The sequence below is a fragment of the Alligator mississippiensis genome, chromosome 5, assembly GCF_030867095.1.
Source record: "Alligator mississippiensis isolate rAllMis1 chromosome 5, rAllMis1, whole genome shotgun sequence".
Taxonomy (NCBI): Eukaryota; Metazoa; Chordata; order Crocodylia; family Alligatoridae; genus Alligator; species Alligator mississippiensis.
This window is the reverse complement of record NC_081828.1, coordinates 134,284,943-134,429,121: the sequence shown is the minus strand read 5'-3', so window position 1 is coordinate 134,429,121 and position 144,179 is coordinate 134,284,943. Positions and strand designations below refer to the sequence as shown.

General features: G+C 45.1%; 1 protein-coding gene and 1 long non-coding RNA gene across 2 annotated transcripts; one reads left to right on the top strand and one right to left on the bottom strand.

Moving 5' to 3' along the window:
* The first annotated feature begins 46,430 nt into the window (after window positions 1–46,430).
* LOC109282243 (uncharacterized) lies at window positions 46,431–107,798 on the top strand. The gene is made up of 3 exons (XR_002089178.2): window positions 46,431–46,574; window positions 47,402–47,771; window positions 107,363–107,798. It is a non-coding gene; the product is annotated as an uncharacterized LOC109282243 (long non-coding RNA).
* Window positions 46,857–135,480, bottom strand: TMC2 (transmembrane channel like 2). Its single transcript, XM_059728755.1, has 20 exons — window positions 135,283–135,480; window positions 119,580–119,627; window positions 116,260–116,590; window positions 114,416–114,571; window positions 111,915–112,005; window positions 108,041–108,122; window positions 107,794–107,900; window positions 100,953–101,051; window positions 97,034–97,176; window positions 92,955–93,102; window positions 89,564–89,752; window positions 85,914–86,093; window positions 84,291–84,443; window positions 83,320–83,448; window positions 79,124–79,191; window positions 77,378–77,617; window positions 73,939–74,064; window positions 50,977–51,055; window positions 49,616–49,736; window positions 46,857–48,959 (listed from the first exon to the last, which is right to left on the bottom strand). Exons 2-20 carry the CDS (start codon window positions 119,620–119,622, stop codon window positions 48,724–48,726), a joined length of 2,721 nt encoding a protein of 906 aa, XP_059584738.1. The 5' UTR covers window positions 119,623–119,627; window positions 135,283–135,480; the 3' UTR covers window positions 46,857–48,723.
* Window positions 135,481–144,179: the final 8,699 nt, after the last annotated feature.

The following is a 144,179-nucleotide window of genomic DNA, read 5'->3' as shown; positions in this document are numbered from 1 at the left end:
TTCTGAATAATTTTGTCACCTCCTTAAAGAGTGCTTCATCCACCTCTTCTTCCTGATGCGGTGGCCTATAATAAACCCCCACCATTATATTGATGCTGTAACTTTTGCCTTTTTTGTTCACCCAAATCCATCCTTGTCTGCTATCCTCTTCTTCCTCAACCAGGGAACAAGGTGACTTTAGCACCTTTAGCAAGGTGACTTTGGCATATAAGATGACTTCAGCACCTTTTCCCCCAACTCTGTCCTTCTGAAACAGAATGGAGCCTTCAGTCATAATAGCTGTCCCACCAAGTCTCTGTGGTAGTGCTTTTCACAGTCTGTGACTTACAACTCATCTTGCTTATTCTCTATACTTATTGTATTTGTATGCATACTTTGGATGTATTTTACATTTTGAGTAGTTTGATTTCAAGTCAGATGCTATTGCAGCATTCTAATATAAGAAAGGACTTAGTCTGTCTGTCTGTGTGCCTGTCTGTCTGTAACACTTTTGGACAACTGCATGTGCTGTTAAGAGGGTTGGTGGTGTTTGACTATGGGGGCTCTGCCTCATCAGACAGGGAGGTAGGAGCCCTGCTGCTCTGTGGGTGGAGGCGGGGGCATAAGCGGAGGTGGGCAGGTGGGCAGGAGGGAAGAGCCACCACCTCCTCAGGTTGGGGGAAGCCCCACTGCTCCATGAGAGGAGGCTAAGGCAGAGGCAGGCGGGTGGGCGGTAGGGAGGGAGCCACCACTGCTGCCACCACTGCTTCCTCAGACAGAAAGAAGGCCCACTGCTCTGTGGGAGGATGCAGAGGTGGATGGGCAGGTGGGAGAGAGGAGCCACCACTGCTGCCACCTCCTCAGGTGGAGGGACACTCCACTCCTCCTGTAACAGGGGGCTTTCCCAGTGCTGCCCACCAGTTCTGGGCCAATCACCCACCTCCTCTCCTGCTACGCCTTGTTGTTTCTTAATTGTTTTTAATAAGGTGGGAGGCTGCCCATTGTTGCCCCAATGCTAGGGGGGCACTACCTGCAGCTCCATTCCTCCCCTACACTGCAGCCCAAGCCTCACAGATGGCAACCAGGTGACCCAATGCTCTCGGCCTACAGCCGGACCAAGCTTAACTCTCACTGTCAGGCCTTAGACACGCACACATTCATACTGCCCTCCTCTCACTAGGGCCTCTTACACTCCACCCCCTCTCACAGGGTCTCTTTCATGCCTCAACAACTTATACCACCTTGCTCCCTCCCAGAGTGGGCCCCTTTGGCCATAGGCTTTATCTAGCTCATACCTTGGGTGACAGACGTACTGTCTTTTGGGCCTCTTCCATGACCCTCACCAGTAGTGGCCAGCCAATTATCCAACTGGGTCCAAGCTTGCCCTGGCCCCTCCCAGGGCAACTCAATACACACACACACACACACACACACACACATCTACTGGGCTCCCAGCCCTTTGGTTTCCCCCTCACTGGGGCTCCTCATCTCCGCTCCCTCACTGGGGCCATGGGGCTTCCCTCCCCAGTGCGGGCTCAGGTGGCCATAGCTGTGCCTGGCCCCCTTGTGCCCACAATATTGTGGATTAAGGCACCCTGACCCACCTTCACTGGGGTGGTAACTGGCCTGGCATTCCCTGGGGGCTCTTGCACCACTGGGAGCCCCACCAGGCCACCCACTCCAGGCAGGGTGCAGTTTTAGGTCATGCCCAGGACCAGGAGCTCCAAACCATCCCCTTAAGCTCCTGCCCTTACCTTCAAGATGTTGCATACAGCCTTGCAGCCAGGCGGTGTTTCTGCCTCGCCTGCCAGCAGTGAACTGCTCTGTTTATATAGGTGGCCAGACTTCTAAAATGGCCACTATAATCAAGGACCAGCTGGCTGTTTAGCTCTGTCCTTAAAGTGGCAGGCACCACCAGTGCCCTGCCACACCTCTGTGGGAGGAGGAAGAGGTGGGTGAGCAGGTGAGGGGAAGGGAGCTGCTGCCACCACCACCACCTCCTCAGGTGGAGGCAAGCCCCACTGCTCTCTGGGAGGAGGAGGAAGTGGAGGTGGGCAGGTGCATGGGTGGGAGGAGGGAAGAGCCGCCACTGCCTCCTCAGATGGAGGGAAGCCCTGCTGCTCCATGGGAGGAGGTGGAGGCAGGTGGGTGGACAGTGGGGGAGAGAGTTGCTGCAACACCCTCAGGAAGAAGGAAGCCCTGCTGTTCTGTGGGAGGAGGTGAAGGCGAGTGGGCAGGAGGAGGGAGGAGCTACCACCAGGAGGAGGGAGGAGCTGCTCCGCAGGAGGAGGTGGAGGAGGGCGGGTGGGCAGGGGGTTGGGGGTGGTGAGATCTGCTGCAACCATCTCAGATGAAGAGACGCCCCACTGCTCCCAGGGAGGAGGCAGAGGTGAAGGCAGCCATGCTGCGAGGAGGGAGCTGCCACTGTCTTAGGCAGAAGGAAGCTCCACTGCTCTGCAAAAAGAGGCAGAGGGGAGGGAGCCACCACTGCCGGCGCTTCCTCAGGTGGAGGGAAGCCCCACTGCTCTATGGGAGGAGGTGGACACAGGTTGGGGGGAGGGAGCTGCCACACCAGAGGCTGGAGGAGGAGGCGGCAGTGGCAGAGGAACTGTTTACATGGCTGGCTCTGAAGGGTGAGTGAAGGGGGCAGGTGAATGTAAATGCTCCCTGAAACACTCTGTCATTCATGATGGGCAATTGGCTAGTAAAACAGATTCATCATGCTCTCTCACAAATACATTATATTTGTTCTTTCTTGATTTCATTCACTTTAAATTAGACTGAAAGTATAAGTAGACTTATAGCAATTCTGCACAGGAAGCAAGAACTCCAGTATTCAATCTTACCCATACACTGTTGAGTTCTGAATACACTGGATGCATCTACACAGGACACTAACTGCACAGTAGCCTAATAACACTGTCCAGTAGTGTGCCAGGAAAAACCTGTGCTAGTATGCTACTGCACAGTAGAATTAGGCTACATCATCAGTGAAAAGCCATGTGCCAGTGCTGCTGTGCAGTAGCGCCAGTTACTGCACATTGATTGAGTACTTGGTTATGTACTATGGCACATTAATGAATGTGTAGATGTACCCACTGAGCAGGAAGTTCATCTCTCTAATGCACCTTCTTGGAAGATGTAAAAACCACAAATTGTACTTTTGAAGTTTCATATTAATTATTTTTTTAAAGAATTGAATACTTGAGTGCTGTGGTGATTTTGTGCAGTGTTTTGGACAATTCTTGATACAATTTCCTGGAGCACATAAAACTGTCTGTTCTCTCTCCTGAGGGACTTCCAGTTTATTTCATCACAAATGAAGATTTCAACCTTCTTTCTGTAATTTTTTGATGAACATGTGCAACTGCTATCTCTCCGAAGTCTTTGCTCATAAGTCTGATTCAAGAAGCAGCATATAACACAGCTGTCGCACATAATTTTAAAAGATAACATAACAGAAGATAGTTATACACCCAAACCCCATAAATAAGTCATAAGAGCAAGTGCTCTGAAAGCTTTGCAATGTCAAAGTGTAGTCAAGGGTGTTTTCTGAGGCTGCTGATATTGTTATTTATCTTACTCATTTTTACTGTGATCATCCACAGGCTGATACACCTGTACCACTGGTTTCTCTTGAGTAACACCCAAACTATAATTCAACAAAATCAAACGTAGCAAACTGAAACCAAGCAAAACAGCTTCAGTGCAGAATGAAGAGCTCATTATAGCCTGTTCCACTAACTGCTTTACATGAAATAATAACTAGCACAGTAACAAGAGCTGCAGAACAAGCAGAGGATAATTATGCCACCGAGTGCCATTATGGATCCTGAGCTTGACAGTTTAATTCCATCCAAAACCTCCTCCAACCACCAGTCCAAAGGGTAGATACCTAAATTATTTTCAGTCTAAGCAAAGGAGAGCGAGGAAGCAGGCTAAAATACTGGCTATGAAGGAAGATTAAGAGATTGCTAATTCTGGATGTATAAATAGCAGGTTCTTCTTCTTAACATGATTGCTACTGAATACCTGGCAAAAACAAAACCCACTGTCTGCATGCTAGTGGGGTACGTAGGTTCCTGGTGACCCCTCTCAGGAGCACATTATATGACCATTACTTTAAGTTCAACATGGGATCTAAGGCTTGTGTGTGAAAAACTCCACAGTTCAGTTTAGAAACACCATTTTGTTCTTTCTGCCTCTACTTCTGATGATGTATCTGTTCAGATGTTTGTTTTCCACCCTCTTCATCTTTTGGCAAGGCTCCCAAATGTGAATGGACAATGGCTGGATCCTAGTCCAGCAGTTGCTTTCATTTTATTAATTCATATTCTAGATACCCAAAACAGCTTGTTTGGCCCATTTGCAGGATGGCAACCCTGCCAAAACCTTGTGCTTTTTTGGCAGGGAGGAGGGGGTAGAGATAAACAAACAGACCAAGTATAAGAAAGAAGATGCCTTTGGCAGAGATATTTTGATTTTAGCCATCTACTAGCTCTAGATCTGTATACAAAACAGGCAGATCTTTTAGGTTATAATCACTTCAAGAAAAATAATAATAATGAAAAGAAGATAAATGATCCCAGAAAGAAGGAAACAGAAGCATTTTTTAAACCAATGTCTGTTAGGTATGAATGAAATAATGGATAACTATGATCTTAGATTGTCTTGTTAGCAATCGCTAATTTTTTTCCAAAACAGCTTTAGATTTTATCACAGTTTCTCAAGTGATTCTTTGTGGTTTGTGTATTTAAAACAAACCCTGCATGCCACCAACAATGACATGGAGGTAAAAATGGAGACAGGCATCCTATCAATAGCTAACATTGCTCCAAATTTGCTGGTAGCAAACACATTATCTCTCTCTTATTTTTTACATAAAAACAAATGTGTGTGACCTGGGAGGATTTCAGAATATTGTGGGGATGTCTGTGAAGTAAAATTCTGTAGATGTAAGTTGGCACGTTGGACTCTGGAACTCTCATTAATAACCCCATCCAAAGTCAATTTAGGGAATGCCAGGATGTAATGTAAGTTACAATTGCCAAGATTTGTCTTCCACACAAATTATCAAGGAAGTCATTCAGTTCTGAGCATAACAAAAATCTGACATAAATTTTGCAGAACACATCTAGCTATAAATGCTCCGCTTATTCTTCACTACCTAAAGAGTGGCCCTACTGAATACACTTACATTTAGCATTTAGATTGTAACAAACTTGAATCTTCTAATGCCAGCTTTTCTCTTCCTATGCTAATGATGGAGTTACATAACAAATGAAGAAATGTCACAAGCCATTCTTACAATGTTCAGCTACTTGCAAACCAATATGAGAAAACGCAGACCCTTTTAGCTTTTCAATCCAAGCCAGGTTATGGCTATTTTTGGAGCCAGGGATTCAATTCTGAAGCCTTAAATGTTTGAAAAGATTTGGGTTGAATCTTCAAGATTTGATCTTTCTCTAGCTAAAATTGAGTTGGAAAGTTAAGATGAAAACTTGAGCTGGGCAGATTTTTTTTTCAGTGAATCATTTATTTGGCAAAAGTTGCCACATTTTGGTCAACACACATGTTTGAGTCAAGTTCACCAAATTGTTTTCTGTGAAAGCTTGTGGGGTGGGGAGACTGACACACTAGATCCATTAAATAGAGTAGCAGAAAAGGAGAAGGAGGAACTACCTTTTTGCTAGCAGCCCAATGGTTAGAGAATTCAAGTATGATTTAGGAGACTCAAAACCTATTTCCTCTCATATCAGAACGGATTTGAACCCCCATCACCCATTACCCAAGGCCCTATCAGGCTACATTTTGGTATGGAGACACATTAAGTTGAAGCTGTTCCACCTTGTATAACATAATTTAACATTGTCTGGGAACAGAACTTCAGATGCCCCATTTCCCTGGAAAGTTGCCTAACCAGCCTATAGAATAGTACTCACTCACGCTGTATAAAAGACATGTTTTATTAAAAGTGGAACAGCACCAATTAGAGAGATTAAGGGATCCCCATTCCAGAACACCATATAATCTGGTGGGAGACTATTAGAATTAAGGGTGAAGAAGGCATGACAATCTCTACCACTACAACTGCCACCTCTTCCTCTGATACAGGAATTCGATTAAGTCTAGCCCTTCCCTTTCACTGATTTCCTTTTGTCACATATGCTTGAAATGGAATAGAAATGGGTTTTTTTTTTCGTCAAATGAAATGTTTCATTGAACAAAAAATGAAGGGAAAAACCCCAACCCTTTGCCTTCAAGCCAAACTAAATGTTTCTTTGAACGGTTTGGGGAACTGAATGGAAACATAAATTATTCAAACAACCTTAATAAAATCTGAGTTTAGACAGAACGATTAACTTGGATTAAGTAAAACAGAAGTGAAATGATATACTTACCACAGAAAGAAGATTTGATAACTAGACCTATAATAGTTGGTACTAGGGAGCTGAGTCCAACTCCTTGTAGAGGTGTAGTAGGCCAATGCAGTGGCTGGAGGTTTGCTGCTGAGCAGGGAGAAGCCACCTCCTTTTTTTGCCACCAACATGCATGTCAAATGGCTAAAAACACACAGGTTTTCAGAGGCAAAAAATGAGGTGAGACATCCTCTATCAGCACTGAACCATTGGTCTAGCACTGCTTGTTGTTGCTCTTTCAGAGCCACAGTCACTTCAGGGAAGGTGCAGTTTGCAAGGGAGGGAAGAGGGAACTGGAAAATGGGTGAGAGAGTGAGGTGCTGTCCAGTTCCCACCACCCGAAAACCGATGTCCAGGACGTTTGCCCCACTCACCCACCTGCTGTTACACTCTTGACTCATGGCTCTACCAGGAGAGTAAAATATTCAAACCAGCAACTCTTTTTAATACAACAGGCCCCTGAGATCATCTTGAGTCTCTAAGGTAGAGATTCCTGAAGTGTGGCCCATGAACCCACTGGCACATTTTTTTGGAACAATTACCTGGGATTCCCAAAGTATGGCTTGAGGACCAAGTGGAACTCATGAGTCCCTCTGATGTGGCCCACCATCTTGATCTACCCCTTTGAAATGGCCTTCAGGAGAGAAAGTTTGGGAACCCGTGCTCTGAAAGGCAGACATTATCCCACTTATTAGATTTTAATGGCACTGAGCCATTTAAATGTGATCCTGTTTAACTCTGTTGGAGACCCCAAGAAACTTAATGTGTCTCCTTTTGTAATGCACTTTATTCTTAGTCCTAGAACTACATCACAAAAAGCGGTAAGGAAAAGAATGGAGGGCCCACTTACAATTAACAGGTTGCAGGAAACTTGAGCAGGGTGGACTACGGCTGCACTCAGGTTAGGTTGATCTAAATACCTGGGTGCATAGGAGTTCACAGGGCTTAAGCTGCCCAAGAAATGGGCAGCTTTAGAATGATAAAGGTTAACTTGATTTACAAAGACTTAACCCAACTTAGCAAATCCACAGCCCAGCCACTCCCTCCAGCCCCAGAGCTGTGCTGTTCTTATACTCTGACCCTGACCAGGCCCCCAGATATGCCCACCCCAGACCAAGCAACCCCAACCATGGACCCACCAACCCCATCCCGCACCCTGAGTTAGTTACCTAAGGCTGCCCATGTCACTTCCAGCAGCAGCAAACATCTGTGTGCGCCTCCCTGGTTTAGGTTTAGGTGGCTTAAAGCAAGCCACCTAAATCTAAACCAGGTACAGTGAATGCTTGTTCACACCCATGGATGGATACAACCTGGTACTGATCTGCCCCAGGTGCATACAAGTAACTGTAGTAATTTTAAAACATTTTTTAAAGTGAATTGTGTTGCATCTGTGGAAATTACTTTTGGACTTCTGGGTTTGCTAAAGATCCCAGAATGAATAACTTTGTGACTTCATTGATATTGTCAGTACTATAAGCATACGTTCTTGGGTTCCCTTTAGTAAAGAGGGAAGTACTGACTGAGTTAGAAATTGAGCACACTTTTGCCTCTGCTTCAATCCATTTGCATTCAAGTTTTGCAGTTCATCGTTACAGAAAACGATATGCTTCGTGACAAAAACTGCAGGGAAGTAATTTTCCTGGTGGTATTACCTGTATTATGTTAATGTCAGCTGTGAAATTCTATTTCTATATCCAATATAGTTCTTCTGCTTGCTCATAAGTTTAATACAGAAATTAATAGTAATATGACAAGGTATAAAGCAGGTTAGAAGAAAATACCAGCATTCAGTACCAGCATCTGATACTTGTAGTAAATTACATGTATATATATTAGGAGAAACTGGAATCTGAGCCCGTGAATACTGATCAGGCAATTTGTTTCCAATATGACAGTTTTCTGGCTGCCAAATAAGATTAATAGACACTTAATGCTTAACACAGGAAATACATCAATTGTCAGTACATCACAACATTCCTTAGACAGTCTGTTCCTGCTAATTCATTTGTTAGTATAAACACTGCTATTCAAATCATTTCTGGATGAACATCTAATTACCTGTCTCAGTCTGCTAATTAGTATACCCATTTGGAGGGGGCTAATTATTATTCACTCTAAAAAAAATGAAAACCTAACTCATGGTAAAAACCTAAATACATGAAGAAGTAGGATTTTTTAAAAATACAACTGGTCTATTCTAGGCATTTAAAGAGAACTGATCTCAATAAGATATCAGGGTGCTGATGTGAGATGAGTTTCCAAAGGAGAAGCAGATAGATATAATATAAAAAGATTCATGTATACCATTTACCTAGTGCCTTGTGTCTTGAGAGAATCACAAAGCATTTACGAACTGTGAATGAAATGCAGCATATGAAAACACATTTGTTCATTAATCACTAGTACAGAACCAGTTAGTACAGAACCAGTTAACCCAGATATTTGATGCTCTTGCTACTGAACTGGAAAAATGCACAAGATTTTAAGACAATGTTAATAAATACTATAGATGCACACATTTTGCAACATAATCACATACCTATATCAGGCTTATAGTTTATACATCAGACCCTTTGCTACTCAAGTGCAGCCTATGTTCCCTGAGGGTTCACTCCAGCATATTTTTTTAAATGCAAGAAGCATTGTGTGCAAAAGGCAACACAATGCTAACTACAAATGCCATTCTAAAAAGTAATCTCAGATTCTAACTTTACTGTCTGCAATAGGGCCAGTGTCATTCTTTCTTCTAGACAAAGTTCAGAGCCTTTCACCCTGAATAGGTACTGCATGGAGGAGTGGGCACAAATGGTACAGGTCTGTACAACTGAGTAGATCTAGCTTGGCTTCAAGTATTATTTTAAACCAGTTTGGTGCAAAAGACCTTGTGGATCCTATCATTTAAGTGTAAACCAGACCTACTTCAGTTTTTCTTAATGTTGTAGACATATGAATAATCCACTGTGATGTAAAAGGAAGAAGGGCTTTACCATGCAAATATTGCTCCATGATAGCTGTCCATGTACTCATTATCTTACAGTAAATGGAGGCAACTGTGCCACTGTCCCCTCTTTCATTGCGAGTTAAGCGTCCCTAGTTTAGCTTCCACCTACTACAGGGCAGGCACATACACACCATCAGTTACTGTGCAGCACCTGATATGTAATGAAGTTGCATTCCTTTTTACTGTGCAATTGACTGTTCATATGTTCAAACCTAAAGTGAATATGAACTTGTCTCACTAAACTGAAATAAGCCACTTCAAAATTAAACAAGTGTGTCCACATTGGCTTAATTAACCACTGCAAAATGCAATCTAAATTAGTGTGTAGAAGAGCTCCAAGATCTGTGATCTGAGAACTGAAAGTATACACGAAACAGGAGTGATTTATTTTTAACTTATAACTGGTGTGATTTTAAGCTTCTTTAATTTAAATTCATGCAGCTGTGCATGGCCACTTTTAAATCCACTTAAAACCAACTTATATCCATTTAGCTTGCCAGTTTTAAGCTGACAGAAGCATGTCCAAATAGAGGCGTGCAAATATTTGACTAATCTGGTTTAAAAAGCTGATACCAGTTTGTATCCACAAAGCCTCAGTCAGAATCCTGAACTCATCTCACATGATAGATGAAAGTTAAACTGTATTAGCTTAGCCACACAAGAAGGTAGACTTTTCAGAAAATCACTAAAACAGTAGTCTTTAGTCTATAGTTGTCTTTCAAAAATTACACTTCTCCCTAAAGTCTGTTTATAGTGTTGTTACAGGAAACTGCAGACTCGGGATTGTGAATGTTCTGAGGATAAAGAAACTCTTCCTTTTGCAGTTATCTGACACTATATTACAATGCTACACACAATTAAAGCTGCTTCATCGAGATGTCAGAGAAATGCATCTTTCAGCGTCTTTGCCTGGAATTATATTTCATCTGATACTATAAAAAAGTATGGGAACTGACAAATGGAGGAAAAAACCTAAAGAAAATAGAAAAAGTGAAGACACTGAAGGAAAGGGAAAGACAGGATGAGAAAAAAGCTATAACTTAAACCTTTGGCTTACATTTGGAGAAAACCATTCTGAATTTGTAACTCTGGGGGTGAGGGAAATCCAGAGATGCGTTGTCATGCTTTAAGCCTTTAAAGGCATCCAGAAACTCTCCTCTACTGTCCTGGGAAGGGACATGGGGACACCATTGGACAAGGCAGGAGCGTGAATCAGAGCACACCTCTTAGATGGCTATTTTGAAGGCTCCAATTAATTCTAATGCGTTGGTCTCTTGCCCAAGCAGTTTACAGCACCCAGTGATCCTGTAGTCTCTGGATGTATCCTCAATAAACCATTTCTCCTCTCTACCTAATACGTTGGTTGCACCCATTTTAGAACATCAAACCTATCTAACAACTACATTTGGTAGACCTGGGAATATAACAAAGATCTCTACTTCTACTCCAGTATCCTGTCCTCTGGAGCATATTTTCTTCAACCAGGGGTGGATTTACAGGTCATGCATAATGCAGTCAAACCCTCATTTGAAAGCAAGCTGCAGAAGCAGCAGCAGCAGCTAGGTAAAGAATTTCCCTCATTTTCCTTCCATGTTCAGCACCACAACCTGATCCTTTCCATTCTCCCTTCTCTCACCTATCACTGCTACTATTCCTGGCTAACCAGGTGGGTGGGGGGATGCCAGAGCCAGTCCTGACAACTCCAGATGAGCTGCATGAGGAGCTGGGCTCAGCTGGGAATAGCATCAGCGGGTGGGTTCGGCCTCTCTGCCTGGTCCCCACAAAGTGTTCCCTACTAGCCTGGGAGCAGGTGCTGAGACAGACAAGCCACTCACCACCACTGCCAGGAAGAGGGAACCTGCCCACTGCTGCTACCACTGTCCCCAGCTGGAGCAGGGCAGAAGTGACTCTGGAGCTCCCCCTACCCATGGGGCAATGGCAGTGACAGAGAGGGGATGGGAGGGAAAGAGAGAAGCCACTGAGCATGGAGCAGGATGGCTTGCCCACACGAGTGCAGGGTGGAGGATTGTTAGAAGTGGAGGTGCAGTCACTCCTGTAGAAGTGGTTGCTGCTTCCACAGTCCTCCCCGCTCTTTTCAAAATCTTGATCTGCCTATGCCTCCAATGATAACTATACCCTGAACTGAGCAGCACAAGACGGAGTCTATGAATACTGCTTATGGTGAGGGGTAGAGAAGGAATTGAAGATTTTTTCCACAAGGAGTTTAATTCAGAGGGTTTTTGTCTTCAAGTCTACTAAGTAGAGAAACCTGCTCCAGAAATATTTTCTGAGTAAAGAACTGTTTATTTTCAGGGCCTCTGCTGCCACCAGAAGTCTTGGGATCAGTTCCATAACACCTCACTCTCCAGATGTTGGTATTCAAAGTACAGAGATAGGAAAATAAATAATCTCAAGAAAGACAGATCTCACAGTCAGATCATGACTGCTTTGTTAGCTAGATGTGGTGCACTTTGCCCAATGTGGTGCCCTTTGCTGATTCCTCAGTGAAAGGTTTATGAATCTAGAGTTCATCTTAGCTAGCTTCCAGGCTTAACAAGTAAATGAGGTCCTGAACATGTATGCAAAGATTTTTTATTACAAAGCACTGAGTGACATTCATTTTCACTCATGAAAGCAGAGATGCCTTCAACCATGAGAAAATAACAATAATCATTTTCAATACCAAAAATACAATGCAAAAATTTACAGGTCAATGCTTTGCTTTTATTTTTAACAATTAAAATATTCATTTCTTTTCTTTGCATGAATAATTTTAATGAATTTATATATTCAAATACTGTGCATCTGAGAAATAGGCCAAGAGAGCAAAGCCATCTGGCATCTGAAAAATGTTGTGACAAATCTGACATTCATTCTGGAATATTTATGAATTGATTTCTGTAATTCAAACAAACAGACCACTGCAGATGAAAAGTAAAACCCTCTTCTTTTCTTTCTTGTGAATTATGTAGTCCTGATAAGTATGGATTTTTAATGTAATCTTTTTTGCCTTTTTTGCTTGATTTTACATTGTAAATTGAGGTCTGCTCCACCTTGTATTTCTTGGGAAACTTAGAGGATGATCACAGATCTAGCAAGCTTAGATCGTAAGACGATCTACATGAATAAAACCTCACTGAGTTGAGAACTGACTAGTATTAAGGCTGTTTAACATAATCTGTATTTTATTTATTCCTTCTTAATCTCTTCAACACTTATAAGAATTCTTTGTTAACAATTTACCCCATTCCTTTCATTAGGACAAAAAAATTCTCAATATATATATATATCCCTGAAACATCCAGAAGTTGCTAATAAGAGAAAAAAGACAGCCTTGGCCTAATTAAGGTAAAGAAAAGTAGGAATAAACCTTTTACAAGATATTCTCTCTGAATCACAAATAAGGGCACAACCCCTTCTTTATTGTCCACCTTGAAGACCTTTTTTCCTTGAAAGCTACTTATTCCACCAATATCAGCAAGAGGATTAGCTCACTCTAGCACTGGTAGATTGGCAGCTTTGTCAGATACGTTGAGGATTTGGCAATATCTGTTCAGCAGTTAGAGTTAGTGTCTTTCAGATGGGTTACATGGAATACCAATCCTACATTTAGTATATCTACATGGCACAACGCAGTGCTATGCAGAGAAACACTGAGCTAGCTGTAAATGAGCTAACTCAGCTACCAGAATCAGTATAGCAGCATGGCAACATTACTGCAGTGCTTAGCCTGAGAAGCTACACAAAAGTATACAAACAAAAGTCTGTCTCTAGACACACCATATATTAGCACATGGAGCATCTTTGTGGCTGGTTTGCTATGGTTTCACACCATGAATTGGCTGCCTGTGTGGCATGTTACAGTGTATCACAAGATTGACATACTTGTGCAATAAATGTAACATCCGCCAGCGCTCTTATTCAGAGCTACCTTAGCATCCCCGAAAAGCACTGCTGTATGGTACCTAGCTTTTGAGATTATGGGCTACATATTGTTAAAGATAACAGTTCAGCAAGATACAAAACAACATGACAATATCCACATTTATATTAACAAGGGAAAAACACATACATTTTAAGGGGAATAAACCAAATATTAGCAGATCGGGTTGGAAAGAAACATCTCCTCGCTCCTCAGAAATATGTGGTGTTGGATACTTTTGGAGATAGGATATTACATGGAATCCTAGCCTGACCTTGTTGACCTGCAATGCTCAGTAGCATAAATAGGGGAATGATGGGTGACTGGGGCAGTGGCCCTAGGTGTCATCTTTGTGGAAGTATATAAAAACAGCCACTGCTACAACTGGCATGGACAGAGCCAGCGCTGCCCTGTAAGCTGTACAGGCACTCCAGGTGTGAAGCTATGCTGCTATGCCTCTGGCAATGCTTGTTTACTACTTTTTTTTTTTTTTTAAATCATCCTGTGTCTGCCATCTTCTGCATAAACTGAAATACAACAGTGACAATTTCAGGTTAGGAGTGATGAAAACAGAATACTCATTTCATCGAAGTTTAATTTACGTATACTGTTATAGGAATGGATAGATGAGAGAAGCATAGGTTCAGCTGGCATGCACGTGCAAACAGTAAGATTACCTTCGTTTTTAAAATGAGGTATCATTAGTATGTGATCACAGTCTAAGCTTACCACTTGTTAGTTCCAGTAATTAACTCAACAGCTGCATGTTGAATTAACAGATTAAAGGATTTCCATAAACAAAACCTTTAGATTCATGGAGTTATGTCCTGGCCCCACTGAAATTAAGGGAAAACTCTCACTGAAGTCAGTATAGTCAGGATTTTATCCATGATGAATAAATACAATTAACTCTGCAACAGGCAACACATCTGTGGATCTGCCCACCTGAACACAGAAACATTCTCCCTCAAAAATCCCTGTAATTAATTACTCAAAAATCCCTGTACCACGTTACAATCTTTTCTTGTTACAGGATCATTAGGCTATAGAACTGTTTTAATTTCCTTTCCTACAGCAGAACTAAAAAAGCTATTAATAATGCTTGTTGCAAAAAGCCCAATTAAATTTTATTCTATTATGTGAAGTCTTTCTTATCTTGACTAGTCAGAGAGCAACTAAAGAAAGAAGCTTTCGTGCTTTTAATTAAATGTTTACTGCCTTTGACATGCTAGTTTGTTAGACTGTTTTTCTTTTTTAAAAATGCAAGATTTACATTTAAAAATACAATTTGTATTTTTCCAATGTGGCTGGAGAAATTGGAGGTCATACTTTCTTAATTACTATGTATATAATTGCCTACCTACTCAGCCAGCTGTTTGGAAATGACAACATTTGATTTTAAAAATGTTTCTCTTTCTCTCAGCAGGAAGTACTCAAAAGCAAAGCAATTCAGAAGAACTTTTTTAAAGGAAGTAGGCAGTAGTTGTAATTCATGAAGTTTCACCATGGGTTTCTATCTGGACCTTCAGCCGCTGCTGTATAAAATAGTCTCACCAAAACCAGTGTGCTTTCAACTCTATGTAGCTTTTCTCCCCTCCAGACATGAGGAAAATGTATTGCCCACCTGATTCATGAGGTCCTGAGAAAAGATGCTTAATATAGACCAATAGAAAGGCTTATAATAAAAATTCCTTTATGCAGAGGCATAACTAGCAATTTCTGCAACCTGGAAAGAGATGCTGTCAAGTGCCAGAGAATACATGAGGGGGAATAAATCAGAGAGAGAAAATACTGCCCATGGTTGGTGCTCTACTTACTCCACCCTATTTAGACTTGCCTTCCTATATATAAAAAATTAAGGCATCTTTATACAATACCACCTATACTTGAGTCAAAATAGACCCAAAGAGTTATACCAAATATGTTTTCTATCCAAGGCACTTATTTGCTACAATACATTTATCTCAGACACCTCTGGATTCTGACTGCTTAATATTCTGGCTAAACATTTTTACTATGTCATAAAAATGACATATTACTGATATAGATTTAATTTTGAGAATTGCCACCTGGACAAGTACAACTGATAATTTAAACAGACAAAATAGAGGACATTGGATTTTCTACTGTATTGGCAATGGGTTACATTTCTCCCCCAAAAAGGAGCACCACAATTACAAATATTATAACAGAAAGGAAAATCAACTAATAGCCCTCACTACTTTGCTCATATGTTTTAAACATGATCAAAAGGTAAATAAAAAAATTAAAAGTTGGCATCTCTGTTGTCTCACAAATACTTACATTGGAGTCTACTCCATACAGAATTGCCTACAACCTGAGAAGACATGAAGAATGAAAGAAATCTGTTAGGAACCATGTCATATCAGTCTATTGTGCGCAATGCTCAGACTTCACTGATAGCCAGCAATGTAAAAACCTAAAGTAGGTTATGGAATGAAATGGGTTCATCTCTTGATACCTTTGCTTGCCCTTTCAACTGCTATCTATTTCACCGGTTCTCAAACTTTCTTGGGTTGTATAGCATAGAATTATAGAGTCATTGAAAATTAGGGTTGGAAGAGACCTCAGGAGGTTATCTAGTCCAACTCCTTGCTCAAAGCAGGCCATCCCCAACTAGATCATCCCAGCCAAAGCTTTATCTAGTTGCTTCCCCCAGCCTGTACTGGTGAATGGGACTGTTCCATCCCAAGCGCAGGACTTTGCACTTGTCCTTGCTGAACCTCATAAGATTTCTTTTGGCCCAATCCTCCAATTTGTCTAGGTCACTCTGAATCCTAGCTTTACTCTGCAGAATATCTGCTACTCCCCCCAGCTTAGTGTCATCTGCAAACTTGCTCACGGTGCACTGTATGCCATCTTCCAGGTCGTTGATGAAGACATTGAACAAAACTGGCTCCAGGACCGACCCCTGGGCACTCCATTTGATACCGGCTGTCAACTAGACACTGAGCCATTGATTATTACCCTCTGAGCCCAATGCTCCAGCCAGTTTTCTATGCACCTTATAGTCCATTCATCCAGCCTGTACTGCCTTAGGTCACCTGTGAGAATGTTGTGGAGACCACATCAAAACCCTTCTTAAAATCATGGTATACCATATTCAATGCTCTTCCCATGTCCACAGTCAGCTCATCATAGAAGGCATGACTTGTCCTTCATGAATCCATTCTGACTGTTCCTAATCACCTTCTTTTGCTCCCACTTCAAGAGTTCTATATTACTGTGTACCCCTGTAGTGCTTTACCATGGATAATAAAAAAGTAGTATCTTATTTCACTACAATCACTCTGTATCTTCCTCAAGAACCCTGAGCATATTATTCTTATTTCTAATATTTTCTCCATGTATATTTTCTCTTTGCCTTCTTGTTTTCAGTTCCTTTCTTCTGCATACCTTCTAGAATTTTACCATGAACCCTAAAATTTCTGCATAGCACAGTTTAAAAAACCTTGATTTATTTGATTATGAAAGCATGATCAATCAGGGAAGGGACTGCGTTTTACAATGTGCTAAGTGATACATAAATGTAATGGGCCCCCAGTCTTGAGTTGAACTTCTAAGCACAGCCATAATACTAAACAATAACAATATGTAAGAAACTAGTCTTGACTGGCCCTTTGCACTGATTCTAGATGTGAGATATTCACTAAGGTAAATATGATGTGGGCTGAGTGAAGCTTTGATGCTTTCAAGCATATATTAATATATATGGTATTTGCCTTCGAAGACTCCCATAATATGCTAAGTAGGGGTGTGTGAAACAGGCCATATTCGATTCAGATTTGGATTCAGCCCAAATAGGGGATAGTGTGGTGGGAGAAACCTCCCTAAGGTCCGTTGTCTAGCTGTAATTTGATTGACAGACAACACGGGTAAAGAAAGACAGCTGTTTATTTGCTCGAGCAAAGACCATAAAGCCAGCAAAAGGCAAAATGGCCCCCCCTCAAGGGTGAGGCGATCTTTTATACTTCTTATAACAAAGCAAGACTATATGGTTAACAAAAAGCAATACTTGGGGCGGTGCTCTACAAATCTTTGTAACAGCATATTTCTATTAAGCTGAACTAGCACTTTTTTAAAAGCTAAAAGTTAAGTAACAGTAACATTATGTTAGCAAAACCTTACACAGTAGAAGATACTTCTCAAGGACACAACCAGTAAGCTCAAACAATGGTTTCTCTGTCTTATCTTACTTTTAGCTGTAGCTGATTTTTTTAGCACACAGACACAGATTCACTTTTTAACTCAGAAAATGCTTGTTGCAGTTAAAATGATTACTTGACACAAGCAAAGGCCTAGCTATCATTCTGCCTTGTGGTCAGCTACATTACTAGGCCACAGGTCATGCCTTGTATTCAGCTGTAAAGCTAATACTTCTTAAAAATCCAAATTATTGTAAACCTAACAGTATGCTTTCAGAAAACTATTCTATTTCAGGGCAATGACAAACCTGTGGACTACAACTCCCCACTTTGTTTCAATATTTCAGAGGAAATTTTGGAACACACTTTTAGGTATTCAACTTCTTGTGGGGTTAGGTTTTGATGATTGAGGCTGGATATTTGTATAAACTGACCATACATTTTTACTTGTCTTTGCATAAACTGTTGTCCTAGAGAGCATAGACACTGAAAACAGCACAACAGGCAGATTATAGTTATAACAATTCCAATTAAGCTTAATATAAAAGGTCTAAGCCATTCTGTAAGGGAAGGCAACCAATTTGTGAGCTAACTAAGAGATGTATCTTTGGGGATTTTTGCTATATCTTCGGCTTTTTGGATATGGACAGCTGCATCATTGAGGTGGGTTTGTACTATTGTAAAAGAACTGTTAACCCAAACGCAACATTCTGGTCCGATAACTGCGCAAGCTCCCCCTTGAGCAGCGAGGAGAAAATCAAGGGCTATACGGTTTTGAATTATCATTTGTCTGAGTTTTTCTTGGGTGTCAGCCAAGGCAGCAACGGCCTTCGAGAGTTCTTTGTGACCTTTACTGAATTCATGAGCCATGATTTTTATCACAGCTTGTAGGCGTAGTGTAAATCTTCCAAGACAAGCAGTGCCTACTCCTGGGAGTATACTTGCTAAAGAACACCCGACTAACACTCCTTTGGTAAGCGGAGTTTTTTGATATTTATCTACTATATCACGGCTTTCTTGCAAATCCCTCTTGTTTCGCCACCTGCCCCGCGGAAGGTGTGTGGCAAAGGACGTAGAGGGTTTTAGCATCGCCGGATAGCAGATACCTTTTTCTTTGGCAGGGATTTTATGGTAGGCGTGGGAGCCACAGACCCAGTATTATCCTTTTAAAGCAGCGAGGTTTGAATACTTAGGAGGTATTCGGCCCCCGTTTTTTAATCCTAGCACCCCGCGTTCACCCTTTGATTTAAAGGAAGGATTTGCAGTTCCATTGAAGAAGCATTGTCCCCGGGAGGTATCAGTGTATAAACATTACCACAAGGTATTATTTAGAGAGGAGATGGGGGTGCAGATAGGATTAGTGCCCTTGGTTAAATTTTTGCTGCTGTAGAAATCATTGTAAGAGCTGCAATAGGTAGGAGTTGCTGTGTTATTATTACGCCAGTCTCCTCTACTAGAACTAGTAAAATAGTGGTGACATATGCTTGTGCCTAAATTAATGCAGTCTGATACTGAGCAGTTTATATAGAAACACCAATCTCCAACAACAGGCTTTATTAAAAGGAACTCCTGCTGACTTTGGTGCCAAGCTTGGTTATTAGAGGGGTTTAAAAGTGACTCGATGGGGCCCAAGGGGATGGGAGTCATAGGAATGCCTCCTTGAGTATGGAGAGGAAAATGACTGCACACCCAACAATCACTTTGGTTTTCTGCTTTAGCGGCTCTCTCAACGTATTGGAGGTATATATTATTATCAGAGATGTGGGCAACATTAGGTTTAAGAGTAGTCTTAGCCTGAGGAGACTCTGCAAATTGTCTGAAAACTGGGTGGCTAGGCTTCACACAATATTCTGTTCCATAAGTAAATACCCGAACTTCTGCTGAACTACAGCAATGTGAGGGAGGATACCAACAGGCAATGTTGACCTTCCCGTCTATATCAGAGAGTTCGATTGAATCGCTTATCCAGACAGGAAAACCTCGGGCACCAGGATTAGCACATCTGTAGCAAATGGCAGCTATAGCCGACCCCTGTGAGAGACTTATTTCTCCAGCAAAGAGAAAGATTAGAAATAACATAGTTATAAAAACCATATTATAACCAAAATCAGCACAAACAGTATGCACAACCCTGCAGCTCCAATAACTGATCTTTTGGGACATGTTACAGTCTCAAAGTGCTCGGTTTCAGCTGATCCAAAAGTGTCTAGAGGATGCAGTACTTGGAGTTTGGTGCTTTCTGGCTGGGCAGGACCCCAAAAGGGTGACAGTTTACTAGTGGACCTTGGTTAGTTTGAGTTTTATATTATCTAACGGGCTGTAGGTCCAGGAGGTGTTTGTTTTTATTTTTTCGTCTGCTTCTGGCTCACCCTTGTCGCGGTCAGGTGGGCTTGCGGTGCTCCCACAAAGTCCGCAGTCGTCTTCTTCTGGCTTCCCCTTTTCCAGGTCAGGGAAGCTCGCGTTGGAGCCGATCCTGAGCTCGGGTGAAACTTCTGTCTTCTTTGTACGAGTATAATGAATCCAGTTGTCCTTCTCTGCTATTTTTATGGCGGTGTGGGAGGTGAGGAGGACTTGATATGGTCCTTGCCACCTAGGTTCAAGGGGAGACCGTTTTTAAGTTTTTATATATACCCAGTCTCCAGGCTGGATGCGATGTGCTGGGACATCGGCAGGGAGGGGTTGGCTTAAAGCAGCATACCTATGGAGAGATTTTAACTGAGACTGTAGAGATAAAATATAGGAGGTGAGTCCTTCATCGCCTAAAAGAGAAGAAGTGTGAGCTGGTAATAAGGGGAAATGTTGGGGAACAGGGTGTCCAAACAGCAGCTCGTAAGGGCTGAGCTTTAGTTTTCTCCTGGGGGTAGTTCTGATGGACATAAGGGCCAGTGGGAGAATCTTAGTCCATTTTAACCTGCTCTCAGCACATAGCTTTCCAATTTTTTGTTTCAGGGTCTGATTCATTCTCTCTACTTGTCCTGAGCTTTCTGGGTGCCAAGGGGTATGGAATTTCCATTCTATTCCTAGGCAGCTGGCCAGTGTTTTGTTTATGTCAGCAGTAAAATGCGATCCTTGATCGCTTTCAATGATACGTGGAGGACCAAACCTGGGTATAATTTCATTAAGGAGTATTTTTATTACTTGTTGTGCTGTAGCTCTTCTGGTGGGGAAAGCTTTTACCCACCCCGTGAGTTGGTCAACAATTATTAGGAGGTTTTTGTATCCATTGTCTTTAGGCATATCAGCAAAATCTATTTGTAGTCTTTTAAAGGGAGTATAAGCCCAGGGGCGGGCCCCAGGGGGTCCTGATTTTTCTCCCTTGATATTAAACCTTTTGCATATACTGCAGTGTTCTAAAAGCCTTTTTGCTTCCTGGTAGACTCCGGGTGAGTAGAACAGTCTGTTAGTGATAGTGGCAAGTTTTTCACAACCTAAATGCTCGCTTTGATGGAGTTGTTGCAGATAGGGTCTAAGAGCTGCTTTAGATAACACTATCCTTTCACCTGGCAATCACCATATTCCATCTTTTTCACAGGTGGCTCCTGCCGCTTTTTATCTCTGTTGTTCTAAAGGTGGTGCAGACTCGTATATTTTTGGCTCTAGCAATATTCCCAAATATGCCTTTGACTGGGGAATTTGAGCTTGGAAGGCTAGGGCGGATAGTGGTTGTAAGGCTGCTGTTTGAGCTGCAGCATTGGCCAGGGCATTGCCTTTTGAGACTTGATCTCCCTTTTTGTTATGAGCTGGGCAATGCATTACCGCTAATGTTTTTGGCAACATTATAGCTTGTAGGAGATCATTGACTTGTTTAGCATTTGATATTTTAGTTCCAGAAGCTGTCATAAATCCACTCTGTTTTCACAATTGTCCAGTGGCATGACAGATTCCAAAGGCATACTTAGAATCAGTCCAAATATTTACAGAGTAGCCCGATGCTAATTGACAAGCTCGTGTAAGGGCAGTAAGTTCAGCTGCCTGCGAGCTCAACTGCCCAGGCAGTGGTTCAGCTTTAAGTACTTCAAATGGAGTTACTACTGCATAACCCGTTTTTTTAACTCCATTTACTAATTTTGAAGAGCCATCTACAAAAAAAATCAAGTCAGGGTTGTCTAAGGGTAGGTCACTAAGATCTACCCTGGGTTTGTCTGAAAATGCTGCAACTTGAAGGCAATCGTGGGAGTCTGGTTCCCCGTCGCTGGGTAGAGGTAATAGAGTAGCCGGATTCAGGGTATTACATCTCTCTATGACCAGGTTTGTAGCCATTAAAAGTGTGGTTTCATACTTGTTCATTCTCTGATGAGAAAAATGTTGAGTATTTTTCTGGAGTAGAAGTAGGGCAACTGCATGTGGAGCCTTGAGGATAAGGGGATATCCGAGGACTAATTCCTGGGCTTTCTCGACTATAATTGCAGCTGCTGCCACTGCACGAAGGCAGCCTACTCCCCCCTTTGCCACTGGATCTAATTGTGCAGAGAAGTAAGCTACCGGGCGTTGGGTGTTGCCTAAGGGTTGAGTAAGTATCCCAGAGGCTACTCCTAGTCGCTCATGGACAAAGAGGGTGAAAGGTTTTCGATAATCTGGTAGCCCTAGGGCAGGGGCAGAAGTTAAAGCAGATTTTATATTATTGAAACTACGGGCAGCTTTATGATCCCAAAAGACTGGCTCTTCTGCCTCTTTTGTAGTAAGCTGTACAAGTGGTTTGGTTAACTCTCCGAAGGCTGGAATCCAGGAGCGACAGAACCCCACCATTCTCAGCAGACCCCGAACTTGACGCTTTGTTATAGGCTTGGGAATATTTAGGATAGCTTGAATTCTGTCATCACTCAGGCGTCTTTGGCCAGGCTCCAAAATGTGGCCCAAGTATTTAACAGTGGATTTATAAAACTGAAGCTTATTTGGTGATACCTTGTGGCCTTTGGCGGCTAGTGTAGTGAGTAAAATGATGGTGTCTTGAATACATGCTTCTGATGAGGCAGCGCATAAGAGTAAATCATCCACGTATATTAGAAGGGATGAGGAGTTAGGAAAAGTAACATCTTGCAAATCTTTGTGAGGAATTTGAGAAAAAATGCTGGGAGATTTTATATATCCTTGGGGTAACCTTGTCCAGGTCAGTTGAGAAGAACCCCAGGTGAAGGCAAAAAGATATTGGGATTCAGGGTGGATGGGGATGCTGAAGAAAGCAGAACAGAGGTCTATTACGGTATAAAAAGCAGTGTCAGGGGGTATTGCAGTTAAAATATTATTGGGGTTAGGAACAACCGGGTGTCGAGGAATGACATACTTATTAATTTGTCTGAGATCTTGAACCAGACGATACACAGGTTTCCCTTCTGGACCAGGCTTGGGTTTCTTTACTGGACGTATAGGTGTGTTACAGGGGGACTGACAGGGAATTGAAATTCCTTGTTTAGAAAAATCTTTAATTAAAGGCTTGAGTCCCTCAATAGCTTCTGCTTTTAAAGGATACTGGGGTACTTTAGGTGGCTCAAGATTGGTATGAATTAGAATTCTGACAGGATCTGCAGATTTTAGGAGTCCCACCGAGCTGGAGGTGAGGCCCCAAAGCTCTGGGGGTACCCTTTCTTTTAGAACAAGGGGAAGAGACTGTAAGCTCGAGTCTTTTGTAACTGCAAGCACTGTGGCTATCATTGGGACCAGGGAGGACGGAAATGTTAGAATAATTCCGTCAGGTGAGCACTGTATGGTGGCTTGTAGTTTGTAAAGAAGATCCCGTCCAAGAAGGTTAACAGGGCCAGTTGTTAGAAGAAAAGAGTGTTCTGCTGAGAGGGGGCCAATTTTTACATTCGTGGGTTGTGAAAATGAGCAACGGAAGGGTTTTCCCTCAATTCCCATAACAGTGACTTGTTTTTCACTTAGTGAAAGATGTCCTTTGGAAATACTGGAAAATGTTGCCCCTGTGTCTAGCAGGCACTCGTAGACGTGTTCTCCTATCTTTAAGGGTATTAGGGGATCTTGAGCACTGCAGTTTAGGGTGACTTCTTTAGGTTGGACAGAGGATAGTTGCAGAAAGTGGCATGTAGAATCTCCCTCATCACGTCAGTCATCACATTGGTTTTGAGCAAGATCTGGGGTAACAGTAGTGAACTGAGGGTTCTTGAATTTTTGATTTTCAGGGTTATCACTTGGGGATCTTTTTGGTCTTAACTTGCACTCTCTTTTTCAGTGTCTTTCCTGTTTATAGTAATGACACACGTTGGGCCCATACGGTTGGTAGGTACGGCCCGGTTGCCTAGGCACAAAGGGCCTCGGGCCACGGGGCAGATTGGTTCTATAGGCATTTGTGGGCTGTATTACTGCTGCCAACATGCGAATGTTGGACTGATCTTCTTTTTGTTTTTCTTTCTTCTTTTTTTCTTCCCTTCCATTAAAAGTTTTAGTAGCAATGGCTAAGATTTCTGCCATGGATTTGCCCTCAACACCCTCAGTGTTATGTTGAAGCTTTTTTCTAATGTCTTTGCTAGCCTGACTTATGAACACAAGTCTTAACACAGGCAAAGTGGCAGGTGTCTCGGGGTCCATGTTTCCATACTGACGTATAGCTTTACAGAGTCTTTTAAAATAGTCTGAAGGGTGTTCTTCGGGACCCTGAACAGTAGCTGTCACTTTGGACCAGTTTGTAGTTTTATCTCCTGCTTTTTTTAATCCTTTTAAAATGCCGTCTTTCAGCATTCGTATTGAATTTTGTCTCCTTTCCTGATTGTAATTCCAATTCGGATTTTGCCTGGGCACGCCATTAGGCATGGGGTGGTTTTCATGGGGCTGATCGGCTAGAAATTGGTCAGCATGGCGTAGTACTTGAGTCTTCTCGTCCATAGTTAAGAGGGTTTCGAGAAGCTGCATGACATCTGACCAGGAGGGGTTATGAGTCATGAAAATGGTTTTGAAGCGTCTTAGAACTACTTTGGGATCATCTCTGAGCCTGGGGGTGTTTTCTTGCCAGTTTAAGAGGTCTGTGGTGGAGAACGGAGCATGTGTCCAGTGACTGATAACTTCTCCACCCTCGCCAGGCACAGGGTATTCTCTTAGAGGTAACTGAAGTTCAGGCTTAGACAATTTTTGACGAGTGCGATTTGAAATCGGAGTGGAACTGGAATCTGGAGAGGGATCTCTGGACCCATCTCCAGATCCGGGACTCGGGGATTCCGAGAGAGACAATCGAGGTGATGCCTCCCGAAGACTTCCCAGTCCCTCGGCCGGCCCAGGGGCAATATTTTGGGGTTTAAACATTTCGGGTGGTATCAATGGTAGGTTAGGGGGCCTAGGCATGGGTCTGTAATCATCTTCTGAATATGACGGTGGTGCAGCAGGTTTTGGATATAGAAGGGGAGCTAACAGATTTGGAAAAGGTGCAGGGGTCTGGGAAGCTAAAGGTTTTAATTGCTTGCTAGCAACGTTGTCCCATAAATACCAATAACTAATTTGGTCAGGGCGGAGGTCCTCCAAGATCTTTCGTAAGGCAGCCAGACGATTTAGGTCAAATGATTCATTTTCTGGCCATTGTCTTCCCAAATCTAACTGGGACGTATAAGACGTCCAATTAGTTAAACAGAGTTCTGCCATACGAGACTTGGACAGTTTCCCCCATCCCTCCAAATGTTTCCAATTCTTAATCATAAAATCAAGGGGTGAATCAGGAATAACTTTCCCTAGACCGGAACCCATGATTATATCCAAGCACAAGCAGTCTTATTTCCCTAAGTTTTACCTGCCTAGAAGCTGTTTCGTCCACGTACAACAACCGGTGTTCTTGGACCCCACTGGCTTTCTCCGTGATGAGGGGCGTATTGAGTCCGAGACCCTAGTCATTGGCCGTTATAACAGCATTTCTACCTTATATCTGTGTCTTTTGCCTTTCGGCGAGGCTGCTGGCTCTATCAGCGTTTAGATCAGCAGACAGATACCCTCAAAGACTGCTTCCAGAGACCTCTAGAGGTAAAACCAGAAAACCAGAAACCAGATAGAAACCAAAAACATACCTGACCTGAGGTACTCGCCGGTACCGTTCCTTTACCCGACTTGAGGATCCCGCCTTATTGGTCCTGAGGGGACCGTCCACCTCCCAAGACTAACCCAATAGGTGAACTCACCTGGTGCGCGCTGGGGTGTTGGGGGATGAAGGTCTCCAAAGGCGTCAAGCTAGACGGGTCCCATCTGGGGTGCCAAATTGTGGTGGGAGAAATCTCCCTAAGGTCCGTTGTCTAGCTGTAATTTGATTGACAGACAACACGGGTAAAGAAAGACAGCTGTTTATTTGCTCGAGCAAAGACCATAAAGCCAGCAAAAGGCAAAATGGCCCCCCCTCAAGGGTGAGGCGATCTTTTATACTTCTTACAACAAAGCAAGACTATATGGTTAACAAAAAGCAATACTTGGGGCAGTGCTCTACAAATCTTTGTAACAGCATATTTCTATTATGCTGAACTAGCACTTTTTTAAAAGCTAAAAGTTAAGTAACAGTAACATTATGTTAGCAAAACCTTACACAGTAGAAGATACTTCTCAAGGACACAACCAGTAAGCTCAAACAATGGTTTCTCTGTCTTATCTTACTTTTAGCTGTAGCTGATTTTTTTTAGCACACAGACAGAGATTCACTTTTTAACTCAGAAAATGCTTGTTGCAGTTAAAATGATTACTTGACACAAGCAAAGGCCTAGCTATCATTCTGCCTTGTGGTCAGCTACATTACTAGGCCACAGGTCATGCCTTGTATTCAGCTGTAAAGCTAATACTTCTTAAAAATCCAAATTATTATAAACCTAACAGTATGCTTTCAGAAAACTATTCTATTTCAGGGCAATGACAAACCTGCGGACTACAATAGTGATTTGATTCGTTGATTTGGATCACTGTCCCTGATTCAATTCAATTGAATCCGAATCTGAAGATTTAATGCTGGTTCGGAGAATCAGCGATTTGGTCATAAGACACAGATTTAAGTATTTTTTCTACATACCTCAAGGTAGCAGGCATGGCTCGTGAATGCTGCAATGCTGGGGTGGATGGAGTGTCCCACAGGAGTGCAGGGGAGAACCCGCATGCTCGGCAATGAACCCAGAAGTGGATGGAATTACTTCCGAGTCTGTCAGGGAGTGCATGGGGGGGCCCCCCCATGCTCCCCGACTCAGTGATCGGCCGTGGGGGGACCCCGGGTGCCCCTCCCAGATCCAGGAGGCACCAGTTACCAAGCTGGGGGGCCCCCAGCGGACTCCCCGGTGGACCTGGAAGTGGACCAGAAGTGCTTCTTGTCTATTTCTGGATCTGCTGTCAAGCACACTGGGGAGCCCCCCCCATGCTCCTGTGGGACGCTCCATCTGCCCCACCATCACAGCAGTCCAAATCCAAATTTTTGAATCTTTCCAAATCTCTCCAAATCGATTCAGAGAGTTCTGATTCAATTCAGAGAGATTAAGGGGTCTCCTGATTCGATTTGGGTTTGGAGATTCAGCCACTGAATTGGGCCAAATCTCCACTGAATTAAATCAGGGACCAAAGCTTTGCACAGCCCTAATGCTAAGCACTATTCCTACATATAGAAACATGCAGTCCTTTTCCTGAACTTATAATATAAGCAGCTGGCTATCACTATAGGCTGGAAGAGCATTTTTTAACTTTCAGTGGAATTTATGAATGTCTATATCCTTCAGCGATGCTGGGAAAACAGATGTACCTCAAAAATAGCAATAACTTCTGCCATTCCTTTGAAAAAGCAAATGATTCGGTCCAAGACTGTTTTGCCCTTAATACTCAACTAAAAGCTACTAAAGGAGTCACGTGAAAAAAAAGATAATTTCACTACAGTATGTCAAGGACTTCTGGTTGCAAAGAAAATGAGTAATAGACCATTTAGTTTGAACTATCTATAGAGATGTCATTCAGCAATAGATAATGTAGTTTATTACTCTGACATTTGCCAGTGACTCGAGAGAGATCTGATAACAAGGTCTACACTGCCAGACTCCAATTATATTAGAAGTTTGCCCACTTAGTAGGTCTACTTAGAAGAAGAAAAATTTGGCTTATATATTGGCTCACATTCTTAGCTGAGAAATCTTGTAAAACGTATCACGAATATATTGGTATTATCTGTTTTCTTTTCAAAACCATAGCTGCAGATAGTCAACCTTCTTAAATAGAAGTTTGCCTTTATATTTGTTTCCATTCTGCTTAATTTGCTTGCATGCCATTCCATTTGTTTCCATTCATATTATTCCATTGGCATTCACATTTTGTATTTCCAAAAAAAATGTTTTTCTGTCACTGTATATATCAATATATTTAAAGTATCTAGAAATGCATAAAGAACTGCCCTGCAAATAGAATCTAGCATAGCAAATAGAAACCATAGTTTCTGACTATTAACCCTCACAATTTGGAATGTAGAATTAAATAATCCTCTGCTTAGAAAATAAAATAAATCATAAACCTCTACCACCCTACTCAAAATATAATTTCTTATAGGAATATCCACTTTTGTGGGAGAGGCAATAGAACTTAACTACACTCAAGCATGTCTGCCATTCATCCAGTAGAAGGGGCAGCAATTAATGTGGAGCAAGAAAAAAACTGAAAAAGACAGAAACTCAGAGGCAAAATGGAATCCACCTTGCAAAAATAAATAATTCTTATTGTTTATTTTTAAAAAATAATTCACTATTAAGGAAAATCCACAAAACCTTTCCAGGATTACTTACACATTCATTTTGTTATTCATTTATTTGACTTTTAGCTCTTCCGAATTAAGAAGGGAACATTTTGCATGAAAAAGCAAAATTTTCCTTTGGTTGAAAATCAAGTTGCATTAAAATATGAAAAGCCTCCAATACTGTATGCTTCTCTCTCTACAAGGAAGGGTGGTCTACCAAAGTAAACTGATTTAAATTGTCCGATAAAATATGGAAGTTTGGTTTTTTTTAATGGATTTCTACTGTAAGTTTTCCAAAGACTGGACAAGAAAGAGGAGTCCTTACTCACATTGAAGAAAACTTACAAATGAAAAGCTGATATAAGTGAGTCTATTTTTTGAGCAAGTGGTCACCAATGTAATGATATTATTAAGGCAAAAAGAAGACTATATTTAAGAGCTAAACTAAAAAGCTACTAAAGGAAGTCACATGAAAAAAAAAATAAGTTGGATGGCTAAAAAATTGCATAGTTGGATGGGAAAAAAATTGGCTGATGGGGCACACCCAGAGAGTAGTGGTGGACGGGTTGTACTCAACCTGGCGAGATGCGAGCAGTGGGATACCCCAGGGCTCGGTCCTCAGGCCAGCACTGTTTAACATCTTCATCAATGACTTGGACGAGGGGGTGGAAAGCACGCTGTCCAAGTTTGCTGATGACGCTAAGATGTGGGGTGAGGTGGACACACTTGAAGGGAGAGAGAGGCTGCAACTAGATTTAGACAGACTACAAAAGTGGGCAGATGAGAGTAGGATGGGGTTCAACGTAGACAAATGCAGGGTGCTGCACCTTGGGAGAAGGAATCCACAGCATACATACAGGCTGGGGGGGTTCCCCTTGAAAGCATAGAGGCGGAAAGGGATCTTGGAGTCATTACTGACTCCAAGATGAACATGAGCCACCAATGCCAGACCGCAGCCAGCAAGGCCAGCCATACCTTGTCATGCATCCAAAGGTGCATCTCAAGCCAGTCCAGAGAGGTCATACTCCCCCTCTATGCGACTTTGGTTAGGCCACAGTTGGAGTACTGCGTCCAGTACTGGGCACCGCACTTCAAAAGGGATGTGGCCAGCCTGGAGAGGGGTCAGAGGAAGGCCACCCACTTGGTGAGAGGGCAGCAGGACAGGCGCTACGAGGAGAGACTGAAGGACCTCAACCTGTTCAGCCTCAGCAAGAGGGGACCTGGTGGCTGCCTACAAGCTCATCAGGAGAGATCAACAGCAAATAGGTAGAGCCCTTTTCTCCCCAGCACCAGCTTTAGTGACAAGTAACAATGGTAATAAGCTGATGGAGAATAGGTTTAGGTTAGAGATCAGAAGGCAATATTTTACAGTTAGGGTGGCCAAAATCTGGAACCAACTTCCCAGGGAAGTGGTCCTCACCACTACCTTGGGCAAATTCAAGAGGAGGTTGGATGATCACCTGTCTGGGGTCTTGTGAACCCAGCATTCATTCCTGCCTGTGGCAGGGGGTCAGGCTAGATGATCTGTTTGGGTCCCTCCTGACCCTAGCTACTATGAAATTATGAAACTATAAGAATTACGTTTGTCCTTTATTTGAACTTTATATATTGACCTTTGCTCGCTACGACTTACACTTCTCCCTAACCTGTGTCTCTAGTCCAGCAGCCTCCTTTTCAAGATGAAGGATGACCTCTGCTCTCTGCTGACACACACATATCCTTATGCAACAGCAGCAGCCACATCCCACAAACAGGGTACATGAGAGCTCCACAGCTGGGACAGCTGAGTAATACTCAAAGGAACAAAGCTACGGAAGTCAATAGGACTATTTATGCAAATCAATAAAGGCTGCAGAAGGGGGCCATTATCCAAAAAAAATCCCAAAGTGTTGTGTGCAGTGTTGTCAGTATGATTTGGCATCCTGCTTCTGGAATTACGACACAATTTCCCCACAAGAGACAATCCTTGTGGGTAGACAGCTCATGCTGACATGATGAAAATGGCTTGAATTCCTCAGCCAATTTGTCTGCAGGCCAGCCCTTCCACACCCAGTTGAAGACACGGGCAAGGATAGGGTCTTTTGCAGTCATCCTTGCTATCTGATCAACTTGAAGAGGGCTTCTGGCATGGATTCCAGCATGAGGACTTCTGCTGGCGGAGGAGTGGAATAATCAGGTATTTGTAGTGGTAGGCAGCTCAGTGCATCAGCATTTGCAATCATTTTCCCAGGTTTGTACACGAGTGTATAGTCGTATGCATTTAGCATGATGCTCCAGCATTGTATGCAGAGACAAGATTTCATAGATTTCATAGATTTTCATAGACATTAGGGCTGGAAGGGACCTCGGAAGATCATCGAGTCCAGCCCCCTGCCCAAAGGGCAGGAAGTCAGCTGGGGTCATAGGATCCCAGCAAGACAAGCATCCAGTTTCATCTTGAAGGTGTTCAATGAAGGCGCTTGAACCACCTCCGGTGGGCAGGCTGTTCCAGACCTTGGGGGCTCGGACAGTAAAGAAATTCTTCCTTATGTCCAGCCTGAAACGATCTTGAAGTAGTTTGTGACCATTCGACCTCGTCATCCCTTGGGGCGCTCTGGTGAACAAACGTTCCCCCAGATACTGGTGGTCACCCCTGATAAACTTGTAGGTGGCCATCAGATCACCCCTGAGCCTGCGCTTTTTCAGGCTAAAGAGCCCCAGGGCTCTCAGCCTGTCATCGTAGGGTCTGCTTCCCTGACCTCTGATCATGCGCGTGGCTCTTCTCTGGACTCTCTCAAGCTTCTCCACATCCTTTTTGAATTGTGGAGCCCAAAACTGGACACAGTACTCCAGCTGCGGCCTCACTAAGGCCGAGTACAGGGGGAGAATGACGTCCCGGGATTTGCTTGAGAAGCATCTATGGATGCAAGCCAGCGTTTTGGTTGCTTTACTAGACGCCGCATCGCATTGCAGGCTCATGTTCATCTTGTGGTCACTGATGACCCCCAAGTCTCTTTCTTGCATAGTGCTAGCCAACATAGCACTGCCGAGCCTATAAGGATGCTGCGGGGTTTTTTTCCCCAAGGTGGAGAACATTGCATTTATCGGCATTGAACACCATCAGATTCTCATCCGCCCACTTGCTGAGCCTGTCCAGGTCAGCCTGGATCACCCGCCTGTCTTCTGGTGCGGATGCTTTGCCCCAAAGTTTGGTGTCATCGGCGAACTTGGCCAGTCCGCTTCTGACTCTAGTGTCCACATCATTAATGAAGATGTTGAACAGTATGGGTCCAAGGACAGAGCCTTGGGGGACCCCACTGGTCACAGGACACCACGATGAGTGACTTCCATCAATTACTACCCTCTGGGTCCGACCCTGGAGCCAATTTTCCATCCAGTGGATCGTGGAGGACCCAAGGCGACAATTGGCCAGTTTCTCCAAGAGGCGATCATGGGACACCAGATTGAAGGCTTTTTTGAAGTCAAGATATATGACATCAATCTCTTCTCCCTTGTCCAGGTGATAGGTCACCTGGTCGTAGAAGGAAATGAGATTGGTCAAGCAAGACCTACCCGCAACAAACCCGTGCTGGCTATCCTTTAAGATGTTGATGTCGGCCAGTCCATTTAGGATGGCCTCTTTAATAAACTTTTCTAAGATCTTCCCTGGGATAGAAGTCAGGCTGATGGGCCTATAGTTAGCCGGATCCACTTTCCTCCCTTTCTTGAAGATGGGCACCACATTGGCCTTCTTCCAGTCTTCGGGCACTACACCAGAGCGCCAAGAGTTTTCAAAGATCCGCGCTAGAGGCTGGGCTATGATGCTCGCCAGCTCCTTGAGTACCCTGGGGTGAAGATTGTCAGGGCCGGCTGACTTGAAGGTATCCAGCTTCTCAAGATGTTCCTTCACGAAGTCAGCATTAATGGAGGGCAGGGGATCACCCTCACCCGGACTTCCCGGCCCTGTAGCGGGCATGGGCATCCCATGGGGCTGATGAAAGACTGACGCAAAGTACCTATTTAATAGGTTGGCTTTTTCCTGGGCGTCAGTTGTCAGTTGCCCCATCTGGTTCAGCAGGGGTCCAATGTTGCCCCTGCTTTTCCTCCGGCTTCCCACATATCTGAAAAAGGACTTTTTATTGTCCTTGATGCTCAAAGCTAGCTGGAGTTCAGTTGCAACCTTGGCTTTCCTGGTCTGCTCCCTACAGGACCGGACCAGTGCAGAATAATCCTCCTTGGAGGTGACTCCCATCCTCCATCCTTTGTAGGCCTTTCTTTTTAGCCTCAGGAGGTCTGCTAGGTCCCTGGAGAGCCAGGGGGGCTGCTGTGCCCTCTTGCTGCCTTTCCTCCGAGATGAAATAGACTTAGTTTGTGCATTGAGGATCACTTCCTTGAGGAGCAACCACTCTTCTTGAACTCCCCTCTCCCTGTGGTCACGGTCCCTTAGGGCCTCACTGACAAGCCTCCTGAGCTTGTCAAAGTCAGCTTTCCTGAAGTCAAGGACTTGTGTGTTGCTGACCAACTTGCCAGATTTTCGGCGGATGGTGAAGGTGATCAGCTCGTGGTCGCTGTCACCCAGCTTCCCATCAATCACTAGATCGCCGACTAGGTCATCCCCAGTAGCCAGTACAAAGATAGGAAGAGTTGGTTTGTCCAAAATTCCAAAAAGGGGTTTGTGGTCCGTTTGAATTTTGAATTTGTGGCCATAAACGTAATTGTGAATTTTTTAAACTCCTGCAATGATTGCCAATGCTTCTTTATCAATCTGTGTGTAGTTCCTCTTGATCAAAGTCATTGTTCTTGAGTAAAAAGCAACAGGTGCCTCCATGCCATCAGGTAGAGTGTGACTGAGAACAGCGCCACCACCACATGGTGAAGCATCACAAGTAATGGACAGTGGCTTCTGATCATCATAGTGAACAATGATACGGTCTGATGTCAGCAATTTCTTGACACTCCCAGTTGACATTTCTCTCTTTTGACTCTGATACCTGTTTTATCGAATCTCTGTAAAACTTCTCTGAGTCTTTCAGATGGCCCCATGATCAACACATCATCAAAGTATGGAACAATCCTGGGAGTTCCTGCTAGCATTTTCTTCATGAACTGCTGGAAAATTCCTGGTGCCACAGAAATTCCAAACTAGAGGCGCTTGACCCAGAACGCTCCCCGGTGTGTAATTATTGTTTGGGCCTCAGCAGCCTTGTCATCCACCATCAATTGCTGATAGGCTTGAGCAAGGTCAAGTTTGGCAAAAACCTTCCCTCCTGCAAGAACGACAGTAACTGGTTAATGGTAGGCACTGGGTGCGGGTCCTGCTTAAATGTTTTATTAATAATGCACTTGTAATCCCCCAGATGCAAACACTGCCATTAGGTTTTAAAACAGGAACAGTTGGTGTGGCCCAGCTTGTATGTACGATTGGCTTGAGGAACCCTTGTGTGATAAGCTGATCTAATTCTGCATCAATTTTCGGCCGCAGTGCAAAAGGTACATTCCGAGCCTTCATAAAGATAAGGGCTATCACAGCATCCATTTGGAATGTCACAAGTGGATCAGAGTAAGTTCCTAATTCCTCGGAGAATACCTGGGGAAACTCCCTTGCTAGCCTTTCCAGACTTTCTGTGCAGAGACTGCATGCCTTGAATACTGATTTCCAATGGTGAGAACCAATTTCTCCCCAGAAGACTTTTGCAGGAACCATGTCACAATGAGAGGTAGACACTGTCTAACAGATCCAGTGGCAATGTGTAGGGGATACATGGGGGGTGCACAAGCACCCCCTGAGAGCGCCAGTGCACTCCCTGACTGGCCACACTCCCCACGTAGGTGATGGATGGGGGGATAGGCAGGAACTCTGGTGCCTCCCGTGAGCGCCGGCCAGGGAGTGGGATTACCAGATGTAGGGATGTAGGCTGCAGCCACTTCTGGAAGTGCCATGGCTACTTCCAGGAGTGCTGTGGCTACTTTTGGGAGCAGTGTGGCTGCTCAGCGGTTAGTAAACTTTGCCACGGGGGACCCCCCCCGGTCAGCGAGATTGGCCGTGGCGGGGACTCCCCCCCAGTCACTGACTGGTCACTAGGGGGCACATGCCCCCCCCCAACTAAGGTGGCACCAGTCACCTGTGAACAGGTCCATACTGGACATCTACACTGCAGCTACCCAAAGTTTCCACAATCTGTCCACTATAGTCATGCAAACGACACTCAGGTTTCAATAACTTGGGGAGAGGGTGCTGAAACAACTGGAAGAATGTGTTTTCACTTATGAGGGATACTCCTGAACCCAAGTGCACTTCCATTTTGCACTGCTTTCCATTTATTACTACAGTTGCAGTCATCTCAGAACCTTGAGTTTCAACAACACCAACATTTTGAATCAAATATAGTCTTTGTACCTCACGTTCTGGGAAGGACTCTAATCTGTGAGTGGTTTGGGAGCAAATACATTTGCCACAGTCTTTTGGTCTCCAGGAACTGGCCTTTGAGTGGCAAACCCTTTCTATGTGGCCCTTCTTCTTGCAGGCATGACAGTCTGCGTTCCTAAACCTGCACTCCCTTCATCAATGTTGACCACCACAACTCAAACATGTCTGTTGATTAGTTGGTTTACGTGGTGCTGTTGGTGAGGGTATAATCCACTGAATTTGTGGGTGATGATCTGATTCTTGATCTTTTTGGAGTAAGCAGACATTGCTGGAGAATGCCTGGTGAATTTCTCTCACGTTATGGGATGCTGCTTCAGCTACCAAGGCTTTTTCTTGTGCAGCAGCCAAGGTAAAATTTGGTTCAGAGAGCAGATGACATTGGATTGCTTCTTCTTGAACCCAACAGATAAGACGGTCGCAAAGCGGGCCATCCAGTAGATCACCGAATTTACGAAATTCTGCAAGGTGACAAAGCTCAGCCAGGTAATCTGCTATGCCTTTTGGACTTTTGGTCTCATTTAAAAAAATGAAATCTCTGCAGGGTAACAGACGGCCTCGGGGAAAAATCTGCCTTTAGCAGGGCAATTAGATTGGCATAAGACTTAGTGTTTGGTAAGGCAGGTGCTGTGAGGGAACAGACAATGGCAAATGTTTTGGCACCCCAGACTGTCAGGAGGACCGTGTGCTTCTGTGCTGGGTTTTCCACTTTGTTGGCTTCCAGGTAGTAGGATCGTCTCTCAGCATAAGAGTCCCAAGAAGCCAGCTGGCTCACATCAAATTCCTCTATATGCCCCAGTGTAGCCATCTTAACTAACATCGGCCATATAGAGAGAAAAGAAGAAGAAAAAAGCCAACTTCCCTCTGATCATAAACGCAGCCTGGTCTCAGAATGGCATCCCACAATCTAGAGGTGTCTTTTCAAGCAAAGGATCCCATCCTTGCCACCAGATGATAAGTTGTGAGCTCAGCAACTACCCTCTGGACACTGCTGTGTTGAATCATTCATTACTACAACTCTCTGGAATCCCATCCAGGTGGATCTTAACAGTCGCATCAGTACATGTATACAGATCTTATACCTGCTCCACCTCTAACGACCCCGTCCAGTCCTGTGGAGGCAAGAAAGCCTCTGGCTGCTCATGGCAGAGAGCCTGGCATCCCCGGTGCTGCAAAACTGCCACAAAGCAACTGAGCCCTGCAGTGCTGAACATGAGGGCTTTGGCCTTAAAGGAACAGTACACGGAAAACACAATAAGACACAACACAAACCCATGAGTTAACTGAATTGATTGAACAAAACAGAAACCTACTCTTTTTTACCTCCCAATCCCCATTTCCTTCCTTTTTAAGCCCCTCCCCCCCCATTTTCTCCTCAGGCATACTGAAGAAGTTCTGCTCTTTCAACAGTTCCGTACAATCATCTATATGGAGTTCAAGCCAGTGTAGCCTAAACAAAATGAAAACATTCACCCTTCATCTAACTCCTTTGACAAATTCATCAACCAGCAATGATAATATCAGTGTAAAGTAATGTACAGCATCTAAATTCCAAATTGTTAAGCATTTTGCAAAGAAATAATTCTCCTATGGGGTGTCAAGGACTCTGATCAAGCAGCCCTGGCTGGGCCAAGCACATGAGTTATCACACCTGCCCAAAATTCACTTAACAATCACTAGCATCAGGGATGGAACCGCAATAGGAGCAATACCCATTACCCTCTAACCAATCTCCATTCAATATGTGGCCTTGTCATAATAATACAATAATTGCTAACAATGATTGCAGAGTTAAAGAGAACTAAATACATTGTTACTCAGTTTTATACCCAAAATCTATGATTCACTTAGATTATTTTAGTACTCTTTTCATACAACCAAAATGTTTACATTAATGGGCATCAGAGTTCTTGGCCACAATGACCAACCCAGTTTGTTCTTTCATCCCATCTATACAGGGCTTGATACTACCGCTCATAATCAAAAAGTAGTACTTGAGTACTACAGCCTGAGTACAGGTGTTAAGAATCAGGCCTCAAATATGCATGTAAATCCAGGTAAAGAGGATAACCAGAGGAAACTGAACTGTATACATACTATAAATATATTATATTATACTATGGAAGTCATCTTGTAGAATCATTGGAAAAGTATCAGGCCCTGTGTGTTTATATAAATTGTCTTAAAAGTCACCAAAATGGAGCTCTTGACTTAAACCCAGGGTGGACAAAATACGGCCTGTGTGCCAAATCTGGCCCACCAATTGATTGTATCTGGCCTGTGGCTGCCCCTACAGCACTCCACATGGGGCTGAGCCCTGCCCACTCCTGCCTGGGGCAGCCCACGCTACACTCCCACCTATGCTTGTTGACAGAACTGTCCCGGCCTGGCCCCAGATGGCATGCACAACTTCCCAGAAGGGCTGCTTCTGCAGCACATTCAGTGGCTGCTCACTGTGCCAGGCAGGCAGAGCAAGTGGAAGGCGGCCAAGAGCTGGAATCCCCAATACTGGGGGAGGAGCCACCTGGCTGCAGCTTCCTCACTGCCTGGCTGGGCACGTGGTGCCTGGCACATATCCCCACAGCTGCTACAGCTTCCCCACACTACCTGCTTCTCAGAGTGGCACAGCAGGGGCAGGAAGAAGAGGAGAGGCCGCTGGAGGCAGGGGGAGTGAGCAGTACCTGGGCAGCTACAGAAGCAGTGGAAGTAGCCCCATCAGGAAGCTGTGTGCGCTGGCTGGGGCCAGGGCTGTGCCATGAGTGGATGCAGGGGGGAGTGCAGTACAGGCTGCCTCAGGTAGGCAGCCATGGGTCAGATTGGCAGGGTGGACCACACTTGCACCTACACCTGCATCACATTGCCTGGGCAATGTCTGCTGTACATGGCCCCTGCCCCCTTCTCCCTCTCCCCATCCACACCCACCCCCTCATACAAACCCCACACTAATCCCCCACACACATACCCCACACACATATCCACAACCCACACCCAACATACATGTTGCCCTGCACACCCCACAGTCCCACCCCACACATCCTCCCCTATACACACTCCCTGCAACCCCTCCACACACAATATACAAGAGTAAGACTTTATTCTGAGCTATTATGCAATTGCCTTTATATACACTACTCAAAACATAAATCAGGAAAAAATATTTTTTGAAATAAAATTAAAGTACATTACAATAGATGCTTGATTTTCACTATAAGATTTTTTATCTGTATTTCTTAAAATGATATCTTCTGAAAGATTTTGTGTGTGCAGCTGTCAATGGCTCACCAAAACTTATTAAGTGGCCTGCCAGATAAAATAATTGCCCACCCCTGGTGTAGATGGTAGGCATTTTATGGGCTGTAGGGTAAGGCAACCTTAATGTTGATCCTGAGTATTACTGTTAGATATAACTTCAGTTACTGTGCCAAACTATGTTTGGATCCTATCTGTCTGTCTGGTTGGAAGGTGGGGACAAGTCCACCCATTCTCATACCATTGGATACCTGTTCTGAAAATTATTGTAAGATTTTGGCAAGTCTGTTAGACCCCAGTACTTTTGATATGTCTGACCTTTTTTTGGCTGTTTGACTAAGGGCGAGTTGCCAGTCTAGTCAAAATGAGATATATAATTCCCTTCTGTGTTAGTTTGTGGAGTTGAATGGCACTACATTCCCAGAAACATTATATATGTGCCTACCCCATATAAAATGGGAAAATATGCCAGAAGACTCTGGGTGTTCTTACACGCGTTCCAGGTGTAGGATAGTGGGGGCTCTTTAATTAGAGCATCTCCAAGAGCTGCTCTAATTAAAGTGCCTGAAGTGTCTCATGTGCTTCAAAATGGCAGCAGGGGTGCTTCAACTAAAGCACATTCCATGATGCCAATTAGCATGCTCCAGCCAACTCGATTAATTGAGTCTGCTCCGACACACGGTAATTACAGTGCATCAGAGCAGCCTCCCCACACATCTACAGGCACCCTCCAAGTACAAATGCAAAAATACTTGGAAATTAAGTTTTTTCAGTTTCACCTGAAATCAGGGAAGTAAGATGCAGAACACAAGGAAAGACTAAATAGAGAGCAAATATTTTAATTCAGCAATCTTTCCAGTCTGTTTGTATTCAGCTGCGTTTAATTTAATGCAAAGTGTATCTGTCCTTTTTTATTCTTTTTTTACCTATTTAGAAATAGAGATATAGATGCATGTGTACATAAAATTAACATGCTTCAGTCTAAAAAGGGATTGGGGGAGATTTAACTGATTAGAAAGATCAGAGTGATTTTTTCCCCTACTGCTTCCATACTTGGATGCTGTCATTATTCAGCTGATATAAAAAATTCTAAAAAGAATCAGGTTTCATCCATGTATGAAAGCAATCATTTTTGTTTTCATTGTTGTTTTGAACATTTGTATTGTGCTTCTTACACTGCTTCACTTGTGAGAGTGGATACAACCTATTTGTTAAAATACTGCCATGAAGAATATCAACATGCAGTAGCTTAGCTGAGTATAATGCGTTGTGTGACATCACTTTTCATAGTGTGCAAGTCTTCGAGAAAAGAATCAGCCTTGATCCCTTGACTGCAGTCATAAAGGAGGGGGTGAGGGGTAAGAACTAGCTGAAATACTTGGAAATGCAGCACTTCAGTTATAAGGCATAAAGCTATGTGGACATGCATAATTTTACATTCAACTGCGATTTAACCAAATATTTGGACAACATTTTGGGAGGAAACACTAGAAGTCCTTTTAATCACATAGCTGCCTTTTTATTAAGAAACAAGACATACCTTAGAATGCAGACAAATATGGTCAATAGATAAATCCTGGTCAATAGATGAAGCCAGTGTAACACCTATCAAAGGACAAGCTATTACAGCATATAGGAGACAAAGGATGAAAACTTGGGCAAGTTACCAAGAGAATTCCCTAAAGTTTTCAGCCCAGACAGCAGACAGCATTAAGGGATGCTCTGCAAGAGGGATGCAGCTTGAATCAAAGCAAGGGATGTTATCACTTCTCTAAGCCATCACATTGTATACTCTATCTCATGCCAGTCACTGGAGGGAACATGGTTGCTCTGACAGGGTGCAGTCTAGGGATTCTGTGTAGGCAAACTTGAAAAGGCTGAGTCTGACCTTCATCAATGGCAGCAAAGCACAGAGCTCCACCTGATTTTGTGTGATTCATCAGACAAACAACATGCCCATAACACTGGAGTCTCCCTGGTTCATGGCAACCTGTATTCTGCCTGTATTTCAAATGCATTTAATTCCTAGCCTCTTGATAATCCTCTTGCACTGGAGGGAGCATACGCCAATTTGACAGGGCAATTTTTGACAGAAGCAGAAATTACTGTGTTTTAACTGTCTTATATTCCTGTTCCATAGAAAAGCAGTATGTTGCTTTCTAAAATGAGAGCTCACATATGCTAGAAGGCAGCCAGCTAAAAGTCTGTTTGGTCTAGAACAGTGCCTTGTTATCCTGCTGCTGAGAAAGCAGTCAAGTAATCTTTTTTTTTTTTTTTTGGGTGGGGGGGAGGTGTTGATATCTTTGATTGGACCCATGTGTAGCTGAGAGATGTTTGTGCTCAAAAGCCTGTCAAAGTCCCTTTCTCAGGTCTGGGGAAAGAAGTGACATGGGCATCAGGAACTAGGCTCCAATCCAAAGCCAACTGGAGTTAGAGGAAAGACTGAATCAAATCCAAAGTGAAGAACAGAAAATGGTTAATTGGATTCACACAGAATAGGCCATATGTGCTGCATTGCTTCTGGAAACAGTCTTGGAAGATTTTTCTTAGTCTCATTGATGTCTTCCCAAGTGTATATGTGATTCTTCCTGATATAATAGACAATGGTTTGGGCCTTGCTTAATAAAGGTGCACTGATACATCGGTCCGATATTGGATCAGTACCAATATGAAGAAAATTTTCTAGATGGGATATCAGCCCTAGGGGGCTGATAATTTGGCTGATAAATGCCCATGCTGTCCGCAGCCGCAGTACAGCACGGACCAGAGCTAGCAACCTGGAGAGCTGCCTCCAGCTGGTAAGTCAGAAGGGGAAGGGGGTGGGAAGGAATGGGGGTGCAGATCAATGAGAGAGGGGGCAGGGGCAGGGTCTGGCACTGCCCAGCCAGGGGGCGGGGGTGTGGGACGGAGCCATGGCTCGTGGGGTGGGGGTGGCTCCTGCTGCTGCTTGCACCCTTTCCCTCCGCCCTCCCCTTTCACCACACCAAACTTACCACCTGGAAGCAGCTGTATCAGATATCGGATCAGTATTGGCTAATATGCCTCCTTAAATATCAGCTATTGGTATCAGCCCCCCCAAATCTCCATCAGTGCACCCCTATTGCTTACACCTGTATATCCTGATGTTTCTTTACTTGTTAACTAGAGAGAGACAGTTGGAGAATGGTGCCCTGGATGAAAGGGCACATGTGTTGTGGTGGTAGAGAAAATCCTTTCAAGTACCAGGCTAATAAGCATGGTTTGTCTGCTTAGCATCTTAGTGATCATTATTTCTGGGGGTCAAGAGCTTTTTTTCCTAGGTCAGATAGGTGGAGATCTGTGCAGTTTTACCCCTTTCTGTGTATGGGGTATAGTTCCGCTGCTGTGATAATTTGACTGTGTCTCATCTAGCCATTCCCTTGATATTACAGGGTCCTCAGCCACTGAGAACCAATCTCTCTCTCCTGTGGTGCACAATCTAGTTCTCTGAAGATTGAACTATTTAGTCTAAATAAAGTCTTTGGTCTTAATATTGAGTAGCTGGGTGAAATGTTATGACCTTCAGGAGGTGAGATGAGATCACCTGACAAAGCCAAAAGGGACCAATTTCTGTGAAACCTCTTGAATTGAGAAATTTATGAATTGACTATTTTCCTCCCATGTGCCAGAAAAAGGAATACTTAAACCTGTTCATGCAGCAGGTTGTAGTTACTAGGCTCTACCTATTCTGCTTTGTGGCATGTCTCAGAAGGGAAGCTGTCCATCTCTGTGCAGGACGCATGGGCAACTGATGCAGCCTTAATCAGGGGGTATGTGCCTCCCCCGCCAGCAACCAGTCAGTGACTAGGAAGGGGTCCCCTCGTGGCTGATCCCACTGACTTGACAGGGGGGCGGTTCCCACAGCCAATTGTGGGGTGGCCAATCACTGCGGCCACTTCTGGAAGTGGCTGCAGCCACTTCTGGGAGAACCACAGCACTCCCACTCCCTGGCCAGCACTTACAGTGGGGGCACTGGCACTCCTGTCTGCCCCCACTGCCCATTGCCTTAAGCGGTAAGTGCGGCCGGTCAGGGGGTACACTGGCACTCTCAGGTGGTGTGCGTGCACCCTCTATGTGTCGCCACTGGCAGGATGCTAATATTGGATGCTAACAGTTATTGGAAATTTCATGCAGAATGTTTGTAGAGGAATGACTTGAGTCCTTCCAGGTTCTTGACAAAGGAAACCGAAGCTATTAGCATCCTCCTTAAGAATAGTGTTAAACTATAGCTTTCTTCACCCAATGTGCTTTACAAATTGCATGCAGGAAATATTTTCTGCTACTAAAATTAAGATATTGCTTGTGTTTAACACAAAAGATATTCTGCTTTCACAGAACGTAAGTTTAGGTCAGATAGTGCATAAGCATGAAGATAATAAGTAATAAGCAGGTAGGAAGACTGAGAGGGGAAACATGAAGGAAGGAATAAAGAAGTGGGGATAGGGTAAGGAAAGTGGCAATGGGAAAGTGTAATTGCAAAAATAATAGGACAAAATGGAAGAAAAAACAGAAAAGAAAATAAGAGAACTGCATCCCTGCTCTCCTCCAACATGTTATCCCATGTTATCAAATCAAAAGGATGTAGGTCAGGGGCAGGGGAAGGAATGTTCTTTGTTGTTTTGCTCCCAGCCTGGGCTCCTCTGATCTGACCTGGGGGAAGGGGAATATTTTTCCCCATTTACTGTCAGCACAATAATTTGAAAGATCCTGCATGAATCCTGTGATCACTGACACACCCTGACTAAAACATGTTTGAAAAAAATGGAGGTTTTAGAAGTTGACACCCTAAAATGGCCCTTCATGGCTTTCACCTGTAATCACTGCCTTGGGTAAAGTCCAGCTTGTTAATACTGGAATTCCTATCTCATGGTTATTTCATGGGCTGTATGGCAATACTGCCACCATTATCACTACTACAAGGAATGCTAATTTTCTCTCTCCTGTGTCTAGCTGGTTTAACTAAAGCTCTTCCCATAGCCAGTGAAGTTACTCTTTCACTAATAACGTTGAAGAGCAATCTTCTGAGGATGATGTTCCTGAGTTAGTGTTTTCTTAATGGTGTCTGTATATATAATTCATTGTTATATAACAGGATATAACTTGCAGTTGATCCTTCAACCTGACATGCCATTGCAGCTGCCAGCAGGGGTCCAGCACAGGACACTTGCTCAGGATGTCCTCTCAACAAGCCGTTTATTTCCATAAGTGAACCTCTTTGTTTTGCACTTTGCTGCAAAGCTGTTAAAGAGCTTTTGCATTAAATCACCAACCACAAATTGAATATAGTCTGGTTATGGTTGTGTATATATATTAGTCTTTCCAGCTTCTCTGCATTCTAAGCAAAAACTATATATTTGGTGCTCAGTGTTCCATATTCATGGTTAAAACAGAATGCACTCAGTTCAGCATTCAGTAAAGGATATTGTAAGCATTTGAATTAGTATAGTATCTGCATGGTTTTTATATTTTAGTAAAATATATGGGCTGGTGTCCTTTTCCAATCTGCTTTATCCCTATTACTTTCACACGTTTTTCCTTCTTCTTTAATATGAAGTAATAACCATCATTAAACAATACACCCCCTTGTCTATAAGGTAACTGCTACCCAAAAGACAGATTTGTTAGTTTTCACCAATTACAGTCGACTAATTAAATGGACTCTGAAGGCAGGGACAAAGAGGACAAAGGCATTATCATCATTTGTACTTTTTAGGTCTTTTTAAAAATGCAGCCTGCTAAACTGCTGGTAAAAGCCAATGTATGACATTTTTAAGGTTTCACAATGCAGAGAGAAATTCATTGGGAAGTGTGTGGTCACACGCCATTGAGCTTTCTTTCCACAGTTCATGTGAGCCTCTGAGGAGTCTTGAGATTGATTTAATCTTTCAACAAATGCCATGGGAGGAAGGAAAAAGAAAATCAATTCCAAACTCTCAGGCAAGCACTTATTGCCATCCTTAAGAATATAAAAAGTAAAGCCTAATCCCGACTCCGCCAAACAGTCTAATTAGTTTTTGAAGTTCACCTTTAAGTTGATCAGAGGAAATGGCAGGCAGACTTTAAACTTCAGTTAGAACACAAAATGATTACATTTATTCAATAATATAACTCAAGCTTCTTTTTTAAAAGTCCTTTGGCTATTATGTGTTTAGAGATGCCCAATTTAGTCCTTGGTGAAAGAAGAAGGGACACTGTTTGCGCTGGCAGAAGTCATTGCACAGCTAATATACTAGTTTATCTGAAAGACTCTGGGCAAATAAGGGTGTTGATCAATGGCTAAACCTAATGCATTGTAATTAGTGATGAACAAACCTTTGAAGATTAATTTATTATCGCTAGTCAGGTGCTTTGAAAATGATGAAGTGCTTGGCTACCGCTCAGCATTATTAAACAGGTCAGAGCATGATTCAGGCACTACTCAGATGTTAGACTGCTTAGTTAAATTTTATCTGACTCTCTCTAAATCTCTCAGGGCTACCAGGGCTGAACTAAAAATCTCATGCACTCCTCTTCTTTCCCAATATATTCATCCTCCAGTCATTGGATGGGAGTGTAAGGGAAGAGGATAATGTAACTGTAAGAATCCTGATCCTTCAGAAAAGGTGAGTTGTAGTTCTTGACTTTCTCTAAGCTACTGTTCATAGTAAATAGGCTGGGGCATGCTGGTACCTTAGGAACCTGAGAGATCTCTGATACCACCATATCTGGTGTGTTTTAAGCTTAGAAACCAACTAACAGATTTGGAGCCAGGCAGGAGGTTTTGCCCCAGGTCAGGCTGCCAAGGACCACTGAGTTTTTTCCTCTTTCTCTGTCCCATGGGATTGTGTGTTCTCATTTGGGCATACTAGAACCTAATTTAATTTTCTGGCACTGCCCTACCAAGGAACTGGCTAGTACCCTTGTTTCCTCTGCTCTTTACCAGTGACCTAATAAGCTCCTGTTCCCCACCCTCCTATTCTGCTGATTGTATCAGCACTATGTGAAAGACACAAGAGTAGGCATTCTTGGGGATCCTACTGGACAAGTGGTTATTTGCAAGGAGAGGGGAGAGGACACGATGACTTGGAAAGCGGTCAGTTTTGTAAAACCCGGCCCTGGAACATCTTAGAACAACTAGCTTTCTAAATCCACAAAAGAGCCATTGAAATACACAATGCAACAGGATATAGTGTATGTGACCACTGTGGTTTATCTATAGTTCCTCATGCCTTTTGTTCTAGCTACTTTTAAGAAATTTTAAAATATTGTAGTCTTGAATGCATATCCTAAACTTATGTTCTTTGAATGTGAAATTTCTTCTGTTAAACCCAAGACATATCTTCATTTTAGTAGCAGAAAATATTTCCTGCATGCTGTTTGTAAAGCACATTGGGTTGAAGTAAGCTGTAGATATGTTAACTATTACTGTTTCTCTCCTTAACTATAACTAGGAACCTACCTAATTCATGGAGGCTGCCTCTGTATTTTGTGGTCCCAGGACAGCATCAGATGCCATTTTCACAGTGGACCGTGGACCATGGCAAGCCCCCCACAACTGGTCGAGGGGCCCAGGAAGTCCTGTTCATCCCTGGAGATTGGAAGATGGCCCCCAGTCAACCTCCAGTGAGAGGCAGAACTTCTGGGGCCCCTTGGCCAATCAGTGGTACGGGGAGGCCCTCTTGCCCCTCCCTGGAGATTGACAGGCAACCATCTATCAATCAGTTCTACCATCAGTTGGGTTTCCAGGGCCCCTTGGGCAATCAGAGGCATGGAGTGGTCCGCCACATAAAAAGGCAGCTCTAATGGAGCCAGCTGTGCTCTACTGTGAAAATCCCACCCCCTGCCCTCCCCCACTCCTGTGCTTCAGGATTGCCAGCGCTTCCTGCCTCTGTTTGCAGCTTCCTTTTCCTCCGCACCCCCCACTTTCCTGCTTTTTGTGGTCCCCACACTTTATCATGAGGACTCAGTTTTTTTTCAAAGAGGAATTACCATATTTGCAGTTCCTGTGAAAACTGCAAAATTGAGAATTTGGCAGGTCCGTAACTACAACCTTCTGGTGACTCTTCCCTGCCCTACCCCCTTGGTGGCAACTCAAGCTTTAGTGGAATTTGCAGTAACTGGAAATGCCTTCTTGAAACCCATGGCATTATTTTTGGGGGCTAGATTTCAAGATGGCAATCCATACCCGTGCGTTTTTTACAATGCTTAGTGGTGCTCCAGTTTCTGAGAGGTACAACTGTGATGAAAACAACCTCCTTGTTGTTTCTAAGGAAAAGAACATGATACTTTCCCATCCCATCTCATACTCCCAAAAAACACACCCTTCCCACAGCTTTCACTTTTTCTAATAAGCATGACTCCTGGCAGGTTATTTTTAACCCAAAGCACAGGGTTTACTCCAAATGGACTAAATATTAGGTTAACATGTATGCAAAGTCCTAGTTTGAATTATCACTGATAACTGGACTGAAAACTTCTTTGTGCAACACACCTTGAAATTTGTAACAAACACTGCCTGTCCATTTTTCAGAAACTTAATTTTTATTTGTTGTATGCTAGGGTGTTTGTTTCAGGTATATTTTGATATTTGTAATTGAGTCACTTCTTTTCTGTGTGCCTGTTAGAGCTGCCATTTTACTCTTTGGGCAATTGAAAAGGTTTTTCTTGGCTGCATCTACTCCACTTAGATACCTGGGTTTCTGCATGTACTTCTTGGACTAGAAGAAGCATAAGATCTCTTCAGAAGTTGGAGCTAATGTGGCAATGGGGCAAGTAAGTTGCTTCCACAACAGTACATTTTAAAGAGGCTTATTTAAAAGGAACGCTGTGCAAATTGGCAAGATGACTTTCTCCAAGCAGGCCCCTAATCTTGGGGAAAGATGGTGTGCTCTTTAGAGACTATGATCTGTTAACCATTATGATATTCACTCCCCTTACCAAAGACCGAGTGTCAAAGTAATTATCTGAGTATCAAAATAATGGCTTCAGTGTTCAATGTTTGAAAAGGAATGGATGAACCAAGGTTTTGGAAGAAATAATCCAAATTCATTCTCCTTTGATTGTATCATTTTGATTTATTTGAAGCACCTCTAGCATTCTAGCTACTTCTATGTTCTTTGTAAAGCACACACATACAATAAATAGAGCCAAATCAATAAAACAATTAATCCTTCTCCTAACCTACTTTACATCCAGTGCTCTTATACTCTAAAACAGAAGGCAGGGTAGTATTCTCATAGAGTAACTCACTGAGAGAGGCATGAGCTTCTGTAGGCTGCAGCCTACTTCATCAGATGGTATGAATGGACTTGCAGCGACCAGAGTTACTAAGTGGAAAGGAATAAAGTAATTCAAACACTTAGCGTCGATAAAGGAGGAAGTAAGAAGGCACCTTGCTGAGAGGTATAAGTGGGTTGAAGAGATCAAAAGAGATAAAGAAAACAATTAATAATTGATGGTTATATATAGGGATAATAAAAGCTATTCCAGGTAGTGGGATAAGACCGTTCTGAGACCATACTTAACAAAAACCACTTTGCCCTGCCTTCTGCCTAACTTTAGACTAACATATCTAACTGCTTCTCTCTACTCTTCTTAAGTCATTCCAGAGAAAGAACCTGGGAAAATGGAGAAGGCTTTCATGTACTGAAGGTCAAAAAGTCTGGAATCTATCAAATAAATTAAGTGCATGCCTACAGTAAAAGCATCCTGCCACCAGCTCTATCCCTTTCAAACGATGGTGGGTTGAAGTAGGATGGAGAGCTGAAGGGAAAGCATGCCCCATCTAAGTCAAGCAAAACATCTGGAAGTGGCTACCTCGAAGTCTGGTTTCAGTCTAAAACATCAGTTTATTTCATAGAAAAGTTAAGCAAACAACACTACACAGAGAAGAACATCTTCCCAGTGCTCTCTTTGTTTGACTCGCAGGCTCAGTGGGGATTCTGTAAGCATACTGGCAACTTATGGCAGGTATGTAAATGTATTATTCTCTAGAAAAGTCCTTTATCACATCAGCCACCATATTTATGCAAGTCCTAGCCATGGTAGATCAGGGTATACCTGACTGTAAAGTACCCGCTAGTATTTCTGATGAGGCAAAATAATTAATCAGACTCTTTGAAACTAGACCAAGATACTTTCCGTCTCTGTCTCCTTAAACGAGTCTAAACATACTTTCTTCCAAGGAAGGAATGATCACCATGCTTATTGCTTACTGCTGAATGGCTGCAACTAACTGCTGAAAAGAGCCTTTATAAAGAGCAGCAACAGAACTACAAATGGGAGGGAATGGGATGTTGGCGTAGTGAAGAGTTGGGAGAGGGAAAACCAAAAGGAGTAAAAGGTGCAGCTGAAGTGAAGAGAGGTTGGGGATAAAGAGAGAAATAATGATGAATAAGCAGTGCTAGATAGGACTTTCATTTGAGTCAACCTAGCTTTGGCAAGATTCTTCTGTCCCAAGCACAGGCTTTCCTATAGTGAGAAAGACATAAGGATTTCATTTGGAAAACTGGCTTGCTCTGCCAGGGGAAATAATATAGTGTTAAAGGCTAGAGGAAAGGGTTGAGTTCAAACTCATCCTAGTTTTTACAAACTCTTCAAACTCCAGGAGATAAACAGCAGCCATTATTGGTCTCCTACATTGTACATGAATCTTATCAATAGCTGTAATGATGGTCATTTGACAAGTAGTGATTGGTCTGCATTCAGCCCAACTCTGTATCCTCTACCTCAGTTGGCAAATGAACAACTGAGCTAATGTAACCATTGTATGTTCACAAGTCCAATGTGCTCTTGATCTTTAAATAAGGCTGTTATTTTAAGCTTAATGATAAATGTACAATAATTTATAAATCTATAATTGCTCACCCAATGTGTTTTTTAATGAAAAATGATAAAATTATCCCCTAACCTATTTTAGATGTTAATTGCATGGCTGCCCCTTCCTTGTTCCAGGGCGCAGTCCCTGCGGAGAAGTCCCAGACCTTGCCTGGCCAGGGGAAGATGCTTTTATACTTTGTCTAGGTGGTTGTGTTATTGTCACATGAGGGGGTGGTACCATGGTTGCTCCTCTTCCAGGGCAAGCTGCATTGCTGTTTTTTGCCATACTTCCTTCTTTAGCTCCTGGGCTGTTTTTATTAGTAGAGTCTGATTTGGTATCTTGCATCAGCAAAGAAAAAAATAAAAGATTGAAGACAGGTGTAAAGATTATTTTTGTTATTATGGTTAGAGTAAATGCTTTTTCTTCATGTATTTCCAGTAGCAGCTGCCATTTTAATACACAATAAGTCAATGCTTATAAATCTCAGCTCAAGGTGCCCACCCCTCCCCGCGAACCCTAGCATGTGTCTCTGAGGATTGGTTGGAGATAGTGGGTCCAGGACATGACACTGCCCCAAGCCTGATTCTACTGATTGCGTACGGCATAGCTGTAATGGACCCTGGGGCTGCTCAAGCTAGATCTCTATGCTCATCTGAGTGTCAGGATCTGTTATGGGTCATTCCCAGCATGCTGTTTGTTCAACTTAAGGTGTGATACAAATGAGTCACAAAGACATGTCATGTTATATTATCATGCCACAAAAATGGCTTTAACATGTGACTGGGTTCCTATTTATGGTGCAATTAATACCGTAATATCATCTTAAATTTAACTTGTGTCAGGACCCATCGTCTCATAAATGTACCCTGAGGTATGGTCATAAAATACCCTTGTTGTGGTGTCTCTGAGGTTAGTATATGGCCCAGTTTCTTTATTCCTGTAATCATCTCTCGGTTAGTCTCCCTCCTGCCCCAAAGCGTACAATAGTTTTTACCTGCTGTTGGTTGGGACTGACCTCCACTTTTTGCGCTCGGCGTGAGAAAGTCCTCTAAATCTTGCGTTGCCAAGTTAGTGGTAGCTTTGTTGTTCCTCTTATTTTTCTCCTCTTCACGTTGCTGCACCAATTAAAATTGTTAGATTTATGTTGCAATTGAATGTATTTTGCCATATAACTATTTGCTATCATAGGATTCCTGAAAGGTATTTTTGTGAAATTCATAGATTCATAGATTGTAAGGCTGGAAGGGACCTCGGAAGATCATCGGGTCTAGCCCCTTGCACCAAGCAGGAAAGATAACTGGGGGTCAGGTGACCCCAGCAAGGTGACCATCTAGTCTCCTCTTGAAGATTTCCAGGTAGGTGATTGCACCACCTCTGGTGGGTGCTTATTCCACCAGAGGTGGTACAATCACCTACCCTGGAAATTGATTGGACAGCCTTTGATCCATTAAATTTTTTTTGGTTTCATTTAAGAAAAAATGTTGGGCCTGGCAAGTTAAAGGCCTAAAAACAAAAAGGGACAAAGTTTATAACAACTGCTTTTAAGTCTGTCACAGATATGTCCTTCTGCACCCACCCTTATATTTCTTATTACAGATTTCTTTGGCTGAAGGTGGTGTGCGCGTACATGTATTTAATAGTGTACCCAGGAACTATGTTCTTTAGTAAGACTTGGATTCCAAGTCATAGCATTATTTCAGTGAATGGCAGAGTCAGTTCAGAAGAAAGGCATTTCCCACGGGTTCTTCTGTGCATTCTCAGACTGTCAGTCCCAAGAAATCCCCCTGGTTCCCATCATCTGGAATGGTATTGCACCTTCTGAACCACTAGGTCCTTCTCTCCCTAATGAGTGAAGATAATGATACTAACCATTTTCATTAGGGTAGTTTGGGAACTATAGGTAAGCAATGCTGTTACGGTTGAACTACTGTATTCCTTCTGTTCTTAACAGGGCCTTTTCATAATGTTATAAAACATAAGTTAATTTAGGAGCACTTGTTCATCTCTGCAAATCTCATTTTCCTTTTGGTATTCATTGTACCAGCATTAGTGGTAATTAATATATCTGGAGATAGACTTTTGTTTTAAGGTGTGATGTAGTGTTCTTGGGAAATTTCAGTGTCATTTTAATATCTATTGATATTATTATTGAGTGTTACCCATGTGGCACTTGGTAACTGAACACCAAAGAGGATGATTTTCCACATTGTGTGATCTATACAGAAAATGCATTACTCTTATCATAGTTCCATTCTGTGGTTTAAAGGGAAAAGCAATTAGATTAACAACTTGTATATCAAAATAAGTATGTGCAAAATATCAGAAATGCTTTGGCTGGGTAAATTAGAGGCTTACCACTTGCATTTTCTTCTTCAGTTCTGCATTGGCATGTTGATATGCTTCAGCCACTGCATTCAGGTAGTAGATGGCTAGACTATAAAAATAAAAACTATTGTTGTGATGACAAGAGAAATAAAAGGCCTATCCCAGAAAGAAGATATGCATATAACCCCTGCAGTTAGTGTATGCATCTCCATCAGGTAGACTTTCAGATGAAAACACTGAGAATTCTTTCAAAAGCATTGAATTGCTTGAACACCAAACAGTATATAAGTTTTCTTTTATTTGATATGCTGCTTGCCAGTTTTGGGAAACAAAAAAGTAGTATGTTGGAAAAGAACTCAGTACTGGAGGCCACTGGTCCAAAGCAGAAGTAGCAGGCCAACTATGACTTGATGATCTTACAGGTCCCTTCCAGTCCTTCTATTCTATGTTTCTATGATACCTGGCAATATCTGAACTGGTAGACTTCTCAGGACTAAGTTACTTCTCTCTGGGTGTATCTACATGTGCTACTAAGGTGATGTGATAACTTCCAGTGTAGTTCATGCTTCAGTCAGCTGCTCCTGGACACAGCATCTGCATGTTCACCTGGGACAGCAGGACTTTAAGCCAGGATGGAGGAGCACTAAGCTGGCAGGGAGCTTGTGGCATCAGCCCCAGGCTCTGGGTTGCGATGTTGGGCAGTGGAGAGGCTGGCTGGGTACAAGGGTGCTAGTGTGGGGCTAGGCAGCAGGCCACACTTTAATACCCATGTGCTTCAATCAGCCCCTATCACTGTCTACACGTGTATTTCAGCAGAATAAAATACTCTGTCATAGGATAGTATTGTCCCCAACAGTACTGTCCTATGGTGGAGATAATTAATTTACTGTGCCCTAATATCAGCCCATGTGGAGACTGTGATTCTTTACCCTGGAGCTAATTAGTCAGCTCTGCGCACATGTAGATGCAGGATGCAGCAAATACTGCACCTCCATTTAAAAAAAAAGAAAAAGAAAAAAAATTAATACTAGAATTTGGGGGCATTGCTTTTAACTTCCATGTAAACACCTTAAGTCTTAATTTCTCTATTTGACCGCCCAGAAATCCTTTCAATCTATTCCAGCCCAATTTTCATTAGGTAGTCTCTTCCCTGATTAACGCCCTCAGACAGGAATTAGGTCAGAAGTACCTTGCCAATTGTCTCCTGTCCTAGAATACTGTCCCAGGCTGTACTGTTTTCAATATCCAGTAGTTCTTTTTTGTAAACTGAGAGTGCAATAGCAATGATGGAATGAAGACTGGGCAGATGATCTTGAAAGGATATAGAGAAGATAACAGATGCCTAAAGGCTATATGTAAATGTTTGTGTTCATCTGTGATGCAATACCACTGATTTTAAAAAAGGTTTCATTATGGTCTACTCTGAGCAGTCATTAGTTTCATAGCTGACATATACACTGCAAGATCACCCAAGGAACAGAGATTGCTTACCTTGAGTCCCTAGGGTATGTCTATTTTATGGTGGCAACATGTACTGATCAGGACTTTCATAAGCAATGCCTTATTCATCTACTCCTTCCCGAGTGCTTCAGGGCAGTGACCAAAGTCTTGAGCAGGGTTGGGCAATTATTTTGGCTGGAGGGCCACTTAATGAGTTTTGGTGAGCTGTTGATGGCCACAAGGGTAGCTCCACTCCTTGACAGGTGCCCTGCCCCCTGGTTGCCATTTTAGGACTGGAAGTCCTGCCCCTAACCCTTGACCTTTGCCACTAGAAGTCCTTAGAAGGAGGGGCCCTTCCCTTGCCCCCTCCTTCGATTCTAAAAGGAATAGAAGTACTCATTTAAGGGGGGAGAGGGTTGCCATCTTGGAATGAGAAAAAAACAAATCATATAGTCTTGGGGGTTTTGATTGACCACAAGATGAACATAAGCCACCAGTGTGATGCTGTGGCCAGCAAAGCAAACCAAACTCTGGCATGCATCCACTGATACATCTCAAGCAAAACCAGGGACGTCATCCTCCCACTTTACTTGGCCTTAGTGAGGCCGCAGCTGGAGTAGTGTGTCCAGTTTTGGGCCCCCCACTTCAGGAGGGATGTGGATAAGCTTGAGAGAGTCCAGAGGAGAGCCACCCATATGATCAAAGGCCAAGAGGGCAAGCCTTACGAGGAGAGGCTGAGGGACATGGGACTCTTCAGCCTGGAGAAGAGAAGGCTCAGGGGGGACTTATAAGTATATAAAGGGTGTGCACCAGGATCTAGGAGAACCAGGGCTCCCCAAGGGATAACAAGGTCTAATGGCCAGAAACTTCTAGAAGACCAATTTAGACTGGGCATAAGGAAAAACTTCTTTACAGTCCAAGTGTCCAATGTCTGGAACAGACTCCCTCAGAGGTGGTGCAGGCAATTCCCACATTGAAGCAAGTCCAATAACCACTAAGTTTTCCATTTAGACTAGGAATTATTTTGCTCCATGGCTTTGAACTGAACTGTTGATAATAAGTAGAGATTGGGAAATGGGTGCAAACAAGCCAGGTTTGAGTGGAATTATGGCTTTGGGCTTGACTTTCTCCCCCACAAAAAGGAGAAACCAAAAAAAAAGCCAAATGAGAAGGAAACAAAAGGTGAAGGGGACTGGAGGAGATGTACTGGCAGGCAGTCTTTCAGTTGCAGTGAGACACGTATTTTAAAATGCTGAAGCATCTGAGTCTGTCTCATCATCACTGCTGCCAGCCACTGATATTTTGGTTGTCAGCTGTCTCATCCTGCTTTTGTAGAATAATTTTATTCTTTTTAAAATACAAATATCATCTGTTCAGTGACTCTAAGCCATTCCTGAAAGATCCATTTGGTTCACCACTGTTGATTTTTATCCCCCTCCCCAATATGAATATATATTTTGGATGTGTACAAAGCTTACTGACAGTCTATAGTTTGATTGTGTAATCATGGCTTCATGGCTAAGTGAGGTTGGAAGGAGTTTTTGTTTGTTTGCGGAGTAGATTAAAAAAGAGGGAGCATCTAAGTTTTTGGAGGTATTTTTTTTTTAATTCCTCGAAGGCCATGTTTCTTTACTGAGGTGCTGTAGTACCCCAAAATGCTGTGAGACCCTTTAAGGAGTGCCATGGCTAAGGCACTGCTGGCACTACCAGGGGGAACTTCCCTGTGCATGTTGCTCAGAGCCTGATTGGGAAGCAGCTGTGGCAGGAGCATTTGCTCTTCCTGCAGCTGCTTTACAATCTGGCTCTACCTGATTGAGAACTACTAAGATAAGATGAGGAAGTATGATATGACACTGGCTCTCAACCAAGGTGCTGCCAAATTCAGAAAACCATGGAGGTCTGCCTTGTAGCCGAAAAGACTGATAATCACTGTTTTAAAGGAACAACACATAGAAAGCATCTATCTGGAAAGAACATACTAAGCTTGTAGAGACCCTTGTAATGCCAAAGGCAAACGTCAATCTACATTTTTGATAGGCTGCTGATGCTAGGCTACCCAGATGAAAAATCTGGGGCAACAAAATCTTTCCTTTTGCCCTTTTCTTTAATGTCACCACAGACTTTTAAGAGACCTTTATTCCCAGGAGGGTGATAACTCGGAGCCAGTAAAGAGCACGTACAAGTACGCCCGAAGCTCTAGGCCTCATGGACAAGGCCTGGGCTCAAGGCCTGCAAGGCCTGCCCATACACTCTAGACAAAAAAAAACAACACAACGAACATTAGGACTATTTACAGTATTTACAGTTCTGCCAGCAGGGACACCCATGGAGGCCTCCGGGGTCGACCCGCATGAGCAAAAGTCCAGGGCCTCGGCCCGCTCGACGCGTCTCTGCGGCTTGAGCAGCCGGTGGCATCACAGTACGAGGATCAGGCGTCCCGCCTCGACCCGGCACAGGACCCCCTCGAGGGCCCAGCGCTCCTCAAAGGCGGGCACCGTCCGCCGGAGGACAGCGTGCTCAAACTCGAGCGAGAGGCAGGCCCGCACCAGCAGGCAGAAGAGCTGCAGGGCATCGACCATCCCGGTGCCGGTGAGCTGGTTTCACCGGCTCTTCAGGGAGGCCATCTTGGCCTGGCCCAGCAGGAAGTTGGCCAGGCTGACCGTGGCCCGCTCAGCCGCCCGGTACGAAAAGGAGTGGACGTAGGCATCTTCGGAGAAGTCCCGGCCCAGCACCCGAAGCAGTGCGCCCAGGGCGGCAAAGAGAGGCTGCAGCCGGGGGCAGTCGAGGAACACGTGGAAGATGTCCTCGTCCAGCACCCCCGGGCAGAAGGGGCAGGCCGCCGAGGCTGCTGGGTCCAGGTGACGCACAAAGGTGCCAGTGGCCAGGATGCCGTGCACGAGCCGCCACTGCAGGTCGCCGGTCTTCTTGGCGATGGGCACCTTATACAGCGTGCGCCACGCCGGGGTCCCGGGCCGTGCCAGGCGCCGCCGCCACACGGTGTCAGGGCGGCCGGCGAGCACCTGGGTGTGCCGGGTGCGCACCACCCACATGTGGAGGCCCTTGCGCGGCAGGGTGCCAAAAGGGCAGCCCGTATTGCTGCCGGGGGGCACCGGGAGTCTGAGCAGCGTGTTGGGCCGCTCGGCCAGCACGCTGGGTACCGCTGGGATGACGGGTAGTGGTGGGAAGGTGTCTTCTGCGGCGTCCGCGGAGGGGAGAGGCCGGCGAGTCTGGAGATGGACTTCCAGGGCGGTCGCTGCCTCCGTCGGGAGGGCGGCCCTAACGGCCCGCAGAAGCTGCCCTGCGGTGCGGACGGAGCGCATCGCCAGCCGGGCAGCCAGGGCCTCGGGTGACAGCCAGTCCGACCGAGCGGGGTCCAAGAGGTGCTCCAGGCAGGTGGAGCGCACCTTGACGAGAGCTGCCGTGAGGCTGGCGGAGGCCAGGCTCGGCACGACACGGTGCAGGGCCGGGTTGTGGACCAAGGGCTCTCGAAGGAGTTGCGGGAACTGCAGGTGCCTGGCCTGGGGACAGAGATGAAAGGCCGCCCGCCAGGCCCACACCATGCTGCGGTAGAATGGGGGAAGGACCGCCCCGTTCAGGAAGGTGAGGTCCAGTTGAAACAGCTCCCGGTCAAAGCCGAGGCCCCCCACTTGCCACAGGAATCGGCACGCCAGCTGTCGCCACGGGAGGTGGCCTTCGGTGTACAGGAGCCGCTGGAGGGCCTGCAGCCAATAGGCGGCCACCCTGCTGGCCAGATCGATCAGGCCCTGGCCCCCCTCGCCAGTGGGCAGGTAGAGGGCAGCTCGTGGGAGCCAGTGGCGTCCGTCCCACAGGAAATCTACCAGGAGCCGCTGCAGTCTCTCCAGTAGCTCCGGCGGAGGGTCCAGCACCGCGCAGCGGTGCCACAGGGTCGCCGCCGCCAGGTTATTGATGACGAGGACGCGCCCCCGGTAGTAAAGGCTGGGCAGGCGCCAGCGCCACCGCTGCAGGCGGGCCTCCACTCCCTCCTCGAGGCCGTCCCAGTTGCGCGCCATGAAGGTCGTCGGCCCCAGGAACATGCCCAAGACCTTGAGGCCCTCGTGGCGCCAGGCGAGGCCCCCCGGCAAGTCTGGGGGAGGCCTGCCAGTCCATGCGCCAAGCAGCAGAGTGTCACTCTTGCCCCAGTTGATGCGGGCGGAGGAGGCGCGCTCGTAGGCCCGCTGGCAATCTGCTAGAGCCCGCACGTCTTCCTGGGTGGCGAGGAAGACGGTGACGTCGTCCGCATAGGCCGACAGCCGGAGACGAGGGCCAGCGGGCGGGCCCGTGGCCGATGGCAGGGCCACCCCACTCAGGCGGCGGCGCAGCGCGTGTAACAGCGGCTCGATGGCCAGGGCGTAGAGCATGCCCGACAGCGGACAGCCCTGGCGAATGCCCCTGCGCGCGGGGAACGGAGCGCAAAGCACCCCGTTCACCTTGAGCAGGCTGGAAATGTCTCGGTACAAGACCCGGAGGGCCCCGGTGAAGAGGGGCCCAAAGCCAAAGGCCTCCAGTGTGCGGAAGAGATAAGCGTGGCCCACGTGGTCAAAGGCCTTCTCCTGGTCGAGAGAGAGGAGGCCGACGTCGAGGCCAAAGAGCTCGCTAGCCGTGAGCAGGTCCCGCAGCAGGAACAGGTTGTCTTGTATGGTCCTGCCCGGCACACAGTAGCTCTGCTCGGGCCCGGTGAGAGAGGCCATGACCGCGCAGAGGCGGGTGGCCAGTGCTTTGGCCAGAATCTTATAGTCCGCGCACAGCAGGGAGACCGGCCGCCAGTTCTTCATGTAGCCCAGATCTCCCTTCTTGGGCAGCAGGGTCAGCACCGCTCGGCGGCAGCTGATCGGCAAGACCTTGTCGGCGAGGCTCTCCTGGAAAACGCGCAGGAGGCTGGGGCCGAGGAGAGGCCAGAAGGTCTTGTAGAACTCGGCAGGCAGCCCGTCGAGGCCCGGGGCTTTGCCGGAGGCGAGGCTGGCCGTGGCGGCCGCCAGCTCTTCCAGGGACAAGTCCCGCTCCAGCTCGCCGGCCTCCAGGGCATCGAGACGCGGTAGGCCCTCGTGGAGTTCCCACGTGGCCTCGGGGCACGACGGCTCTGCCGCGAACAGGTCGCGATAGAAGGCGACGGCACGGTCGCGGACTTCGCCCGGCTCTGTAATGACACGGCCCTCAGGAGTCTTGAGATGGTCCAAGACTTTGCTCGCTGCCCTCCGCCGCTCCAGGTCGAAAAAGAAGCGGGTCAGGGCATCAGTTTCCACCAGCTCCTGGCAGCGGGCGCGGATCCTCGCGCCACGGGCCGCGCTCTCCGCCAAGTCGCGCAGGCATTTCCTGCGGAGCCGGAGGCTCTCGCTCAGTGCCGCGTCGCTGCCAATGGCCAGCAGAGCAGCCTCGAGCTCCGCCACGTCCTCCTCCAACTCCCGGATACGGCGGCGCGTCTCGTTTGCGGCCAGCTGGGTGCACTGCTGGCAGAAGGCTCGGGTCTGTACCTTGCCCACGTCCCACCACAGCTTCCAGGAGGAGTGGCTAGGTCTCGCAGCCTCCCACCTCCGCCAGAAGTGGGCAAAGCAGTCCCGGAAATAAGAGTCCTGAAGCAGACTAACGTTCAAACACCAATACGGTGCCCGTGCACAGGCTCTCCCGGGCAGGCTCAGTTCACTGAAGGCCAGGCCATGATCTGATAGACCTGAGGGAGCGATGCGGCTGCTGCGCAGGAGTGGCAGGTGGTGCCTGGTGATATAAAGGCGGTCGAGGCGAGCCATGGTGAGACCGCCGGCACTCATCTTGGCCCAGGTGTACTGGCGCGCATCGGGATGCTGGGCTCGCCAGACGTCCACAAGGTCTGCCCCCTCCAGGGCAGCTTGCAGCTTGCGAGCGGAGGGCAGGTGGGGCTCAGGCCCTGTGCGGTCGAGGCACGGGGCAGTGGTGCAATTGAAATCGCCCCCGAGGAGGAGCAGGTCATCATCCTCGCTAGCGTCGCGCAGGAGGGCAGCCAAGGTCTCAAAGAAAGCGACCCTCTCCTGGCCATCGGACAGCGCGTAGATGTTGATGAGCAGCAGACGGTGTTGTGCGAGGGTGACGCGGACGGTCAGCAGGCGTCCAGGGACGACCTCCCGCGGCACCGCCGCGTCAAGCTAAAGCTGCGGCGATAAAAGTGTCGCGACCCCCGCGCGGAGGTTGGTGCCGTGGCTCAGGAATACCTGTCCTCGCCAGGCAGCCCGCCAGGCCGCCTGGTTGAACCTGTCAGAGCGAGTCTCTTGTAGGAAGGCGACGGCCAGCCTCTTCTGTCGCAGGAGCTCCAGGACGGCCTCGCGCTTCACCGTGTCTCGACAGCCGTTGACGTTGAAGGTGCCAATGGTTGTGGCTGCCATGGGTGTGGGTGTGGGAGAGGAGGAGCAAAGCAGAGTGCGGGTGGAAGAGCAAGCACCCAAGAGCAGAGCAAGGCAATACAGACAGGTCAGGGAAGGCCTACCATGCCCTACTGTAGTCGAGGGACCCGCCCAGGCCCCACTCCACTCTCACCCGCTGAGCAAGCTTGTCCAGACGGTAGGCCATCTGACGTGTGCCCCGATCCTGCTGCATGAGCTTGACTGCCGCCCTGGCAGCCTTGACAAACACTTTGGGGTCCGCACACCACTGGGTGATGTGCCCCGCTACATTTTTCTGCCCCTTAGTTAGCTTCAGCAAGGACAGGAGTCTCCCATAGTCAGGAGGGACCCAGGGGGGCTCCGCCAGCTTGGGGTGGATGTTGCCTACGGAAGAGCGGCGAGGCCGCACCCCCGGCGGGAGCTCGCCCGCAACTGCAGCGTCGACCCCCTCGATGTCCAGGCACATCAGCCGCCTCTCGTCGTCCGAGTCAAGGACCGGCTCCGCGAGGACATTCCCTGTCTTCTTGGGGGGGGGAGGGGCCATCCCGCTCACGACGTCTCTTGCAAGACTCTGAGAGCTGGATCTCCATCTCGCTAACTTCCCCATCTGATCCGCTAGGCTGAGGCGTGACCAAAGGGGCAGCAGGCTCTCCCGCCACCCCCGGGGCCAGGCCACCGGAAGAGAGACATTCGCCACTATTCCTGCTGCCACCCGACTCCGGAGGCTGGGGGACAGGCGAGGGGAGGGGGACCCCTGAAGGCCCCTCCCCCCCACCCGCTAAGTCTGCCTCGTCGGTGGCTACATCCAACGGGGCGGGTGGTGTGGCAGCCGGAGTGGGGTCTGGCTCTGTGGTGGGGGGGCCCCTCGGCACTGGCCGAGGAGGGGTCTGTCAGGGATGGGGTGTCCTGAGAGGCCCCCCTCATCTCCCTCTCTTTGTCGGGTGGTTGGGAGGAAGCCCGAGCCCCATCATCCGATAAGGCTCCAGCGCCGCAGTCCCCGGCCACCCCAGCCACTTCGGCCGGGGCAGGCAGGGGGCAAGGGGAAGCGTCCGCCTCTCCACCCGGTGGGGCTGCCGCACCAAGGGCAGGGGGCGCCACAGACGGGGGAGGGGGCGGTGGGGCCATGGTAGTAGCACCAGCCCCTTGGCTGGACGATGGCTTCCCACTGGAGACCCCGGTCCCCTGAGATGGAATGGGGGTGGAAGGAGGTTGGGAGGAAGAGCTCCCAGCCTCCCTGGGCCTGCCGCGTGCCCCAGAGGTCGACGGGCCGTCTCTCGGCGCTGCCGCAGGTGGCGATGGTCCGGCCGCCTTGCCCTGAGGGCACTGCGCAGCCAGGTGGGAGGAGCCCCCGCACTTGAAGCACGTGGTCTCTCCCACAGATAAACAGATAATAAACCGCCGCCCCTCGAGCGTGAGGCTCAGGGAGCGAGGCAGCAACTGGGGGCCCTCCTTGAGGAGCATGAAGACCTGCCTCCGAAAGGACAGGACGTGCTTCCCCTGAGGGTTCTTGTTTCCCATCGGCAGGCGGCGAAAAGGACTTGCAGGAACCCCATAGGCCTCGAGTCCCCTGGCCAGCTCCCGATCGGAAACGTGCGGTGGGACGTTGGAAATCACCACCCTCACTGCCTGAGTCTCTAGGGGCGTGACAGGGTAGTGGATACCCGCAATGTCCAGGCCTTCCGCGCACACCCTGTCAACCAGGGCGGGCTTGCTCAAATAGATCATCGGGACCGTGTTCACGCGCCCCGCGTAGCGGATGGTACAGAGCCTCCACGCAAACCTCGAGCCCCACGTGGAGAGGGGTATGAACCCTCAGGCCATGAGACAGTGGGAGGTCCCGAGAGACATCCTCATGCCAGCTGCCAGGCGTAGGAGCCGCCATTCCTTGCCAGGACAGGGTTAAACTGTGAAGTGCAGGGAAAAAAAAAAAAAAAGCCTCAGGCTGACACGGGGGACTGGGACTGGGAGGGGGCTGAAAACGCCCCAAAATCGGCCTGAGGGGGGGCAGAGCAACCCCGCAGGGGCTCAGGGCAAGCCCCAAGGCAGGGGCAGATGGCAGGGACCAAGGGACGGGGCCCTGGGGGAGGGAGGCAGCAGAAATCAAAGGGACAACTCAGGCGCGGGTGGGGGGAGGGGCAGAGACAAACGAGGCTGCCGGAGCCCAGGGGAAAAAGGCTCAGAAAGTGGGGGGAAGGGGCAGGGAGGGGGTCCCCAGGGACAGGGTGGGGAGAGGCAAGGGTTTTTTTGGGGGGGGGACAGGAAAAGGGGGGCAGGGAGTGCGAGGCAACGAGCTGAAAGCACCTGAGCTGGAGGAGCTTAGAAGGGCTTCAGCTGTCGGCGGCCATCTTGAAAGAAAGAAAGAAAGACAGACTTTTTTTTTTTTTTTTGACGTTTAAAAGTCTTTCTTTCTTTCTTTCTTTCAAGATGGCCGCCAACAGCTGAAGCCCTTCTAAGCTCCTCCAGCTCAGGTGCTTTCAGCTCGTTGCCTCGCACTCCCTGCCCCCCTTTTCCTGTCCCCCCCACCAAAAAAACCCTTGCCTCTCCCCACCCTGTCCCTGTGGACCCCCTCCCTGCCCCTTCCCCCCACTTTCTGAGCCTTTTTCCCCTGGGCTCCGGCAGCCTGGTTTGTCTCTGCCCCTCCCCCACCCGCGCCGGAGTTGTCCCTTTGATTTCTGCTGCCTCCCTCCCCCAGGGCCCCGTCCCTTGGTCCCTGCCATCTGCCCCTGCCTTGGGGCTTGCCCTGAGCCCCTGCGGGGTTGCTCTGCCCCCCCTCAGGCCGATTTTGGGGCGTTTTCAGCCCCCTCCCAGTCCCAGTCCCCCATGTCAGCTTGAGGCTTTTTTACTTTTAAGAGGCGTTTATTCCAGGGAGGGTGACAAATCGGGGCCAGTAAAGAGTATGTACTGGTTGGCCCGAACACCTGGGCCTCATGGACATGGTCCTGGGCTCACGGCCTGCAAGGCCTGCCCGTACACTCTAGACTAAAAACCATAGCGAGCCAAAGGTCTATTGACATATTTACATTTCCGCAAGCAGGGAAACCCATGGGGAGCCTCAGGGCTCGACCCGCGTGAGGCAAAGTCCAAGGCCTCGGCCCGCTGGACGTGTGTCCGCAGCTTGAGCAGCTGAGGGTGTTACAGGGCGAGGAGCAGGCGCCCCGCCTTGACTCGGCAGAGCGCCCCCTCAAGGGCCCAGCGTTCCTCAAAGGTGGGCACCATCCGCCGCAGGACTGCGTGCTCAAACTCAAGCGAGAGGCGGGCCCACACCAGCAGGCGGAAGAGCTGCAGGGCGTCGACCATCCCAGTCCCGGCGAGCCGGTTTTGCCGCCTCTTCAGGGTGGCCATCTTGGCCTGGCCCAGCAGGAAGTTGGCCAGGCTGACCACAGCCCTCTCCGCTGCCCGGTAGGGGAAGGAGTGGACGTAGACGTCCTCGGAGAAGTTCCGGCCCAGCGCCCGAAGCAGCGCGCCCAGGGTGGCAAAGAGCAGCTGCAGCCGGGGGCAGTCGAGGAACGCGTGGAAAATGTCCTCATCCGGCACCCCCGGGCAGAAGGGGCAGGCCGCCGAGGCCGGTGGGTCCAGGTGGCGAACAAAGGTGCCGGTGGCCAGGATGCCGTGCACGAGCCGCCACTGCAGGTCGCCGGTCTTCTTGGCAGTGGGCGCCTTATACAGTGTGCGCCACGCCAGGGTCCCAGGCCGCGCCAGGCGCCGCCGCCACACGGTGTCACGGCGGCCGGCCAGCACCTGGGCATGCCGGGTGCGCACCACCCACATGTAGAGGCCCTTGAGGGGGCAGGGTGCCAAAAGGGCAGCCCGTATTGCTGCTGGGGGGCACCGGGAGCCTGAGCAGCGTGTCGGGCCGCTCGGCCAGCTCGCCGGGTACCGCTGGGATGACGGGCAGTGGAGGGAAGGCGTCGTGCGCGGCGGCCGCAGCGGGGAGGGTCCGGCGAGCCTGGAGATGGACTTCCAGGGCGGTCGCTGCTTCCGCTGGGAGGGCACCACTGATGGTCCGCAGAAGCCAGCCCGCAGTGCGGACGGAGCGCAGCGCCAGCCGGGCAGCCAGGGCTTCGGGGGACAGCCACGCCGACCGAGCAGGGTCCAGGAGGTGCTCCAGGCGGGTGGTGCGTGCCTTGATGAGGGCTGCCGCGAGGCTGGCAGAGGCCAGGCTCGGTGCGACACGCTGCAGGGCCGGGTTGTAGACCAGGGGCTCCCGAAGCAGGTGTGGGAACTGCAGGCACCTGGCCTGGGGGCAGAGATGGAAGGCTGCCCGCCAGGCCCTCACCATGCTGCGCTAGAACGGGGGAAGGACCGTCCCATTCAGGAAAGTGAGGTCCAACAGAAACAGCTCCCGGTCAAAGCCGAGGCCCCCCACTCGCTGCAGGAACCGGCACGCCAGCTGCCGCCATGGGAGGTGGCCGTCGGCGTACAGGAGCCACTGGAGGGCCTGCAGCCGGTAGGCGGCCACCCAGCTGGCCAGGTCGATCAGGCCTTGGCCCCCTTCCCCGGTGGGCAGGTAGAGGGCAGCTCGGGGCAGCCAGTGGCGTCCGTCCCACAGGAAATCGACCAGGAGCTGCTGCACTCTCTCCAGGAGCTCCGGCGGAGGGTCCAGCACCGCGCAGCGGTGCCACAGGGTGGCCGCCGCCAGGTTGTTGGCGACGAGGACCCAGCCGCAGTAAGAGAGGGTGGGCAGGTGCCAGCGCCAGCGCTGCAGGCGGGCCTCCACTCCCTCCGCCAGGTCCTCCCAGTTGCGGGCCGCAAAGGCCGGCGGCCCCAGGAACACGCCCAGGGCTTTGAGGCCTTCCCAGCGCCAGGCGAGGCCTCCCGGCAGGTCCGGAGGCGGCGTGCCGGCCCACGTCCCCAGCAGGAAGGCGTTGCTCTTGCCCTAGTTGATGCGGGCCGAGGCAGCAAGCTCGTAGGCACGCTGGCAGTCCACCAGGGCCCGCACGTCCTCCTGGCTGCCCAGGAAGACGGTCACGTCGTCCGCGTACGCCGTCAGCCGGAGCAGGGGGCCGGTGGCGGGGCCCGGCGCCGGTGGCAGGGCAAGGCCGGTCAGGCGACGTCGCAGAGCGTGCAGCAGCGGTTCGACGGCCAGGGCGTACAGCATGCCCGACAGGGGGCAGCCCTGGCGTATGCCACGACGCACGGGGAACGGGGAGCACAGCGCGCCGTTCACCTTGAGCAGGCCGGAGGCATCGTGCTACAGGACCCGGAGCGCCGCAGTGAAGAGCGGCCCGAAGCCAAAGGCCTAGAGGGTGCCGAGCAGGTACCGGTGGTCGACGCGGTCAAAGGCCTTCTCTTGGTCCAGGGAGAGCACGCCGACGTCCAGGCCAAAAAGCTCTGTAGCCGTGAGCAGGTCATGCAGCAGGAACAAGTTGTCCTGGATGGTCCTGCCGGCACGCAGTAACTCTGCTCGGGCCCGATGACGGAGGCCATGACGGTGCGGAGACGGTTCGCCAGCGCCTTGGCCAGGATCTTGTAGTCGGCGCACATGAGGGAGACGGGCCGCCAGTTCTTCAGGCAGCCAAGGTCCCCCTTCTTGGGCAGCAGGGTGAGCACGGCCCGTCGGCAAGGCTCTCGCGGAAGACGCGGAGGCGGCTGGGTCCGAGGAGGGGCCAGAAGGCTCTGTAAAATTCCACGGGCAGGCCGTCCAGGCCCGGGGCCCTGCCCGAGGCGAGCCCCCCCACCGCGGCCTCCAGCTCCGCCAGGGAGAGTTCGCGCTCCAGGGCCTCGGCCTGCGAAGCGCCCAGGCGCGGCAGGTCCCGATGCAGCTCCTGGGCGGCCCGCGGGCAGACGGGCTCAGCCGCAAACAAGTCCCGGTAGAAGGCGACGGCATGCTCCCGCACTTCGCCCAGGTCCGTGAGCAGCCGGCCCTCCAGGGTCTTGAGGTGGTCCAGCATCTTCGCCGCGGCCCGCCGCCTCTCCAGGCTAAAGAAGCCGGTCGGGGCGCCAGCCTCTGCCAGCTCCTGGCAGCGGGCCCGGACCCGCGCGCCACGGGCTGCGCCCTCCGCCAGCTCTCGCAGGCATTTCTTGCGGGAGCGGAGGCTCTCGAGGAGCACTGTGTCGTTGCCCACGCAGAGCAGGGCCGCCTCGAGCTCCACCATGCCCTCCTCCAGCTCCTGGGTGTGGCGGCGGAGCTCGCTCGCCCGCCAGCTGGCTGTACTGCTGGCAGAACGCCCAGATCTGGACCTTCCCCATGTCCCACCACAGGCGCCAGGAGGGGTAGTCTGCTCGCGCTGCCTCCCAGCTCCTCCAGAGGTGGGCGAAGCAGTCCCTGAAGTGGGTGTCCTGCAGCAGGCTGACGTTGAGGCACCAGTAAGGGGCCCGCGTGCGTGCTCTGCCAGGCAGGCTCAGCTCGCAGCAGACCAAGGCGTGGTCCGAGAGGCCCGATGGAACGATGCGGCTGCCGTGCACCAACAGCAGGTGGTGCTGGCCGATGTAGAGGTGGTTGAGGCGGGCCATGGCGAGCCCGCTGGCGCTCATCTTTGCCCAGGTGTACTGTCGCACGTCGGTGTGGAGGACCCGCCAGGTGTCGACGAGGTCCGCCGCCTCCAGCACAGTCCGCAGCTTGCGGGCCGAAGGCAGGTGCGGTTCCGGCCCCGTCCGGTCTAGCAGCGTGTCGACGGTACAGTTGAAATCCCCACCCATGAGGAGCAGGTCGTCCATCTCGCTGGCGTCACGCAGGAGGTCGCCCAGGGTCTCTAGGAAGGTGACCCTCTCTCTCCCGTCGGTGGGCGTGTAGACATTGACGAGGAGCAGGCTCTGGTGTGCCAGGGTGACGTGGATGGTCAGCAGCCAGCCGGGGACGACCTCTTGCACCACCGCCTAGTCGTACCGCAGCTGCGGCGAGAGGAGGGTCGCCACTCCTGCGCTGAGGTTGGTGCCGTGGCTCAGGAACTAGCGGCCTCTCCAGGCAGCATGCCAGTCAGCTTGAACATACGCGTCGCTGTGCGTCTCCTGGAGGAAGGCGATCGCCAGGCGCTTCTGCTGCAGGCCTTCCAGGACGGCCGTCCGCTTCACCGGGTCTCTGCAGCCGTTGGTGTTGAGCGAGGCAATTGTGGTAACCGCCATGAACAGGAGAAGAAGGAGGAAGGGTAGGAAGGGTACCGGTGGGAGAGAAGGTGACGGACGTCGGGCAGAAAAACCGCAGAGACAGGGGAAAGGCCTAGTGTTGCCCTGTCCTATTCCGTGGGCCCACCTCGGCCCCACACCTCCCTCACCCGAGTCACCAGCTTCTCGAGCCGGAAGGCATGCTGACGCGTGCCCGGGTCCCGGCGCATAAGCTTCGCCGCGTCACTAGCGGCGCGGACAAACTGCGCGGGGTCTGGGCACCATTGCCGGATACTCTCGGCCACGTTCCTCTGGCCCTTGGCCTGGTCCAAGAGGTTGAGGAGACCTCCATAGCTGGGGGCCACCCAAGGGGGTTTCTCTAGCAGGAGGTGGATACTGCCGACCGAGAACTGGCGGGGCTGTACCCTGGGAGGGGACTTCCCGGTGAGACCGGTGAACGTGCCCTCAATGGCCAGGCTCCCTAGCAGGCCCCCCTTTCTATCTGGGTCGAGGACCGTTTCGGGGAGATCGATCCCCATCTGCTTTGGGGGGCAGATGTCATCCCGCTCCCGGGGCTGCTTGCGGCGCTCAGAGGGCAGGCACTCCATCTCCTCCTCCCCATCAGCCCCGGCAGGCAGGGGAGCAGGCGGTGGAGTGGCGAGACCCACCGCCGTCTCTCGGGAGGCCGGCACTCTCCCCCTGCCTTGCCGCTCACAGGCCCCACTGGCTGGGATGGGGGCGAGGGGTTGCCAGACGTCTCCGGGACACCCTCAGTCATGGCCGGAGGTGGCAGGGTTTCCAGGGGGGCAGGCAGAGCGGGCTCAGGTTCCCTGGCTGCCTTTTCCCCGGTGCTGTCTGAGACAGGCCCCGAAGGGGCAGGAGTTCCTTTAGACACTCCTTTATTCTTTTTCTTATTCTTTGCTTTTTGGGGAGTAGCTGGCACCCCCCCTGTAGGGGGTGGGCCAGGCTGCTGGGGTGTCGCCACCTCCAGGTCCACCACCCCGGTTGGGGCAGGGGTGGAGGGAGGTGGAGGGGGGGTCTCGGGCGCTCCACCCGACGGGGCCCCAGCGCCCGAGACTCCGGCCACCCCGGGGAGGACTGGGACAGGAAGGGACTGGGAGGACTCCCCAGCCCCTCCACCGGAAGGGGCATCCGCCCCGACAGGGGCGGGAGAACCCTGGGAGGATGTCCCAGGCCCCCCCCCCCGAGTGGCATGCCACTGCCAGAGGGGTTGAGCCCCCCGGATGGAGCAGGGTCAGAGGGGGGCTTGGCAGGTCTCCCAACCCCACCCTTTGATGAGGGCCCTGCACCTGAGGTGGGTGCACCATCCTCCAGGGTGGGCGCAGCAGCCGGTGCCTCGGCTGACTGCCCAAACGGGCACTGGGCAGATAGGTGGGAGCTGCCGCCGCAGCGGCGGCAGGAATTCCCCCCCAGGGAGAAATACACCACATAGGATCTCCCGTGTGAGGCAAAAGTCAAGGAGGGAGGCAGCTTCTGAGTGTCCCCCATGAGGAGCATGAACGCCTGCCTCCGGAAGGACAGGATCTGCCTCAGCTTGGGGTTCCTACTCCCTATGGTCAGCCTGTGTCAGGGGCTGGTGAGGACACCGTAGCGCTCGACCGCGTTGGCGAGGTCCCTGTCTGACAGGTGCGGGGGCACGTTGGAGGCCACCACCCGCACTGCCAGGGTCTCCAGGGGCGTGACCAAGTGGTGGACCCTCGAGACTTCCAGCCCCGCTGCACACACCTCCCTCACCAGGTTGGGAGAGCTCAGATAGATGATGGGCACTGAATTGACCCAGGAGGCATACCGGACGCTCCGGCGTCCCAGCAGGTCCACCAGAGCTCCGGCGCAGTCCTCCACCGTGACGTGGAGAGGGGCGTGCACCCGCATGCCATGGCTGAGGGGAAGATCTGCAGAAACATCCCCATGCCAAGTGCCTTGGCTGCTGGCAGGCATCCCGGCAGGAGAGGGTTAACTCTCTCCTGGGAGGAAAAAAAAAAAAAAAAAAAAAAGAGCCTCAGGCTGACCCCGGGGACCTGGGACTGGGAGGGGGCTCAAAACACCCCAAAATCAGCCTGAGGGGGGGGCAGAGCAACCCTGCAGGGGCTCAGGGCAAGCCCCAAGGCAGGGGGAGATGGCAAGGACCAAGGTAAGGGGCCCTGGGGGAGGGAGGCAGCAGGAATCACAGGGAGAACTCAGGCGGGGGTGGGGGAGGGGCAGAGGCAGACGAGGCTGCCAGAGCCCAGGGGAAAAACGCTCAGAAAGCGGGGGAAGGGGGGCCCCAGGGACAGGGTGGGTGGAGGCAAGGTTTTTTGGGGGGGGTGGGGACAGGAAAAGGGGGGTATGGAGTGCAGGGAACGCGCAAAAAGGCACCCGAGCTGCAGGAGCTCAGAAGGGCTTCACCTGTCGGCCGCCATCTTGAAAGAAAGAAAGAAAGAAAAAGAAAAATAGCTTCAAGGCCCCCTGCTCATTAAGTTTTGACCTTACTGCACTTAAGTGCACATAAAGGAGTCATGCTTTGGAACAGATTAATTAATTTGCTTCTTCAGGCCCTTTTGGGACTATATGGACTTTGTTTATCTCTGCCTTATTCTTAAAATTTTTGAATTACTACTTGAGTAAATCAGGTTTTTTTGGGGGGGGGGGGGTTGTTTGTTTGTTTTTTCCAGATTCCCATTTCCTTTTCAAGTTTATGGTATCTTTTTCCTTAGCAACAGTGTCCATTCAAAATCATGTAACTTTTAACTCCTGGGCAATAAAAAGCAAAATGTATAGAAGAAGTGAACTACTGAAAATGAGTTTCCATTGGGGCACAATGCAGTCCAGCCCTGGAAGTGACTTGGGCTTAAATTTCCTCTTTCTCCTGTAGTCACAGTGGCTGCTCTGCAGTGTACTATTATCACACTCTACCTTGTGATTCTGCATGAAATAACGTTGGGTTCCTACAACTACAAATCCTTGCTTAAGGATATAGTACTTGATTCTGAGGGGGAGGGGAACAACTTGAAGGAGTGTAGAGAAGTGTTATCTTGTGTAGGTGTACCTGCACTCCCTTAAATTTAGTTATATTTGGTGTGTCAAGATGCTCCTAACTTCACAGGTCATTTGATCAATCGATGCATCTCCAGTAAAACCAAAGAAGTGATTCTCCCACTTTACATTGGTGTGGCCGCAGCTGGAGTACTGCATCCAGTTCTGGGTGCCGCACTTCAACAAGGACCTACTAAAGCTTGGGAGGGTCCATAGAAGGGCCACCCATATGATCAGAGACTTGCATGGCAAGCCATATGAGGAGAGGCTAAGGGATCTTGGACTCTTCAGCCTAAAGAAAACAAGGCTGAGAGGAGACTTTATTGTGGCTTACTGCTATATCAGAGGCATACATCAGGAGCTCGGTGAACAACTATTCACCAGGGCACCCTGGGGGAAAACTAGAAACAACAGCCACAAACTCCTGGAAGATAGTTTCAGGCTGAACGTTAGGAAAAACTTCTTCACAACTAGGGTGTCCAGACTATGGAACAAGCTCCCCCCAGAGGTGCAATCATCTCCCCTAGAGGTCTTCAACAGAAGACTGGACGGTCACCTGGCTGGGGTCACCTGATCCCAGATGACTTTCCTGATCATGCAGGGGGCTGGACCTGATGATCCTTTGGGGTCCCTTCTAGCCCTATGATTCTGATCCCAAGTATATAATCAATAAGTGACTGTAACCTGCACTAGGTAGTGATGGTCACGCATCAATAGCTGATCCACTTTGAGAGCAAGCTCCCAGTGTCACACACTGCTCTGTAGGTTACGAGCTCCAAATCTGCCTTTTTTCAAAAGGGTATTAGATACATACCCATAATCCTTATTCATGCAAAATAGTTTCATCCCAGAAACCATGAGGTGATTAGATATAGATAGGACACTGACAGTTTCACCTCCTGTGTAATACATGAGACATCACAGTGACGAGCTACAGCGACCTAGCTCATTGCTATAGCGATGTAGTGTTGGCAGGCACAAACTGTGATGCAGCACAAACTGTGCAGTAGCAGCGCGCTACTGCGCAGCAGTTAGTTGCTACTGTGCAGTACTTGGAAATGACCCATGCATCACCAGGACTGCACAGTAATGGCAATTACTGTGCAGTCATATAGCACTTGCTAAAACAAGTACTAAATGACTAAGCAGTAACAACTGCACAATCAGGGGCATGTGTAGATGTGCCCACTATATATTTTCTGGCAGATGAAGGAAGTAAAAAATGTAAATGCAGTTGAAGACAGCATTCAAATTGTTCCAGAAAATGAGGGGGCATTATAGTGGTGGTGAGGATGACTTAATTCAGCTCTTAGGAAGAGAAAACACATTTTATGAGTATCTGGCGGCCATTGAAACCAACCTAGTGTAAATTTATGATCCAGCAGCTACAGCTTGGGGAGGTTATTTTTTTTATTCAGGCTGCATTGCAGGTTGTGTTATCTGTTTCATTTATGAGGAAAAACACTATCTTTTGGAGCTAAATGAGATTCTGGCAGCTACTTTTTCTTTCATTTTAATGTTATTGTAGTTTAGAAAGAGATCAACCTCAGGGGCTATCTCCAGTTTAAATTCATCGCCTGTGAAAAAGTGATGGGTAGGGGCAGAAGCTAAATAATAGCAAAGAGAGGAGAGGGAGAGGTAGTTAGCTATGTTAGTTTGAAGTTACATGCAGAAGATGGGGCAGGGTGGCAGCTTTATAGTGTTACTCTATCAAGTGCTATCTTATTCTGCTTTCTGCCTAAGCAGGGAAAATCAAAATTTGCAAAACATTAAATCTACTTACATACTCCCAGATGTGAGATGTAACACCAAGGTCCTATTACTGGCAGCCAATAATTATAGCATGCTTGGTAAGAACTATGATATTAACCTTGGTGTCCTTGCAAATTTCTGTTTCATGTAATCAATTCAGACTCTTTGCACTTTCAGAGGGACTTAGAATTTTCTCTTCCTTTCCAGTTGTGCAGGGTTGCTCTGTAGCATTCAGTAGTGGGCATGCCCTACACTAAATGTGGTTGCATTTTTTATGTGTATTTTGCATCAGTCATTTAAGATGGAAAAAGCTCTTGTAGATTCTTGGAAGTCAAAACGTATGGTATTAAACATAAGATGAACATCTGCACAGAAGGTCTTGAGCAAGGCAAGAGAGAGAGCCAAAACTACGTAGAAAGTTTGCGTAAGAGTTGTAGAAAAGGCACTCTGGTGGCTCATGGGAAAAGCAGAAATGGAGACAGTATAGGGCTACATAGAGGAGGAAAACCAAAGCTGGTTGGGTAGATAGGAAATACCTTATTTAATCACAGAATTATGATCATTTCTGCAGCACACAGAGTTCCTGCACCCCCACAACAGGTTTGGTGGCAAGAAGCTCTTCCTTACTGTGTGGGTTCTGTTTTGGTGGGGCTTTTTTCTTTCTTTTTTGTCTCAAATGAAAGACACAAAGCACATGTCTGCCCATCTAGGTTGCTTCCTTTGGGACTCCTGATCACACCATTGAGAAGCATGGTTCCACTCATGCTCCTGCTCCATACACAGCAGATGTAGAAATAAGATAGTGAAGTAGCTAAAGGGATGTTTGGTCTCCAATAAGCTTGAGAGTGGCAGTAGGGCATCCCCTGGGCAGCTTCACCACCTCACAGCTAGATTTGACATCTGTAGAGCAGAACTTTGTGGTCCAGGCTGTGTTTGGGTGGGATCATTGAGCACTCAATCTTTAGTGTGAATTATCTGTGCAGGAGTACAATAGAAGAATGCACAACTGTAGCCCAACTTCAACATGAAACCTTTTTCCTTTTCGTGTACTTGGCATTCCTGGAGGTACATATGGTGTCTCAGTTCTGACTGAAGCGCATGATTACCAAGAATCCAGGTTTTCTGTTTCCCATGGAAAACACAGAAAAATACAGATTTTTCTCCAGAAAATCATGGATTTTTCCCTTTAAAGGAGAAAAACTTGGAAAACCATGGGTTTCAGCCTGCAAGGGGCTGCTTGGGAATGGGGGTGATTAGAAGCAGGGGGCCATGTGCATGTGGATATGCACGTGGCCAGCACTGCAGCCACGCAGCCTGGAAAGCAGCTCCTGCAGCTCCCTTTGGGTAAGTCTATGGGGGGAGCATAGGTAACACATGTGGAGGGGGCATACATGATGTGTGGGAGAGGTGGGGGTGCAGAGGCGATGCATGGAGGGGCATGTGCCCCCCAGATTTCTATGCCCACAGTGGCATTCAGAGCACAGCATGTGGAGCCACCTTCTGGCTGGACCAGCACCAGGCAGAAGCCACCTCTGTGGCTACAGCCCTGTGCTCTACTGTGGATGCAGAAATCTGGTGGGGCATATTGCCTCATACCCCCACAATGTGTTGCCTATGGCATTGCCTATGCCCACACACCCTCTTGCCCTACACACCCACCCTATGACCCACACACTGGAGTCTGGGGGTGGGGGGCAGTGGGTCAGGAGTGAGGGGCACCAACAGGGCTAGGGGGAGGGTAGAGGACTATGGGTTGGGAGTGAGGGGCACAGGTATGGGCAGGGGCACAGCACTGGCATATCAGGGCTGTTCAGCACTACAAAGCAGCCGGGAGGACAGCTGCAGCTGGACCTGCATCCTGATAAGCAAAGGGTGCAGGGGGATTTTCTGTGATAAAAAAACCAAAATCAAATGGCAAAATATATAGGTATTAATTTCATTATAATGACTGAGGTGCTGTTAAGCTTCCAAATTGCTTTAAAATTGTAAATCTATCAATAAAGCTGTGCGTTCAACTGACACCTATACATATAGTGGCATTTAATTTTAATTGTGGAAAAATGTGGATTTCGGGTGTTTTAATCAGAGGATTTTGGATTTTTAAAGAGAGAACCATGATCCCTGATGATCATTTTTATTTGGTTCAAATCAGAGGGCACGGGTAGCAGGAAGGTGATTTATTCTTCATTTAAACTGAATAAATATTTGAGATTTTCTTTAGCTGTTTGCCAGGGCTGTCCCTAGTGGTGTGTGAATTGGGGTGACCGCCCCAGGCCCTGGGCTTTGGGGGGCCCTGCAGAGGTGAGTGGAGCAGCTGCGGCAACTTTGGTGCTGCCATTGGCGTCACATCTGGCCGCTTGGCACCCCCCCTCTGCCACCGGCTTCCTCACATCTGGGGGTGCAGTGCTGCACAATCTGATTTGCCCTGGGCCCCACACCCTGCTCAGGTCATCTCTGCTGTTTGCCCTCCTTCTCCCCTACCCAAAACCAACACCCCCCCAACAAATATAGAAATAAAATGTAGTGGTTGGGCCTAAATTTATCTCCACTAATCCTTTCAGATTGAAGGATTTTTCAAAGCTCACTATGAAATTTAGCTACAGAACTCCCACTCATTCCAATGGGTTTTCATGGCTTTGAAAATTAGAATAGCAGCACGTTATACAATTCATAAATGTATTTAGAAAGAGTGAAATGGGAATTGCATCAGTTCAAATACTTGTGCAGAAACTAACAAGTCAACATGGTTGTGGAGATAATCTTGCAAACTTAAAGGAAGCTTAGGGATCAGAAGGAAAAACACACAAGCATACACACATACCCAGGTATGCTATTTTTTAAAATTGGAGCAATTTTTGGAATGTGTGTCAAGATTTTTCACATCTTGGCAATTCTGTAATTATAAATCTTGTGCGTCAATAATTGCTCACTTAGTCTTCAGGCAACTGATATCATTTTGACTAGTAAGAAAATTTCAGTGATAGGCTCTGAAAATGCTACAAGCCAGTTGTACCTTTCTGTTTTAATTGAACCAGAAAACCATAAAGAGAATAAAGTAATGATAAATAAAAATAATAAAAATAATGCAGTAATGCTTATAACTCTGATTTGTAAGTTCCAAGATGCAGCTCACTCTATCTGATTTCAGCTGTAAAATCTGTTGAATGTCCCAAACAGTGAGGGTGAAATAACCAGAGTAATTCACAATAGCATATGAAACATATATAAACCAATTACTTCCTTTTGCTGTGGATGTGCCATAAACAAAGTAGCTGATATTTCTATATCTAATTAAAATCTTATTATTCCTCAAGTCTTCCCTTTGTCCCCTGTATATGTATTATTGCAAATAACTTACACCATAAGCAGAATCGCAGGTATAATCAGTCCTGGATTTGCCACGTAACTGAAGATCTTGGCTACAAAAGCTGGGAAATCAAGCTCAATGGTCTCTTGAATTACATCAGACATTTTTTTCTTTCCACTGAAAAGATAAAACCATCAATTAAATACTGTTTATGGTTCCTGAAAGGCAGCAGTTATGCCTTCTTTAACAACTTGAACTCATTAGGGTTTGTTTTTTTTTAAGAATGATCAAGAAATCTCTCTTCATTGTTTGCCAGCATGATGATTCCTGTTAGAAATTTTGACATTAAAATGTTTTTAAATGATTTCATTTACAAATATCTTATATCCAGTTTTCATCGAATTCCATGAATCTTGATTATGTGAATGACAGCTACAAAGACTAACCAGCTTCAAAGATGTGTAGGTCTGTGCGTGTTCTCTTCTGAAGGTACTAAATAAGCTCTCAAGATTTACTTCTCTTTAATGAGCAAAATATTATTTTTGTTAATTGGAAACTTATTTCAACTCATAAACTTCTGATTCTAATATCATATTGATGGAAAAATGTGGACATGCTTTTTCCTACACAAATCAGTTATTTTCAAAAATATGAACCAGTGTCAAGAACAGCTGAGAAACAGTAAAAATTGAAAGAATCATTTTAACATAATAGTAAGGCTACTGAAGGAGTAATTTTTAAATACATTTTAAAATTAAATATAGTTGTAAACAAATGGAATAAAGTTCCACAGGCCTAGACTTGAGTTAGATGCTCTATGAGTACTGCATCTGTACAATGGACGTGTCTCTTCTCACCTCCACTCCTCATCTACAGAATTGCTGAATGCTTAATAATTTTTATTAAATAGAAAACACTTTTGAATTCTGATTTGGAAAAAGTCAGATTCTATTTCCAATAGGGACTGACTTGATTAGACAGTACTGCCAGTTTTGCCAGCTTTCCTTAATTAAGTAGCATTAAGTTTCTATCAAGATCCTTCAATATTGTCATGGGAAGGATTTGCTTGGGAGGAAAGGGGGAGCATGTAAAAGAGATAGATATGAATGACTTAGAGAGACTGCAAGATTAAAATATCTGTTCTTTAGTGCTTTAAGCAAAACCTAGATCTGTGAAATGTTAGAAGTTTATTTATGGCATTGGAAGTCTCTTATCACTCAGCTACACCAGGCACATATGCTTACATTAAGTGGAAGGTTGAAGCTCAACAATTTAATATTATTAGCTTGCAAGTTTTCATTACCTATAACTACAATGTCTCTGAAAGGTGCTGGTCTGACAGCTCTGGGACTGAAGCCTGTCTGTTTAAAACAAGTGCAGTATGAAGAACAGAAAGTTCCTTGCATTGCTTCAAAGGAGAGGGTTCATCTCTGATGATGGAGAGTAAACAGACATGTCTCCTGTGACTTACAAAGAGCTACCAGTTAGCTTTTGAGATACGGACCCTCTGTGGTGGGAAGGAGAGTAAGGCCGCTGACTACACAGGTATGGGAGGATGCCCAATCTAGGGCTTGGGGATCAGATCCCAATCACTTCCTACTTGCCAGTAAAGAAGGAGTCTGGAATCATGATCCTGGACTCCCCTTGCACCACTAAACTGAAATTCAGGAGTCTGATGCTTGGCTGACAGCCGGCTGCCTCTGGGAAGGCACTGGAGCTGAAACTGGCCCCAGGCTCTGGAGCCTGCCAATGGTCAGCTGATGTTCATGTAGATTGAGGTGATATGGGAGCTCAAACCCACCCTACTTAGGTCCCTGCATTGGGGTGGGTTGGAGTTCTTGTGCAGTTCCAAGTCCAGCTAATGATCAGCAGATCCTCCTCTGGCTGGTACCAGACCCAGTTCCAGTGCAGTCCCTAATCTAGCTGATGACCAGCTGACTGTCCTCCAGCTCTGGGGACTGCACTAGGGCACATTCAAGCCCCAGTGTGGCCCTGATCCAGCCAATGATCAGCTGATTGCTGGCTGGTGGGGACCACACCAGGCCTGATTGGAAACCTGATGCAATTCTAACGCTGCCACATCTTCAATTTAAGGTGCAATGAAGACCAACCACAAAATATTACATGCTCTTTGTGTAATATTTTTGTGGCTGTTTTCCTTTTTTGTGGCACAATTAATTGCCTGGACATGTGGCCGGGTTACTGTCCGAGATGCAATTAACAGACTAAAGTATGCTGTCTACCAGGGGCCTTTTGATAACTCTCCTTAACACTCCAATGTTAATTCACAATTCACAGCTCCCTATGCTAGACTGACCTGACGAAATGAAAGGTTCTGCAACACCTCTCCAGGTCCCCTCAGACATCCAGTCTTATTGTACTTGATTATACAAGTTACGTAATAATGGGTGCTTGTGGATATGAGGACAAGGGTGAGCCTATGGAGATGGGTACTGGGGAATACTTTCAAAGAATAAGAGCTTTAAATCTTGCAAGTGCTGTCCATACAGTTAAGCACATCTTGGTATTCCTCTTGTCTCTAAACTCTTCACAAATTTCTACCACTAATTTTAATTATCAAATAAAGCCTGAGGCAGTGTAACTAAAGAAACAATCTGTCCCAGTCTGATTGCTCACTGGGTGTGTCTACACGTTCATTAATGCACCATAGTTACTGCACATTAAATTTAGTACTTGCCTAACCAAGTACTAAATCAATGTGCAATAACTGGTGCTACTGTGCAGTAGCACTAGCACATGGGATTTTACAGATGCTAACTGCGCAGTAGTATTAGGCAGTTAGTGTCTGTAAAAACCCGTTCACCAGCACTACTGCAGTGTTATTAGGCTACTGCGCAGTTAGCATCTCGTGTAGATGCACTCAGAGTCAGACATAAGTGTATACTAGGTAAGTGTTACACAATCCAACGAGAGTGGATTACTCTGTTAATCCAGATGTAGGAGTTTCATGAGATCATAGAAAAGTAGGGCTGGTAGGGACCACATGAGGTAATTTAATCGAGCCCCCTGCTCAAGGCAGGATCATATCTGACTAAACCATCCCAGCCAAATGTCTGTCCAACCTCCTCTTGAAATTGTCCAGGGATGGAGATTCCACAGTTTTTCTTGGTAGCCTGTTTCAATGCTTGATCACCCTCCTAATTTCCAAGCTAAATTGCCCCTGCTTCCCCAGTGATGTTCTGCTATTGGAGGCAGCTAGTGCTTGAATAAAGTGAATTCACTGAAAGATAACATCACTGGAAGACAGCAGAAAAGAAGTAGGAGTAAGTTCCTCACCTGCCCCACCATACCCCATTCACCATTGGTTCCAAATCACAGCCTGTAACTTTTCTTTATACTCTAAAGAAGATTATAATATGACTAAAAGTGAAAGCATTGTCCAGTCACCACTGGATAATAACTTCTTAACTTTCAGCAACAAAGTTAAGTTTTGTTTTTAATAAATCTTTTTTGTGGGTTTTGGTCATACCTGAATGGTCCACAGTCAAAGGAAGGAGGGAGGGACATTATGGTGTAGGCCACAGGCAGTAGGCTTAGAAACAGGATGAGTAGTAAGAGTCCCATATAAAAATTGTTGGATTTGGATGCTTTAAAAACACGCTCATGAGGAACATTGCTACTCATAACAGCCCAGCATTGAAAATACATGGAAGTTAATAAACGAAGCACATTTATACCAACAAGCCCTGGTGCATAAAAGGATCCCATCCTAGAAAGAAAAGGAGGAAGAGAAATTGCTGTTTATTAAGATCAGAAAGGTTATTTGCTTTAAGAGCTGCAAACCATATGTTAGCATAATTATAGAGTATGTTTGCAAATGGAATCTAACCAAACCCCATCCTAGAAATGGGATCTAATGGCGCCAGCTGACGTTACTTTTATCCCCTCACTCAGAGGAGAAATTTCAAATCCTGGATGAATATCCATCCACTTATAACTGGGCTGAAGCCTAGCGTAGATATGCAAGTACATCAAAATATGCAAGTACATCAAAATTGCACCTGTCTGAAAAGCAGGATTTCACTTTTAAAGCCAATGATCTTTTTTTTTTTAATTGCTTTCAGTCCAATTCATATATATTAGAAGTGGGTTACCCATGAACCAGAAGTTTTAAGAAAACAGGCTCTTGAAAAACCTGACTACACGGTGTTTTCAAACTAAAATATGTTCTTCAGACTATGAAGGTGACACCTCTGCTAATAACAGTTTACCAGAAGAGCTGTCTAGGATATTAGTCAGTGACTCTGCTTGGAGTCAAGAACTAGGAAACACTGTCATGTTTAGTGCCCCTGACTCATGAGCCTTGTAATTTTGGTATCCCCACCCTTAGGCCAGTTCACTTAACAGGTATGTCCCAGAGCTGGGAAACCCTGGAAGCCCCAGATCCTAAGGTCTGGGCCAGTCCAGGGTCCCTGCCTTGGATTCTATAGAAGATGTGGTTCAGGCTCACAGGGGATGAACATTTCCTAACAACCTTTTGTTTTGTGAGAATATTTCTGAGTAGTTTGAGATTTTTAATTGTTAAAAAACAATCTAGCCCTTACAGCTGAGAAAAAAATCTTGAAAATGCAAACTGGGTGCATCTACATGAGATGCTACTGAGCAGTAGCAATGAGCTACTGCACAGTAGACTTCCTACTGAGCAGTAGCATCTGAAAAAAACCATGTGACGATGGTACTGTGCAGTAATGCCAGCTACTGTGCAGTCATTTAGTACTAGCTTGTGCAAGTACTAAATGACTGCGCAGTAACAACTTCACAGTCTGTTGCTCATGTAAACGTGGCCACCAAGTACAAATGGAGTATAAGAAATGCAGAAACATCTGTTTGCATGAACAAAATGGAAGCCACTCCACACTAGAGCAGATTAGACCCCTGTGCTCACTTGAGGGGTGACCTTGGCATTGCTTCCAATGCAGCTAAGACAAGAGATGCTATTGTCACTTGTGCATCCTTCAGATGGGCAACAAACATCCACCGAGTTGTGCCTCTTGTTCTTTTAATCTAAAATGTGCCAAATATTTTTTGCTTTGTATCTGAGGACTGGGTTGTAATCTTATTTACCTGTTTCATAACAAGGAATAGTACTTTTTAACAAAATACAAAAATCGATCCTTCTAGTTTTCAAATTCTAGCTGCATTGCTAATCTCCTGGTTACTTAATACCATTAAAGATTTTCTGTTCAAAGGCTATAAAGGGAAAAAGGTATCTTACCAGATCATTCCTTGATTGAAGATCAAGCCCAGCACATTGCCACTGATATCAAATTCAGCATAAGAGGGCTATACAAAAAGAAGTGAAAATAATTTTGCAATAAATATTCTGATGCTTGTTGTGGCAAGGTGTAAAAGGGCCTGCCTAGTCAGAGTGGATAAGACATTTCAAGGTGCTCTCATGTTCTACATCTATTGCCCAAATGACTTGATATGGAGCTAGGAAAACAAAGGGGGAAACTAATGCACTGTTGGCTATTTCCTCTTCTGATTTGCTAGAGGTGCTTCTCAAGTGTTTGTTTTTTAAGTCTTCTCTGTTAATAAAACCAGCTATGATGAATGAGCCTGTATCTGTGGGACTGATTTCTTTCCTCTCTGGGGGCACGTCTACACATCATGCTATATCACCGCAGGGATGCACTACGTCACCATAGCAATGCACTAGTGACATAGCAATTATGTGCAGCTACACATCACCAGCAGCTACTTTGCGTAGTGGCATGTTCCCCTGTTTTAGCATGCCACTACAGCAAAGTAGCAACTAAAATAACTGTGCACTCTGTGTATGGTGCAGTATGGGTGGTTACTGCCCCATGCTTCAGTACTTCCAAAAGAAAGTACTAAAGCACAGTGCAGTAACGACATAGGGTGACATGTAGACGCACCCTGGGTGGGGTATCTAGCCACTGGCTTGGTTTCATCCTAGCAAAGCATTTCTTGTTTAAGTTTATGACATTTCTAACAACAAGTTTGAATGTGAAAATTTCCCAGCTACATCCATTCCCACTTAGTTTACAGATAAGGATTGGGTAAAAGTGGAGAGAAAGATATATTTCTGAAGGAGATTGTCAGACAAGGTTCCTTGGGTGAATTTGATATCTTTTATTAGACCAACCCAAATAGTTGGAAAATAGTTATTAAGCAAGCTTTTGGTTTCAAAAACCCTTCGTCAGGCTAAGGAAGTTTCAGCAGTTGGTATGTGCTCTTCGTGGATGGAATGAAAAGTAAAGAAGGAGATTGTGGCATGAGTAGTGTGATGCTGTTTTGTTCTGAATTATGCAAAAGCCTAAAGGTCAAATGACTTTATTGCTATATTATGCAAGTCAAGAGTGCTCAAGTTTACAATGGGCAAATATTTTAAAATCTTACTTGAATATAGCATTGATCTTTAAGGGGCCATGGCAAAAGCCTCAGCTCTTGGGACATTTAAAAGTAGAAAAGGATAAGCAACTGAAGAATATGCACAGGAACAACCCTCATCTTGACTAAAGAAGGGGTTGTAGTGTAAAATGAAACAGATGAACTAATTAGTCTTTTCTCTGTGTGTGTAAGATTCTTTTTAGATAAACCTACTGTGAAGTACTTGTTTCTGCCATAATGTAAGTGGGTTGAGGCAGGAAAAGAGATTTCTCTTGCCCACCTTCCCCTATCTGGCAAAATGCTACATGCAGCCCAAGTAGGGTGAGCAATATTGTTTTGTTTATGTATAGATGACATTCCCACATATTTTTTCTATGAAGGAACCAGAGGAACAGCAGTCCTACAACAGGCATTAATTCAGAAGGCTTGGTCTCAGACATAAGGGAGGACAACTTTAAATGCTTGTGATTTCCATTCATTTCACAGCAACAGTATTTTGTTAAGTCAAGATTTAAAACAGAGATGGCAAAACTGAAGCTGGTTTTATAAAATATTTTTGGAGAATACACACACACACACACACACAACAACACAACAACACACACTCTCAAATATCTTCAAAAATATTTCATAAAACAAGCTTATATGATGTAAGTGTATGAGAAAATATTTTTGGAGTACCAGGATTGGCTTAGATTAGTGTTTTGTTTATCCAAATGCACACAGTTTTGGACAAAATGGCCACAGCATACACTTGTGGTTCTGGTCCATCTCTAATATATTGCCTTTTACCCAAGTGGCTTTTTGTTTCAGTGAAAAAGCTGCAGCCTTCGTAGACTGCTGTCTTGTGGTCAATTTTAGCTTTGGGCACTTTCAACCTCGCCTACTAATTTGAATCAAGGGCATGTTCACAATCTGTGACAGAAAAATATGAACATTAATGGTATCGACCCAAATACTGGATTTGTATGGATGATTACCAGCAGTTCCTGTAGCTTTTTAATAGAAAACAGGGAGGCTGTATTTTAAGAACAAGGCTTCTTGCAAAATTTTTTTTTTTCCTCTATGTTACTTAGCTAGCTCAGAAACTGTGAGGGTTGCCTGTCCTATGAGGACTAGTATGGTAGGAACCAAATGGAAGTAGGATGTTCAAGGTGGGTGTGAAAAGAAGGAAGAGGGGAGATTTAACTAAATAGACATGCAGACTTTCAAAAGGACTTGGTTTGGATTTTGTACCATTTTGGGGTTATAAAAACCATAGGTTCTGCTTTTATTTAGCTGAGAGAAACATATTGTTCCAGTATCAAGCTTCTATACAGCACAGTCTGTATGGTTCAGGGCCATGGGGAGAAAACAGTGTCTTCCCCTAATGGAGACTGCTGCCTGAAGCCACAACTTAGTCCTTGATAATCAGGGGCTTCATTCCACTCCAGCAGAATTTCCACAGGACTGGATTAGGCCCCAAGGCCTTAGCCTGTTTCACCTGTTAAGCTTGTGATTAAATTTGGAATGTGATTTATGGTTGCAAAATGACCTTGCAACCTGACTGTGACTGTCAGGACCAGGGAGGAAAAAAGAAGGCATAAAATAAGCCCTACAAGCAGCACTTGTTAAACATCACTGAAACAGACAATGGATGTAAAAAGAGTGGGTTTTATTTAGGAAAATGGGCCTTGGGGACAAGAGAGACCTACAGGCATCTGCATTACTTTGTTGAAGGCATCTCGTGAAGAAGCCACAAAGGATAAAAGAAATGCCAAAATAGCATTCTCAGAGGCTGTTTGATGAAAGCATCCAGGAAAGTCAAGTGCATCTAACAGAGAGAAAGTCAGGAACGGGGTTGTGGCTTGGGAGAAAAATGATTCTCGGAAAAGGAAATTTCATAAGCACTAGCAATTAGAGGAGGAGCCATGAATAGTAGGGCTGTGCAAAGCTTTGGTCCCTGATTTAATTGGGTGGAGATTTGGCCTGATTCAGTAGCCGAATCTCTAAACCCGAAATGAATCAGAGAACCTTTTAAACTCTCTGCATTGATTTGGAAAGATTCAGAAAGATTTGGAGATTCGGACATAGAGACAGCTTTAAATGTTTTTCTACATACCTCTAGGTAGCAGGGGCTCGTGAGTGCTGCGATGCTGGGGCATGTGGAGTGTCCCACAGAAGCACAGGGGGGTCCCCAGTGTGCTCGGCAGCAGACCCGGAAGTGGACCAGAAGCACTTCTGGTCCACTTCCGGGTCTGCCGGGGAGCATACAGGGGGGCCCTCCACGCCCCCCCAGCTCAGTGACTGGTGCCTCCTGGGCCCAGGAGGGGCACCCGAGATCTCCCTGCGGCTGATCACTGAGCTGGGGAGGCGCAGGGAGCCCCTCAGAGCACTCCCCAGCACTTCCAGGTTCACCGCTGAGCACGTGGAAGGCCCCCCCCACGCTCCTGTGGGACACTCCATGCACCCCAGCATCGCAGCAATCATGAGCCACGCCTGCTACCTCAAGGTATGTAAAGAAAACTTTTAAAGCTGTGTCTATGTCTGAATCACTGATTCTCTGAATCAGCATTGAATCTTCATATGCAGATTTGGCTGAATTGAATCAGGGACAGTGATCTGAAATCAATTAATCGAATCACTGTCCCTGATTCAGGCCGAATCCAAATCCAAATCAAATAGGGCCTGCTTTGCACACTCCTAATGAATAGTCTGGTTTCTTCAGGTTGTGTAGATCTCCAAATTCTATCATAGGATAAAGTTTCAAAGTGGTAGCAAGGATAAAGCACTATAGCTCAGGCAAATTTTCACCCCCTCACTCCCTCGTTGCTGCCTCCTCCTTGCCCCTCTCTCCCCCTTGCCCCCCCCTCCCCTTGAAGGTGCAATAATAGAGAAAAGGGAATGGATGGACAACAAACAAGAAAAAGAGACCTAAAGTAAAAGTGTGGTAGGTTTGTTGTGGTATACTTTGAAGTCCTGACTCAACCTTGTCCTAAATGCCACGCTGAAAGCACCCCAAACTTCAGATAAAGTAGAAAATACTTATTCTCTAGTCTATATAAGACATTAACTTACAAATCCTGCCTCCAGATCCCAGCACCAACAGTAGTTCATAAATCTAACAAAACAAGCACGGAGGAAATCTCCCACAAGGATGGTTATATAAGTCACCAGAATGTCAGACACAGTGAGCCTCACAAACTCCTGTAGTTGAACACAAGGAAAGAACAATTAGCTACTATAATTTAAGTGGCAAATATAAAGGGGATACTCTCCATTGATCTGTTGTGAATATGTGTTGTGATCTAAGGTTATTGGAGCAGGATCTGACCCAGTGATAATCTAAGATTACAGTATAGCAAACTTGTTTACAGAATTCTCTGCATGATAATGCATTTTGCCCATGTAGCTCACCCGTATAAATTGTTATTATATCAATTCCAGTTTCTTGAACAAGTTTTGCTAATACTTCTTTTCAATTTGTCGGTTGATTCAGAGCCTCCCACATAGCACTATATCTACTCTTTTTATTACCTACTGGGTGAAAGGCGACACATTGTGAACAATGTTATTTAAAGTAGCTCTTTAATATAGTAATGTAATATCTTGTAATAAGGTTTATGTAACAGACTGAAGTAACCAGAAAGAGCTTTAACTAGGTGGCTAGTGTTTATGAAAGCCAAACATTTTGGAAAAACCACAAAGTCAACATTCAAGCGATTACCATTTCTGAAAATTTTACCCTAAATACTTCCAACAAAACATTGAGTTGGTAAGAGAGGCAAGAATATGGACCACGTCTCATGACATACCATACTCTTTCAATAGGACCAGCCTCCTTTCCAAGAGTTTCATTCTGTGCAATGATCAATGCCTGTATCTCCTTTTAATGACAGTGGTAACTGAAATTATTGAGCTCTTGGGAGGGATTCAGAATCATGACTGTATGCTGCATGGCAGTGCTTCTGCTAGCATACATAAAAAAAATAATCACACCAGAAACTTTTTTAAAAAATCTCTTATCCAAGGATCCTCAGATTGCTTACAATGCCAACAGTTGTTTCCCAGCAAGGTCCTCTTGGCACATCTGCTGGGTCAATAGGAGGTGGACTAAATGTACTATTGTTGACTGCAGATGAGTTATAGTAATTAAGCAGGGTCCAATGCGTTATGTTCTTTATTACATCTTCTTCAGTTAGCTAAAACAGAAGAAATATATCCAGCTGAAAACATCCCAATGGGCCCAAGTTAACCCAGAAGCTCAGAAAACACTTCCATGGTGGCCAAATGCACTCTCCAGCCTGAATTCAAACAGGTCCAAGCTACAGAAATTTCATTTTCTCTCTAATGTGGCTACCAGCATGGTATGAAGATGTCATTCCTAATTTGATTGGTATGACAGATGAACCCTATGGGTTCACAATTTCATTCTACTTCTTAAATCAGGAGGTAGAACAGTCTCCTTTGACCTAATGGATCATGACATCTCAGGAAACCACCAACTTTGCTCAACACAGCAACTGAGAGGTTCAGCTGGGAAGAGATACAGCAATTCCTCCATTGAAAGCTCTGGACTCGAACTTGGGTCCCAGCTCTACCACTAGCCTGTTGGATCACCTCAGATAAATCATTTCTTTCTATGCCTCAATTTCACAATCTGTAAAATGGAGATAATATAAACTGCCTGATTAAAAGAACTGGGTATCATTCATGGGGCTTAGGTAATAGCCCATCAATCATTCCTGTATTGCAGGAAAGGGAGGGAGTTTGCACTTGATGAAAATCCTTTTCAACAGATTACAGATAACTTGAAGAATCTAGAAATCATGTCGGAATTAATAACAGTTTGCCTTTTCAATACCTACTATTGTAGTGCTCATATTAAGCCTAATTCATTTCCCCTACTGATACTCAATACCAGTGTAATCCACAGATTTTTCTTATGGATGTGAAAGGGATTACAAGTGGATCAACATTTGTATTCACCTTGCTGAAGACATGAGAATCCGGCCTGTTGTGAACAGATAAAATTGAATAGTTGTGTGTGTTTTTTACAAGTGTTCAGAGGAAGTCTTCACTGATTTATCTTGTAAGAACCTTTATTCACTTTGTGTATTGTTTTTTAGAGTAGAACAAATTATTTTGATTATCTCTTACTCTTCATTTTATAATCGAGTGCATTTCAGTGTACCCATAAAACACCTGTTCTTTATATGCATTTAACCTTCCAGCAAAGCTCCAACAGAGGTGTATAAACTAAATAGAAGGGAATGCATTAATAGCAACTATCAAATAAAAAATAATATTAAAATTACTCTAATATTCAGTAATGATAGAGGACAAAAAGGTGTTTTGTTTTTTTTTCAGGCTGGTAGCCTACATAGACCCAGCAGGGTTGCTCAGGTTAGTCATTTCCCAAGTTGCAAAACATGCTTTAAAAACTCTTGTTTTGAATAACGAAGGACTGCATTATAAATGTGTGGTACCAGTACAACCATTTGTTGTAAATAAGTGACTGCTAAGTATTTTTATATACTTTTGAATATAAACACTTCATTTATATAACATCACGAGTGAACCTTTGGATCATGGTAGCTATAAGAATTATGATCTTATGCATGTTGTATTCTAAATCCTGTTAGGAATCCAGTTTTTCTCTTTCATCTTACCTTTTCATTGACATCATCCATTAATGCCAGTAAAAAGGTATAGAGGTTCCCCAGAAACAGAGCAAAGATCCGTCCCAGCTGCCATTTCAGTCCAATGCGAGGATGGTAATTCTCTAGAGCAGCAATGGTTTCAAACAGTGGAGGACAAAACATTCCTAGCAAAGACATCACAATTTCAACCTGCCAAATGAAGTTATAGTGGTTAGTAGAAAGAACAGTGATGTTGCTATTTGGAGTTCTTATCAGCATTTAGGCATGACAGCATTTCACAAGTTAAGGCACTAAGATCTATTTCTAATGAAGAACAAAATAGCAACACTTTTCAGTATCTGCAAACAATTCTCCATCACTGTATCTTAGGAAATGCAGTAACAGCAGTTCATGTTGATGCAGTTGGACTATACAGCCATGTGCAGATGAGTATGGATGTTTGGTGCCCCAGGGACAAGCAGCAGCAGTTTCCCTTGCACTGCTGCTACTTGTCCCCAGGGAATGCTCATGCAACGCGTGCTTTGGCACCCAGCAAGTAACCCAGGGGCAGTAGGGGAGGCTGGGGCTAGCACTGTGCTGGCCCCTGCAGCCTTACCTGAGGTCCTGGGGGCCTCCTGGGGCTGCAACAGTGATGATCCTGCTGGCAGAGCCTGGCTGGCAGCCACAGAGCAGCTCCAGGTGACTTGGCTCGGCTTTTCAGTGGTGCAGTGCCTCTCTAGGGGAGATGATTGCACCACCTCTGCGGGGAGCTTGTTCCATAGTTTGGACACCGTAGTTGTGAAGAAGTTTTTCCTAATGTTCAGCCTGAAACTATCTTCTAGGAGTTTGTGGCCTTTGTTTCTAGTTTTCCCCCAGGGTGTCCTGGTAAACAGTTGTTCACCGAGCCCCTGACGTACACCTCTGATATAGCGGTAAACTGCAATCAAGTCCCCTCTCAGCCTTGTTTTCTTTAGGCTGAAGAGTCCAAGATCCCTCAGCCTCTCCTCGAATGGCTTGCCATGCAAGTCCCTCATCATACAGGTGGCCCTTCTCTGGACCCTCTCAAGTTTTAGCACATCCTTGTTGAAATGCGGCACCCAGAACTGGACGCAATACTCCAGGTGTGGCTGTACCAAAGTTGAGTAAAGTGGGAGAATCACTTCTTTGGTTTTACTGGAGATGCACCGATTGATGCATGCCAAGATATTGTTGGGCCTAATAGCTACTGTGTTGCATTGCCAGCTCATATTCATGCTGGGGTCTATTACCCCTAGATCCCTTTCATTTGTAGTACTGGTCAGATTAGCAACGCCCAATCTGTAGGTGTGCTGGGGGTTCTTCCTTCTCAGATGCAGCACTTTTTGCATTTCTGTACATTGAACCTCATCTGGTTCCATTCTGCCCAACATGCCAACCTATCTAGGACTGCTTGTATCTGCAGCCGTGTCCATGCAACCCTATATCTTGATGTCATACTCAAACTTGGCCAATGGGCTTTTCAACCCCTCATCCAGGTCACTGATGAAGATATTGAACAGCACTGGGCCAAGTACTACCACTGGGGTATGCCGTTGCCCACATCTCACCAGGATGACACCAATCCTGTGATTGTATATAGCCAAACTCATCTCTATTCTTTCCAACTTTGAGAAAGATAGTTTTAAGCAAGTGACACTGAACAGCAAGTGGTTGGAGTCTGACAGCTTTCTGAACATGTTTGAGCTATCAGAAGTTAATTTTCTGATTAATCTTATTTGGATACTGTACCTCCTACAGACCAAAAGGCTGAATATCCTGGGATGAATATTCTGGTTGTTTGTGCTGTTACATTAGAGGAATGAGGCCAGAAGACTCTTCCTTCATGAAATCTTTGAAGTACTTAGCTCCTAGAAGTCCCATTTCCTTCCAAAGGAGCCAAGGACACTAGGGATAAATCAACCAAACCAGGCCTTTTCCCTGTGCATGAAATACACATGCATGGTTGTATATGTGTACGAGTAAAGATGCAATGTTTTTTTTCCCCCCATCTACTTACTATCTCCATATTTTAAGCATGTTACTGACTAGGGTGGAGGAAAAGTTTTGTTCTGAAGCTTAAGAAACCATGCTGGGTTTTTTTATTTTTCAATATGATGGATAAGAATGACTTAGGCACTGACAGTACAATGACTGCAGGGGCAAATATAGAAGTCAATATTATTTCAGGTATGTCTCACAGATTCTGTCTTTGATTATACATATGTAACTTCTATTGAATTCATAGGAAATCGCACTTATTCTGGCCACTGGTAGCAACTAACTCATAGATTTTTCTATTCCACCCCTTAGAAAGTGGTAAAATTAACCAGAAATTGGAGGTCAGGAATGTGCCATTCTCTTCTTGAGAAGTGCAATGAAGTTTTGGATGCTCACCAGAAAAGCCTCAGAGATTAGATCTGGCTTCTTTTTTTAATCTGTACAATTCTGATTCATCAAAACAAAAATGTTTTCTGGGAATCAACGGATTATGACAACATTTTCATAAGTATTTTGAAAAGTCTAGCTTTGAGTTTGTTTCTACTTTGATCTTATATCATAAGATATAAATGTTAAGGTCATGCATAAATATTTAAATGAATTACTTTATGTTGAGAGAAATTCCAAGGTTTTGATCTTTTTATCCAAACCTGGGAACAAAATAAATTTTGAAATCTTGACATTATCTGTAGGATGAGCATTCCCATTTTTTTTATCAGATCAAAATGGATAAAAGAATTCACTTCAGTTTTTATAGATTCATAGACATTAGGGCTGGAAGGGACCTCAGAAGATCATCAAGTCCAGCCCTCTGCTGCAGGGGCAGGAAGTCAGCAGGGATCATAGGATCCCAGCAAGATAAACATCCAAATTTCTCTTGAAGGTGTTCAAAGTAGGTGCTTGAACCACCTCCAGCAACATTCTATTCCAGACCTTGGGGGCTCGGACAGTAAAGAAGTTCTTCCTTATGTCCAGCCTGAAACGGTCATGGAGGAGTTTGTGACTGTTTGACCTTATCATCCCTTGGGGCGCTCTGGTGAACAGACGTTCCCCCAGATCCTGGTGAGCACCTCTGAAACTTATAGGTGGCCACCAGATCCCCCCTGAGCCTGCGCTTTTCCAGGCTGAAGAGTCCCATGACGTGCTAAGGAGCTTTGTTGTTGGTGGTGGTGGTTTTTGAAGTGGGGGGCACTTCAAACTCCCAAGGATCCTTCACCAAATCAGTGTGTCAATATTAGCTGTTGTAGGGGAGGGGGATTTTCAAAAGTGCTGAAAGGATGCAAGTGTTGAAATCTGATTGACCTGCTTCAAGTGTTAAGCAACTCAGGCCATGTCTATCCTGTCTTGCTGCTATGCTCAGACCATCCACCAAGAAATAGTCCTTGCCTGTTCACTTCTACTCTGACTCTGTCCTAGTTCAGCAGTTAAGTAAGACAGACTGTTCAGAAACCAGAGTGGTATCAGGGCAAATACTCAGAATTCTTTTAAGCTACCTAACTGGATATGCATTGGGTGGAGCTTGTTTTTCATGATAGTTTCATGTTCGGCAGGCAGACAGTTTAGTTATTGCCTTATGTGCTTTTTAAAATTTTACCCTCAAGGTTGATATGGGATTTTAGGCCTACAACCCTCCAGCTAGAAAATCAGAAACAAACCATTCTTACCTCGTTTCTCTCATACCACCCAATGTTTTGCATTTTTGAAAATGTCTGAGACCGTTTCACCACAAAATAAATGAGGTAACCACTTCCACATAAGCAACATATGATGAGCACGTTCGCCAGAACTCGAAGGAATCTTCTCAAATGAATGTTCTCATCCTTGTTACTTTCTTGCTCGTCCACAATAGACTCCTTAATAAATAGGTGAAGAATTGTAGTATGTGCATAGATTCAGAGGTTTAGACCAGAAAAGAATATTAGATTATTTTATCTAAAACATAGAGTCATTACATTTCACTATTATCCATGCACTGAGCTCAACAACTTGTTCTTGACTAAAGCAAAGCCAGAAAGACATCCAATCTAGATTTGAATACACCAGGAGATGGAGAATCCAACACTTCGCTAGTAGTTTGTTTCAATGTTTAATTAGCCTCATTCCTAAAAATGTGTGCCAAATCTCTATAGTGATATTTGGTGGAGGGGCTTTAGCCAAGCTTCAGGTTACAGCCATCAGTTCGTTAAATGCCTTTCTTGTATAGATTGTAGAGTCTTCTTTTATCCCAGTGAAGGAAAGTTTTTATGCTATGATTAATCTTTTTTAAAACTAAATAAATAATTTATTAAGTCATTCTGTCTAGCCCTCAACCACCTGTGGCATATTTTTTTTTTCTGAAACAGAGTAAACACTAACTCTAGAACATTTGGATATAGCTTGTGCGTTTTAGCAAATGTCATGGCTTTATCTATACTTGGTGTACTTGTGTCCTCTCTCCTTCTCCTACGTTTTCCTTTAACAAAAAAATTCAACTATTTCATGGTTAACTACTAGATCGCAAAGTTTACTTAGATTAAACTTCATAATCTGAAGTATCAATAAGTAGCATAATCTCCAATAGAATATATTTTCATTCCTTATATGAGCAAAGAGGAGTTTGGCTATCAGTACATATTCTAACACCATCTAAGTCATACAAAACCGTGGGAGGAAAAGACAATGATTAATGGATACTTTGATTAGTTAGGATTCTGACTTTAGACCTGAATCCAATAGAGTACTTAACGTCATCAAACTAAATCTTCTAATATTGGTTACACTCAAAATATTTATTTGATGAAAAATGGCTTCTTAACCAAAAAACTACTAGTTGGAAAATTATAGAAACCCCATCCCCCCTTTTTTAGGTTAAAAAATGATTGGCTTGGCTTTTACTTAAAGTTTTTGCTGTTTTCATTCAGTGAAGAAAAAAAAAAAAGTGATTTGGAAGTAAACTGACTTTTATTGGAAACTCACTCACTTTTTTTCTGCTTGATTTCTGGATTTGCAATGAGTTATGAAAAAAAAAAAATCCCTTGGATACTGGTTAAAATTGTCTGCTGAAATAGCCATTTTAAAATTAACTACAGTTGATCTTTTTATGGATTGCTCTTTTCCATAGCAACTTTCTTGGGAATTAATAAAGGTCAAATTCTGTTCTCAGCTAAACGGAAAAACTGAATTCAGTATAAATTAACAAAGAATGCATGCAAATTCAGAGGCGACGCGTTGCGGGGGGGAGGACACGTGGGTGCACATGCACCCTCTGAGCGTGGCAGTGCACCTCCTGCAAAAAGGCCACCAGCGTTTGCGGGCGGTCCATGATCAGTGCTCGCCACCCTCCCCCACCCATCGCTGCCAGTGCCAGCAGTGTCTGTGGGAGCTGTGCCCTTACCGCTGCCAGGCTCCCGCCACCATGCTCCTGCCGTTGCCACCACAGCTGTGCCTCACCAGCCACTGGGGGCACCCACCATTCACGTTCAAATTAATGTAATAATTGTAGGCTTAAGACACTGTAACTTAAGTAGAATTTTGGCTTATGAGTTAACCTACTGAAACTTTCTGGCAGACAGGCAGATGGGTCTCATTTTAGCAAAGGGGATTTTATCTGAGATGAGAAAAATAGGAGCATCAAGAGGTCCTGCAAGGAGAAGCCAAGGAAATAACTATACTGTGATGGTGCATAGACTTAGTGGCTATAATCACAGTCTTATTTCTAAAACAGACTCTAATGCAGCAGGGGAAAAAAAACCAATGCTAGGGAGAGAATAAACTTGGACTGCTTATGAGTTTTTTTGGGGGGGGACATCATCTTTTTCTTGACCATGAGGAAAATTAGCATATAGATCCAAATTTCCTAAACCTACTTCATCCTTAATAGGAAGGGAAGAAAGTTCAATAGGAAATTTGAGGTCACTCAATTGACCCTAACTGATATTTTTCATTCAGTGCTTAAAAGGAAATTTCAAAAGCATATACAGTGGGTTGCTCTTATTGGAATCACTTTGGGAAATGGTGATTTGATTCTATTAACTGGATGATTCCATTAAAAGGAGACCCCCCCCTTTTTTTTTTTTTTTTTTTTTTTTAAGAACACAGATACTCATTCCTTCCCCACAGCCCCCGGCTCTGCTTGTGCCTCTCTCTCCCCCCACTCCTCCCTGCAGCCTCCCCAGCCCTGCTGGTGCCCCTCACCCCCCAGCCCCACCAGAGGGCCGCCCCCAACTGCTAGGGTTACAGGACCAGGGACCCAGGTCCACAGCCCCCTTCCTCCAGCAGGAGGTGGTGGCTGCTGCAGTGGAGCAGAGCCTGGCTCCCCACATGCTGCTGCCCGCTGTGGGCTCTGGCACAGGGGGTGGGCCAGCTCCCCAGCATGGCGCATACTCCCAGAGTGGCAGGGGAAGACCCGTGTCCCCAGATCTGTGCACGCAGGGGGCACATTGCCAGGGAGTCTGGCCCCTGCCCCCAGACGAACTGCCCGCAGCCCCATCCCACTCCCTGCTGGGGCCCCAGTCCTGCCCAACCCCCTCCCTCCCTCCCTAAGAGGGCTTAATTTCTGCCCCACCCCTCCACTTGCTGCTCTCCAACCTGCCTGGGGCCATGTGCATGTACATGCACTTGGCACCCCCTGCCTGCCTGCCCTCCTCCTGCTTCCTCCAGGCTGGAACTCTGCCAGCCTACAGAGGGCTCCTCACAAAACTGCAAAATCCTGGGGCTTCTCTGGTAAAATGATTCCAAAAACCAAAAATTGTGATTCTAATACGAGTGATTTTTATGTGTAATAATATACAAATGGTTTTGGTTTTCCCATACTGATTCAGATAAGCAGCTGATTCTATTAACTAGCAATTCGATAAAGGCAAATCCAATGTAGTGGTATGTCTCTTAACTATGCGTATGAGTTCAACCAAGTGTATATTGCCTAGAATCAGGGTTGAATTATGTCATTCTAAATTTTCCTTGAGATGGCATATAAGTATCCCGAGTATTTTTTTTCCTTTTGAAAATCTGCTAAACTAGATTCTAGCAGCATGTCTAGAAGCATGAGGCTCCCTGTCAAGGAAATATGTCATTTACCTTGAAGCTGGTTGTGATAGATGCAAACTTGTTGTCAGCTGTCTCTGGGTTACCAATGAGGTAGTCCCAACTAGTGAACATTTTCCAGCTGAAAATGAAATCATTGTCATCCCCATCACCTGTGCTTTCATTGGCATTGCGGGCCATCCTGCATGAGGATACAAATTGTAATGTGTTATTTTGTAACAGGTTAAGCAGCCACTAGATATATGTATTCTAATATAATAAAAGCTTTAGTCTGTTTGTCTGTCCATAACGCTTTATGAGCACTCTGATTGGTTGTCTTGGCAGCCAATAACAATGTTGACTGAAACAACCAATCAGTGCGCTCTGCATAGACACACACACACACAGAGGAGCGCCACCATGACAATGGGCCTTAACCCTAAGCCTGCCCCCCAGCCCTACACTTTGGAGGCAGAGAGGGACAGCAGGGACAGACTGGCATAGCAGAGTGCTGGGGGTGGGGGGTGGGGAGAACCAATGCTGGCTTTGTCCCCCGCCACCCACCCTGCTCCTTGGAGACAGCAGCGGCATGGCAGGCTTGCAGTGCAGCACTCGCCTTACCCCCCTGCTCCAGTGTCATCAACATATCCAAGGGGTGGCCTTGCCCCCCCACCCAGCCCTGCTCCATGGAGGCAGCAGTGGCACTGGCCAGCTTCATCCCTGCCATCATGGTGGCACTCCGTCCCCAGCAGAGGGGATGCAGGGGACGTGGACTAGCACAGCAGAGTGCTACTATGATGGAGGGGACAGAGTGAGGGGGTGAAGCCAGTGCCACGCCGTGAGCACCATGCACCACTGCCACCTCCAAGGAGCAGGGTTGGGGGGCAGACCTCCCCTTGGAAGCAGCAGTGGCACAGGTTGCTGGTGGCAGGGACAGCAGAGCAAGCTTCCCCCCTCCCCGCTCCTGGCAGGTGGCAGTGCAGGATGGTGGTTAGTGGCGCTCTGTCCCCACCCTCCCACCCCCACAGGGAGGGGAATGTGGCGGGGAAGAAGGGAGGGAGAGAGAGGAGCGGGACGGTGAATGAGGAGGGGGTTTCCGGTGGCAGTATCCCTCACCGCCACTGTGCCCCTCCCCACTGCCAATGCTGCTGCTGCCCAGCCCTAACAACAGCCAGCAAAGAGAGGGAGGCAGTGGGGAGGGAGGAAGGAGAGAGGGATGGGGGACTGTTGTGTGCAGCTGGACACAGCACAGGGCACTGGGTGTTGGCAGCCGCCACTGTGTGCAAACTCCCCTCCCCACCCATTCCTGAGAGCTAGTGGCAGGGCAGGGTGGAGAGGTAGGGGGTGGGGGGGCACACAGGGCTGCACCAGGAGTGGTAGAGGGTGGGGGGGGCCCCACAGTCCCAGATGCAGGGGGTTGGGGGGCACACAGGGCCAGAGGTAGAGTGGCAGCACCATGGGGTGCTGGGGTGTGGCACTCCGTTCCCGCCTGCCCCCCCCATCATTCATGATGGGTAATTTGCTAGTATAGAAATAAAGATGGTTGTGATCTGAGGCTCTAGTTGTGACAGCTATTGTTAAGAAAGACTGGTTTCATATGTCAAGAGAAAAATAATTGTTCATCGCAAAAGGATACATTGTTTAATTGGTTCACAGTACTGTCAGCAAAGTGGAGAAGAAGAGGAGTTGCTCATACAATATCTAGCAGAATAGGGTCTTGTTCTGTAAGTATGACTCCTGATTCCTTTGGTAATACTAATAATGGATCATAATAACAGTAGCTCTTCTTAGCATGTTATTTAACTCAAAAATCAAATCTCAGGTGCTGTCCAATATACTAGTGTGACAGGTGCCCACTCTAGGCCGACCTTAATGTGGCCTGCGCACTTGTTCCTGGGGTAACCGCCCACCTACTCACCTGCCATGCTTTGTTATTAATTGATTAGTTAGCAGGAGGCTGCCCTTGTACTACCCCGCTGCTAGGGGGTGCTATCTGCGGCTCTGTTTCCTCACCTACACCGCAGTCCACACCTCACCAATGGAATCACTGTTGTCTCAATTCTATCCCTCTTTGGCCCCTTTCTGTTCTCCCTGGGCCTTCCTTCTCCGTGCCCACACTTGGGCTTCCTAATGAGGCCGCCCCCTCTCTGGGCCTCGCTGTGCCCACACTTGGGCTTCCTAATGAGGTCGCCCCCTCTCTGGGCCTCGCTGTGCCCACACTTGGGCTTCCTAATGATGCTGCCCCCTCTCTGGGGCTCACTGTGCCCAGCTCTGGGGCTGGGGTCTATGCACCCTGTACGCTGTGCCCTTACTGGTGCTGGGGCCCCCACACCACTGTGGGTCCCTATGAGGCCTCCTCCAACCCCTAATAGCCTCACCCAAACCACCGGTTATAACAACAACAAAGCAAAACACAAGCCCCTGGGCTATAACATAACTATAAGCTGCCTGGCTATAACAACGTTGCTCAAGCCTCTGAGAGCTGCCATAAGCTGTACCTGTGGCCAGGCTTCTTCCCACATCCTGACTTAAGGAGCTCCTGCCTCTCTGGCTGCTAGCAGAAAACTGCCTCTGGCCTCCTGTCTGTGCTTTATATAGGAGCCAGGCCCTGCCCCTTTCAGTCAGCTGACCTTCTTTGGTTGCCCTGGCAACCCACAGCTGGGCTCCTTAGTCCCTGCTAGGGCTCTTTCCCTGGCAGTTTACCCCTCTTCAGGCACAAGGCACCTCAGTGCTCTGTGACAACTAGCTATACAATATTCCAGTAAGAATTCAATGGCTAAACAATGCTGGATCAAAGAAGTTGTAGGAAACCAAAGAATCAGTTGAGGAACAGATATATCTTCAATTGTCTCCTCTTTCATGTTTGATCCCAAAAATATTTTTAAAACTGCCATTCAATTTTCCAGCATAAATTCCTCAAGCAGAGATAAGACTACTGATTTTGCATTTTCATTGCAAATGTATAGCAAAGCCTATGTCCCACTTCAACAAAAGCCTCAATATTTTAGGTGCAATGAAGAGCAACGGGCCTGTTTCAATAAAAATAAAAATCAATTTTGTATACCCGTTCCTATTGTGAGGAAGGATGGTCTCACATTTATGGCATATAGAGAGTTGCCAAAAGATAGAACTATCTCTTGCTTTGTGTACACTTTCACTGTGACCTTATGCGAGTTACTTAAGCTTCCTGTTCCTAGGTTTCTGTAAAGGGAAAAGTGAGAGCAATATCATCTGTTTCATAGATGGCTTGGGAGCCTAAATTAGATTCCTCTGAAATGCTTTGAGATCCTTGACTACAAAGTCATTAGATTAGTGCAAAACATTATTACTCTATGTAGTTCACACTGGTTTGAGGCTGTTTCTGCAATACTTAAGTGTTTGGATCTGATCTGTACTCTTGTTCACACCAGGAACTCTTGTTGCTTTTTATGGAAGCATTTCAAGTGCCAGGATTGTAGAAATAGACCTTTTAGAAACTCAGTGTAATCAAGATTCTCTTAAATACTCCCACTTCACTTGTTATGTAGTGTCACAGCCACTTGCTGTAATTCCTCCATAGAAATGTCCAATTTTGGGGAAAACAAAGGGGATAGGACAGGACCTTGTATCATTTGACTTAGCAGGCACTAAAGTCAAGGCATGAAGTGTTTGGGGGAGGGAATGCAGTAGGTAAAATAACTATGGGCTTAGTTCCAAGGATCATCATGAACTAACACAGTTAGATGGATTAAATGACCCTAATCCCAAAATATTCTTTCCAGGCCCAAGTACTATGAATCTGAGTTTTTTGGGGGTAAGCTAGGGGCAAGCATCAATAAAATTTAAATAAGTATCTCTCAAGGTTATTAAAATAATAGAAGTTTCCAGATGTGTGATTGTTAATTACTATTATTGCAATGTGTGCATGTGTGTGTATACACACACACACACATTCAAATTAATGTAATAACTGCATGTATACACACACACAGCAGCAGCAGCACTGCTGCTGTCTGCATAAAATCAAGGACTTCACTTTTCAGGGCTCTTCCCCACATACTATTCACACACACACACAGACATCTTTGGAGGGGGAGGGGGAGTATGAATTTCAGAGAAAAAGAAAAGAAAAAAACCTGAAGAACTTCACTTACGTTCTTATAACCACCACCAAGCTATAGCCAAATACACTAATTCCAACCATGAAATATGCCATTGGCAGCCTGTATTTTAACCATCCAATTGTCCGTTGGTTGTTGTAGTAGCCGTAAAAAAGAGCAGAGTACTTGATATACCCCTGGTGAAACATACAAAACACCAAAGTTAGATCTCCAGTCAAAGTTATGTGCATTTTTCTGTAGAAGAAAGGTCACAACATTGTGTTTATTTCAAAATACATATATATATTTTGTACACGTTTTGATTGAAAAAGGAGAGACAACTGGATTGTGTTTTTTAGTTGCATGCTCTCTGTATTTAGTGAACAGTTTATTATACTTTTCTATCATTCTGAAATGCCTTTGATAATATGCTCTTAGCTCTTCCACTTACTGGAAGAATCTCTCAAGATTAAGGGAAGCTGATGAGAAACTGAAATGCGCAGTCTAAACTGAATTTGCCCCTTCACTGATATCTAACTTTTCACCTTGGCATCACAATCTGCTCCTTGTCTTAAACATCTCTTTTGCTACAATTAATAAAAATTACCTTATTAGTTACAAACTCCTTGGTCCTTACCCCAGGACTAAACTCCCAAATCTCTCAAACACTATGGTAAATCTGACAGTCAGCCTTTGCATTCCCCAGGTCTTATCAAACCAGTACAAAATGATTTCTTCTAATTGGAAAATGAAACACTTTTAAACCATTAGAGATTCATTTCTTTTATGGTCCACTGCTTGTAATGGAAAAGACAGAAGTCAATTATCTTTAACCTTTCTCATAGAAAACAGATCTCTGATGGAAAATCAGCTCCCACTTCTGAGGTGGAGCTGTGTTTTGTTGCATATACATGCACATGTGTACACACATACAAGTGAACATTCATGAAGTGCACAGACATTCATTTTATTTCTCAGAACGCTGATAGATCCCTCTCCATTTTTCTGTAATCTCATCTGTGTTGATGAGTATTACAGCATGTTGTGTTTCTCTTCTGATTTGCATTTTGCCCTCTTGCTGCCTATTTACAGTTTAATGAAGCAACTGGGTTATGACATTCTTGGAAGCCTCCTCTGTTCTGATCAGCGCTTTGGAGAAGCCAAATGCATCACTTGAAGGCTATATGTGAGGCTATATGCCAGACCAGTTTCCAGCCCTATGTAAATGCCCAGGTGAATTGTGTTTATTAAGTTGCTATTTAAACACTTCCTTATTTATGTAATGCTTCTACTAATTTAAACACATAATGTAGCATGCATTATTATTTTTGCATGATTTCCAGTGGTGTAAACACTGTGTGTTTAAACCTTATGTTGGAGGTGCAAAGTGACCGTTTACTTTTCTCTGGAATTACTGAGCAGCTATTCAATCTACTGCCAGCAGCACATCAGCTGTATGGCAGAAACACAGAAACTTGGAAATTGTAGCAGATTATATAGCGTGCTTTGGGGAGGAGTAAAGAAAAAAGCCTTATAAAATATAAAGAGGACACTTCTGGTATTCATTAGAAAGACTGTTTTCAGGTTGGAGTCCTACTCTTCCATCTATCTAGTTCATAGTATTGTAAGGACTAAAAAGTATAGTTTACCAAACATAATGCAGTATGCTCTTTATTTTCCATCTGTGGAATGAGATATTGTGTCTGAAGCCCAAATGAGATGTATGGTTTTCTGTTGCTGTCATCAATTATGTAACCTACTTGCTGGTATTCATTAGGCTTGTGCGAAGTGGCTAATATTTGCTTCGGATTCCAATTCGGGCAATTCAGGGGAGAGTGATTCAATTCGGTGATTCGAATCACTGTCCCAAGTTGATTTGGCTGAATCTGATTCGGAGATTTGGCCGATGCCAAATCGGCCAAATCTCCAATTTGGATAGGCCCCATCCCCCGCTCGCTCTCCCAGTCCCGTCAATGGCTGCCCTGCCCCACCCCAGCTCCCAGCACTTAAAAAAATAAATAAATAAAAAGCTCCCACTCACCAGCTGCTGCCAGGTGGGGGGGGGTGATCTTCACTGCCTCCCAAACCCCGCCCACTCTCTCAGCCCCACCCCCCATGGCAGCTCCACCTGGCCCCAGGTCCCAGCTCTTTAAAAAAAAAAAAAAGCCCCAAGGTCACTGGCTCCTGCCAGGCAGTTGGGTGATCCCCACTACCCCACGCTGTGTGGGGGACTCTGGCATGAGCCTCCAGAAGCCCCAAGGCCACTGCAGCAGCCAGTGAGTGGGGGCTTTTCTTTTTTTTAAAGAACTGGGAGCTGGGGCAGGCGAGGCAGCCACAGGATGGGGCTGGGAGAGCGGGCAAGGGATGGGGACTCATGGCAGAGCCCCACACACAGCATGGACCAATGAGAGACAGTGGGGATCACTCCCCTGCCTGGCAGCAGCCGGTGAGTGGGGCGTTCTTTTGTTTTTTAAAGAGCTGGGGCTGGCCGAGGCAGTCATGGGGGTTGGGGGGGCTGGGAGAGTGGGCGGGGGTTAGGGGCACTCGGGGGGGGCTGGGGGAGCAGGCAGGGGATGAGGCCTGGTGGGGGTTAGGGTTAGGGTCAGGGTTATGACCTTTTCCCAAATCAGACTTCCTTGGTGTTACATATAGAAATTAGATAAATAAAACACACACCCACTTCAGATTTGCAACAAATTCCTTTTATGTTTGTTCAGATGTAATTGGATTCTGGCTTTCTTTCATTTTTAAAGACTCAGAACTATTAGGCTTCCTTTGTTTTTCCAGAACCTTTCCTTGCCTGATTGGAGACCTCATGTATAAAAACGCAACCTAAGTTAATCTTGTTCATTTCTAAATGGACTATTATTTCTGATATAATATTCTTGTTGCAAATTAAATTAATAGTTCCACTTCTCATTTTAATCAGAGAAGTTATGCATGGAGATATACAGGACTTTTGTTTCCAGGGCTATATGGATAAAAGTATTTTTAGGGTGCCTGTATATGTCACAGGGTTTAATCCTCATTAAATTAAATAGGTTTATAAAATTTAAACTTGTTTATTTTGGAGTGTCGCATGAGTGTTTGCACATACTAGGTTTTTGAATAAATTAAACCCAGTCCCCAGCTGGCACTGCATGAAAGTGGGACGGTCCCACACTGCCCCCCCATCTTAGGGCTCCCCACTCTGTGCTCTGCCATGTGGCTGCGGGAGCAGGGAGCTGGCAAACAGCACAAGAAAAAAAAGGTGGCTGCAGTTCAAAAGTGGAAGCAATTTGAAGCAGTGAATTACAAAAAGTTGCAGTGCCATCTGGTGGATAAAGCGGCTCATTACATGACTTTGAGTGCCTTTGTGTTTGCAGGTAATGAATCCATGGAAGCGGTGCTTTACTTTGCAGCGGGCCAAACTAAACTATGGCCGAGGAGTTTTAGTTTAATTCACCAGAAAGGCTTTTAAAGTGTCTGGAAAACCAGCTCGTGCAAACAGTCACATCACTGCAGTTCAAGAAACAGCAAAAAATGTGTACAAATGCCTTTAGGTATGAAAAGTAGGTATCTGACTATAATATTATGGAGAAGCAGGGATGGAGGGACCTCAGGAGGTCTTCCTAGCTAAACTGTAAGTTTAAAGTACTATAACTATTTGTAGAACCTATTCTGAAACCTGAAGAACCAGTCTTCTTGCACCACTACTGAGCACAATGCCACAAAACAGAACCATTTCTACATTTCAATTTGAGAAGACACATATTCAAGTGGATCTCTAGTTCTGTATTCACTTTCAGTAAAATGTATCTATTCCTTTCAGGCAGAACCAGCAATTGCATATGTACCCAAGATGTGTGCTACAAATATATTGCAAGTGAATGTTTACCAAATTAATATTTAAATGAGTGCATATGGAGAATAAATTTCACTCCAAAATGTTTTGGGGCCTGCTTACTCTTGTAAGTGAATATTTAGTTCTTACCTCAAAATCCCAAAGGACAGAAAAATCCATGGCTGTTGCTTGTTCAGCTCTGGGTACAGTTTTTCTCGGCATACTTCCATAAGGCATTCCCATCAAGACCTGATTTAAGTTAATGGAGACATATTTATAGTCTACAATACTGTACATCTCCCTTCATTTTCCCTTAATTATATGTTTTCCTTGTTGGAACAGGTCAAAAGAAAGAGATGATGGATTCTGTTTATAACGTGAAACAAATTCACAAATAGGGCCTTAAAATTGAATGGAGAACTCTACTTGTAAGTACTTAATTCAGTCTCAATGAGCTCAGTTAGTTTATGATCATCATAAATTTCCAGTGCTACTCCAGACAGCTGAAAGTGCAGTACCTCCCAACATTTTCCTATAGCACTGGACCATTGGCCTTGTAGCCCCAATTCAGTAAATTGCTTTCCAAAGTTAATGATGTGTGTATGAGAGACGACTTTTGAAGTCAAGAGTTGCCTGTGTGATTTGAGAAAATGAGGCCTGATTTAGAGAGACTGTTTAATTTTTTATTTTTTCCTGATGCATTGTCACAGTGACTAGCAAAGAGTTGTACTGAAACCATGGAAGCTTTTAGAATAACCACCACCATATTTTTAAAAACGTATTAAAACCAACGGGATGTTCTCTTTGTAATGGAATGAAATTTTCCCAGTGCTTATATTGGTAAGTCTTGTGACAATTTGGAATCAACTGTGAATAACACAGGTGAAAAAAATGTGTTAAGTTAATGTGAAACACTCACAGACATAACCCCACTGCTGTCTATTTAGGTTTTTGCTCCTAACTTCCTTGCCAGTTAACTGCAACTTTTCTCCCAAAGCCTCACTTTTATCCCTATCCTTATCCCTTCTATTCAGTTGAACTACAACAAAACAAAACTGGTGAGAGACGTAACTCATACCATTTATAAATGGCCACTACCCCTTTCATTTTGTTCATGTATTCCATATCTTTTGAAACCCATACAACAGCAATTCTCAAACAGGGTGCTGCAGTACCCTGGGCTGTCTTGAGATTCTTTCAAGGGTGCCTTACAGTGTTAGCACTGTTATGCAGGCAAACACCTACATGATTCACAAGTTAAATCCAGATATTTCAAACAGGAATTCATAATGTCAAAAATGTTTTGACCTGTTGTAATCTTTTTTAGTTCTCTGCAACAGAAGAATTTCTGTATTACTTTTCTGTAGTCAAAAAAGGAATGAAAAATAAGAGCTGGCATTTCCTGAGTGGTGCTTTAAGCCTAATGTGAAGCGTCTTGAGCCTAAAAAGGTTGAGAACTATTGCCATGAAATGTGATGGGGGATAGGGGTGTGTGAAATGGGCCCTATTCAATTCAGATTTGGCCCAATTCAGGGACAGTGATTTGATTAGTTGATTCGGATCACTGTTCCCGGTTTTGATTCAGCTGAATCTGAATCTGAAGATTCAATGCTGATTTGGACATACACACAGCTCTAAATGGTTTTTCTACATACCTCAAGGTACCAGGTGTGGCTCGTGAATGCTGCGATGGTGGGGTGGATGGAGCGTCCCACAGGAGCGTGGGGAGAGGGGGCCCACATGCTCGGCGGTGAATCCAGAAGTGGACCAGAAGTATTTCCGGTCCACTTCTGAGTCCACTGGGGAGTGCACGGGGGGGGGGGGGCGCACCCTCCTAGCTCAGAAATCGGCCAAGGGAGGACCCTGGGTACCCCCCCCCCAAGACCCAGGAGGAGTTAATAAGGCAGGGGGGTGCAGGGGGCAGTCCCCGGAGGACCCAGAAGTGGACCAGAAGTGCTTCTGGTTCACTTCCAGGTCTGCTGCTAAGTACACTGGGGACCCTCCTGTGCTCCTGTGGGATGCTCCATCTGGCCCATCATCACAGCATTCACAAGCTGCCTGGTACCTTGAGGTATGTAGAAAAAACATTTAAAGCTGTGTCTATGTCCAAATACTTGAATCTTTTCGAATCTCTCCAAATCGATTTGGAGGGTTCTGATTTGATTCAGAGAGATTAAAGGTCTCCTGAGTCAATTCAGATTTGGAGATTCAGCCACTGAATCGGGTCAAATCTCTGCTGAATTGAATCAGCAACCAAAGCTTTGCACAGCCTTAATGGGGGATGTGATGGCAACAATGAAACTAAATAAAAGGTCAAAGTTTGGAAGAAGCCTAAGAGATGGGTTTCTGGATTTGGGCAAGTGAGTTTGATTTTCCAGGAAGAAACCCAGGAAGGAGTTCACTAGGAGCAATGGCAATGTTTATCTTTTGGGCATCCTGAACCACAGGTTCAGCTTTGGTCCCCTGTTCTCTGTATAACCAAATTAATTGCAATGTAATGAAGGCCCTGATTAGTTCAGACTCTCATAGCATTTCTGCTGCCCTGGTTAGGATAAAATTTAATAGGGAAGTGATTTATGGTTTCTCTGGGACAAGTCCTGCCCTGGATACACTGGTATAAACTCAAAGTAACTTCAGTCACCTTAATGGAGTGGGTTTAGAACTTGACCATCTTATTGTCTTTTCCCCTCCTTCTCTTAGTAATACAGTGATCACTGTATTACTGTGAAATTCTTCCTATGTAACCACAAGTAAATTAATTCAATAGGAGCCATTGCTTGCCAGGCTGATGTTTCTTGAATAGTTGAATTGTAGACTGGTTGTGCCTATCAAAATCTGATCTGGGTACCTGCAAGGTTGTTTTTCACTGTGCTTTTCTTCAGACTTCTAAATATAGGAAACTGTTAGATTTAGGTCAATGGTGCCTCAGAAGTGTGTTTTCCAGGGCATGGTGGTGAACTTACACACAAGCAGTAGTTGGGAGATGGTAGAAATTTTTACATTTAAGATAGGCTTTTGATCTTGATAATCCATTGAAATTCTTTGTTTAGCATCAGGCCTCATCTAGGCGAAAATGGTTCTGTGGAAGCCATAGTGAAATAGCATACAAATGAATTGTAAGTGGGGGAGGAAGCTGGGTATCTCAAGGGTCTGGGATTGAAAAGGATATCAGTAGTCAATAGAGTGAAATGTCCAAAGAGTTGCCAAAAGCATTAATAGAAGCAGAGTTAAATCAATTGCTGAGCACTGCAAAAATATCCCATTGATGTGTATGCTGATCCTCTTTGAATATTTTTTCCTTTGTATGTCAGAGAGCTACCTGAAAATATTCAGGAAGAATTTTTCCCTAAATAATTGAAATCGGTTCCCTGGCTAACCACTTACTGTGAAATGGAGGCTGTTAGAGAAAGGAGGATGTCTGTATAGTGACAACTTAAATTTAAACTTCCCTTGTTTGGAAAGAAGGGTGCTTCACCTTGAACTTCCTGTTTTTCCCTCTGTAATGCCATAAAGGGATTAGTTTTATCTGCTTTTGCAGTGCTGTTCCCTTAAGTGAAGCCAAGAGCAATTGAGGGCATTTGTGCATGCTTGTTGATAGGTTTTATATTATACAGTTCTGGAGTAATGAAATCAATCATATTTGGAAAAACAATCATTAAATGGCAAGGGACAGAGGGAGAACAGTGAAAGGTGGCATCAGCAAGGTGATGTGAAGAACAATATTTTCATAATGCAGTTGTATCCCACAGTAACATAGGGCAGGACTAGCTTCAGAGCAAGACCACTATATGACAAAAATGGTTGCCTGGGAGTGAGTCATAAAGACTTAATAGCACATTTATAGATAAGTTGTGGATAATGTGTAGCAATGTCTAAACACCTCACAGTCATAAATAAATAATGTGTGTATTTTAAGGGCTGCATTTAAATTTAAAATTATTTTTAATTAAATCCTTATTGACAAGCTCCATTTACATATCTTAAGAGATGAGCATGCAAAGGGCAATTGTTATGCATACAGAAGAATATCCTTTCCTCCATGATAGGCAACCATGCAATACTACAATGTAGTATTTTTCCTTTGGTTTTTCCCAAGAATTTCAGATGTTAAAATATCTAAAAGCAATATCATTTGGACAATATTTGTATATTGCGACCAAGCATGTTGATTTCTTCTGGACCATATGGATACTCCAAGCTTATAAGATTTGAGGGTTCTATTTTTCATTCTGGCCAAAACTTTAAAAATTCCAGCCTGAAGTTATGCTCTAAATCTGCATTTAATTGCCTCCTCATAGCATTTTCAAAAGCAATTTGAGTAAGTTAGGTGCACTGACATCAGTGCAGCAAGACTTTTAAGTCACTTAGGTCTTGTTTATACTGCTTCCCTGCCAAGGCCGGGACCACTGCTGCCTATTTGTTCCACTTGCTGCACACACGACAGCAATAGGACAGAGCAAAAAGCTTTGAAGGTTCCTACTGGTTTATTTCTCCCTTCCAGCAATAGAGTAGAACAAACCAAGAATGATTAAGCCATTAAGTAGTAACAATACCCACCAAATATATCAGTAAGACAGTCTAGTGTCATGTGCCTGCATAACTGGATTTTGCTCATTGTAAATGTCAAAATGAGGAATAAAAATTGACTGACATTCAGATGATGGCATCACTGGAGATAATGACACCCTAAATCAGGGGGGCACTTTCATTTGCCCTGTGATGCCCACCAATGAATTGTGCCTGCCCAGCCCTACCACCCAACAAAGGTGGGAGTGAGGCACCTACACCTGCCCCCAACATACCCTACTATGCCTTGCTCCCACCCTCATGGGTGGAAGGACCTGGTCCCGGTAGCACTGGGAAGGGCTGCTGCTGCAGGTTTCTCGGGCATCCCTCCAGGCAGCAGGTAGGGCAGCAGGGATGGGGGCAGGGCTACAGCTGGATGGGAGCACAGAGTTTGGGGCTAGGGCTGGCTGCAGTGTGGAGCCCATGCTGAGGGGGGCAGTGGCAGCGCAGAGCTCAGCTGGGCAGCATGTGGGTTTGAGGGAGGGTGGAGGGTATGGCTTTGTAACACACTGGTCTCTCCTGCAGTCAACACAGGCAACACTGTGGGGGGGGGTTGGGGGGAGTGTGTGGGGGTGGCATTTGTGGGGTGTGAGGGAGGGGGGGACTCCCCCACACACTCTCCCCAGGGTGCAGCAGCAGGCAGAGGCACTTGTTGCCTGGCTCTGGCCAGCGCACTGCACATCTCATTGAAGAGTGCAGTCCCCGCTGGGAAGTCTCTATCGCTGGTGCTTCCCACCACTCATGGGGTGGAGGGGCATCATGCGCTGGTGCCTGGCTCCATCCAGTACTGCACACTGTGGTGAGAAGCGCAGCCCCTGCCAGAAAGTTTGTACAGCCAGTGCTCCCCACTCTGGCACGGCACAGGAGGGAAGCCCCAGGCATGGGAGCTGGCTGCAGTGGGGAAGGCAGCCAGGTCCGGTGCCTTGGGCTTCCCTCCCTTGCCGCTTGAGTGCTGGGGAGCAACAATGATAGAAACTGCCCAGCAGGGACTGCGCTCCTCAATAAGATGTGCAGTGCTGGCCAGAGCCAGGCGCCAGTGCCCCTGCCTGCTGGTGCACCATAGGGAGAGTGTGGGGGGGTCCCCACACCCCTCCCACCCTCCCTCAGACCCCACAAACACCACACACCCTGCAGTATTGCTTGTGTTGACTGCCCAGAGACCAGTGCGTTCCAAAGCCAAGCACCCACACCCCACAAATGCCACACAACCCCCCAACATACCCTATGCCCCCACACACAGCCATACCCCTTCACAAACTCCCCCATGCCCCCTCACACACACACAACCCCCTCACCATACACCCCCCACCACACACCCCCCCGCCATACACACTATAAGAGACTAAGAATTTATTTTGAGTTATTATGAAATCACCTCTATCTATAGTACACAAACACAAATCATGACAAAAATATTTTTTGTAATAAAATTAAAATATGTTATAATAGGTGTTTGACTTTTAGTGTATGCTTTGTTTTTTTCTGGCTCTAAGATGGCAACCCTTCCCCACAAAGAAGTATATATGGGGGGCAATGGGAGGGACTTTCAGTGGAAAAGAGCAGGGGTTAGGGATGGGACTTCTGGTCCCAAGATGATGAACAGGGGAAAGGGCAACTGTCAAGGGGCAGGGCTACCTATGCGGACCTTAACAGCTCACCAAATCTTGTAAAGCAGCCCTCCACTCAAAATAATTGCCCACCCCTGCCCTAAATAAGGTCCCTGGAAATGAGAACATGTTAGATCAGATGGTATTCTATATGCAATGTTATAAGTCAAACCTTTTCCATTTTGGGGCATGGCCCAAGGCTTAATTTTTTTATTTATATGTTGTAATTAAATCCACATTTAATGATTTTTATAAAATATACTCAATAATGTAAAACACCAATGTGTGCTGTCAATCTCATTTTGACATTAACTGTGCCCTCAGTGCTATGTGCTACGACCTGAGTACAGAAATTGGGTGTGAATTCTTACTACTTTTTTCCTCTAGACCAGTACGGCTACAACCTGGATAACTGGCACATGGAAGATATCGAATTTTAGTCAATTTTTTTAATGAAATCTTCATAATTTCACAAGGAAGAAGCATCTTTGACCACCTGAAACCTGAGATACTGCTTCTGCCTTTGTTCAAGGTAATTTGAATCATTACAGAGCCTTACAACAGAGCTCAGAGACACCTTACCAGGGAAGAAATGCCTGCCTAGAGAAGTATTCCATCTATTGACTCCTCTGTGAAATCCTATAAAATATGAACTTTCATTTCTACCCAAGAGAACTTTTACAATCTTTTCTCCAATGCCTGATGAAGGGTGTTTGTGCCCAAAATCTTGCAATTATTATTATTTATTTATTTATTTTGCAAAAATCTAGTTGGTCTAATAAAAGACATAACCTCTACTATGAGTCCTGAATTCTTACCTCTGGAATTATAACTAGTCCAAATATTAAACCAAAAAGGACCAGATTTACCCCATACATCCATCGCAGAAATATAAAGTAAGATGCTACTGAAGAGCCAAAGTGACCTTAAACAAGAAGAAAGGTAATGATTAGAACTGTGGTGATGTAACATTCTCATTTACAAGAACTTACTTAAATAAATACAGAACAGAGCAACAAAATGTTTTTTATAATGCCTCACAGCTTAAGAGCAAATTTCACTTACTTTCCACCTCTTTTATCTTCATTTCCCAGGGTATACACTGAGTTTTAAAATTGTCAAAATCTCTTTTAAATTTCACCCATTTCTGAAAACAAAAACAGCATTGCAAATTAGAGACCAGCTAAGATGCTCTTGAAGATGACTGTGGGGTTTGTTTGTCTAGGGAGTTCTTTAAATTTAGTTTTTTGGTGAAGTTACAAAGAATCAGCAATGCAGAAATTGGGCTGGATTCCCAGGGCAAATCAGAAACAGCAAGCATGGAATTGCCAGTCATAGCTACGTTTTGGGAGGTGAGGGGGGTGGTAAGAAAAGGGTGAACCATAGTCTTTAATGGGTTCACTGGGTGCAGAAGCACTGTCTTAACTTCTTTAATTGTCTCTTTTACCAAATACTTGTTAACTGCTTAGTAGGGGTGTGCAAAGCTTCCATCACCGATTCAATGTGGAGAAGATTTGGCCCAATTCAGAAGCCAAATCACTGAATATGAATTGAATCGGGAGACAAAACCCCCTCCAAATCGATTTGGAAAAAGATTCAGAGATTCTGAGATTCAGAAGGCAGTCTTTCAGGGGAACAGAAACTAAGAAGAGGGAGGGGGAGCAGGGGGATCCGTAGCTGGCCAGTGACTGTGATCTTTCCCTGAGTCCCCTTCCAATCACAGTGCTCTGGGGAGGGACATAGAAACAGCATATAAGCCTCTGTCTGCAGCCTTTCTGTTTCTTTTGTGAACTGTTTCTGCCTGAGGGACAGTGTCTGAAAGGTACTACTGGACTGCCTGGGCTTCCTAGTTAGTCTACTGCTAGTCTGTCTTCTTGGACTGGGTATAGCTTACGAGTTACCCTTGCCTAGAATCCCTCTACTTATCCCTATCCAATCCATTTCTTTCAACTTATTCTTCCTCCCAAAACCTCTTATTTGAGGTTATCTTATTTCCCCCCACACACACTTTAAAAGAAAGCTATGTTTTCCCTGGCAGTGTGATCCATCAGTGTGCAGGAAAGTACAAACATTACACACACACACACACACACACACACACACACACACACACAGAAGAAGAAGAGATATTAATATTATTAATTACACACAAGTAAACAGAGAAGAAGAAGAGATATTGGACACATACAGCAATCTGAGAAGAAGAAGAGATATTGTTAGTTAGTTACACACAGAGAGAGAAGAAGAGATATTACAGCTGCACACACACACAGAGACACATTCTCCAGCACAGGAAAGATGAATATGAAGCATGCTGCAAAGGCAGGTGCCAGGTCTTCTGGCAGGGGAGGGAGAGGGGCTAGAGGGAGTAGGGAGAGAGCTACAGCTTCAAGTTCCCCCTGCCCCAAATAGATACATCCTCTTTCTTGGCAGTCATGAGTCTTCTGCTGTCAGTGGGAGCAATGAGGTGGGAGCAGTACCTGTCCCTGCACCCGCACCACCTCCCCTAGCATCAGAAATAGCCACCAGCACCAGCATGACAATCTCCTCCACCCCAATTTCATCTCCCAGTGTGAGCCTCCCAGTGCCAGAGGAGAAGCTGGATCTGGAAGCAGGGGACCTGAGCACCCTAGCTAAAGAAATTCTGGGGAATGAGGCAGAATCTGATTGTGTGCTCCATAGCCCTCAAAGTTCCACTAAAGCCAGGTCTCCGTCTCCAGAAAGCACCTCAGAGGAGGTTGAGGTTGAGACTGAGGTAGAGGCTGTGGAGACAAGTGGTTCAGCTGAGTCAGCTCCTCCTGTTGTTGTGCCATAGCCTGCTGAGCGGGGGATAAAGCAAGATCCCCACACACAATCCAGAGGCCGGGAGGTAGTGTACTGTGGGATCATTTTGAGGTGGCAGATGATCCCAAGTATGCTATCTGCCAGCACTGCCAAAGGTAGATCAGCCGGGGTAAGGAAATGAAACACTTGACCATCACAGAGATGCTGCTGTATCTCAAGAGGCAGCACCCCATTGCCCTTGTTCTTCCTCAGTCTGGCACCAGTGGGAGCATGCTCAAAGGGAAGTCCCCCTCTCACTCCAAAGCCTCCATCCCTATGAAGCAGAGACAGGCCACCCTGGAGCAGTGGGGGAAAGCTGCAGACAAAGGGGAGCACGTTGCAAGGGTGAGTAAGGTCACCCAGAGCATTGGGGAGATGCTTGCTCTGGCAGTGTGGCAGCCCCAGGAAATGCCAGGACTGAGGATCTCCCTGGTGAAAGGTGGGTAGGTGCCTTATACCCTCCAGCCACCACACATATGCACAGTCCTGGCTGGAGAAGGCCCAGACCCCTAAGAACTTTGAGAGGCCTGAGGATTGCTGGTTGCAGTGGAGTTGTGAGCCAAGTGAGCTCAGCTTAGCCACCTGGGATGCCATCTGCAAGACATGGGCTTTCAGGTTTAAAACCCTTCATCAGGCTGAGGAAGTATCTAGCATCTAGAATTTACAAACCACTTTTCACAGACAGGCCTATGAACTGCACTTCATCAACCTAGGTACAGAAACTCACGGGCTCAATATAGACATTGGAATTCTGACATGCTACAACCTGCCGGACATCTGACTCCCCAGGTACCTCTGCACTTTTACCTGCTACATCCCCCTTCCCTCTACCCCAGTCACCCCCTGATACCTCCATTTCTATTTTCAATGACTGGCTTTCTTGCCTGCATTGCATACCAGCCTAAGGCTTCTTTACTATTCCTTTCATCCAGGAAGAACACATACACACCAACTAGATACTTTTTCAGCCTGATGAAGGGTTTTTAAACCCAAAAGCTTGCAAAGAAGAATTTATCCAGCTGTTCAGTTGGTCTAATAAAAGATATCATATTGACCCTAAGAACCTTGCCAGGGCTATGTCCTTAGACCAACATGGCTACAACCTACACCCCTTAACACACACAAGTGACACGAGTTTTGCTTTTAGCTGTTTGAGGTGCAGTTTCACAGAAACCCCTGCACCACTCTTCCTGAAACCTGGCAGGCCGCCTTCATGTGCACACAATGGGTGATGTGTGTGGCAGGACAGCAGCCATTTGAAGCCATGCTCTCAGAGCTGGAGGCGGCAGTTTAGTTTCTCACCAACCAGCAGGGAAAGAACATCTCCCTGCTGAGCTTCCATGCCAGGAAGAACTTGGAGGTATAAGGGCTGGGGCTATATGGGATGGAGGCCCCACATCATCCTGGTCTTGACCTAAAACTGCACCCTGCCAGGGTGGGGAGTCCTGGGTAGGACTGCTGGTGGCATGGCAGCCCCAGGAAATGCCAGGACTGCAAACCTCCCTGGTGAAAGATGGGTAGAAGCAGGAGGTACCTGATAACCTCCAGCCACCGCACAGTCCTGGTTACGGAAAGTGCAGACTAGTAAGATCTTTGAGACACCTGAGGCTTACTGGTTGCAGTGGAGTTGTGAGGGTGAGAACAAGGGCTATCATCCCTGCAATTTTCATGCCGCTGCGCCTTAACACATATATAAAGTCATACATGTCAAGAGTTTTGCTTGTCAGCACCTTGAGGTGCAGTTTCCCATAAACCACTGCACCTATTTCCTTGAAACTTGGCAGGCCTCATGGCCTCAAAAGGGGCTACCATCCCTGCTGTTTTCATCCAAATCTGCCAAAAAAATGACAAAGTTATAGGTATTTCAGTGATTTCCCATTATAGTCTATGGCCGAATCTCTCTGAATCAGCATCGAATCTTCTGAAGCCAATTCAGCCAAATCAATTTGCAAAAGTGATCTGAATCTCCAAATCAAATCGCTGTCCTCCAAATCAGCCAAATCTGAATCCAAATTGAATACTTCCCTGTTCACACAGGCCTACTGCTTAGAGCACAAATATGCTGCATTAATGACTGAGCATTCAGGCTTCTCTTTGCCATTACTGCAGCTCTTACCTTTGCCATCATCACCTTATATGCGTAGAATTTTTTGCCCTTCCCTTTTCCCAAGGCTCCTTCAAACTTCTCTACAAAAGCTTGTGCCTCCCTAATTTAAAAAGAGAATATTTTACAATAGCTTTCAACTTCTGTGAATTTATGCTGTTTGTAATGGGAAAGAACATCTCACCAAATACTTCCTCCCTGATTTTAGACCTACATAAAATAAAAGCTCAAAAGTCACCTGCATTCCTGATAGCATTAATATTCAGGGTCTTCTTTGTGAATCAGTAGTAGAAACCATGATCTTCCCTGTTTTACAGCTCACTAATAACGCATGCATCAAGAAGACAGGGAAACTTTCTAGCAAACTAAAGGCTGAGAAGGAATATAACTACTTTGTATAAACACATTAGTTAGGTAAATACTAGGATAGGAGAAGAGCTATTTTGGCTAAAGAAAAGAACACTTAGGAATAAACTGGCTAAGAATAAATTTAAACTGGAAATTAAAAGAAGCTTTTTGAACAGGCTTTGAGTAGGAGTATTTGGGGCAAACAAAGTATTTTTCAGACTGATCCTGATAATTTTAAGAACAAGAATATATGGCTGTTGCCTGTGGGAGGGACCCTTCCATTCCCATGCCCTTACACATCATAGATGTGTCTCTCTACACATCACAGGTATCACACAATTAATTGGCTAATTGTGTAATTGCCTTAAGACCAGCTACACATGTAAAGTAGCTATCACATGATAAAAACTTCCAGCCAGCTATACAGTTAAATCTTGAAGATTTATACTGTCTTTTATAGCTGGTTGCTATTGAGCTTTAATTTGCACGTGTAGTAGGATTTCCCTTGTGGCTGAGAGTCCCTTCAACTGACAGACCTCCCAACTGCAGGGGTGTACCATGCCTAGTGTGCCTTTACCTGAATGTGTAGAGGGGGCCTAAAAATCATATTATGGTTAATACACTCACTTATAATGTGACCTTGGACAAGATGCCTTGGAGCACAGTTTCACAATAGGATATTTACAGATAGGTCCCCAAATCAGTGCATAGGCACTGATGTTTGAAACTAATGGCTTTAATCTTTGTGGTCCAGTTTCATCATCTCTGAAATAGGGCTAATACATATCCATCCTACAGATATGTTTATAAAGCTAAATTGATTAATACTTATAAAGTAGATTGAGATCCTTGGAAAGAAATAAAAAGTATTAGTGTTATGAACTCTAGCCCATGTCCCTAATGCAGCCAAGGTGTTATGGCAGTGTTGTTTGAGTTGGTTAAGCTTGCTCCCCTCCACTGTCAAGAGAAAAGAATAAAGGAGGGGGAAATATAGATGATCATGGCATCAGCTGCTGAGACTGCATCAGCAGGAAGACATTTTAGTAATAATAATATTTTGCCCTTTAAGTATCATCTTTCATTCCTCGTCTCCAAGCAATTGACAGATGACACTGAATTCCATCTATGTGGTACAGAAGCTGCCTTTTACAGAGAGATGAACTTTATTCTGCCTCCTACCTCCTTTTCCCCATACAGATTAATGGTGGCAAAGGGAAATGCTGCCTTTTATATGCAAGTGACAGGACTTGAACTGCACAGTGGCAGGTGCCTACAGGTCAGCTGGGCTACTCACAGTAAAAGGAAGACTCAGACAAGCCATTGCCCATTGTGGCTAAACAAGTAAATCACCTCTAGGCAAATGCAGTGGACTGAACCTACTCCCATAGGTAGATTCATGCTTATTTTAGGACTGAAATTTCCTCTCCTTGATACTAGCTTTCAAATCCCTCACTACCATCCTCAATATTGGGTTTTGAATTATTCTTTCTCAGCCCACCATCAGATAAGATAATTACTGGAGAGAAGAGCCGTTCTTTTACTGATATGTGGATTTTTGGTTCCTCTCCTCAGTGTTCCTTCTTCCATTTCCCCCAAACAGCCCCCTATGTCCTCCACTATAAAGATCTGTATTACTTCCACATACAGTACTGCACCTTTAGCAAGATAGGCAATACTGTTGTGTGCTCTACACATCTGTAAGTAATACTGTCTTTTCCTGAATACTCTACAAGCCGTAAAGCTTCTGGCAGTGCAAAGTAACCCAGCTGCTTGATTTCTGTATATCACTAGGCATAAATAAGCAGAGAAGGGCTCAGTTTGCTTTAACAAGGAGTCCTCAAGTCAGTTGTTCAGCTGGCTTTAAATAAAAGGGTAAAATGATCCCAGCCTGGGAATCAGGCAAACAGATTTTGTCCAGCATCTGTTCTCTGGTTACAGACACTGACAACAAAATCCTACCTCTGAACCCCTATCATGTAGACCACAGCACACTGGCCTCATTCCAGTGGTTGCTTTTTCCAAGACTGGGGTTTTGAGATGGCAACAGGAGCATCAAGATGTAATTAATCTGAATTGCAGTGTACAGTCAATGACTATTAAATTCACACTCTAGTTTCAGTGCTTCCTCCCATGGAAAATGAAGAGTTAGGAATCCGTTAGTCTACCTGAGCACTGTTAACTTCTTTGCCATACGCCAAGGTTTGTTCCTCATGGTGGATATCAGCTTTTTCTTTTCCTCTACCTGCTCCTTGAGCCTTTCTAGTTCTTCCTCTGACAAAGACTCTTCATCAGATGAGTTGGAAGCAGATGGGGAAGAAGAGCTAGGGGAGAAAGAGAGTGAAGTTATGAAGTAGAAGCAAGGGAAAAAAAATAAATAAAAATGGGGGAGGAGGGGGGGCAGAACCTCTGCAATACTTGAGAAATCCTGAAGCCATTTCCAAAGCACTAAATCAGAAAGTTGCCATTTACCGTGTACAAGAAAATAACCATTATGTACTTAATAAAGATGCCAGATTTTATATGTTTGAACATGTTTAGGGGTCACCTTATACTGAAAAATGTTTATTTTCAGTTCTGTTATTGCCTGAGTAAAAACTATGATACATGAAAGTTTTAAAATCAGAACTTGTATGAACTGTCTACCACCACCTAATCTAGATTGTACTGGATTTCCATGAGCTGACACCACCTGAGCCAACATGAACCATTGTCAAAGGCAAAGAATACTTTGCTTGGAAATCCATATAACAACTTAGTCCGCCAGTACTTTTCCTGTTCTTCTTCTTGTAAAATGACTCAACCTTCTTATGATAGGTGTGAGTATCACTGGCACTCTTGCAGCTACCTGCCTGTGATTGCAGTGGGGCATGTGATATTAGGGCTGTGCAAAGCTTCGGTCACTGATTCAATTCAGCAGAGATTCGGCCCGATTTGATTTGGCCGAACCGAGCCAAATCTTCAAATCCAAATCGAATCAGGAGACCCTTTAATCTCTCCAATTTGAATCAGAACCCTCCAAATTGATTCCAAGAAATTGAGAAAGATTTGACGATTTGGCCATAGACACACCTTTAAATGTTTTTTCTACATACCTCAAGGTGCCAGGTGGCTCGTGAATGCTGCGATGCTGGGGTGGATGAAGCGTCTCACAGGAGCATGGGGGGTCCCCAGCGCGCTTGGCAGCAGGCTCAGAAGAGGACCAGAAGCACTTCCAGGTCCACCAGGGAGTATGCTGGCAGGCCCCCCAGACCCTTCTCCGGCTCAGTGACTGGTGCCTCTTAGGTTCGGGGGGGCACCCAGGATCAGCCAGTGGCCAATTGCTGAGTGGGAGGGAGGTGCAGGGAGCCCCGCGTGCTTGGTGGTGGACCCAGAAGTGGACCAGAAGTACTTCTGGGTTCATAGCTGAGCACACAGGGCCCCCCCCGCGCTCCTGTGGGATGCTCCATCTGACCCACCATCATAGCATTCATGAGCCACGCCTGATACCTCAAGGTATGTAGAAAAAACATTTAAAGCTGTGTCCATGGCTGAATCCCTGATTCTCCAAATCAGCATCGAATCTTCAGATTCGGATTCGACCAAATTGAATCGGGACATTGATCTGAATCAATGAATCGAATCACTGTCCCCAATTCGGGCCAAATCCAAATCCAAATCGAATATGGCCTGTTTTGCACACCCCTAACAGTCAGGCAAAAAAAAGGCTGGGAGAAAATAAGAGGACTGCAACAAAGAAAAATCAAGGGGGAAATAATCTTGAAGCTTAAGAGATCCTTTCTAGGTTTTTCTCTTGGTTGACCCAAGGCAGCCCTTAGAAATATGTGCTGTGTTACATATTGAATTTAAACCAGAATAACCCTGATTACATTTTTAAAATATTGATAATTTAGTCATCTTATATTTAGCAACCCTGACCAACATGACACAGGTTCACCATTAGAAACATGCTGGCATAGAATAAAATTGAAATTCTACCATGTGGCTTTATAGCTGGCCATTATTAAAATACCTCTCTCCATTGCCTTTTTTCTTTTTCTTATCCTTATCCTTCACTTTCTTGTTTGTTTGCTTTTCCTTATTTTCTGCCTCCTTTTGGCCTTTGGTAGCAGCTTTTCTGTGTCTCTCTCTCTTCCCACTTGGTGCTTTCTCCGATTCACTTTTCTCACCACTGTTTTTCACTCGGCGATTTGTCTTTCTAGTGAGTCTTTTTCTTCGGAAAATCTCATCCTCCTCTTCACTCTCATCTACTTCTTTAGTTTGCTGATTCTTCTCTTGTCCGCTTGACTTGATTGCTTCCCTTGAGCAGGGCCTTTGGATTGTCTCCTCTTCCTCCTCATCTTCTGTAATATATGGTGGAGTAGTAAGGGTTTAATTCCTTTCCTGAGGGTTGACATGATGACATCAACAGGAAGTGTCAGCCACCTTTGCGTGTGTGTGAGCAGTTGCAAGCAAGCCCTTTGGAGAGAAAGAAGTCTCCCTGCCTTTTCCTGAGCTATGAGATAGCACACGTGGAACTAGTCCTTTTATAAACACTTAACACATGTTAATATAGTAAAGATTTGCCTGCCATATAGTGAATAGTGCATGTACCCTTTCTGATCTAGAGCCCACTGAAATAAATGAAAAGGTGCCCATTTGTTTTCATGGGCTTTAGATTTGGCTCATACTGAGCATCAGTGTCAGCACTTGGCTCAGTGCACACTTTCCATTAGCAGTAATAATAGTGGGACATAAATTTGGGCATCACTGAATGGAATGTGACCCCAACAGCTAAAACTAGCAATCATTTCTATAATAATACATTTTAAAAAAAATACTGTTTCTGAGTGAGCAAGCATGAGCATTTTCTTGAGCTTTCAGTGTGATAGAACTGTGGAAGCAAAAATAATATACTGTAAATGAAATACTATATTTTTTCTTTTTATAAAAATTATAAGTTAATATTGTGCGCATGCAAGTAGCTTAATGGCTATGCTCTGAGATAAAAGTTCCTGTATTTCTATACAGGACAGGGACACTTCAGACAGCACTGACACTATCATTTTTTATCCTTTTGCTTCAATTGATTGTAACTGTTACTTGGAGGAATCATTTCCAAGAAGGAAGAGCTAGATATTCTCTCTGCTCATTCTACTTGTCATCATCAGCAAGACCACCAATAAGTGCTAGTTGTGATGGATATTATAACTCATCAATATATGGAATATAGTTTTGAAATAAATCTTGAAATAAATCTTGAAATTTAAAATTGTTTTGTATCATTTAACAAGCTTTGAAAGTAAACTTTTTTTCTCAATGATTAAATATTTTTTTCTGAATGTTACTAGTTTTCCTTTCTTCTATTCCCCCCTTTTTTGCCATTAATTATCACTAAAGGTCTAATCGATTCACGATTCCATGGATTTTGTGGAAAACATGAAATATGGAATTGTCAGCAAAAGCAACTTAAAAAAATAAGATCTTAATAAAAATAAAATATTCTCTCCCCAGTACAGGGAGAGGGAAGAGGAGGTGCCAGCTGGCAAGGTAGCACAAAGGGCAGCATTCACCTCACTGAAGGCTACTCCACCTGGATCCACCTACACACAAGATGGTGGCTGCCCCTTCATCCCTCCTCCCCTGCCAGTGCATAGGAGCCTACCTTAATGGATTTTTACTAAGATAAACATAAATTAGTATTTCTAAACTTAGTTTGTACAACTCTACATATAATTTGCTTTGTTGTGTATCATATATAAACACATCCAGGAAATACCCACAGAATTTGCTATTTATATCATGATCAACCCACAAAAATTGTTTAGTTGCTCCATGATTTAAGTAGATCCCTATCAATAACTTTTTATAACTTTTCCAGCTATTGAAAAATTACAGAGTGATTAAAGCAAAGATGAAGCTTTAGTTCTATTTGGATTATTATTTGGAGGAATTTGTAGAAGATAGATTTGTGGATGGAAAAGTGAAGGGTAAAAAAGACGAGGAAAAAATAGTCCTAAAACCTCTGGACATAACTGATTCTCCTGTATTCAGTGGCATAACAAGAGAAAAACTGATGAAAAGGTCAAAACTAGCAGAGAGCTCAAAATAATAAATTTTTTTGTTTAGGTGGATATCTGGAATTTTTTTAATAAAGCAAAGTGTGTCTTTTAGGGGTGCACCAATAAAAATTTTTTTTGCCGATACCAATGGCCGATTATTAACCAGCCATATTGGCTGATATGCAGCCCTGCAGCTTAGAAAGCAGCATATGGCAGATCAGTCTGTGGTGGGGAACGGGTGTGGGGGGAGCCAGACAGAGGACCCCATGGTGAGGGAGGGAATGAGGCTGGGGCAATGGAAGGGGTAGGGGCAGGCACTGCTGAGCTGGGGCAGGGCATGGGATAGAACCATGGGTGGCTCATCTAGGGGGCACGGGAGGGTATGGACCCTGCCACTACATGCATCCCTGGGGGAGGCATGTGGGGCATGTGCCCCCTGGATTTGTGCATGGGGCAAGGGCAGGATGCCCTCTGCAGGCTTGGGGCCAGGGGCTGCAACAGCATCTTCCTGGCAGGGGGGTGGGGGTGGTGCTGGGAGTAGTAGCTATGGAGGGGGCTACAGGGAATTCTGGGTTGGCTGTAGCCCACACTATAGCCTCCACCCCCACACACCCTGAGCATAGCCCTAGCCCTACCAGCCCTGCTGGGAAGAGGCCAGTGCAGCCCGTGGCCCCAAGCCTGCAACAGGCAGTCTGCCCTCACCCCACACACAAGTCTGGGGACCACATGTCCCCCCATGCCTCCTCAGGGCTACGCGCTGTGGCAGGGAGCTGCCCCCGCTCCCCACCCCACCGCAGCCCCTGGACAAGCTGTCCTCAGCAATGTCCTGCAAACTGCTCCATCCCAGCTGGGCAGTGCTTATGCCTGCCCCAGTCCCACCCTCTCCTTCATCATGGGAGCCTCCATCTGCCCCCCCATGTCCCTTCCTTCCCCCATGCCCGTTCCCCACCACAGATTTACCAGATGGATGCTGCTCTCCAAGACACCGGGCTGCATTCTTGGCCACGTGCATGCTGTGGCTACATGCATGCACATGGGATTTATTGGTGACATTATCAGCTACACTGGCCAATAAAAGCTGATGATGTCAATTTTCCTTTTATAGGTACTGATGTGATATGGAGCAATATATCAGTGTACCTCTAGTTTTTTGACTTTGCTCTGAATTTCTCATCAGAACCACTGGTGGTGTGCAACGCATCACAACCCATCAAGGGAATCTCAGCAGACAAAGTTTTAGTCTTGTATCTGTATTTCCAAATAAGACTACAGCTTCTCCTCTCCCCTTTACCTTCGCTTTCTGGGTCACTTTGCACTTGTCCATCAACCTCCATTCCAACTGCAAGACAAAGAATGATGAATAATTGAATTGGTCAGTGGGGTTTTTACGTACAATATTTTATACTTGTAGCTCTTAACTACTGACTGAAGAATGAAAATGCCCTTTTTAATTATGTATTACATTATTTTAACTAGCTAGAAGTCCCTACTATTTCTCTGAATTTTGAAAGCCAGTTACTAAAAGTTCCCTACAGGAGAAGAATATCAAATATACAATTTTGAGAAATATCAAGTAATGCACACATTGTTTAAAATAAATATTTGGTTTTGTGTTTGTACTGACCATTTTCCATGATGACCTCTAAGGCGCATTTCCCTTTCTTTCGCATGTTGATTATTCCTTTTTTGTCACAAATGTCGAAGTCCTACTGTTGTGTATACATCAGTAAAATAGAAGTTGCTCTCTTTTTCAGTGCCCATTTATTTATTTCCGCACAGCTAAGCAAAAAAAATTACCCAATGCCAGAACTGCACTGAATTCTCCTTGAGCTGGTTTGCATGCTACATGGTAACTTCAAGGGCTGGGGGCGGTGCGGGGAGTCCAAACACTTTCTGCTCTGATCGTTTTTCAGTGTGGAAAGCACCTGCTGGCATTATGTTGCATCACATAATTTAAACATGAAGGAAAGCCCTATGGTAGATACTCAGTAAAATGAAAACACAAGTCACATTCATTTCTGATACAAGCATGTACCCTAAAGCTTTGGGAGTATTTTTTTAGTGGGGTGATCCCCCCACCCACGTACCTTTATATAACCTTACTAGTCCTCACCCCTTTATATAACCTTACTAGTCCTCACCCATTATCTTACAGACTTCAATGCAGTTCCTCTCATTGACAGGTCTTTGTCTCGCCTCTTTTCCATGTGTATTCTCTATAGATGTGTGGACTAATGGTTGATGCACAGGGCTGAGTGACAGGACATCTACAATTTATTCCTTAGTCTTATGTGACCTTCAGCACATTGCTCTCCACTTAGCTGGGATATATTTTTGTCAGTTGGTGCTGGGAGGCTAATTCATTAACATGAGACCCTCAGTGCTTTAGTATTGTGAAGTATTGTACTGCCTGTTTAATTATTGTAGCCTGAAAATGTAACTTGGAGAAAAATTTCCATTGACAGCAAATTTTCCTTGAGGAAATTTCAGTAAAGCTTCATAATATGCCCCAGTGGTAACATTTTGAATAGGTGTTCAGTTTTAATCCATTCAAGGGCAATCAAAGAGCAGAGCTTCAGAGACTGTAAGACACAGTCAGAGCTAGTACTTTCAGCTGCGCAGCACAAATTCATGTCTGCTCAGGCAGTGCTTTCTCTTGCAAACACTCATGCTGTACAACAAATGCTTTTTAAGGAGGAAAGTCAACTACTGTCCGGATCCCTGTGATCTGCTCGTCTCCTGAAATTCTGAACATGATGATCTGTAACACTGACTTGATAAAAAAATATGCAAAGGCAGTCTTTGGATAGTGGTAGAGGGATAAAATAAAGTACACTTTACCATGCCCCTGAGCAGAGGAGGTGCCTTTGGGATAAAAAGTATTTGCCTCAGTTGTCTGGTGTGAAATATGGACTCTCAGAGAACAGTAACAGGAGCAAGCTGTCCTGGAAGGAGAGGAAATCCTAATTGCAGGAAGCTTTATTTCTTTTGGTAAAGTGAATTTTCACTGAATAAAATCTTTCTTCCCTCCCTCATTTGAACTCCAATGCCATGGCTGGTTTTACCACTCCTGACCTTAACTTGTTACATACACACACATTAACAGCTCTGCCACACAAGAGTAATTGTGGCATTTATATCATATATGCTCCATACAAAAGGCCAGATGGGTGCTGTGGAAGGTGCTGATGCTCTTTTGAGACCCTCCTACAAATGCACCATGCCAATCCCTCTAGGTTGTGCAGTTGTTCAGGAGAGGTTTACTGCAAACATAGCATTGCTGAATTAGTGTACCTCTAAGAAGAGAGAATGGCAGATCTCTCAGAGCTGCTATTCTAGGTTCAACGTAGATTCTATTAGCAAGCATAAGTTATGTCTTTGCTAAAGTAGCAAAAAAACTCAGTCATGCTTTTGTGGAAATAACTGTGCAGCAAGAGTAGATGGGCAGGATTTATCAATCCTAGATTTAAGGCAGTCAGAATTGGAAGGGGTGCTTCAAGATGCTGCTGTTGAATACACCAGAAACCTTGATCTTGAGCTCAGTTATGAGGTTGATGCACTGGAACATTGTGGGTGGGCCAGTCTTATTTCTTCAGAGGTGTGATTGAACCCTCTGCTGCCATGGTGCTAGGCTAGTGGTCCTCAACTATTTTGGACTTGAGGCACTCCTCAATAACTTTTATGAATTGAGTGGCAGCTATTTCAAAAACAATTTTACATCCTGTAGTGCTTACCTGCTTGCAGAGGGGCCAGGCAGTGGATGGAGGGGAATTGGAGCTGGGGCAGGCCTGAGTCTGTGCTTATCTGGTTACCTACTCATACCTGGCTCATCTCTTCACATCTCATGTCATCCTTCAAAGGATCTGGCTACAACAAGGAGGCCATGGCATCTTCTTGCTGAGAATCACTGGTGTAGGCATAGCCCCAGCATCATCTTTCTACAAGAATAGCTTAACCTTTTTGTTATTAAAGTTGAGATTCTGGAGAATGGGACAGTACATGGAAAGTAACGCCAACATGATTATGGGACCCCAACAGATGTGTCCAAATGCAAATCTCACATTCTGCATCATTATTTATACCACTGGTTTTGCCTGTGGGTTATTTTATTTTTCACTGAAAACTGACAGAAGCTGAGTTACAGGGGTTTAGGTTGTAGCCGTGTTGGTCTAAGGATATAGGCAGACAAGGTTCCTTGGGTGAATTTGATATCTTTTATTAGACCAACCCAAATGGTTGGAGAATAGTTATTAAGCAAGCTTTCGGGTTCAAAAACCCTTCGTCAGGCTAAGGACGCTGCAGCAGTTGGTGTGTGCTCTTTCTGGATGGAATGAAAAGTAAACAAGCCAGGGGCTGGGCTGGGCTGGGCTGGGCTGGGCTGGGCTGGGCTGGGCTGGGCTGGGGAGTCAGTTGCCAGGCAGATTGTAATGTATCAAAAATCCAACATCTATGTTTAGTCCCTGATCTCTAGTATCCAGCAGGTTGATGAAATGGAGCTCATAGGCTCGTCTCTGGGCTGTGTTGTGTAAATTTCCCTTGAGGATCAGGACTGAGAAATTGGAGAGAGAGTGGCCCTCCTGTGCGAAATGTGCCCCCACCGGTAATTGGGTGTTTCTGTCTTTGATGGATTTCCGGTGTGCGTTCATTCTAGTGTGCAGTTGTTGTTTGGTCTCTCCTACATATCTTCCATCAGGGCATTTGGTGCATTGGATGAGGTATATTACATTTCTGGAGGTGCAGCTGTAAGATCCTGGGATGCTGATGGCTCTGTTGTGGGGTGTAGTAATAGTGGAGGTGGTGGAGATGTGGGGGCAGGTTTTGCATTTCTTGTCATGGCACGGTCTGGATCCTTTTGGTGTGTTCTGGGCTTGAGGAAGTTTGCTTCTGGTGATGAGGTTGGCGAGGTTTGGTGCTTGTCTGAAGGCTAGGATGGGTGGCTCTGGAAAGAATTTTTTAAGAATAGGGTCTTTTTCTAATATGGGTTGCAATTTTTTAAGGATTTTCCGTATAGGTTCAAGGGATGGGTGATAGGTCATAACCAGCGGTGTGCGAGTTGTGGGTGTTTTTCTTCTGTACTGCAGCAGTTCTTCACGTGGTATCCAGGTGGCTCTTTCAAACGTGCGATCTACCTCTCTGGAGGAGTGTCCTTGCTGGGTGAAAGCGTTTTTAGGATTGGTGAGGTGGCAATCCCGGGTGTTCTCTTCAGTACAAATGAGGTGGTATCTGAGGGCTTGGCTGTATATCACAGCTTTTTTGGTGTGTTTCGGGTGATTGCTGGTTCTGTGCAGATATGTGTGTTGGTCTGTGGGTTTATTGTATTCTGTGGTCTGTATTTTACCCTTCTGGATACTGATCATTGTGTCTAAAAAGGGGATGTTGGTGCTGGAGTATTCTAAAGAAAGTCGGATAGAGGGATGGTGACTGTTGAATTTCTGGTGGAACTCAATTAGACATTCCCGGTTCTCACTCCAAATGATGATGTCATCGATATATCGTAAGTACAGCAAGCGTTTGATGGTGCAGTTCTTGAGGAAGTCTTCTCCTTTTTATGAGCCACCTGGAAGAAGACTTCCTCAAGAACTGCACCATCAAACCCTTGCTGTACTTACGATATATCGATGACATTTTCATCATTTGGAGTGAGAACCGGGAATGTCTAATTGAGTTCCACCAGAAATTCAACAATTGCCATCCCTCCATCCGACTTTCTTTAGAATACTCCAGCACCAACATCCCCTTTTTAGACACAATGATCAGTATCCAGAAGGGTAAAATACAGACCACAGTATACAAGAAACCCACAGACCAACACACATATCTGCACAGAACCAGCAATCACCCGAAACACACCAAAAAAGCTGTGATATACAGCCAAGCCCTCAGATACCACCGCATTTGCAATGAAGAGAACACCCGGGATTGCCACCTCACCAATCTTAAAAAGGCTTTCACCCAGCAAGGACACTCCTCCAGAGAGGTAGATCGCACGTTTGAAAGAGCCACCTGGATACCACGTGAAGAACTGCTGCAGTACAGAAGAAAAACACCCACAACTCGCACACCGCTGGTTATGACCTATCACCCATCCCTTGAACCTATACGGAAAATCCTCAAAAAATTGCAACCCATATTAGAAAAAGACCCTATTCTTAAAAAATTCTTTCCAGAGCCACCCATCCTAGCCTTCAGACAAGCACCAAACCTCGCCAACCTCATCACCAGAAGCAAACTTCCTCAAGCCCAGAACACACCAAAAGGATCCAGACCGTGCCATGACAAGAAATGCAAAACCTGCCCCCACATCTCCGCCACCCCCACAATTACTACACCCCACAACAGAGCCATCAGCATCCCAGGATCTTACAGCTGCACCTCCAGGAATGTAGTATACCTCATCCAATGCACCAAATGCCCTGATGGAAGATATGTAGGAGAGACCAAACAACAACTGCGCACCAGAATGAAGGCACACCGGAAATCCATCAAAGACAGAAACACCCAATTACCGGTGGGGGCACATTTCTCACAGGAGGGCCACTCTCTCTCCAATCTCTCAGTCCTGATCCTCAAGGGAAATTTACACAACACATCCCAGAGACGAGCCTATGAGCTCCATTTCATCAACCTGCTGGATACTAGAGATCAGGGACTAAACATAGACATTGGATTTTTGATACATTACAATCTGCCTGGCAACTGACTCCCCAGCCCAGCCCAGCCCCTGGCTTCTTTACTTTTCATTCCATCCAGGAAGAGCACACACCAACTGCTGCAGCGTCCTTAGCCTGACGAAGGGTTTTTGAACCCAAAAGCTTGCTTAATAACTATTCTCCAACCATTTGGGTTGGTCTAATAAAAGATATCAAATTCACCCAAGGAACCTTGTCTGCCTAGAAGCTGAGTTACAAATCTGAGACACAAAATATTTTAAGAAGGATTGGCTTAAGCATCAACATGTCCTGATTGCTTGGCTGTTAACTGGTAATTCATTCACCATCTAATGGAGTTGACATGGCTCCAGGCTCAGGCCCTGTGTGTTTGACTTGTCATGCTTGCAAATCTTAAGTATATACATTTGAAAAGTTCCTCAGGATATTCAGTAAAGTGGTTCTACTCTAGATGAAGTACAAGTTCATTTTGCTTTGATTCAACAATGTGTCTTCAAGGCCTGTGTACATATCCTCTTCCTGACATATAGGCTAACTGTATTCAAAAGGACCATCTTACTTAACAGTAACAACTGCAGGACAAGGTGATATCTCTAACTGCTAAGGGGCAGCTTGGATACCCCTTTCAGATTAAACATGTTCATATCTGCGGTTTGGCTTAATATGTCAAGGTGGGCCTTTCAACATGATCTTTGCCTTGGTTTGGTGTAACACTACTAGGTCAGTTTTACATACAGAAAATAACCCACATCACAACCAAGAGGGGGGATTTTATGTCTGAGCAAACTACAGGGACAAGAGCACAGTAAAATTGAAGAGTTTTGCCCCATTTTTTGGTGCATGAAAAAAACTGTACACTTCTGGGGGTGTCACAGGTTTTGTTTTTGATTGCAGGTTTTGTTTTTGATTGGGCCTTTTATTAATACAGTACTCACTCTCTCACGGCATGGTTGAGCTCATAATTAAACTGTGTGTAGTAGCATATTAGACACAGGAGTTTTGTGTTATACTGTATGTGCAAGAATGACAGATAGGTCAGTGTTTCTACAACTTGCATTTTACAATTTCCACAAGGTTGCAGGGGTACCTGGTGCTGGTGTATAGGAACATATAGGAAGCAACCTGACAAACAACTTGGCATCCTGGATTTCCTGTCCTTGGTACCTACAACAATATGTATTTTGTTTCTCATTAGCATGACGGGAAACATTTCATGAATCTCCATCCTTTGTATTTAGATGAAAAAGCATCAGAAGGACAATAGTGAAGGACATTAGAAAGGGCATAGTTAACATGTCTCAGAAATATTCAATTTTAAAAACATAGTAAAGACTGGCAGGTGATATCAGTGGCATCATAAGAGGAACAGCATTTAACAAAATGGCCTAGCATCAGCTGTTGCCATCATATAGGGCAAGACATAAAGAAAGGTCAGCTCTATTAGGATGAGCAACAGGGGGTAGAGTCTGTCCTCCTTTTGATCATTATGTTAAATTTCCCCCTGGGGCCTGTCACCTTTCCTGTCACACAGGTCTTCAGTGTATTTAAGAACTATGCATATATAACCTGGATTTAAAAGGTACCTGCCTGTATTTATAGTAGAATTTAAGGTGGGTGTGACACTTATACATCTGGATCAATGTGACTCAATGACCAGGGTTAAAAATAATAAAGTTTTTTGCCACCTCAATATTGCAAGTAGGGGAATTGTTGCCTCTCTGGTATTTGAAACGTGAAACTCTATAAAACGTGTTCAAAGCACAAGTTATTTCAATCATTTTTGGTAGCAGGTCTTTCTCTAATGACAAAAGAAATTTTGTTACAGGAAGCATGGCAATAAATGAAAAGGTTAAATGGCTAATGAGAAGAACTGCATTTACTCTAAGGAAGGGCATATTTTCCTATCAACATATGAGGACACTTTTTTTTGCATGTCCATCACTGCAATAAAAAACAGACCGCAAAATTATTCCATTGGTTTCATGCAAACTTCATATGCTCATGGTGTGGCTAATAATTCATTTCACGCTTGTTTAGTACCATGTCTTTGAATCCTTTATTTTTCTTGGCTCATGGGGTAGATTTTCCTAGTAAGATAAAATGTCTTGCATAGTTTATGTCTTCCTTTAGAATTATGGGATGGGGAATTAATGGATTGCACTTTTACCTCTGAGTCTGTTCAACATAAGATAATAAATTAGTCATGCACAATCCTGAACCAAAACTATTACTTAGGTAGATGTCAGACTTGTGTATGGAACGTAAACAGTTTATCTCTGTTTTTGCCCATGACTGAGGCTATATACTTTGTGAGTTCAGTTTTAATATAGTGGCCATTAAACTTTTCACACGCATCCAAGTTTTAAGTAAAAGGCAATTGTGTTATGAAAAACCGTAACTTGATCCTGGAAGCACATACAACATGCATGTAAATGTTTAATGAGATAGTGTTTCCTTTCTTGCTTCCTGGTTAACAGAGAGTTTTAGCTAATTAATCCATGGGTTACATTTATTCAATATTCATTTAATCCATAAATAATCTATTTCTGGAGGAGGTTTCCCAGTAAAAATACTTGATTTGTGCACACTAACATTTTGAGGAGGTTCTGTGAATCTCAGTTGCAAGAGCTAACCTTATAATGCTATGTTAAGACAGAGAAATCAGTTACCATAGTCTGAAGACAGGACATTTCAAAAGTCAAGGGGGTTCTTCATCATTAACTCAACCATGCTGTACTTATTTAATAATATTGTAATGTATTATTGGTTACCAATAAAATGTATGTGCATTTGGGCATAAATGGATACCCAGCACTCCCATTTGAAAAAAAAAATGGGATGTAAATACAAGCAGGAGGAATTAAAGGAAATTGTCAAAGAACAAAGAAAAATGATTATGCTTCTGAATCTGGTCAATGGTAACAATACAGTGAACCCAATAATAATAATATGCAATAAGGGCTCCTTTTTATACTAGGAAATTTGCAGAGCAAGTTACTCTGTTTGGAAACACTGAGACTAGAGGCATATTATTTAAAAGAAAGTAGTCTTTTTTTTAATTGCCAAAGATATATTAATTTTCCCCTCATATATAAATCGCTCTACTTGTTTCACTTGTTACTTATGCATAGGGGTATTTCATGAACTTAAGAACCAGGGCTAAGTATAGATGTTCAAAAAGCCCTTGGAGGAAAGCACTTTAACTATTACACTTTATTTAAAGTGCTATATGTTAGAGTACATTCCAACCAAACAGATGTGCTGTTCAGTACGGGGGCTCAGTACCCACCTGCACTGGTCAAGGTGAGCAGGTGGGGGGCACTCCTGCAGGCCTCCCAGGAGGCTGCTGGAGTGCGCCCCCCCCCCCCCCCCGCCCTGCCACCCTCTGCCAGCTGGGGACTGTCAGCAGCGGCTGCAGGTAGGGATCAGAAGGGAGCCCCCCACCCGCTTACGTGGACCCAGGCTGTCCCCCACCACCAGATCCCTTTCCAAAAGTTGTCTGTGCTTCTTTTCACAGACAACCCTGGCACATGGTGGATGGAAAAGGAGACCCCACTAGTGGGAGGGCCACCCCAGCTTCCAGGGAGGTGGGCCCCCTGCAGAAGGGGGGCTCATTTTCCATCCCTGCCCTGACAGAGTTCCCAGTGCTGCAAAAAGCAGCGCGGGGAACCCACGCTGCTGCTGCTGGCTGTAGCTGAGGGAACGAAGCCTCCCTGCCATGGTGGGGCCTGGCTTGTCTCAGCCCAGCCCAGCCCCTTGAGACCCAAGCCAGCAAGCTGGGGTGGGGAGCCACCCAGCAGGTGGGCTCCTTTCCACTAGCTGCAGTCAACAGTGGCAGTGTGGGTTTCCTTGTGCCACTTTTCACTGCACTGGGAACTCCAGCAGGGTGGTATAAAGGAGCCCCTCTGCTACAGGGGGACTCAGGCTGGTCCCCAGCAAGACCCAAACCAGGAAGTTGGGGGGGGCACCCAGTAGGGGGGCTCCTTTCCCCCGGCTTCAGACAGCAACAACACCATAAGCTTCCTGTGCTACTGTTCGCTGTGCCAGGAACTCTGGTGGGTGGGGATGGAAAAGGAGTCCCCCTGCTGGGTGCCCCCCAGCTTGCTAGCTGGGGCCTCAGAGGGGTTGGACCAGGCCTTCACGTGGCCGCGTGGCTCCTTTTCCAACCCCCAGTTCCAGAGTTCCCGGAGCAGTGAAAAGCAGTGCAGGGAACTCATGCTGCTGCTGCTGGCTGCAGCTGGGGGAAAGCTGCTTCCCTCCCCAACCCCCAGCTGAGCTATGGCATGCCATGGGTCTGGGGTGTCTGCAGGAACAGCAACCCTGCTTTCCACTCCCCCACCCCCCAATCCCATCCAGGCTGTGGTTCACAGCTAGCCAGGATCAGAGGCTGTCATTTGGGTCAGTCACAGCCAAGGGGGCAGGGTTAGCCTGACACAGGCAGAGTAGATAAGCATGCCAGAATTGAGCATGCTACTTTGAGAAGGGCCCCTGGGATGCTGGCAGATGCAGTCTAACTTAATATGGGATGGATGTGGCACAGACATTAAAAAAAAAAACACTCTAACCTGAAGTGCTGTAGTCCATCGATGTTTAATTTAGAGCCTTTTTTAAAGCTCTTTAAGTTATGGCTTAACTTCTGTTATGGCTGTAAAGCGTTTTCTGCCCACTTAATGCACAGTAAGTGTAACATCTGTACCTAGCCCAAGTTATTTCTAACAGTCAACACATTCTGTGGAGTTCCTACAGAAGATCAGGAGTATTTCTAATGTTTGAAAAGCATCGCTAAAAGCCGTATCCAATCCTCCAAAGATCCCCAATGTATTTCTACTTCTCCTCTAGAAGGCAACTAAGATCAGGACTCTGTAAATAACCTGGTTTTTTTTTTTTGATTTTTTTGATTTATTTTTTTTTTTTGGTCAAACTGAAAAATAAAAATGTTATTCTCCAATTTGGGGGATTTTCTCCCCACAACAACAAATATAGATTTAACTTTTGTTAAAATATTACATTCAGCCCAAAACAAAAACATCTTGTTGGATACTTGTAAGGAAAACCTAAAATGAAGGACTCTAAACAGACAGAGGAAGTGGTAGAGATGGCGGTGATGTACTCCTTTTATCATAAAGCTTGGTGATTGGGTTTCCTGCCCAGAATGTACTAATTCTTTCCTTGGCCTGAGGTGATTTTCCCCTTCACTCACACCTCTTGGATTCATGGATGGCTGGTCTCAATTTGTCCTCTTGGAGCAGTTCTGTTTTGTATAAATATACAATAGCCTTTGAGATTATGGGTCTCTTATCTGCTACTTATGCCACTGATCTGGGAGGTGGAACATCTTTGCACCAGTCTTTGCTTCAGTGATTGTTTAAAAGTGTCAGTGGGAGGGACTAAGGCCATCTTACCTCCAGAATGACCTGGGTGGAGGTTAACCATTCTCTGGGTAGATGGAGATGTGGGTTTGAATCCCCTCAGAGGTGGACACTGACCCCAGACCTCTCAAATCCTGGGTGCATGTCATAACTCCTGAGCTATGGCATAAGAGAACTACCATCACCATCTCTTTCTTTGGCATTTTATGAACCTAGCCTCCAAAAGGTTTTCCAGTCAAAACTGGACCCTAATACACAAGCTTTTGAGATGGCCAAAACTTCATTTTTTCAGTGACTTGTAAATTCTTCAAATTAGTCCAGCATTCATTGTGAATGTCTGAAAGATTTTTTTCTCCACCCCTTTTCACTTGAAATGCATTAACAAAGTTTGGGAGGTTACTTAAAGGAATTATTCCCTAGCTCTTCTCCAATGGAGATAGTTGGGCTTGGGAGTGGGGAGACAGGGCTGTAAAACTGACCTGTAGTCCCAAATGTCAAGACGTGTTTTTTATGATACTAGTGAAATATAGTCGCTACAAAAATGAAGCAGAGAAAAGAGAACAGGAGTGTGGTGGGAAAGTGGTGGGAAAAGCTTTGGCCATTAATACCAGTGAATTCTCTTCAAAAAGCACAAGTGGAAAAAGCCTGTCAGACATGGTGCAAGTTTTCAAGATTTCACAGAATCCTAGAATCTCAGAAAATGAGGGTTGGAAGGGATCTCAGGATGTCATCTAGTCCAACCCCCTGCTCAAAGCAGGACCATCCCCAACCAGATCATTCCAGCCAAGGCTTTGTCAAGCCTGACCTTAAAAACCTCCAAGGATGGAGATTCCACCACCTCTCTAGGTAACCTATTTCAGTGCTTCATCATCCTCCTAGTGAGAAAGTTTTTCCTAATATCCATCTTAAACCTCCCTTGCTGCAACTTGAGACCATTGCTCCTTGTTCTGTCATCTGTCACCACTGAGAACAGTCCAGCTCCATCCTCTTTGGAACCACCCTTCAGGTCATTAAATGCTGCTATCATATCTCCTCTGAGTCTTCTCATCTTCAGACTAAACTAATCCAATTTCCTCAGCCTCTCCTCATACATCATGTGCTCCAGCCCCTGAACCATTTTTGTTGCTCTCTACTGTACTCTCTCCAACTTGTCCGCACCTTTCTATAGTGGGGGCCCCAACACTGGACACAGTCCTCCAGAAGTGGTCACAACAATGCAGAATAGAGCAGAATAATTACTTCCCTCGATCTGATGCCAGCACTCCTACTAATGTCCAGTATGTTGTTAGCCTTCTTGGCAACAAGGGTACATTGCTGACTCATATTCATTTTATTGCCCACTGTAACCCCCAGGTCCTTTTCTGCAGAGCTACTGCTTAGCCAGTGAGTCCCCAGGCTATAGCGGTGCATGGGATTGTTTTGTCCTAAGTGCAGAACTTTGCACTTATCCTTGTTGAGCCCCATGAGATTTCTTTTGGTCCTCCAATTAGTCTCTGAATCCCAGCCCTACCATCCAGTGGATGATCTACCCCTCCCCCGCACCACTTGGTGTCATCTGTGAACTTGTTGAGGGTGCACTCCATCCCATCTTCCAGATTGTTAATGAAGATACTGAACAAAACTGGCCCAAGGCCCAACCCCTGGGGCACTCCACTTGATACTGGCTGCCAGGTAGACACTGAGCCATTGATTACTACCCATTGAACCCAACAAACCAGCCAGCTTTCTGTCCACCTTATAGTCCATTTATCCAAACCATACTTCCTCAGTTTGCTTGCAAGAATGCTGTGGGAGACTATATCAAAAACCTTGCTAAAGTCAAGGTATATTCTGTCAACTGCTTTCCTCGCATCCACAGAGCCAGTTATCTCATCATAGAAGGCTATCAGGTTGGTTAGGCATGAATTGCCTTTGGTGAATCTGTGCTGACTGCTCCTAATCACCTTTACTCCTCCAAGTACTTAGAAATCGATTCTTTGAGGACCTGTTCCATGATTTTTCCAGGGACTAAGGTGAGTCTGACTGATCTGTAGTTTCCTGGATCCTCCTTCTTTCCTTTCTTAAAGATGGGCACTATATTTGCCCTTTTCCAAATGTCTGGGACCTCCCCTGATCACCATGAGTTTTCAAAGATAATGACCAGTGAATCTGCAATCACATCAGCCAAATTTCTCAGCACCCCGAGATGTACTGCATCCAGCCCCATGGACTTGTATACACCCAGTTTTTCTAAATAGTTCTGAACCTGTTCTTTCACCACTGAGGGCTGCTCACCTTCTCCCCAAACTGTGCTGCCAGGTGCAGTAGCTTGGGAGCTGACCTTGCCTGTAAAGACAGGTAAAAAAAGGCATTGAGTACTTCAGCCTTTCCCTCATCATCTGTCACTAGGTAGCCTCCCCCATTCAGTAAGGGATCCACACTTCCCCTGACCTTCTTCTTGTTGCTAACATACTTGAAGAAACCCTTCTTGCTACCCTTCATGTCCCTTGCTAGCTGCAACTCCAACTGTGCATTGACCTTCCTGACTTCATCCCTGCATGCCCAACTAATATTCTTGCACTCCTCCTAAGTTGTCTGTCCAAGTTTTCACTTCTTATAAGCTTTATTTTGGTATTTAAACTCACCAAAGAGTTCTCTCCCAAGCCAAGCTGGTCACTTGCCACATTTGCTATTCTTCCTGCATATCAGGATGGTTTGGTTCCTGTACCCTCAGTAAGGTTTCTTTAAAATACAACCAGCTCACCTGGACTCCTTTCTTAAGGTTAAATTTCATCTTAATGTACCCCAGCTACAAAGTCTAGCAGTTGAGATCTTGAAGCTGCTAGACCTTCTCTTCTGAATTCTGCTTCTTACTCTTTGATGTAGTTTCTTTTCTTAAGGTTAATTTGCTCTTTAAGGAAAACAGTCAAATCTTTGTAGAAGAACAAACCCCTGCAGAGGTAAAATGACAGCATCTTAAAGGCCCTATTGAGGCTGGGGCATAGGTTCTAAATTTTACCTACTTAGCTATCAAGTTAGTCACTTCAGCTCTTTTGGGAGCTCTAATTTAGGCAAAGCTGCTGGTGTCATTAGCATGCGTGTGTAGATGAAATGGGGGCCCTAAATTTAAGTGGTGGGTTTTTAAAAGCACCGCTTCAATTTAGGACCAACTAAACCCCTGTGTTGTGCCCAACTTACCAGGCCGGTGGCCTCTCTGGCTGCGGAGAGGAAAGGGTGAGTTGCCAGTGGGCGAAGCAGTCCCTGGGCTGCGAGGGGGCTGGTGCTTCCTTCTGCAGCAGCAGTGGCCCCCCTGCCAAGTGGCACCTGCCTGCAGACACCTGGCTCAGGTGGCCCTGGGGGGCACTGCAGCCATGGAAGGAAGCACCAGGCTCCCACGCAGCTCAGGCAGGCAGGCAAGCTCGGGGGGGGACATGGTTGCTTTTTTTTTTTCCCCTCTCTTGGGTGGAACCTGCTTTCCCAGGCTGCTGCCAGGCTGCCTGCAGGGCTTCCTGCAGAGCCCCTGCGCTGCATGGAGGCTGGTGCTTCACTCCATGGCTGTAGGGTCAGCAAACTAAAACTCAGATGAGTTTTAGTTTGCTGCACTGCAAGTCATTTAAGGCGCATTACGCCGCCAAATTTGCTACAGAGACTGTAATTAATGTGCAATATGCCACCAAGGTGTGCAAACACTAACACCATTAAAGCAGTGCAAAAGCATTTAGCCCGCTTTAAAGTGTTGTGCTCACATGCCCCTCATTTCGTCTATACACAGCCCTTAATATTTAGTTAGACCTCATCTAAGCAGGGATAAATTAAAGTGTTACAACTGCCTGCTATAGTCAGCATCTTGTTTCTAGTAGAATTCTCCACGTTGCTAGTACTGAGGGAGCTGAATCATGATTAGTCAAAGGAAAATGTACATTGCTAATTTCCTTAGCATACATAGGAGCTGGAAAAAAAAATCCACTTAGCTAGGGTACTCACCTTTCAAAATGTGCCTTTCTGCTATTCTCTTCCTTTTTCTCTATCCTCTTTTAGGTTATTGCTTCTAAACAAATATCTCCTCATCCATAATCCATCTGCTCACACCTATTTTTTCAGGGGTTGGCAGTTTCTCCAGTGGCCAGTGTTTCCTGCATAGCACTTTGGGTTCCATTGATTATAGCAAACATATTTATTTGCTCCCTGGAAGCAATGTTATTTGTACCCTGCTGATTTTGAAAAATAGCAAAATTCAACAGCAACATCAAAATTTGCCCAACATGAAGGAGCCAAATTGTGAAACAATCAGTGACTTCTTTTCCTCTTTCTATTACTAAAACATGATCTAGCAGGAATCTGACAACCCACTGAAAGCAATGAATGTTTTATTTAGATTACTGACAAGGTAATCCTAATCCTCACACTTGATACATTTCCTAGTCCTTAGTCTAAGAAAGATTTTTGCATTCTATTACATTATTTATAGGAAATTATCCAGTGCTGCTAATGGTGAACCTAAGTGTATTGGTACCCTTGGCTCCAAGTTAAGGATTTTGTGAAAGGGGCGGGGGTGGCAGTGTTCACTCCCATCCCAACCCAAAAACAGGGAACAGGACTGAGATGGTGATATATCCAAGCAGAGAATGGCATATAACAGTCATGAAATTGTCATACTATCTCTATCGGTCCCTGTTTTGATGGAGTTTCTGATGTACCATGTCATTCAGGAGTTGGTTAAAAATCAGAGCCTGACAGAAGTGTTTCATTCAGTGTCCAAGCTCAGCAGTACATAACATGATCATCTGCACAGCACATCAGCTGTATTTGATTGGCTTAAGACAGACCTTCACTGTAAAGACCTCATCAAGTCTGAGCTCTGTTCTTTCACAATAACGAGAAGGTAATACGTTGACCATACAGCAGTCACAAACAATCACAAAAAACATTTCAAAGAAAATATCTTAAGACACACTTAGCTTACCAAGTGATTACTTACTTTTAACATGGAAATTCTGGTAGGTTTTCAAGTACTTGGCCTTGACTTTGCACAGGTGTCAGTTTTATCTTGGATTTGTGGATACTGATGACACCCTTTCACTCCTTTTCTGTTGACGTTTCTCTTGCAGCTACATTTATGGAGAGGATGGGAGGATACTAACTAGAAAACAAGATGACCTATTCATAGAAAAGAGAGGTCGTTAGTTACTTTAGTGCAAATCAATCCTGCCTTCTGTCTATCCAGAGTAAACCTTTTAATCAGTGAATTAAGTCTTGTTTTTTCTGATGAATTGTCTACAAACAAGTTTCACTTTCCTTTGAACTAAGTGATTGAAAAGACACTTGCTGACTATAAGGGTAGTCAGGCATTGGAACAGGCTACCTGCAAAAATTGAAATCTCCATCTCCCTTACCTTTCATGTCTATAGAGAAAGAAAACTCTTCTGGGAAGGGATTGTCTCTTACTGTGCTCAGCGTCTTTCACAGGCAAGAGTGTGACAGCACAGAAAGAGAAGCAAACAATTTGGAGTCTTTTAAAGATCTTTGCATCAGGACATACTCTATAGGTTAAATACAACAACTGTAAACAAGTTAAACAACAACTGAGATGACCAACATTGGCTGGTAGAGTCCAGGAGAAGGCCTTTATTTGTAATCTGGGAAAACAGGGACATATCTTTCCATCTTTCCATCTACTTCATGTTGCTTTCCTTTGATAAACTTGCCACCAATACACGTGCTCCAAGGCGTTCTGAGTAGAATGCACCAGTCTGCTGGACCATTCTGATCAAAATGCTCCAGTGTGCCACAGCGTCTTGTGTATTCACCATCCTGTGTTTCAAAATGGTGGTGGGGTGCTTTAACTAAAGCTCATTGAATAAGCTTTAGTTAAAGTGCCTCCATCGCCATTCTGAAACGTGAGAGGCTGTGTGTGTTTTCGTTAGAGTGGCTCCCAAGAACTGCTTTAAATAAAACACTCCCCCCACACTCTGGAGCACATGTAAAAATGCCACGAGAGACAGAAACACATTTTCTAGGCTACTGCTTCACCTTCTCACAGTTGGTCACTACCAATATGATAACATTTCTAGAAATTGCGAGAGTCAACAAATGTCAGCAATTGGCAAGAAGTGATAGATATCAGGAAAAAAACACCCATTGGCAAATATTTGTTCAATGATAAAAAGCACATCTTTGTTTGACAATATTTATAGTCCTGCTTGTTTCTTCTGCAAACATTTGTCAGCATGACATTTTGCTCACAAGAGACCACAAAAAGGGAACACTTCAGAAATTGGAAAACTTGTATCTATTTGGCTAATATTTAAAGTAGAAGTGTTTGTGCAATTGAAAGCTCCTCCTTAGTTTGCAGTCATGCTACCAGGGAACAGATACAATATAATATGACCCATAAAGAACAGTAACTGTGAATACTTGAAAGCAGCAGACAAAGAATAGCTCCCGAAAAGCAATGTATTGAAATACTTTAATTTATGCTCTTGAAATTTTCTGACTTGCTGGCTTGGATTGATATAATAATAGTGAAGTTTAGCCTGGTGTTTTAAATGTTACCTGTATGAAGTTTAGCAATATTGGCTCTACTTTGTCTGGCAATAGCTTGTGCTTCCTCAGCACAGAGTTATGCTGTAGGCACTTCCATTTGTTATGTCACTGTTCAGTGGCTTAGAGAAATGCTCAAGTAAATTGTTATGAAGATCCAAAATATAAATGATAGACGGAGAACTGTTACAACAGGTAACTTCAGAAAATCAGTTATCCCCAGATGAAACATTTGCCTTTTGCACTGATGGGAGCAGCTTTTCTCTTCCTTCCTTCTAGGAGCCATTTATGCTCTAAAATAACTTGCTCTTGGTGCAATTTGTTAGCCAACAGTTGTTTGTCATGTGACTGTACAATCATACTTTTAACGTTATAAAACGCCTCTGTATAAGTTGCTGTTTTTGTATACAGTGTTGTATCCAGGTCTGCTTTATCAAAACCAGACTAAAATAGTTCTTAGTCCTTACAGAGAGAGTGCAATCAATATACACAGGCTTGATTCAAACAGATAATGTCAATCATATCCATCCTGCACGGTCCTGCAGAAGAGATACAATATCTAACTACAGGCTCTGTGAGGGTTTGAACTCCTCCTTTATTTTGTCTCTCTCTTGGCAGGGTACTGGCATTTCTTCTATGAAAGAGAAAGAGAGATTCTGGTAGGTTAGTTGAGGAAAAAGCACATCTGTTGAAGTGCATTCTCTCTTTTCCAGGAACCCCTGAACTGTTTATTTCATTTGGCTTTATGATATTTTAAAATCCTTTCTCCAGAGCTTATGCTTTAATGCACACGGAAGGGATGTGAAACGCTCTCATTTTGTCCTACCAAATTTAGTGTCCCTTTAGGGTTTGAAGAAGTGTTGAGCTCTTATCTTGTTAAGGTACACTAAGATAGTTTTGTAATATACGTTATTGCATTACGACAATAATGCCATTATTACTTTTTGACATTTCTATAATGGAACGAGTGAATTTATTTTCAGCACCCTATTATCATTATCCTGGTGGTATTGATAGGGGAAAAAAGGCAAAGGACAGCAGTTTAGGATGTGGTCCACTTCCCAGGATCACCTGGATATATTTTACCTCTCATATTTGTTGGAATGAAGAGGCTTACATTTTGGTGGAATGCTTGCCATTCCTACTGTCTTCATGTGCCTCATTGTGATTTTTTGGGTGCATTTTGCTTGTTTGTTTGTGGGGGAGAGGGGCTGTATGTTTGTCATGGGATTTGAGGGTGAACATTTGTGGCCCTAGTGTGCTGGGTAGGGAATGGAGCAGATGTTTCTGTGCACAGGCAACTGGTGCCTCCCGAGTTGGGGGGGGGGGGCACCAGATCACCAACTGGGGGGGGTCCCTAGCAGCCAATTGCTGACTGGGGGGGTCTCCCCCAAAATCACCAGCCATGAAACTGGAAGTGCACTTCCGCTGACACTTCTGGTTTCATGGCTGACATTTCCAGGGGATGTGTGGCCAATCTCAGTCGGGCGACCCACTATGCGTCGCCAATGTTTCTGCAGACCTTTTTACAGTAAATGTCTAATGGGTGCCTGTGATTCCAGGGGACTGGACTTGATGATTTATATGGTCCTTTCAGTCCTACCTATGACTTAGCCCAGGAAGTTGGGACAAGAAAAAAAGGATACAAATTTCCTGGTTCTCAGTCTTCTGTTTGAGCCCAAGGCTGTAAGTAAATGAAACAGATCCAAGGTTTGATACTTTATCCATCATATCACAGATACTGCTATCTGCAATTTTACCTCTCACTTTCATGATTATATGAAGTTAATTTTATATAAAGAGTTTTGTAGTGCAGTGTGCTAGAGGTCATGGTTACAAAAGGCAATTCTCTATATTTGACCAGTTACATTATTTGCTTTGATGCAGTGTTCTGAGTAAGAATTTGTGCCTCCTGCTTGAGATCCTGCAACAGAGCCAAATTCCTGTATTTATCAAATGGCAATCTGTTAATGTGGAAAAGTATACCAGTGTTATTCAGACTTGATTGCTGCACCAAGCAGAAAAAATAAGCATGAACTTGAAAGGATCAAACCTTTTTAAAACACAAGTACAATCAATAATGTATTAACTTTACAAGAAAAATATAATGAAAATCTTGTTAAAATCTCTCTTGTTCAGGTAGGTGTCAAGATGTGACACCTACTATATTTCTTCCTCTGCTTAAAGACTTGATGCGTGTTGGGTGGCTGCCATCTTGGATGACACTAGAGAATAAAGTGGAGGCATTCGCTACAGCTTGGTGTAACAAGCCAACCTGCTTCACCACAACTATGACAGACTCATATTCTGTGTGGATCTGGTCCAGAGCGGGGTGTATAGTTCCAATCACAAAGGAAGCTTATCAAGTTTTTGAAGTGCATAACAGTCAAAATCATGGATTAGCACCTACTTTCATGGTGGGTCTTCATCCAGCACTAAATACTGAAGAAGGGATATAAGGAGTAGGGCTAGCCAGAAAGCAAAAATTCATTTTCTTGCAGTGTCAATACTTTAAAAAATGTTTTTTATTATGTATTGGAATGGAAATGAGCTGTTCTGAAAATTATTATTATTATGGATTAGGAAAATGATGGAGAGACCCATCCCAGAACAACCAATAGCTTAGTGGTTAGAAGACTCATCTGACATTTGGTTGGGATGTGGGAAACCAGGTTTAGTTTTACCTGCACTGAATTGGACAGTCAATGGAGCTACATTTTGATGGGTGTAATATGCTCTTGCTTCCTCCGTTTTCTCTACAGTACCTTTTAATTAACAAATGGTATTCCTAGGTCTATGCTTGCTTCTGCTCATATAGTTGATGAAGTTGGAGCCCCAAGGCCATATGTAAACAAAACAGAGCCATTATTTGATAATCATAGAATCATATATAATTAGGGCTGGAAGAGACCTCAGCAGGTCATCTACTCCAACCCCCAAATGTTTTTTTAATACTATTCTTTTAAAAAGCAGTAGACAAAATGGAGATTTGTGAAATGATGTGCAATTAACACAGAAATGATGCAATTCAAAAGGCTTTCAGAATTTATTACAAGTACTCTTGTATGGGGACCAGTACCCTTTAACATATTCATAAACTACTTGGATTCAGGTGTCAGAAGCAGACTGGCTAAGTTTGCAGATGACACCAAATTATGGGAAAGCACGGTCACACTAAAGGATAGGCTGGGGACTCAGGCTAACTTGGACAGGCTTGCAAAGTGAATGGATCAAAACCTGATAACTTCCAACAGAGAAATGCAAGGTGCTCCACCTTAGGAGAAAGAACCCACATCATACCTATAGGCTTGGCAGTGCTACACTCACTAGCACAATGACTGAAAGAGACTTGGAGGTCATGATTGACCACAAGATGAATAAGAATCACCAATGCAAAACCACAGCTGGCAAAGCAAGTAAGGCCATGTGTAGACGAAACGAGGGGCATATGTGCACAACACTTTAAAACGGGTTAAATGCTTTTACACTGCTTTAATGGTGTTGGTGTTTGCACACAGCGGCAGTGTACTGCGCAGTAATTCCAGCCGCTGTAGCAAATTCGACTGCATAATGAGTCTTAAATGACTTGGAGTCCAGCAAACTAAAACTCCTCCGAGGAGAGGGGTCAAGACAGCAGGCCTTAGGAGGAGAGGCTGAGGCATGGGACTCTTCAGCTTGGAAAAACATAGGCTCAGGGGGAACTTGGTGGTAGCCTATAAGTATATCAGGATCTGGGAGAACATCTGTTCACCAGGGCACCCCAAGGGAAGACAAGGTCCAGCGGTCATAAACTGCTGGAAGACCATTTTAGGCTGGACATAAGGAAAAACGTCTTTACTGTCCAAGTCTCCAGAGTCTGGAATAGACTCCCCCTAGAAGTGGTGCAAGCACCTACTCTGGACACGTTCAAGAAGCGTTTGGATGATTATCTTGCTGGGGTCATCTGATCCCAGCAGACTTCCTGCCCTTTGGGCAGGGGGCTGGACCCAATGATCTCACAAGGTCACTTCCAGCCCTAATGTCTATGAAATCTACAAACAACAGTGAATACCTGGATGATTTGTTGGCTCAGAGGATTATTAATTGTATTAGAGCTTTTACTTCTAAATCACTGGTTCCAGTCTTTCTTAGGCTGGTGGTGGGCAGCTGAAAGCAGGGCTGTGTGGGAAATGGAGGTTCTATTTTATTAAGCATTTTGAGACTTCTAAATTATGCTTTATTTTGTATCAAAACAAACATATATTTCAAAATTCTCTATGAAGACAAATTTTGACAAATTTCCATTGATGTGAAAATTTTAATTTGGTCAAAAATATTTAATTTTGAAACTAACATGTTGGCTTATATCTCATAATGCAGAATGTTTAAAAACTGAAATAAAAAAATCAAAAAGTCTAATTCCAAAATTGTTGAGGGGATTATTTAGGATCCTTTTCCCCAAATGTTCTGCAAAACTAGAAATGTTACTAAAATCAGCACGATAGACCTACATTCTTCATGGATCAGGTGGAAGATGGTTCCATCAAAGTTTTTGCTCCATTGTCCATCACAGCTGGCACTGGCTGTCACACTTGTTGACAGTCTCATCATAAAGGTTAAAGATTGAATGTGCGTAAAGACTGGTAGTCCCTTCAGTGTAAAGCTGGGGAATATTAAAGGAAGCTAAGGATATTTTGGATGACTACTTTCTGTGCTGTATTTGTTCCATACAAACTGAAGAAGACTTGAGTTATTATAAATTTTAACAAAGCATTTTTCACCATGGTCATTTCAAGCAATACATGGTGTTATGTACAAAATATAATTTTGCATACAATTAGTTAATACATTCAGAAAATTGAGATGCTATTTTATCTTCCCTTTTGGTTTTCAAAGAAATTAGAACTGGTAAATGGGGAATTTATCAATTGTTGTTGTAAGCACCAGTTTCTCATCAGAGGTCCATTTTCATTCCCTTATTTAACAAGCTAAATGATTTTCATGCTGAATATTGTGTTCATCGGATACAGCACACATACATCTCACAGCTGGTCTTCTTCATACTTCAACATGTTAATCAAATATAATCCTAGAAATGGTAATCTAATTATAGTCTTACTTATACATACTGATTGCCCATAGAAGAAGATTAATCTGAATTAAATATCTGAAAGGAGGTACATTAGAATGATGAAAAGTGATACAATAGCCTTTACTGATAATTAAGAACATGAATGCTGTTTCACGAGTAGAATTTTAAACAGTTCCAAATCAGAAATAAAATTGTTGCTGCCCACATTGAAACTATTCTTTTGTTTTTTGTCCACATCATACAGTATATGCCAATAGTATTATGTGCACAGATCAATTTGTTCCTTTATCCTTAAATGCATCATAATTGATTCCCCCACAAACCTCAGTTTTGGAATGCTTTTTGTCTTTGCCGTAGTAAGCTAGCCTGCCCATAGCCCGTTGATAAAAACTTAGAAAGTAGTAGTACATACATTTTAAATAGTGACAGAGCAACCCTTTTTTACAGTTTTAGAATTTTAAAAAATTTTTGGTTTAGTGAGATTATTTTTTTTCCTTTTATTTGTACTCTTGCTGCTGCTGTCAAACATTTCAACTACACCTTGGGTGCATCTACACATTCATTAATGCTCTTTTGCTACTGCACATTAAATGTAGTACCTCTAACATAAGGTACTACATAACTTACAGCAAAAGCTTATAGCAAAAGCGCATGCTTTTTTAGTGATGCTTAATGTGTTGTAGCCTAATTTTACTGCACATTAGTGTATTAGCATGGTTTTTACCATGATGCTCTAATGTGTAGTAAAATAGGCTACTGCACGTTAAAGCTCACAGGTAGACACTCCCCTTGGGGACTAGCTTCCCTCAAAGAGTCTCTCTCCCAATTGTGAGAGGAGGAGGTAGAAGTCCAGTCTCTGTGGGTGTATCTACATTGCAATTAATGTGAAGTAATAAACTCCAGAGCTTATTGCTCCCAGACACACCATTTGAACATGTGCCCAGGACTGCAGCATGCTCAGCCAGGTCAGAGCAGCACTGGCTGGCAGGGGGCCTGAGAAGTCAGCCAGCCTGTCAGCCTGGGGCTGCTCCCCACCAGCTCAACGTGCTGCTGAGGGGCTGGCTGTGGCATGAGGATGCTCCAATGAAGGGCTAGCCAGTAGGCAGCCCCCATACTGAAGCACCCTTGTTCCGCAGCCAGCTGTGTCAGAATCTATGTGTGTGCTGTTGTGGAGTAAAACACCCTGCAGCAGGATATTACTTGTATTTACAGGTACTATCCTACTGTGGAGTTAATTAGTTTACTCCAGCCTAGTAGCCCTGCACACGTAGACATACAACATTTACTGCGGAACGAATTAAGCTACTCAGTAGTAAACATCTCATGTAGACATGGCCTGTGAGTTCTATTTCTAGCTCTGCCCATGCCTCTTTCTTTCAGCTAGTTTTCTCATTGGCATAAACTGATCCACCTTAGTATTTTATGATGTGTCTTTGAAATTCTTCTTAAGTGCTTCATATATAAAAGGAAGCAAAATTATAATTCCTTTGCCATGAATATTATGCACAAGACTTGCATGACAAAATGATTCCATGATTCATATATAACTCCAAAACACAGACAAAGCTTCATGGTATATTCAGGACAAATAAACACACTGAACTGAAGATTAAAAGAATGCTTTCATTGTTTAGTCTTCCTGGCTACATCTATAAGCTTATGTATCCATAACCCAATCCAAACCTGGCTACATCTATAGTCTCACATACCCATATTTACTCTGTTATCATCCTAGTTCTTCAGTTCCTACTTATCATGCTCTGGAAGTCATGCCATTACCCGAAAGGAGCTATTTTGAAAGATATTGGGACTTGGTTCCAGCGACTTGAGTCTGAGATTCTTCTGTTGACTGCAATAGATTTACTCAATAACTTCAGCAGTGTAACTACTCCCAGAAGTAGACTATGAATTTTCTGAGTTTCTATGAATACTGGAGAACAGGTTGGCTTTACTTCCAATTACAGGCTTAAAGGCAGGACTGGATAATCTAATGGTCTATCATATCTGTCTAGATCAGGGGTGGGAAATTATTTTGGCTGGAGGGCCTCGTGACCTGTCACAGGCCACATCCATCCCTCTCTCTTTCTGTCGCTCTCTGTCTCTCTCTTTATCTTCTCTTCCTCTCTCTTTGTCTCTGTCCCTCTATCTCCCGCCCTCCCTCCAGATCCTGGCCAGAACTGTAGTTCACCAGGAGACCCATCACTCAGCTGTGGATCCAGGGACAGGGGGCTCCTACCACAGTGGATGGGTAGTGGCATTAGTTG

Coding starts and splice junctions, on each gene's coding strand:
- TMC2 (XM_059728755.1), bottom strand. CDS start 119,622: ATGGAGGTTGATGGACAAGTGCAAAGTGACCCAGAAAGCGAAG. Junction 116,591..119,579: donor AAGTGACCCAGAAAGCGAAG/GTAAAGGGGAGA, acceptor CATATATTACAG/AAGATGAGGAGGAAGAGGAG. Junction 84,444..85,913: donor TGGATGATGTCAATGAAAAG/GTAAGATGAAAG, acceptor CTTCTGTTTTAG/CTAACTGAAGAAGATGTAAT.